The sequence below is a fragment of the Xyrauchen texanus genome, chromosome 8 (genome assembly GCF_025860055.1).
Source record: "Xyrauchen texanus isolate HMW12.3.18 chromosome 8, RBS_HiC_50CHRs, whole genome shotgun sequence".
NCBI classification, from domain to species: domain Eukaryota; kingdom Metazoa; phylum Chordata; class Actinopteri; order Cypriniformes; family Catostomidae; genus Xyrauchen; species Xyrauchen texanus.
The window spans coordinates 33383960-33495021 of record NC_068283.1 but is presented as its reverse complement, the minus strand read 5'-3'; the positions used below and the strand labels follow the sequence as shown (position 1 = coordinate 33495021).

General features: G+C 39.0%; 3 protein-coding genes across 5 annotated transcripts in view; 2 read left to right on the top strand and 1 right to left on the bottom strand.

The window, feature by feature from the left end:
• Positions 1 to 11000: 11000 nt before the first annotated feature.
• On the top strand, positions 11001 to 18409 carry LOC127647832 (uncharacterized). Of its 3 annotated transcripts, none has more exons than XM_052132314.1 (6): positions 11001 to 11152; positions 11443 to 11651; positions 14018 to 14130; positions 14581 to 17397; positions 17497 to 17717; positions 17976 to 18409. In XM_052132314.1, the coding sequence occupies exons 2-6, from the start codon at positions 11468 to 11470 to the stop codon at positions 18040 to 18042; spliced, it is 3402 nt and encodes a 1133-aa protein (XP_051988274.1). In that variant the 5' UTR covers positions 11001 to 11152; positions 11443 to 11467; the 3' UTR covers positions 18043 to 18409. The 3 variants fall into 3 exon arrangements, with proteins under 3 accessions (XP_051988274.1, XP_051988275.1, XP_051988276.1); XM_052132315.1 differs by having other exon boundaries at positions 11009 to 11167; XM_052132316.1 differs by having other exon boundaries at positions 11029 to 11167; positions 11452 to 11651.
• A 17748-nt stretch (positions 18410 to 36157) lies between these two features.
• On the bottom strand, positions 36158 to 81804 carry LOC127647835 (synaptic vesicle membrane protein VAT-1 homolog). The gene is made up of 6 exons (XM_052132323.1): positions 81025 to 81804; positions 69541 to 69748; positions 57055 to 57225; positions 53576 to 53665; positions 44223 to 44464; positions 36158 to 42246 (listed from the first exon to the last, which is right to left on the bottom strand). Exons 1-6 carry the CDS (start codon positions 81475 to 81477, stop codon positions 41995 to 41997), a joined length of 1416 nt encoding a protein of 471 aa, XP_051988283.1. The 5' UTR covers positions 81478 to 81804; the 3' UTR covers positions 36158 to 41994.
• A 12611-nt stretch (positions 81805 to 94415) lies between these two features.
• Positions 94416 to 111062, top strand: part of LOC127647839 (rho-related GTP-binding protein RhoN-like) — a 20475-nt gene continuing 3828 nt past the window's right edge. The window contains exons 1-3 of the mRNA XM_052132329.1: positions 94416 to 95105; positions 95735 to 95822; positions 107237 to 107346. Coding sequence (XP_051988289.1) covers positions 94917 to 95105; positions 95735 to 95822; positions 107237 to 107346 — 387 coding nt within the window. The 5' untranslated portion in view covers positions 94416 to 94916. The remainder of the gene's footprint in view (positions 95106 to 95734; positions 95823 to 107236; positions 107347 to 111062) is intronic.

Below are 111062 nucleotides of genomic sequence, written 5' to 3'. Positions count from 1 at the left end.
AAAGCAAGTTCTGCATTCTGACACATGCTTGACCTAGTTAAAGTTCCATTCGCTTCATTGTCGGTGCAAATTCACTGCAAGTTGTAATATAACATTTATGTTGTGGAATATAGTGATAAATCTCATGTATAAATAGGATGCGTGAAATTGACAGAGGTATTTTACCCATTTGTAAATCGGATTTACTGTCCATTTTGCAAATGCCAACTGCATTATCTCAACTCCTGTCCTGAATTTGTCAAACTTACCACTGCAAAATGCACCCTGAAAAAGCCATGCGCCACTTGTGACGAACAACATCTATCAGTTCTACATGAGGTGGTATCCAACATCAACAAGAGTATCCTTACCATGAATGCAGTATCAAGCACAGTCTATCTTGATCAAGCTACTCACTCTGGCAGAGTCATGTTGAAAGTGGTGCAGGTAAGGCTACATAGCAAAGGGAGAATACTTGACATGTATGCCATTCTAGACGATGGGACTGAATAATTCTTCCCACAGCTGTGCATTAACTTGAGCTGGAAAAGGCAGAGGAATCATTTGCCCTCAGGACAATTAGACAAGAGGCAGTGGAGATCCAGGGTGCATCAGTCTCCTTTGAGTTGTCAGCCTCCGTTAATCCAGGTATCCAACACAAGATATCCAGTGCCTTTACCGCACAGGAGTTGAACCTTGCCAAGCAATCTTGCCCTATTGACATTCTGAAATGCAAGTTCCCACATCTGAAAGATGTTCCCATTAACCCTTTCAAAAAGGTACAGCCCATGCTTCTTATTTGTTCGGATTATCCACAGCTCATCGCACCAATAGCCCCAGTGTGAATGGGTCCACTGGGCAGCCCTGTTGCAGTCAGTACCAGTTTGGGTTGGGCTATCCAAGGTCCAGTTACATTCCTAGACCAGCCACTTGAAACAGCATGTTTGAACACTGCACTGTTCAGCAATCCTTCACTAGATCTGCTTTACCATGTGGAAACGCTATGGCAAGTAGATGTACTTCCCTTTCAAACAGTTAAGGATGTTACTCAATCAAAGCAGGACAAAGATGCCCTCAAATTACTGGAAACAAGGACAGAGCGAGTAGAAGTAGAGGGAGTATACCGCTACGCAACTCCTCTCCTTCGTAAAGGTAACGCAAACAGTTTGCATGCAGGTCCAGAATCTCTCATGGTCCTTTTAAGGGCCACTGAACGGCGCCTTGCATGAGATTCCAAGCTGGCAGAAGTCTACAATAAAGAGATTCATAAATTGGAACAGACAGGGTATGTAGTTATACTCAACCATGAGCAAGCCAAAGCTACAGATGAATCAAGGTTTATTCCCCACCATATCGTACATCATAACAACAAAGCTAGAGTTATGTTCAACTGCTCTTATCAATTTCAGCAAGCCTCACTGAATGTTACTGCCCGGGCCTATGCAAGGTCCATCCTTGCTGGGAGTTCTCCTCAGGTTCAGAGAATACCCTGTAGCTATTAGTGGTGACATTCGTGCACCAAATGCATCTCCTTCCTGAAGATGAGAACTTGCTGCGTTTTTTATGGAGAGATTTGGAAAGGGAAAGGAATCCTGACATATACGAGTGGCGTGTTCTTCCATTTGGAACCACATGCAGCCCATGTTGCGCTACATACGCCCTCCAGAGTCATGTCAAAGACCATCGTGAGGGTAACGAAGACCTAGCAGACTGTATTGCAATCTTTCTATGTGGATAACTGTCTGCAGTCACTCCGCACAATCAGTCAAGCCAAACAGCTCATAGACACAATGAGACAGGTATTATCAACTGGGGGATTTGAAATCAGACAGTGGGCCAGTAACTACCCAGAGGTAATTGGTCACCTACCGACTGAGGCAAGCTCTGAAAGCTGTGAGCTATGGTTGACTGTAAACAAAACAGACCCACAAGAGTCTACACTTGGACTCTCTTGGCATTGCTGCTCTGACAAGCTTGGTTATAAACACTACCAACTATCTTCTGATCAGCCTACCATGCGTAACATTTATCGGGTGCTAGCCTCTCAATATGACCCTCTGGGATACATTTTACCATATACCACACATGCCAAAATCCTTGTACAAGCTCTGTGGATTAATAAAAGAGGCTGGGAGGATCCCATTGAGAGAGAAATGCTCCAAAGATGGCAGGAATGTGTTAGTGAGCTTCAGTACCTTCCCCAGGTGTGCATGCCAAGGGGTTATTTCCCACTCTGTCTAGAACCTAACAAAGGCTCAATTGAATTGCACGTGTTTTGGGATGCCTCTGAAAAGGCCTATGGGTCAGTGGAATTCATGTGTCTCCAAGACGATAAGGGAGGGATTCATACATCATTTGTTATGGCCAGATTCCGTGTTGCACCAAAAAAAAAAAACAATTATCAATACCCCGACTGGAACTGTGTGGTGCCCTTGCTGGAGCTCAATTAGCTAATCTCCTGTTAACAGAGCTTATTCTTCTTATCCAGAACACTGTTCTTTGGACAGACTCCACCACAGTTCTGACTTGGATCCAGTCTGAATCCTGTCATTACAAGGTGTTTGATGGCACGTGGATTGCAGAAATACAAGAGTTGACCAAAGTAGACAGCTGGAGATACGTTGCCTCTGACTTAAACCCTGCAGATGATATTACCAGGGGGAAACCTCTTCAAGAGCTCTCCAAGCCATGCCTGTGGAATGAGGGCCCTTACTTCCTACAACAGTCACCTGAATACTGGAGAGTGTTGAAAATGAGAGTGAGAAGAGTGAGACATTTTTATGTGCTCATATTGCTGTCCTTCAATCCACTCTACCAGACTCAAAACAGCCCACTACATGGGCAGATTTGATCCAAGCCACCTATCAATCTATGCATGGGCTGTACATTGACATGGACATTTTCCTCCTGAAACAAGTGGGACAGTTTCCCTGAGAAAGTTCAAACACTTCAAAATGGAAAGGTCATACGGACTAGCAGTAAACTAAGCAGTCTGTCACCTGAATATGATAAAAATTTGTGAGTAATCCGAGTAGCAGGTCACCTTCGCAAGGCTGAGAAACTGGATATTGATGCCTTGCATCCCATTGTACTGCCACATGATCACCCCATCACCAAATTAATAATACAGGATTATGACAACACACTCCTTCATCCCGGCCCTGAATGAGTTTTTGCAGAGTTGCGAAGAACATATTGGGTGCTCTTTGGTAAACAAGCAATAAGGAAACATCAATATCAATGCAGGGAATGCAGGAAATGGCGCAGTAATCCAGTCATCCCAAAAATGGCTGTTCTCCCTTCAGCTCGACTTTGCCATAACAAGCCTCCATTCTGGACAACAGGAGTGGATTGCTTTGGACCATTCACTGTAAAGTTAGACCGAAAACATGAAAAGTGTTGGGGGATTATTTTCAAGTGTCTAACCACAACGTGTATTCACTTAGACCTGCTGCATAGCATGGACACTGATTCTTTCCTCATGGCTATATGTCGATTCATTTCCAGACGAGGAAAGCTAATCTCTGATCAGGGCACCAATTTCAGAGATGGCAACAGAGAAAAAGAAGCTTTTGTTGCACTAGAGCCAGCAGTCTGACAGAAATTGAGTGAACAGAGTATATCCTTTCAATTTAACCCTCCACATGCACCTCATTTTGGGGGCGCCTGGGAGCGCAAAATCCGCTCTGTTAAATCCTGTCTTCAGGTGGTCCTTAAAGATCAAGTTGTGCCTGAGGAATTACTTTCTACTGTTCTTGTTGAAGTGGAGGGGATACTCAATTCTAAACCACTGGGTTATTTCCTCAGAAGTATCGGACATGGATGTCGGCGGGATGCCTCTCTTCCTCAAGCCATTTATGGCACTAAAGAACTGCTGGGGAAAAGAAATTGGCGACACAGCCAGTTCATTGCAGATCAATTCTGGAGGCAATTCATCCAGAACTCTTTGCCAAGTTTACAACTCTGTCAGAAATGGCAACAATGCACACCAGACTTATCCGTGGGGCAGGTAGTTACGGTTGTTGACTCTCAAATACCACGGGTCCTCTGGCCTGTTGGCAAGGTTAAATGAGTTGTACCTAGCAGCGACGGAAGAATTAGAGTGGCAGAGGTAGCTATTGGAAGCTGCACCTATAGTCGCCCTGTCTCCAAACTCGTTGTGCTCCCAGTTACCTGATGATTCTACTGGTACATAACTTGGTATAACAGGGACCTTTATTCAATTTCTAATTTGCTGTACAAATTAGGGAGTGGCTTTTATGTGCGTTTTTGACTTTGTAAGTTCACTATAAGTTATATACATGCATATTTTCCTTGTGATATAATTAGTTAGTGTTTCTACAGTTATGTGTTCTACGATCTATGTTTTCAAATTCATTTATAGCCGAACATATAATACATGGTCGGAATTTCACTGCTCAAAATATGCCATTGCAATAGTAACAAGCTATTACATTCTGTGATATTTGCACTGGTATCATCATTGTATGTAATGGTTTAATCATTGTTGTAGACAATATATAATGAATAATTAAGAATGAATGTTTATTATGATACCTTGTATAAATTAATTTACATTCCATTGCTTAAGTGCTCCGCCTAGTGGCCTTTTGGGTACATTTGACTCTGCGTTACTTAAATGTTATATATTCATTATTTAGACTTATTCTTTGGAATATACATTCAAGCAGTATAAGATTTGTTTAGTACAAACAGATAAACAGAAACAAATTACCTTTGGAATTGATTAAAATAAATCAATGCTTTGGAACAGAGGCTGTCGTGGAACTGTTCTTGTTTGCTCCCTGATATAAACCTTCTGACCGAGGTTGAAGATAACTAGTTAACACACCAGTGCATCTACACGCACAGCATCTATTACATGTAGTCTAGGGGATTTTTGGACACTTTGAAAAGGCTTAAATTATGCTTTCCCAGTGCTTTTCAATGGAAGAATGGAAGAACACCTGTCAGCCCTTTAAAGCCCTCACAATGAAGGGTAAATTCTTTGAAGGAAATAGGGTGTAGGTATGATCACTCCTGAATGGAATGCGCCCCATCATTCAGATGAGTTAGAAAAGATATAGCAGTGTGAGCCAAAACTGCCTGAACCCATTACCGATTTTCAAAAGAAAATTGGCCCCTGGGCCCTTGCTAGTCATAATCCGCCCCTGCTCTGATCATGGCTATCGTTAGGCCTTCTCACTGATATGTTTCCGCTGTGTTACAGACAGTGTTGGGTACGTTATGCACTACTGATTATCATTACTTCACTCAAATTTTAATCTGATTACTTCATGGGAAGTATTGGGAATTACTAATTACTTCGCAGTTACTTTCTAAAACCAATTAAACCTTTAAAAAATACAAACGTGACACTAATTGCTCTTTGAAAACAATACTATGGGATCAATTCCATGCAACATATATTTGCAAAAATATAAAGTATTGCAAAATAAAATAAAGTTTTGCAAAAGAAAAACGTATTGAGCAAAAAAAATATTTTTTTTTAAAACAAAAATGAAGTATCACAAACGTAAAATAAAATATCGAGAGAAAAAAATTACGTTTTGCAAACAAAAATAAAGAATTGCAAAATATAAATAAAATATAGCAAAACCCAATATATAATTAATTGCAAAAATCAATGACTGTTGTAAAAGAAACTAAAGAACTTTGATCCTTTTTTATCTCTGCAACAGATTTTTAGGTAGCAATGATTTTGCCACACATCATTTTCTTTGCAATGCCTACTAATTATTTTGCAATGCTCCTTTTAATCTGCATTTCCATCACGTGTGAGCTCGTGATACCGTTTTGCCTTTGCGCTTCACTTTTCTCTGCGTTTCACTTTATGGCACTGTTTTGACGTGGGGGTGGAGTCAGGGGATTGGGGCGTGTACAACGGGCTCGGTGATGCCTCCCTGGAAGTTACGTCATTAGCTTGAGACACGGCTCAAACATCATGGCTGGGCACAGGCATGTAAAGTTAATTGTTTCCTTTTATTTAATTAGCATTAAATGTGCTTTAACAGCGTTTGCTTCAGATAAAGAAGTTAGAGATCAGTTAATGCGGTGGATTTATTAGCCATACTCGCTAACATGGCCAGCATCTGCAGTTTTTTCTCTCTCAGTTGATTGATTCTTATGTTTACTGTATAGATTATAATTGTCTATACCATAGTATGTTGTCTTCTAAAAAAAAATGTAACCTCCATATTTAGATGTAACATTATCACTGTTAAAGGAGACAATAAATAGATGACAAATAAAAAGTTAAACGATCGTAACAAACGTGCATGTGTTCTGTCTTTAAAAATAAAGTTTTGAAATATAAAACGTTCACATACCCTATATTCTTAACCCTGCGTTATACAGCAATGTGGCATGGGGGGCATGGTCGTGTGTCAGTCTGAGAGAGCGGTAAGGCTTGTCACCTGGTTTGTAATTATCTCTAACACCTGTGTCTTGTTGTAGTGATACGGAGACACACTCACAGGTGTGTTTTGCTTTTGCACAATTAACATTATAAGTGATGTTCTTTTATTGTTTGTAGATCGTTTCCTGGGATGCTTATTTGTTACGATCGTTTAACCTTTTTTATTTGTAATCTATTTATTGTCTCCTTTAACAGTGATAATGTAACATCTATTTATATATTTTTAAATATGGAGTTTACATTTTTTTTTTAGAAGACAACATACTATGGTATAGACAATTATAATCTATAATGTAAACATAAGAATCAATCATTAGTCCAATCAATTGAGAGAGAAAAAACTGCAGATGCTGGCTATGTTAGCGAGTATGGCTAATAAATCCACCGCTTTAACTGATCTCTAACTTCTTTATCTGAAGCAAACGCTGTTAAAGCACATTTAATGCTAATAAAAGGAAACAATCAACTTTTTAAAATTGTTTTATTGAACACCAAGAACAGAACAAAAAACAGAATGTACATCTACAATGGCATTGGTAAGTACAGGTAAATGAGTATTAAGCAAGGCACATATCAGTTAAAATAAAATAAATAAATTCAATATATAAAATACAAATACAGAGGGGTCTCTTTATTCCTCTTTTAAGAGCTCAAGGTCTCTTATTATTCCAGCCAATTTCTGGGTCTTTTTACTTTTCATACATTCCAACGCTGGAAAGAAATTACAAATCAATTCTCTTTTAAATACAGAAAAATAAGGTTTCGTCTTCATACATTTGGACTTATGCATGAAAAATGTGCCCAGTATCAACATTACATTAATAAGAAATTCATTTCTTTTCTCGTCCAACAGCATTCCAAACATAACATGTTTCCTAGCAAAAGTGGGCAGTGACTGAATCTTTGATTCCAACCAATAAGACATATTTTCCCAAAAAGTATTTGAAGAAAAAAAAAAAGATGATCAGAACGTCTCTGTCAATTTGACAAAAAGTACAGGCATTTTCTTCAAAATTAAACCGTTGTCTTAAAAATTCACTTGACTGGTATACCCCATTTAATATTTTAAAATGAGTTTCCTTAAACAATCAACTTTATATACCTGAGATCCACCTGCATGCGTGTGCTCAGCCATGATGTTTGAGCCGTGTCTCAAGCTAATGACGTAACTTCCAGGGAGGCATCACCGAGCCCGTTGTACACGCCCCAATCCCCTGACTCCACCCCCACGTCAAAACAGTGCCATATAGTGAAACACAGAGAAAAGTGAAGCGCAAAGGCAAAATGGTATCACGAGCTCACACGTGATGGAAATGCAGATTAAAAGGAGCATTGCAAAATAATTAGTAGGCATTGCAAAGAAAAGTATGTGTAACCAAAGTTCTTTAGTTTCTTTTACAACAGTCATTGATTTTTGCAATTAATTATATATTGGGTTTTGCTATATTTTATTTATATTTTGCAATTCTTTATTTTTGTTTGCAAAACTTTATTTTTTTTCTCTCGATACTTTATTTTACGTTTGTGATACTTCATTTTTGTTTTACTTTTTTTTTTTTTTTTGTTTGCTCAATACTTTTTTTCTTTTGCAAAACTTTATTTTATTTTGCAATACTTTATATTTTTGCAAATATATGTGGCATGGAATTGATTATGACAAAATTACAGCAACATGACAAAGACAGCAACTTGGCTAAAGAGATCCAATACATTTCTGAAAATGCTAATTATATTTCTTATCTTAAATATGCTGTAGTAGTATCTTCAGGAGTGTATGTGTGTCCGCAATCTACAACCTTCTTTGCTGTGTGTGACATGTTACAGTATGCTTGTTTACCTGTGTTTGTGTGAAAGACAGAAAAAGAATACTATTGAACTGAAAACATTTCTGAAAACACATTTGCAAACATCTTTGATAGAAAAAACATTGTGTATTTGAATGCTTGTTGTTTCTTTTCAGTGTGAATATACAGGTTTACTTGTGTGTTGCATCATGCTTGTGTATGTGTTAAGAACCACTGCTCTATCCCATGGTGGTTTGTTAGAGCGCATCCTCATTAGCTGACACAGCAACGCACATAAAAGTACTAACATAGGAACGTAATACATTTTAAAATGCATTGTGTAATGCTGTTACACCCGCCCGGGTTTGCATCCACCTCTGCTTCTTGAAACAGCAGCTCCACAACAAAGCCAGAGTACCCCTGCTGGCAGACAGACGTAGTGCAGATGTTTTCTTCACCTTTGAGATGAGCACTGTGCCTAGAGTGCATTGGCACAGATGTTAGTCAAAGTGATGTAGTGAGCTTTAATTCAGGCCTTATGCATGCCATTTGCATTCACCAGCAACCACACATAAAAGTATTTTTACGGTAGCATTTGTTGTTCAATAGACAACCTATAAGACATTATAAGACTTTTAACTATATTCATCAGCCTTAGGAATATAGTTAAAGTAAAACTACAAGACCGATCAGCCACAACATTAGAATCACCTGCCAAATATCGTGTAGGTCCCCCTCTTGCTGCCAAAACAGCTCTGACCCATCGAGGCATGGACTCCACAAGACTTCTGAAGGCGTCCAGTTGTTTCTGGCACCAAGATGTTAGCAGCAGTTCTTTTAAAACCTGTAAGTTGTGAGGTGGGGCCTCCATGGATTGGATTTGTTGGTCCAGCACATCCCATAGATGCACAATCAGACTGAGATCTGGGGAATTTGGAGGCCAATCAACACCTTGAACTCTTTGTCATTGTAACAGTGTAAGGACGCAGGCTAGGAGGTGGGAACCGGCTGAAAAGTCATTATAAAGTTTTAATGATAAAAATGAACTAAAACAACATAAAACATAAACAAACACAGACACACATGCAACATGGCCGCGTGTGTCTCTCTCTCTAACTGGCACCTCCGGCTCCTCTTTATCTCGCTCTCCCGCTGATCAGCTAATTCAGCGCAGGCCATGCACCATCACAACCCGGGTACACCCTCCTCTTCGTCACAGTCATGTTCCTCAAACCATTCCTGAACAATTTTTGCAGTGTGGCAGGTCGCATTATCCTGCTGAAAAAGGCCACTACCATTAGGGAATACCGTTGCCATGAAGGGGTGTACGTGGTCTGCAACAATATTTAGGTAGGTGGTAAAGCAACATCCACATAAATGCCAGGACCCAAGGTTTCCCAGCCCAGAGTATCACACTGCCTCCGCCAGCCTGCCTTCTTCCCAAAATGCATCCTGCTGCCATCTCTTCCCCAGGTAAATGTGATTCATCAGACCAGGCCACCTTCTTCCATTTCAAGATGGTCCAGTTCTGATGATCACATGCCCATTATAAGCACTTTCGGTGGTGGACAGGGGTCAGCATGAGTACTCAGACTGGTATGTGGCTACGCAACCCCATACACATTGCGATGCACTGTGTGTTAACACCTTTCTATCATGGCCAGGATTAAGTTTTTTCAGCAATTTGTGCGACAGTAGCTCTTCTGTGGAATCCGACCAGACCGGCTAGCCTTCGCTCTCCACGCGTATCAATGAGCCTTGGGCGCCCATGAACCTGTCGCCAGTTCACCGGTTGTCCTTCCTTGGACTAATTTTGGTAGGCACTAGGGATGGGCACGAATACTCGAGAACTCTGATACTAGGACGTGGCATCAATGATCGATCATGAAAACGATGGTCGATGGTGATCATGCATGATGTGACTTTTCACTTCAAAATTCAGTGACAATTACCTGACAACTAAACAGAATCGTGTGAAAGAGGGAGCTTATTTTTAATTTTGAGATTGATTGCATTTTGGGTTGCATTGAATGGACCTACCAAGCTAAGATATTCTTCTAAATATCTTCAGTTGTGTTCTGCAGGAGAAAAAAGTCATAAACATCTGCAATGGCATGAGGGCGAGTACATGATGAGAGATTTTTGTTTTAATTTTTGGGTGAACTATTCCTTTAAAGTCTTAAATAATACTTTGAACATAAACCTGTCCATTCTTTATAATTACATTTCTCATGTGGTAAGTCACTAAAACACTAACACACATGGAATTTGTGTAGTGATTAAGAATGTAATAAATCAAATAAAGCTTCTTCACAGTATCAACATTTGCCTTGACTTGCTCAACTTTACACACACTTGGTATTATCTCAATCAACTTAAAGATGTGCCACTTGAAATGCTTTTTAAACAAGATTGAATGAGTTCCAATGTATTTGTACTTGTTGGCTACTTCTTCTTCACTATCCGGCCCAACTTGTCAATTTTAAAAATAGCAATAATAATAACGGTGTTTAAAATATGGGGTTTGTAAAGAAATTCACAAGTAGGCACAATTTATTTTTCTATAAAACTAATTTCATGCATTTAAACATAAGTCATTGTATACAAAGTTTTTAAAGAGCATGATTTAGAAAATTAAGTCAAGTGTGTGTGTGCATGCCTGTAACTAAGAAGTAGTGTAAAAACTCCATCTGTTTTTTTATTAAGCTGAATTTCTGAGGTCTTCAAACGCCCAAAGGATGGTAAATTAACATGCGCACAATTTTTACACCAGATGTCCGTGTTTGAATGTTGCTTAAGTCATAAACACTTCTCGAAAAGCCCAGATTCCCTGCCTTCACTTTCACTTTTATGGCAATGTCGACGCTGGAAATAGACTGTTATCTCCTAGGAAAATGCACCTCTTTGAAAAGCGATAAAGCGGCGCCAGTGTAGATATCGAGACCCAAAGGTGAAGATTACAAAGGTGCATTACAATCATTGTTCTTCTTGAAACGACAAGCGTAATCGTGTCGCTGCTCACGAGCTTGTTGTTAGTTACACTTCCTGTATGCTCGAGCTGCGACATGCACAAGCGCTGGACCGGACAGCGATTTTTATGCATTGTTCTTGATTGTTATGAGACGGTTTTGGTTCACATTACTGGGAATGATAACTGTGTACATGTCTTCTCAAATAGGTTGCGCGATTGCTCATTATCAACATACTTAAACCACCCTTAACCACTCGTGTTGACATCAGTGTCTATAGGTGCCAGTCCTGAAAGATGGCAGAGGAAGGCCGTGCGGTGTACGTTCACGGTTTGCCAACAGATGTGGATCGTAAACGGCTCCGGGACAAACTACTGATTTACTTCTTACGCGCGAGAAACCGAGGAGGAGAGGTCACGTCAGTCAGTTTCACCAATGACACACCTGCGTGTGCCCTCATCACATTTGAGGAGAGCAGAGGTCAGAGTGTGTGTGTGTGTGTGTGTGTGTGTGTGTGTGTGTGTGTGTGTAGAGTAGAGAGAGAGAGAGAGAGAGAGAGATATTATAACCTGTAATATTAAACATCAAATGAACATATAGAAGAAAGAGGTGAGTGAATATTGATATTGACTGGTATTGATAAAACATCTAGGACATAGTGGAATAAACGGTGTCATTGTTTAAATAGACTAAGTCATCCTCGAAGCAAAGAAAAAAGAGCGATAGATACCTAATTCCGCTGGGGTATCAATGGAAACTAAAAGCATCAGTAGAGAGCATCTGTAATGTAATGACAAAACAGTGGCCCAGTGACACAGCTTAAATTCTATCATCATTTACTCACCCTCATGCCATCCCAGATATTTATGACTTTCTTTCATCTGCAGAACACAAATTAAGATTTTTAGAAGAATATTTCAGCTCTGTAGGTCCTCATAATACAAGTGAATGGTGGCCAAAACTTTGAAGGTCCAAATAGGCATCATAAAAGTAATAAATACGACAAATTAATGTTTTCAGAAGTGATATGAAAGGTGTGGGTGAGGAAATTATCAATATTTAGACCTTATACTTTAAACTTCCACCTTTGATGAGCCCCGACCAGTAGGGGGCAATATGCACAAAGAATGCCAATCATCAAAACACAAAAACTAAAGAATAATGTGAAAATGAAAGTGGGGATTTAATGTAAAAAAGGACTTAAATATTTATCTGTTTCTCATCCACACCTATTATTCCGCTTCAGAAGACATGGATTAAACTACTGGAATTTTATGGATTAGTTTTAAGATGCCTTATGCTTTTTTTTGAGTGTCAGAGTTCTGGCTACCATTCACTTGCATTGTATGGATATTCAGGGCTAAAAATCTTCATTTTTGATCTGCAGAAGAAAGAAAGTCATGCACATCTGGGATGGCATGAGGGTGAATAAGTAATGAGAGAATTAAAATTTTTGGTGAACTATCCCTTTAATATCAACATGAGTTGTCTATACAAAAAACAATAACTTAATGCCAGTCCTATTTGAAAGTCTTATTTTGCTGAACATTATTTGCATTTTTTAAAGACATCCATAAACCAGCCAGGAAAAGATTCAGAAAGCCTTCATTAAAACGTTTACAATTATTTTATTTTGTAATTCATGATAGAAAAAGTAAAAAATAAATATATATATATATATATATATATATATATATATATATATATATATATATATATATATATATATAGAAATTAATAGGAAAAGAAACAAATATTAAAAGATACTTGATTGGACAGAACAATATCAAAGTCCCTTTCAAGTCATGTCAGTCCACTCGGCTGCTAAAAAACACTTTATTTACAGGCTGATCAAGCTAATGTGTGTGCGCATTCTCGAGTTGACTGGTAATGTATCTTAAAAGTGATTGGCTGTTTTACCTGTAAGGCAGGATTTCCTTTTCTACATCCACCATATTGGGTGTTCCAATTTCTCCCTCTCATTTTAATATAAGTGCTTCGTCTCAATCTAAATAGTTCCTGGTGATATGTTTTTGTTTCCCTAACTTTGTGAGTCTGATGTAGCAGCCTTCAGTTCATTACTTTTTAGAGAAAATCCTTATTAATTTGTTTGAAATGTGACTTTCTCTTTGCCAGCACTCCATTCGATTCTATGGACCCCACTAACTAGCCTTCAAGCTCCACGACAAGACCAATGCAACAGCATTTTGCTATAATATAATTATTTTGATATAACAGTGCATTTAAACGTCATTCAAAGTAGTTGGTAAAATCCAAAATGCATCGATAGGCATCCAGGCGGATGGCATATACCTAATGAAGTCTCTGGCACTTCCAAGCTGATTAATCTGGCAAGGCCACAATATTTTTGGGGGGATTCTTTATGTCCTGTCAAGCCTGATTAAAAGTGACTGAGTTTTCACTGGGCTTGAGTGTGTATCTTGCTGCAGATTCAGATAAGTGAGTGTCAGGGTCTTTGGTGAGACAGACAGAAAGTGAGACAAATACTGAGAGTGAGATCTAGAATATCTCTACTAATACATTTTTAACATTAAAAGTTGTAAATGTTAATATTTGTCATTGTCAGTGCATTATGAACTAACAATGAACAATAGAATAACATGACTGAACTAATTATAAATTAAGATTAAACAAAATTATTGTTCAAATGTACCAAAACAAATTTTAGTGCATAGAACCTCATTGTAAAGTTTTACTGATGACATTAGCATAAATTAGCAACCATGTTTATTTGTATTTGTGAACATCATGTTTGTAAGTGTTTAAACTGCTGAGATAGATTTTTTGCCTCTCAACTTTGATTCTCTTTCTGTGGTTTAATTTAGTGGTCCAAAGTGTACTTCGTCATCATCCTCACATTTTACAGCTGGATGGCAGAGAGTATGAACTGTCATTGAGTCTCCCAAGTCAAGAGCCCTTGGGTTTGAGCCTGAATAAGGTTTGATCACTGTATAAACAAGCATTGTATTATATACGTTTCTTTTTTGTAATGCAAGTTCAAAATCCCAAATCTTATATAGTCTAGTATTCAGTTTGTATTATGTCACTAATTAAAGGTATGTCAAGTCAAATTTATTTGTATGGCGCTTTTTACAACAGGAAATTATGCTATAACAGAAAAGGAATGAATATAATGGCAATATAAGTTATTTGTTTAAAACTATTAGTGGTTAAAATTAGTAAACTAAGTAAGTGTCGTGGGTCAATGGTTAAACTAAATTGAAGTCATCCCTAATTAACTGAGGAAATACATATGGATGCATTGTCCTTTGATTTTGGCTGATGAAGGCTTTCCTTAGTGGTTCATTCATTTTATATGTATTTCTTATGTAACATAGTTACTCTGATCTTTCACAGGCACTCAGCTGATGCTCTTGTATTCTTTTAGGTGATCCTCAGTATGACTGTGACCATTGATTGCAGTCAGCTTCCTCAGGGTTCAGAGACTCTGAATGTTCTACAATGTAAATTTCCAGGCCTACGTATTCAACCTGGCCTATTACAGCAAACCTGCACCTTTCAAGGCATCTACTCTGAGGTCCAGGGTGCCTTGTCTTATATGAAAAAGTTCTTCACTCCCAATTATCACTTCTTAATGGCAGAAAATCCTGATTTTAGTGGAGACAGCAGGCAAGCTCCAGAGAAGAGGGAAGACCGCGGGAGTCAGAAGCATCAAATTCGGACCAGCTTAGCACACCAGTCACCAGGCCTTCATATGGGAGACTTCAGCTCTATGCCCATGATGAGATTAGGACAAGAGCATTATGAACCTCAAGATAGCACAGAGGCTGTCACCCAACTTGGGAGACACACTGTTGGGACAGAGAAAAGAAAAATGGAGCAGGGGGCATTTGCAACTGATTTGGAAGATATTTCGCTTATCATGGAAGCTGATGTGTTCACGTACCTACAGAGCAACAAAGAGTACAGGCGGATACTGCATAATCATGGAGTACAAGTGGTCCATGTTACATCTGAGGGTGTCACCACTCTGTACCTGCAGTCAGATGTCCCAACAGGTTTAGGCGATAAACAGAACATGCAGCAAGCCCATAAGGAGCTAAGGGAGCTTTATCAGCAGCAAGAGAGTTGTCTGAGGAAAGACAAGCTACAAAGGAGTGCCATATACCTGCCAGGGGGACTGACTGCAGCATTAAAACATGTGCAGTCAGTGCTGCCTAATGTTCTAGTTAGTTATGACCAGGACAACATTTATATAGTGGGAGAGAGAAGTGAGGTATCTCAGGCCAAACAAATGCTGCTGCTTAGGGTGGAGGAGCGTGTTGTGGGGAGCTCGACAGCAATGCCACCATCCTCTTCCTGTTCTTCATCCCCTGAGTCTTTAGAGAGAGGACTGAAGAAAAGTGAAATTAATTCTTCAATGACCCCTAAATTGATTGGCACTAGTAGTGAAGGAAAAAGGGAAGGTGGAAAGGAATACAAACTAGCAGCACGGTTTAAGAACTCAGGGTTGGGTGGAGACCCAATGGGCTTTGCTTCTAAAATGGACATGCTAACTTTAGATGCAAACTCTCAGTCAACACCACCTTCAAAGTCTACACTTGGCACTGTAGGCATACTCCGTAATGAAATGACTGGGGAAGGAACTGAAGCATTCAAGATGACAGGAACAAGCTGTACTGGGGAGGATGTCTTGTTTAGAAATCTAGACCCGCTATCCTTTGTGAATGCATATGGTACCACCTCCAATACTTCTAAGGCCAAACCAAATACTTCCACTGGATTCACTTCAACCTTGAAAACCGGAGTCAAAACCGCATCAAACACAATTGTGAACGCTGCCCCCTCTGCAACAATATCAGCGCCCACTTCCATATCCTCTTTAAGGAGGTCCAATAGTTTCTCTGGTCAGCCCTACCTAAAAGAACAGATGCAGGAGAACCAGATAAGTGCTGGGTCAATGATTAATGACCATGTTCATCAAAAAATAAGATCCAATAGCCTGAGTGAAGATTCTCTTATTTCTACAGTAGAAACAGAACTGTCTGTGTCTTCGGTAATGTGGAGTTACATGAAGGAGGCCTACTGCATCCAGCTGGACAGCATGAAGTCTTACTTGGAAATGTCTGAGAAACAAGCTGGCAGAAGTAACGTGAGTGTGATTCTGAAGGGCTCAGATCCCTCTGAGGTTGAGGAATGTCGTAGGCAGCTGCTAAATCTCGTGGCTATGGTAGCCACTGACTTTTGTGTTCAGGAGTTGCGTTTGACAGAGCTTGGCGTGGTTGAAAATGATACATTGTTTGAGGCCTGCTGTTCGAATGTGCGCTCCTGCTTTCATAAAGTCGTCTTGCACCCCTTGAAGGACAGGGTTCTCCTGCTTGGTCCAAAATTTCTCTGCTCCCAAGTCAGTGGAATATTTAAGGATGTATTTCCTGGCAATGAGTCGAATTTAATACCACAGATGAAGACCTTCCATCCACAGCAGAGTGTAGATCTAGGAGCAACCAATGCATCTTTGAATACAACCGAAGTCCAAATGAGCAAGCAGTCAACCAAAACCAATCAGTCTAAGTCTGCTCAAAGTGAAAAGGATCTTTCTTTTCAGGACACAAATCAAATGGCTTTTTCTAATGGCAATCAGACCAAAAGCAAAAGTGGGGGGCAATTGATTAAACAAAAATCAACAGCATTGGAAATGTTGGAGAAACCTAGATCTATGACGGATGAATTTAGCAACACAAACTCACTTAGCCAATCAACAGATGCCAGTGAAGAAAAAACAGGGCTAAAAAATGATGGGCAAACTTCTATAACACTCAAGGCACATGAGAAAAATGATACCTCCATGATTTTGAAACAGGCCAACCTGCTGTCCAAATACCCTTCGGAACATTGCGTTTGTGGAGCGAGTGGAACAGATGTTAAACGGACCAATTGTGGTGTCATCCTGTGCCATATCTGCCTTCCAATGCATTCTCACTGCAGAGTGTGTGGGAAAGAAGAGATTTGCTCTCAGAAGAAGGTGTTGGACGATCCAGTGCTCAGTTATGGCTCGAAGCATGTACGACAAAATCAGATGCATGGATATCAGGTTCAAGAGAAGCATTTAGGAAAAGAAGACAGCAAAGAAAAAAAGGGTATTCAAGGCACTATGACATGTTCTGAGATGCCTTCGAGCCTGACGGGATATTCCCGACACACAACAGCCAAGATCACATACTGCATACCTGATGGCATACAGGGGGTAATAGCTTATATACAGTTTACTGGTGCATTTCAAATAGCTTAAGTGGAGTTTTCAAATATCAACTTAGAATTTCATTGCTTTACACATACTTTCTAGGATAAGGATCCATGTCCAGGGTCACCATTCCAGGGTGGTCTGTTTGAGGCTTACCTGCCACTCAACCCAAAGGGGCAGAGTTTATTGCTTTGTTTGGAAAAGGCATTTCATCAAGGGCTAACCTTTATTGTCAGTCCAAGCAACAAGGACAATGGTGGAGGTGCAAAAGTGACCTGGGGCAAGATCCCTCACAAGACCAGGATGGAGGGAGGGAAGAGCAGGTGAGTCCAGATGTTTGGATGAACAATGCTAAGCCTAAAATGTCAATTACTCCATGGCTGGTAATTATAATTACTATAGTGTGATTACTTACATTTGAGAGAGCATTAAAGCAATAGTTCACCCAAAAATGAAATGTCTGTTTTCATTTACTCAACCTCATGACTAGTAACACACACATCTTTACTATTTATCCCAATGTTTGTATTGTCATTATAAACTGCATGGGTATTAATAAACATTTAAATGTGTGTTTGCAGGAATGGGTATCCAGACTCTACATATCTTAGTCACTTGTCTGATGCATTGGTGGCTCATGGAATTTAAGTGATTAGTCAACATCAAGCTAAAGTTTGATACTGACCTTGATACATACAACAACATGTCTTAATCTTGTCATCCTGTCAGGACAAGTCTTAATCTTGACTACAAATAATTATTAAATATTGTTTTATTTCTTTTTAGACTATTCTTGCATGGAAACAGCTATGTATTAGTACAGTATTCCTACTAACAGTTATCAGTGGTTTATACAATACTTTTATAAGCTGTAATGATAATAGGATGCCAATGATGCCCTAAAATATATATTTTTATTGATGTACATTATCAATAATTCTCAACATGTATACTGAGTTTGTCTGTAAATTCTGAATCATTTCCACATCGTCTTTTAATTAAATAATTATCTTTAGTCCCTTGAACTATAGATGATTTGCTGTATCATTTCTACTCAACCGAAGTCCAGTAAGATGTATATTAATAGCAAAAGATGTTACTGGAAAGAAATTTACATGACTGAATTCTTAGTATTATTTTCCTTGTTCCTTCTTTCCACTGCACAAAAACAAGCATAGCAACATTCCCACTTTTTTCTCTCTCTCGCTCTCTTAAACATCAAAGAAATCTAAGAGCGTGACAGGGTCAAGGTCAATTTATTTATATAACACATATATTTAAGAACAACTAGTGTATACCAAAGTGCTGTACATATGCAAATAAAACAATAACAGGATACAGAGTAATTAAAGACAAATAAGAAAAAAAAACGACAATAAACAATTACCCATAAAATCCACAATATACATTCATGTAAAAGCCAAGGAATACAGATACGTCTTCAGGCGTGATTTAAAAACAGGAAGGGAAGGGGCAACCCTAACGTCCGGAGATATACTATTCCATAGTCTAGGGCCAGCAACTGAAAAAGCATGATCCCTTTCTGAAGGGGCCACACCATTTAAAGCTTTTAAAACAAATAACAAGATCTTAAAATGGATCCTGCATTGCACCGGTAACCAGTGGAGAGATGCTAAAACTGGTTAAATGTTTTCCCTCTTCCTAACACCAGTAAGCAACCTTGCAGCTGCATTTTGAACCAACTGCAAGCAGTGATGAGTGATTTAAACCAATGTACAGTGCATTGGAATAGTCCGGTCTAAATGAGATGAAGGCATGGATAACCATCTCCAGATACTTAAATGAGAGCAGAGGTTTTAGGCTATTTGCCTAAGCTACTCCTCACCACAGCATTTATCTGTTTTCCAAAATATAGCTGAGTCAAAAAAATCACACCTAGGTTTTTTGCAAAAGATGAACATTTAGAGTATCAGAGTGATATCAGAGACAGCACCAGGAAGACCAAACACAACAACCTCAGTTTTGCTCTCATTTAATTGGAGAGTTTTTTGCAGTCCAGCATTTAATGTCCTCAAAACATTTTAGAAGAGATGAGAAGTAATCAGAACCAAGAGGAATAGCTGAGTATCATTGGTGTAGCAATGATACAAAATATCATATTAAATATCTATAATAGAATGCGTCCCAATAGGGACCCTTGCGGTATCCCACAAGGAAGAGGAAGAGTTTACAATCATAACCCTCACAGTCCTATTCAGGGCTGGACTGGCAATCTGGCACACCGGGCATTTTCCCGGTGGGCCGATGCAGAAAAGGAGTTGACAGTTATTGTATTAAACAGAACTTTGGGATTATGATAAATATTTGATATTACATCAGAGAGATATTTATTTTTTGCATCTTTTACAGAATGTTGTTAAACAGATTTGTTTTCAGAGCATTTTTCATGAGTTCATAAGAAACTTGCAGTTTGTCTTTTTTCCATTTACGCTCAGCTTTCCTACAATCCTGTCTGAGAGCTTGTGTATTACTATTCAACCAAGGTTCTGCACTTAGTTTAGTTTTTGAAATTTTAAAAGGAGCGACAGTCTAAGATGGAAGCATAGGCGAAATCGGGGGTCAGGACCCCCACTATCTGAGGGTTGTCCCCCCCCTAAAATATCATTAAAATATGTGTATTGTAAATAATATAATGATATATTCTTAAAATAATTGTTTAAGAAATAAAATAATACAAATGCAAACGGGGCAACAACAAAAAACCCCTTGGTGTCCCCTTCAAAAATTGCTCTTGAGAATTGTTATCTTAATTGTCCCCCCCCCAACATTTTGATGAAATTTTCGCCCCTAGATGGAAGTGCAGAAATGATTAAAATCAGTAAATATCTCTTCTATCCCTAATTTGAGTTTAATAATTTCAGTGCTTTCGGAAAAAGTGGAGAAATCCACCGAAAAATAACTTGCTGTAGCCGTGGTAACGAGGCAAGAAAAAGACCCAGAGGAGTACAATTTAAAAATGTGCAGAGGCAATATAACATTAAAAACAAAAAGCTTATGATCAGATAGACAAAAATTTCAACATTTTGTACAGGAGTGCCAAAAGATAAAACAAGATCAAGTGTATGACCGTGCTCATGAGTAGGGCCAGAAATATGCTGTCAATAAGCTGCACAAACTCCCTAACCAGGACAGCAGATATTAATATTAAAGTCACCAAGAATAATAAGATTGTCCGTAATAGGCAAATTGTTAGATAGGAAACGACTCGGTTACTAACGTAACCTCGGTTCCCTGAGAGAGGGAACGACTATTGCGTAAGTAGCTTACGCTATGGGAAAACTCCGTTTCTCGAGAAATATTGAAGTCTTTATGTAAAACGCATTGCAGCTGCACAGCAGACAGTGATGAGCGAGGCAGCTCGGTCATTGGCTGTGCTGCGGGAACTGCTCGAACCAATGACGGGGCGATTTAGAACGCGCCACCAATGGGGCGCGCCGCTTCAGCGCTCATAGCCTGCTGAAATTAGCATATGAGGGCTATATAATGAGCATCCCGTCATTACGGTTCTTTAGGTTCAATCGACTGAAGCGACTGACCAAGCACAGGCACGGCAGCTTACGCAATAGTCGTTCCCTCTCTCAGGGAACCAAGGTTACGTTAGTAACCAAGTCGTTCCCTTATCGAGAGGTCTCTCCTATTGCGTAAGTAGCTTACGCTATGGGAACCCCATGTAAAACGCCGTGCGTGCTGACTTCGCTGTATAAAGCCAGAGGCAGGTGCCTGAGCCTTAAAGCAAAGTGATTATTCCACGAGCCGGCCAGAGGCGAGCTATTTAGTGGGGTATGACAGGGCGCCCTTACCTACAAGGTGGGGCGCTCCTTGTACAAACACAAGTACACATCTTATGTACTGAGTTTTTTGTGTACTGGTACGCATAATAAACCCTCTAAGTCGGTCAGAGACGGACCTTATAAGGGAGGAGATAATGCCCAGCATGTACATACTCCAGCTCATTCCACAGTCAGACTGATAGAATGTTGGAATGTAGTGAGGGGACCTGTAGGTTATAAAACCTGATAAATGTCGAAGGCGAGGCCCAGCCTGCCGCTGCACAAATATCTTAAATGGGTATCCCACTCGACCATGCCCACGAGGAGGCCATGCCTAAGGGGCATTGAAGGCCCTTGGCTTCATAAGCTAGCGCTATAGCATCCACTATCCAGCGTGATATTCGTTGCTTTGAAACAGCGAGACCCTTAGTTCGGCCGCCAAAGCATACGAATAATTGTTCCGTCTGTCTGAACAGGGCAGAACGTTCCAAATATACTCTGAGCGCCCTGACCGGGCAGAGTAAATTTGCGTCGCCTTCGTCTGCTGAGGACGATAGCGCTGCCAGAGATATCACCTGTGCTCTGAAGGGAGTGGAGAGCACCTTAGGAATATACCCGTGCTTTGGCCTAAGGACAACTCTGCAGTCGTTAGGTCCAAATTCCAGGCAAGCAGCGCTTGATGACAGCGCGTGCAGGTCGCCCACTCTTTTAACTGAAGCGAGTGCCAGCAAGAGCGTGGTTTTGAGCGAGAGCTGCTTGAGGTGCACGGTTCGGAGAGGTTCGAACGGGGCACCTTTGAGTGCGTCCAGGACTGTGGCCAGGTCCCAGATCGGCACCGAAGGTGGGCGAGGAGGGTTCATCCTCCTAGCGCCTCTTAGGAAACGAACGATCAGATCCTTTTTTCCTAATGAATGTCCTTTATCAGGACTGTGTGACGCTGCTATGGCAGCCACATAGACTTTGAGCGTGGAGGGTGTGCGGCCCGCCTCCAGCAGCTCCTGCAAAAAGGCGAGTACGCTCGGTATCTCGCACGTTTTGGGGTTCAAGCTTTTGGTATCACACCAGTCACTGAACACTTTCCACTTTTGGGCATACAAGCGCCTCGTAGAGGGGGCTCGTGCCTCAGCAATGGTTCTCAGAACTCCACTGGGGAGGTTCTCGGGAACCCGTTGAGGGGCCATGCATGGAGGGCCCACAGATCGGGGCGGGGATGAAGAATCATCCCGCTGGCCTGTCCAAGGAGGTCTTGCCTCAGCGGAATCGGCCATGGGGCAGATTGCATCATCTGTACCAGCTCTGGAAACCACGTCTGGTTTTTCCAGAGTGGGGCTACCAGGAGCACTGCACATTTCACCTCCCTGATCCGACTGATGACCTGAGGCAGCATCGCGATCGGGGGAAAAGCATACAAGGGGCGGCTCGGCCAAACTTGGGCGAGTGCGTCCGTGCTTTTGAGAAGAGAGGGCAGTGCGCGTTTTCCTTGGAGGCGAACCTCCGCCTCGCCAAAGGTTCGCCATAACCACTGAACCGTCAGAGGGTGGAGAGACCATTCTCCTGGGAGAACTTTGTCTCTGGATAGCATGTCCGCTCCTTGGTTCAGGACGCCTGGCACGTGCGCTGCTCTTAGCGAGCGCAGGTGGTGTTGTGACCATAGAATGTGCTCCCTGGCCATAGAGTGCAGGGAGCTCGACCTGAGTCCACCTTGGCGATTTATATACTGAAACTACCGTCATGTTGTCCGTTCGGACCAGGACGTGTTCGTTTTGCAGGTACGGAAGCAGGGCTCTGAGAGCCAAGGCGACCGCTTTCATTTCCAGACAGTTTATGTGTAGGCGCTTTTCCGGGTTTGACCAAAAACCGGAAACAGGCCTGCCCTCGTAAAGGGCCCCCCATCCTATTTTGGAGGCATCTGTCGTGATCATTTTTCTCCGCGTATTCACGCCCAGACTCACGCCTGTTTGATACCATTTTATGGCTTTCCAGGGCGTCAGGGCTTTTATACAGCCGTGATTCGCTCTGATCAAAAAGTGGCCTGAGCGCCACGCGTGAGTGGGGACGCGGCTCTTGAGCCAGCGCTGGAGAGGACGCATGTGCAACAATCCTAGCTGGAGTACAGCTGATGCAGAGGCCATGAGGCCGAGCATTCTCTGAAATCATTTGACGGGGGCGTGCGCGCCCGTTCTGAACGATGTTGCAAGGCGTCGAATAGAAAGCGCGCGCTCTGATGAGAGGCGCGCTGACATCTGCACTGAGTCTAGCACTATTCCCAGAAAAGAAATATTCTGGCTGGGGGATAGCACGCTCTTTGCAAATTTTATTCTCAGACCCAGGCATTGTAAATGGCTGATAGTCCAAGATCTGTGTGTCATTAACTGAACCTCTGATTGTGCTATGATTAGCCAATCGTCGAGGTAATTCAGTATCTGCACTCCCCGCTGTCTCAGGGGGGAAAGTGCTGCATCCATACATTTCGTGAATGTACGGGGGGGCCAATGATAGGCCGAATGGTAGTACTGTGTACTGGTATGACTGTCCCTCGAAAGCGAATCTCAGAAAGGGCCTGTGATGAGGCGCTATCGGAATGTGAAAGTAAGCGCCTTTCAAATCCACTGATAGAAACCAATCCCCGGGGCGAACTTGCGCGAGGATGTGTTTGGTTGTTAACATTCTGAACGAGCGAATCATTAAAGCTTTGTTCAGATGTCTGAGATCCAGGATGGGGCGAAGGCCACCGTCCTTTTTCGGGACGAGAAAATAGCGGCTGTAAAAACCCGCCTCGCTCAAAGAGGGAGGAACAGTTTCTATAACGCCCTTCTCTATCAGTTTGAGCACCTCGGTGCGTAGAACATGTGACACATCTTTCCTCACTTTCGTCTCGACCACCGCTGAAAAGCGGGGTGGTCTGCGAGCGAATTGAAGTGAGTATCCGTGTTTTATTATGTTCAAAAACCCATTTCGGCATGTCGGGGATTTTTTCCCAGGCTTCTGCTCGCACAGATATGGGCTGAATGTCGGCTGGGGTTGTGTCGCAGTGACGTATGGGCCCCGCCGGCAAATCACTTTGTGCTAACACAGAATCTACGGCTCTCAGAGGCGCAGGTGTGCGCTGAGCAGCTGTATTGAGTGCCGAGTGCAGAGGTGCGTGTGAGAGTACAGGCACATGCGCTATTTCCGAAATGCTGACAGCATGAGTGCGTGAAACTGTATGAACAGTGTTTTGAAGTGGGGGTGCATTCATCATTATGGGCACGCGCGCCACGTTCATAAAGCTTTCCGCATTTAGCGGGGAGTTTCTTAGCTCGCGCATTACATCTGTGATGTTTGCGGCATAGCTGTTTGAAACTGTGTGGGTAGCTGTGTGTAGGGGTGCGTGCAATACAGCAGGCACACGCGCTACACTTATAGCACTTCCCATTTTTACTGGGGAAGTGTTTATAACTGTGGGAACAGTGCTTGTGTGTAGTGGTGCATACATGACAATAGGCACACGATCTACATATTTGAGACATCCAGCCTGAGCTGGGGAGGTGTTTGGCACTGTTTGGACAGTATTGATATGTGGGAATGCGCACTTTAGTGTGGACATGTGAACCCTTAGTGACACAGGCAGAAAATGACTCTTTTGGTGATTTCTGTGTGTCGCCGTGAAAACGGCGTTTGATTGCAGGTGAGCGAGTTTTATGACTGGCCCATTGACTGCTGTATAGACATTTCCAACCGCCTGTAAGGGGACTGGGTAATGTTCTAATGTTCTACACTGAGCTTACAGCTCTCAGAGGCGCGTGCGCGCGCTGAGCAGCTTTGTTGAGTGCGTGTGAGATTACAGGTACGCGCGTTATCTCCGTAATGCTCTGCAGAAAGAGCCGGAGAAATGTTAGAAACTACAGTGTTTACGGGTGGGGGTGCATACATAGGCACGCGCGCCACTTCCATAAAGCTTCCCGCTCTTAGCGGGGAGTTTCTTGGCCCGCGCGTTGCATCTGTGATGCTCGCGGCTCTGTTTGGAACTGTATGGGCAGCGCTTAAGGGTGGGGGGTGCATACTGTGGTAGGCACGCGCGCCACATAAAGCTTTCCGCATTTAGCGGGGAGTTTCTTAGCTCGCGCATTGCATCTGTGATGCTTGCGGCATTTAGAGAGCTGTGTGAAACTGTATGGGTATGTGTGTGTAGGGGTGCGTGCATGACAGCAGGCACGCGCGCTATACTTATAGTACTTCCCGCTTTTACTGGGGAAGCGTTTATAACTGTGGGAACAGTGCTTGTGTGTAGTGGTGCATACATGACAGCAGGCACACGATCTACATTTATGGGTCGTCCAGCTGGAGCTGGGGAAGTATTTGGCACTGTTTGGACAGTATTGATAAGTGGGAGTGCGCACTTTAGCGTGGACACGTGACCCCTTAGTGACACAGGCAGAAAATGATTTTTGTGTTTTCTGTGTGTTGCCGTTAACACGGCGTTTGAGTGCAGGTGAGCGAGTTCTGTGACTGGCCCATCGACTGCTGTACAGACATTTCCAGCCGCCTGTAAGGGGACTGGGTAATGTCTTACACGTTTTGCTCGCTGCTGCTGAGGCGGTCTCTTCCATGCTGGTGCCCGCGCTCGTGTCCGCTCATGTCGATGGCGCGGGGTCGAACGAGCCCGGCCAGTCGTTGGATGCAGCGTCAATAGAAAGAATGTCATCCTTTCCATCGTCGTCCCCTGGCACGCCGAACGAGACGAGACCCACCGCTCTGTTGGAGGGGTGCTGGTCCGCTCTCGTGGGCGGCGGGGAGATCTCTGGTAGCGGTGAAGCACGCGGGGACTGAGCCGGCGTGACGTCACCGAAGTCTACGTGCTCTGGCAGCCTCTGTGAGCGGCGCTTTTTCTTGCACGGCTCGAACAGAGGTGGCAGCCGGCTCGCTTGCGGTGAAAACAGCAAAGCGAGCGCGCAGCCCGGCGAGGCCCAGTGAGTCGCATTCGGGGCATCCGCCCGGAATGAGTGCAGCTTCTGCGTGGTCTGGTCCCAGGCAGCGAGCGCAAATGATGTGATGATCCCCGTCAGGAAGAGGGCCTCTGCACGAGGCGCAGGCTGAAGGCATCTGAAACAACGCCTTAGAAACATCACTCTTTTACTTAAAAAAGCGTCTAAAGCGTTAAAAAAGAGAAGGTCTTCGCTGAAGGAGATTAAATCTAAAGAACCGGAATGACGGGATGCTCATTATATAGCCCTCATATGCTAATTTCAGCAGGCTATGAGCGCGCGAAAGCGGGGCGCGCCCCCATTGGTGGCGCGTTCTAAATCGCCCCGTCATTGGTTCGAGCAGTTCCCGCAGCACAGCCAATGACCGAGCTGCCTCGCTCATCACTGTCTGCTGTGCAGCTGCAATGCATTTTACATAAAGACTTCAATATTTCTCGAGAAACGGAGTTTTCCCATAGCGTAAGCTACTTACGCAATAGGAGAGACCTCTTGATAAGGGAACCAGCAATTTCCAGAATAAAGTCCTTATTGTAGTTATAAATGAGAGCACAAAGTACTGGACTAGGCAGCTGAGCCTAGTAGTTGTACTTCAGTGGAGTTATATTGATCCATGGGGAGCAATCTGCACTTAGAAATGTTTCTAAACACTGAAGCCAATCCCCCACCTCACCCCACAGTCCTGAGGGAACTAAAGAAATCATATCCATTTGGAGAAAGTTCAATTAAAGGGTCCAACTTACCGATACAAAGCCAAGTCTCCATTATGAATAAGAGGTCCAAGTCCTGCTACTTAAAGTCATTTAAAATTAATGTTTTATTATGAAGAGATCTTGGGTTTACCAGAACCATCTTAGCAACAGGAGTATTTTCTTCAGATACCACGTATAGCAGCTCCGAGTAGACCAGTGACTGAAGATTTCATAGATTTGCTCCTCTTCTGGGTCATATTCTGTGGGATTATAATCTTTTTTTCATCTGTCTTTTGAAAATGTCAGAAGCTAAATATTTAATCTTTCAGGAACAACTGTGTAGTCTGCAGGGGTGTCAAACTCAATTTCAGCCCGGGCCACTTCAGCATTATATATGCCCTCAAAGGGCCGGTGGACAATCTGATTTGGTAGCAACCATGCAATATCCAATAATATTGCATATTTTGTGCATTTAAAATGCATATTTGTAAATAAAGCATTGAATTTGAGGTTGGGATGTATATGTAAATTATTATATTTACAGTAACATCTGTGAGAATATTAATGCCTATTCTGTCTAGGGCTAAATTTAAATATTTTGACAGAGCAACTAAAATGGGTCTCCTCTATAGATGTCTTTCATCAGGCTCCTACTTATTAAAGTAGTCATTTTGCTTTTATGAAAGCAAACAAACCCAGTTACATTTTCCTACAATCATACAGCATTATTATAGAGACCAGAATTTACACAGAAGGAAAACTGATTGCTTGATTCATAATAATTATGAAAATTATGGGAGAACAGTAAAGAAGAACAGTAATCTAAATACATTTAGAAACTATTACTGGCAAAATATCATAATTAATACAGTTAGTGTTTTTACAGTAAATCTGTGGTAAATGTTTGTAATGTATATGATGTGTATGTGGAGTGAAAATTTTTCTGATTCATGTGTCCTTTAATTTTTTCATGATTTCTCCGTCATTGCTGTTTATAATGGCTGGGCTGTTTAACATGGTTTAAAAGTAGTTTAATCAATAATACATTTGAAGTTTTGCATTATAATTCAAATGTGGTTCGTTATCCTTACCACGCTTGACACAAGCACTGCTTATAAGGTGTGGTGGTGGCGTAGTGGGTTAAGGCACACAACTGTTAATCAGAAGGTTGCTGGTTTGATCCTCACAGCCGCCACCACCATTGTGTCCTTGAGCAAGGCACTTAACTCCAGATTGCCCCGGTGGGATTGTCCCTGTAATAAGTGCACTGTAAGTCGCTCTGGATAAAAGCATCTGCCAAATGCATACATATAATATATAAATATATTATGGTCTGCACGGCATGTTGCATTCTGGGAAAAATGCATCTGCTCTGTGCTCACGCACCTCTTTGCATTTTTCTCCATTGATCCAGGCAGCAGTTAGTGCTGTTGATGATGATGTGCGCTATACGGTTTGGTCGCACCTTCTCTGCGCTCACGCTGTTGGCCAGAGCTGAAGTTGTTCTGGGTAGCGCTGTTTTGTTTCACTTTTGGAGAGAGTAAAATGCGCTCCAGGGGAAAGCTCATTAATATTCATGGAGAAAGAGCTAACTGATTGGTCAGTGAGACTTTCCATTTACCTTCCATCATACATTTTAGAAATCAGCTAACGGGCCAGATAAAATGAGGTGGTGGGTCAGTTTTGGCCCACGGGCCTTGAGTTTGACACCTGTGAACAGGATGCAGCAACCGTTTCCTGTGAACACATGCATCAAGGACCCCGTTTACACCTGGAATTAAGATGTGATTCAGATGATCTGACCACAAATGATCACATTTACAGTTCTTTAAATATTTAAAAATTATATATATATATATATATATATATATATATATATATATATATATATATAAATAAAAAATACTCAAGATAATTAAAATGCATTACATTCTTGTGGCAGAAGAGTTTATCATTGATAAGACCATACAAAAAGCAGCTTTAGAATACAATGTATTGTTTACTATCATATTATTCATCATATATACAGTATATGCACGAGAACTTCACGGATGTTCTTCAGTATGTCTGATATCAACATGCAGTGACACAGATAAGAAGCACACACATTTGAAGCTCAGATTAATACAGCAAATCCTTTAAAATAACAGATAAATCTGCTCAAAATGTTGCGTTTGTGGTTAAATAACATTTTAGCTGCATCTGGGTCTGGGAGAAACACTGCACTGAAACATTGTTTTTTTTGTGTGTGTGCTTTATTTTTCTTTTATGATTTTGCTATGCTTTAATATCTTGCAGTAACAGAGTAACATAATGATTCATGTATGTCATCATGAAATCAGAGTCCCTCCCTTCGAAATTCGAACATAAGTGATCACAGGAGACGCTTTTACAGTTTTTTCTGATAGCTTAGGCACTATGTTTAAATCTATAGACAATTCTTCGCAAAACTCTACACAATAACCACAAAACCTTACACCAAACCAGCAAAACATTATACCTCTCTTGCAAAAGCAAACAGTTCATGCAAAACTCTTTTAAAAATTCATGTTTTTGCATCAATACAGTACACACAAACCATCATTTGAATAAGCACACAAAGTGCCAACTATGCACAGATAGTATAAATGAAAAACGCTTGTGACTTGCTTTTACTGTGTGCAGGGCAGAGCAGTTTGCAACTGTTCTGTCTCTCTAGACCCACTCCAGGATCCAGTTACGATTCCATGTGGACACAACATGCTGGGCCAATGCATTAAAAACTACTGGGATAAACACGGCAGCAAAGAGACAGGTTATAGTTGCCCTCAGTGCAAAAATATGTTTATACCTAGACCCATTCTCAACAACAACACCATGTTTGCACAGGTGGTGGAGAGGTTTAAAAAGACAGGGCTTCACGATGCTTCACCAAAGCATTTTTATGGACCTGGACACATGGAGTGTGAAATTCGTTCTTGCACAAACACTAAAAACTCCGGAATTCGGTCTGGAATGTGAGGATTCATGCGGCGGGACCTATCCAAGCCATCGCACAGTAATTGTTATTAGCAAGCCAATATTGGCTCTCGGCACAACAGACTGTTGGGGATTTACTGTCGGACGGACCAACAGTTAATTTATGCCCTTTGTCTTGAAGACGGCCAACAAGGACATGAAGCATTTTCAATGGCACCCGAGATGACGGAAACCTTACAATGCAGAATGACACTAGTGAAAAAGAGACACAGGAGCAGAACCAGAACAAATGGGCATGGTAAGAGAAAATCCAGGAAGAGCATACATGGCACTTGCCATAGACAAGGGCATAGAAGTAGGCATGCCCAGGGCTCACATGCTAAAAGTGGACATGAATCCAGCCAGCAGAATAGTAGTGGACATAGAATTAATTCACATGGCCACAGTCATACTGCTGGACTTAGAAAGAGCATTGGCCATGGAGATTGAAACACAGATCATGGTCATGGCATGCATTGGCACTAGAAGAACCACTGGAGATAGACGGACACAACAAGACATATCACAAGTTCAACCATAGTGTTGCAGATGCTGTTGTTTTCTAGTGGAATTTTGCCTTTACCAGATCAGACTGATCACACTGAATTTGGCCACAGTAGGTCAAAAGCTCAGTTTCTAGGAGAAATGTCCACAGAGTGGTGCCAAAAGCCAGTATTTTTGTTGTAATGATGCAGTCTTGCAGTCAATAGAAATACATATTTTATGAACTGTACCCCCTAATCAAAACCCCAATTGCAAACCTAACCATCCCTGGAGATAAAAAATTGAAATTCAGAGCAAAAAGTCATCCTCCGAATTGTGCACATCATTGATTAAGTGAACACAATTACTTCCTGGTTCCCATGGGACCAGAAGTGGAGTCTCGGAAGTTGCGCAAGCAACACGCTATCAGCAGTGCTGGAGGGAAAGGTAACCGTAGTTGAAATTATGCAAAAATGTCTAGTATGGGATGGCACTTGTCAGTAATTCAGCATTATGGGATTGATTTCATGGTACATGAAATTTCGGAAGCAACATGTTGATTTAACGAGTGATCGTGTTGACCAGATGCAGGTCAATTGAATGCAAAGTTCACTTGTCTTTCCAAAAGTCACATTTCTAAAGCACATTCCTTTGTGAGTTTAGAAATCCACTTCTCTCCTTTTGGGCACATTGTGCATTCTCATACATAACTGAATAGTATTAATTAGCCATGATGTTTAATAATGTTTTTGTTTGTTTTTTTCAACAGTTCACAATATTGGATGTAACAAATACTGTATTTAGACATTTCTAGCTGATCAGATATTTTAGAGCTCAAATTAACTACAATTATATTAATTGCAAACTATATTAACTACAGAAATTATCACAAATTTCCATGACTTCCTTGCCTGGAAATCACAATTTAAAAAAATTCCCTAGTTTTTCAAGAGCATGGGAACCTTGATTTACTGTGAAAGACATTTAAAGCTAAACAACATGTATATAACTTTGTGCTCTTTAGTTACATCTGTGGAGCCGGAGTCAAAAACAGGGGCGGATTATGACTAGCAAGGGCCCAGGGGCCAATTTTCTTATAAAAATCAGCAATGAGTTCAGGCAGTTCTGGCTCGTGCCGCTATATCTTTTCTAACTCATCTGAATGATGGGGTACGTTCCATTCAGAAGTGATCATCCCTACACCCTATTTCTTTAAAATACATTATACATTGCGATAGCTTTGAAGAGCTGAAAGGTGTGGGGCTCAAAAATAGAGGTCATTTGGTCATGTTTTGGAAAATTCTGTTTGGAACGACCCTACATTGCTACAATTATTATTCTTCCATCGAAAAGCCCTGGGAAGGCATCATTTAAGCCTTTTCTAAGTGTCCAAAAATCCCCTAGACTACAGACACAATATTTGAATGAGCTACGAGTCTGTTTTGGAATGTTCGTAATTTCAAACTTCAGCTCTCGAAACTTACACACAAGCCCTTTTATCTGCTTTAAGATGCTCTCTTCTTTCTTTCTTACTGTTAAACCTGTAAAAATGTCTAACTTCATTTAAAACTATTTTAAACTTTCAGACAAGGTTTTGTCAGACCAACATTATAGTTTGACTCAACAAACTTTACATATATATCAAACATGCGAAACATATGAAATAAAAGTCAGAAAATGTGTAAAATAATAAGCACGTTGCTTGAATTCAATAAATAATCATTTTGAAATAATGAGTATAAATGTTATTGTTAATTTTACTTTATCAAATTGAAAAAGTGGCCGCACTATGCATATATTGTTTATTTTGCACACAGGCACACTGAAGAAGGCACACGCCGAAACGAGTCTGTGCAAAATAATCAATATATGCATAGTGCGGCCACTTTTTCAATTTTATATGTTATCTTTTAGGCCAGCACTCTTAAAATTCATTATATACACTGAGTGAAGCCTGCTCTCATCCTTACTTACTTAATTTTACTTTATCAAAATCAGCAAAGATTTCAAATAAAAAAAGATGAGTGTATCAAAATATGAAGGTAGCTACTTTGGAAATAATTTTACAAGGTCTTCTACTTCCAGAAGAGCATGGAAACTTTCACCAGGCGGCGTTATAAGATTAAAGAGTGGCACAAATAATGTAAATAAAAACAGAAAGGCAAAAGGACCCTATAAGAGCGCTGGGGCCCTCATAGTCAAGACCTTGCAGCCCAGGGCCCCTGGGCTCCTGGTAATCAAGGGCCCTTGGGCACTGGGACAATTGGCCCAGTCTGTAACATAACATGCTATTTTCATGTTGATATTATGTCATACGATTAAACATTTGAAACGGAAATATGATTTTCTTTGATGAAGATAAAAACACTCTTATTTACATATTTGAATGAATTTATCTGTTAAATCTCTTTTCTGGCACTACACTCAAAGCACTTTTAAATAGAGAACAGGGGACTCTCCTCTCTTAAGTAGATCTTAATATGATTATTCAAGTGTTTTATCTACTTTAAAGTTTAAGAGTTTCAACTCATGATATGACTGATACAAGTTCAATAGAAGACTTTATTTTTTTTATACTATATTTTCCAGCCTCAGTTATTACAATAACATGTCCATGCAATGCAAACAATAACACCATCACATTTTAATATAAAATGAGGATTAAATAATGATGAGGATAAAATATACTTTATTAAACATAAAAATAATATGCTTAAATATTCAATATATAACAATTACAAGAAGTCAATTTCAGAAGTTATACATATTAAACATGTCACAGTAACTTCACCGGACAACATAGATCCGTTAACACACGAGTAATGTTCAATTCATAAAAGCATGACAAGTAATATTAGCTTCAACAACCCTACCAGAAAACATATCCAAGCATTATAGCAGGTAAACAACTTCGCCAAATGGATAACAGATAAACATCCATCTAGACTGGTGCAATGCTGTCCTGAACTGTGAGTGTGAACAGAGCTGAACAGTGTAGTTTGTTTCTCCAGCTGGAACATGAGACAGTCGGCACTTCTTTCCTGTGTGTGCGGACATGACGTAATGACGCAAAGATGAACGTCATAAGGCAGTGATTTCATGCTAAATCGAACTCGACAGCTCAAAATACAAATCAGTTTTATAGGCTTACCGTTGTGAATAGGGGTAAAGTAAGGACATTGTTTTGAACCCTGATTGTTTATGTACTCAATAATGGCAATTTGTTCATTTTTAATCCAAAAAAGCTTACATAGTGCAGCTTCAATGTGTTTTGCTACTTCAACAGATAGTTAAGAATACAAGTTGATTTTCTTTCTTGTTAGGGGTGCTCATTATGTCAATTTCGATCGACTGCTCGATCTTGTTAACTGGTCAAAGTGTAAAGGTAGTAGAGGGAAAAACAACTCAAATAACGAAATTATAGAAGATCACTTTTTATTTCAGGATTTCGGCTCCCACACAGGTGGATTTCCATATTGTACGAATGGCAGGAAAAGACTCCTTCATATTTATGAGGAAAGCTCTTCCTGATTGATTAAGGACATGATTAGGGGTAGGGCTATACAAGGGCGAACATTTCATCAAAATGTTGGGGGGGGACAATAAACATAACAATTCTCAAGAGCAATTTTTGAAGGGGACACCAAGGAGTTTTTTGTTGTTGTCCCGTTTGCATTTGTATTATTTTATTTCTTAAACAATTATTTTAAGAATATATCATTATATTATTTACAATACACATATTTTAATGATATTTTAGGGGGGGACAACCCTCAGATGGGGGGGGGGGGTCACCCCCCGTGATTTCCACCTATGGGGCTATAGCTTCTCCGGCCAATCAGGAAGCGCTTTCCTGATAAATATCACTGAATCATCCAATCAGGTATCGCTTTCCTAATGAATTTAGAGAACTCTGCCATACTATGTTAAAGGGATAGTTCACCCAAAAATGAAAATTCTGTCATTATTTACTCACCCTCATGACATCCCAGATGTGTATGACTTTCTTTCTTCAGCCAAACACATTTGAGGAACAATATCTTAGCTCAGTAGGTCCTTCAAATTCAAGTGGATGTTGATCAGACTTTTGAAGCTCCAAAAATCACAGACAATCAGAATAAATGTCATCAATACAACTCCAGCAGTTAAATTAATATCTTCTGAAGTGATAAATATCTTTTTTTTGCACCAAAAGTGCTTGTAAGTACATTTTAACTATAATCCAAAATTTCGAGTAAGTATGTGACGTAATATCAAGTTCTCCACTAAGTTGAGACATCCAGGATAAGCACACAATCCTACCATTGTGAGTAAAGAAACAGATACAAACACGGATCATAACCAAAACCAACCAAACTACTATACAGTGTTCCTTCTCACTTGTAAACAACGCTGCTCTTCCGGCTGTGACACACGCTTCAGTTCTCAAGTGTTTCATATGCCAATGCGATTACATCACACGGCATACTGCTCCAGACTGGAAGCATGATTTAAAGTTTTTATTTTTAAGTACTTAAATATTTATCTTTTTCACACCAAAAGCGATCATGTTGTTTCAGAAGACATTAATTGAACAGCTGGTGTTATATAGATGATGTTTAGGCTGACTGTATGTGATTTTTGAGCTTCAAAAGAAAAATCTCCATTCACTTACATTTTAAGGACCTACTGAGCTATATTTTTTCTCAAATGTGTTCTGCTAAAGAAAAAGACACACACATCTGGGATGGCATGAGGGTGAGTAAATTATGAGAGAATTTTATTTTTTGGGTGAACTATCGCTTTAAGAAAACTCGTGCGTTAGACAACTATGTAAAACCATTAATTGCTCTTGGCTGGATAACTTTAGGATATTTATAATAAAATATGAATGTATTATAATCACACAGTGAAGACCTGCAATCGACGTGAATGAAAGAATGTTTACTTGAACACTGTTATAAATGTTAAGCAAATTTCTTCATTTGTTTCCTTGTTCTTATTTTATTACTGACGGTTTCCTTGTCTTGAATAATTGAGAACTTGAAACAATGTTTACCCAATTAACACATTCGCTTTTGCATTGAGAATAATCAAATTCACTGGTATTGGTTCCGACTCTTGAAATGTTGACCGTGACAACATTGCCTACAATGCGCATGCTAGATCTCACTGTTAAAGCATTATGAAAAGTGAAGGTGTGAGCACTACTGATTTACACCATTCAAAAGACCTTATCGCCAATGTGGTTTTTGACGTGTATAAACGAGTCTGTGAGGGGTAGACTTACCATCTATTCAATCACATCCAATTTCCCAAAACAAGTGTTTTTCGTCAAATGAAATGGAAACGTTTCAATGTTTAGTCAGGCGGAATAACAGTAGCCTAAAACTCATTGTATGGAGGACCAAGTCTGCCAAATTTAAAAATGAACACATTTGCAAATAAATGTAATTTTTTTTTTTTCATACAAATTCATTTCCAACGTGACACAAAAACTATTATTTTTACTTTGTTCCTTATGTATTTATACATTTATTGCAAATATATTCATTTACGCGTTTTTTTTTTCTTTTTCCAACAAAGTGTCTAAATGTTATATGACACCAATTTTAAAACTGAAGTCAGAAATGTAATGTATTAAACTAATCAGTGAGAACATGATATAATGCTTTGAGAAGCACACTGTGGGCAGTAAAGTGTATTTGAAAAACTACTGATTACACTAATTTTATTTCCTCAGCAGATTGAAATGAAATCCCATTTACTAGATTCAGTGTGCATCTGTGTGTTCCTCTGTATGTGTGAACATCAAAATTTGGCAACACCTTCAATAATGACTCCATCAACAACAAGCATGTTTATTTTTTAGTTATGCTCTTTAATTAGTCCTGGAAAACATGTAAGGCAAAATGGTCACATCACACACAGAAGCGTTATGAACTCTACGGTCCTCAAGACCACACGCAGTCCAACCAACCCAGAGTCAAGCACAGAAACAGCAGCACTTCAGATTCTCAAAATGACATGGAGAAAGTTCTGATGGAAGGTTTCAAAGCACAAACAACAACAAACAACCCGCAGTGCTTCTCTGACGTGTGTGGAGGGGGTGTTGACTTAATGCCTACGGATAGGGGTTTTAAAATGTATAAGCCAATCGGTAAACGGGCACATCAGCTGGTACCTCTGCTTAGCTCTTTAGTAGAAAAGTCAAGCAGAGTGCAAACAGCGCCTTGTGCAGTCACAAAAATCGACATTTTTGAAGTCACCATGCATCTTTGTTCCCTGTATGCATTTGAATGCACATTAAAGTGCATCATTGCCAGTGTGTTGTGTGTAGTTTCACGTGTTTCAAAACCAGAAAGACTCCCTCTCTTCCATGCACCACAAAGAGTGTTGGTCTCAGTCACCATTCACTTTTATTGAATCTTCCATATAATGGAAGTGAAAGGTGACTGAGGACAACATTCTGTCTAAAATCTTCCTTTGTGTTCCATAGAATAAAGTCATAAACATTTGCAACAACATGAATTTAAAGACCAAATTTTCATTTGAGTGCACATCCCTTTAATTTCAATAGTTTAATTTAATTAGTGATTTTATTAATTATATTTCTCTGCTGGCACATACAGGCATACTAAACTGTGAAATATAGGCATACTAAATTAAAGTTTTGAATCTAATGTCTAGACATGTTGTTCAGCGTTGTCCAAGGCTGCATGTGTAACCAGAATTCTGCACTCTGCAAACCTGAGGGGTGTTTCCTGTTCTGGGAAAGCTATTGGATTGAGGGACTGAGAAAGGAAGCAGCTTGGCTCTATCTGAGCCTCTCTCTAGCTTCCAGTCCCACAATTCCATATCCGCTTGAGGCACTCACACCTGCAGCTGAGATCATTGTGGAGCTGTATGCACTCAAAAAGGAAAAGGGAGAACACTCCAAACCAACTTCTTATGACGTCTAAACCTTGAGAGATTTAATGCAAGCATTTCCAGCCCAGATGTCATTGTTATTGGGTGTGTGTTGCCTGCGGTCGCTGAACAGACCTAGCGGCGATTAACGTTAGCCATGCAGACAGAATTAAAGAACCGCAGAGGGATGAAATCTAATCTACAGCCACTCTGATGTCATAAGCAGCTGAGTTCCAGAATCGGAATACTGCTGTTGGAATGCATGTTAAAATGACACCGCAGGGTTTGGTCATGAACTAGAATGTTCAGATGACCCACTGGATTTTTACGGTTATTGAGAAAGTAACTAACAATAAATCACTGCACAACTGAACTGGACGAAGCTGTTAATACCTGACAAAAAAGATTTGTGGCCTAAAATGACTCAAACGTCACTCACGTAAATGAAGCTGCATATTATTTTTTAAATTAGCATATTTTTGTTTTTATTACTAATAAAAATACATCAACATCTTTGACTTTTTTTTACATTTTTTTTTTATTGAGAAGCAAAATGAAAAGGATAAAAATACTTGTTTTTAGAGGATATTTCTTGAATTAAGCCCTTCTTAGACCACTGGCATAGAGGACTTGTTTTTAAAATTCCAGGTTTATATTCCAGGTTCATAACAAGTTCAGCTCAATCGACAGAATTTGTAGCATAGATAACCAGAGAAACTAATTTTGTCTTGTGCCTCATTTATTTAAATTATAAAAGCAAAAATCGCGGTTACATTATTGGCCCCATTCACTTCATTGTAAGTGCATTACTGTAACTGCGATTTGAGTTTCTTTTTAATATACGAAGGATGAGTCGCAATTATCTTTTGTGGTAATCAACATTACGTCACAAATGTTGTCGATTAAGCTCAACTTGTATTGAACCCAGAACATTACTTTTGATGTTTTATGCTTACAACACGAATACAAATTTCCCAAATGGTTAAGAGAAATAAATGCCATTCAAGATATATTCTCTGCAAACAAGTATTGATATCTTTCACAAATGTGCTTCAAGTTCTACAGATGTTTTTACAAGACAAAAATACTGATTAAGAAAATGATTTTTGCAGTGTAGTTTGTTCTGGCTGCTACTGGATCTTTTTGTTGGGTTACATTAGCAAATATGCCATCTATCGACCTGCCTAATAACCTATGAACACACAAAATACACAGCAGTGTATCCGTAAACAACAGTGCACCTGATCTGGTGGTGCTCAGATAAGTGGGAAAGAGTTATCAGCCCTTCAAGACAGCAGAGCTGACACAGGGTGTAGGGGAGGGACTGGCATGTATTTGCGTGTAAACGTGCATGAGGCAATCTGGTGTTGGTCTACGACTGAGGCACAGTGAGAACGAGAGGTTTTGCATGGATTTGAGCGAAAAAAAAAAGTTGGAAATCAGTCAGCACCAATAATATCCAGGGCGTAGTCGACCACACACGACAGGAGCGCAATCACAATCTTGATATTTTAACTGCGAGGTCACTTCAACAATCACCAAAGAAAGTTACGTAATTTCATCTTTCATTCTCTTTTTTTTCCTCAGTACAGTAAGCACATTTATAGCGAAGGTCACGCCTTCAGGAACGTTTGGCACACTTGGTCAGGACCAACGAAACATGATTCATCACATTTTAGAGGAACTGCAGCAAAGCCTTTTGAACTCAAACTACTTGAGTGCAGACAACAAAAACAAACAAACAAATGAGATCAAACAAAATACAAAGAGGACAGATTTTTTTTTTTTTTTTTTCACTGAAGGGTTAGTTAGGTTCACATGGTGCTCTGAGTCACCATCCACAGAAACACAGGAAGAGAAACAGTGGAGAATAACAAAAAAATAAAAAAATGAAAATTGAAACTCAACCTCCAGATACACAAATCAAACTGGATCGGAATTCAGTTTCAGGCCGTAAGTGTGAATGGGGTGACTCTACAGACTAGTATGGCAGTGCCACACCCACTCCAGTGCATTCTGAGCCAGAATAGTTAATGGAGTGCGAAATTATCTGCACGTTATATACGGATTATGTAAACATGAGCATGCATCAAACAATACAGCCTTCTATGCATGTTAAAACACTTGTTAATGGGGGATAAAGAGTGAGATTGTTGGTGGGAGAGAGACAATGCAACTGAATGTGCGGAAACTGAGGGCCTGAGCAAAAATGTGGAAGGGAATCAGAGAAACGGTGGATTGGGAGCAGAACTGCCATCTTTATAAGTGCAAGCAGAGTGTAAACGATAGCAAACCAACACAGGCAATTCATAGGAGTCTGAATATTTCAGAGTGATCATGAAAGTTGGAAATTGATACAGGAGAAGAGTAAGAGAGACTGTTAAAATGCCATCCGGTAGCATATGGTAGTATGAGGGAGGTAGAGTGATAGGAAGAAAAAAAACATTTGAATTCAAATTTGACAACAGACCTGAGGACAGGCGGTCATATACAGAAACGAACATACGCACTGACTCATACACAACCAACACACTTATACAAGAGGGGTCCGGTTTGATTCATACATAAACACTAAGGTAGATCACTGAAATGAACCACTCAGTGCAAAAAGGAATAGAGAGTGGTCAGCAGGTGTCTTGAACGCTTGAATGATAGCACTGCAATGCATATAATTCACCAGCAGAGGCAGTAGATAACTGCTCTCTGACAAATAGGTGGGAGGAGCCAGAGGGTTTAAGTGACAGTCTCATAGCAGCAGCAGAGGGAGTGGCCAGATCCCTCAGATATTTAAACACCCTAAAATAAAACCTCAAGAAAGGATAGCTGATTTTCATTTGGGGTGGACTATCTTTTACAATGTTTTAAAGCTGGTTTCGTGATTTTCTTTCTTACGTGGAACAGAGGAGATATTAGGCAGAATTTTAGCCTCGGTCACCACACCCTTTTATTGCATATTATTTTCTATACAATACAAGTAAATGAAGACTGAGACTGAACCCTCTGCCTGAAATCTCCTTTTGTGTTCCAAGAAAAAAAGAAAGTCACAACAGGTTTGAAACACCATGAAGATGAAAAAGTGATGACAGAATTTATTTTTAAAAGGTTTTCAAAGCATAAGGAGAAAGAAGCTAGCTGTGATTAACAATGCTGCATGTTTGTGTCTATCGGGTATGTGGGGGTGAGACCTGACTGTCATCTCTAACTGGCCTAACTGCTGTTGCTATGCCAACCATGATGACGAAAAGGGTAACAGAAGGAGAGAAAGTGGAGTTAGAAGGGCCAGACAGTGCAGATCATATTTAAATGTTATATGCAGCGAGTGTGCTGCAGGTCAGACCGATCGGATGGTGATCAGTCACGGGAATGAGGGGAGGAAAAGCACCAGGATCCTGTGGAATCCTGTAGGAGGTTCAGGAATGAAAGGCCACTCCTGTCTTTATCTGACCCGTTGCTTCCACATCTTAGAGTTTATACAATGAGAGTGAGAGAGAGCGAGCGGGATGGGAAATGGCTGAGAGAATATAGTCTATAATTGATCCTGCTTGCCAGCTAAGCTCATTAAAATCCTGGCACTTGCCCGGTCTAATGACATGACACATTGATCAGCTAGCCACTGAAGCCTGAGCCACCCTCATGGTTGTTCCCATCAAGCTTAAAAAGGTGTTGACGGGGTTCTTTAATGCCAATATGGGTTATTTGGGGTGCATCACAGAAGCTTCTTGTCCCTCTTAGCCAATCAGAAACTACCCTGACTCCTCCAGCGTATGGGGCAGAGTGCATATCAGTGAGTCTGGTCCAATGGGAGAACAACATTAACAATGGGAATGTAGGTGGGTGCACTTGTTTTGTGTGCCAGTGGGCACAGAAAGCTCTTTCACTGTTCGAACTAGCAATCGAGCACACTTTTGATGACGTACGGCAAATCAAACAAGTGCACCCACTCCAAAACAAAAATCAAAAAAGGAGGGGTTTGGCAAAAAGGGCTGTTTTCACAGAAACGGGGCTCCAGCATAACACAGGCTTTAGCACGTGAACCCCAGGGAGTGTTCGACTGTCTCACAGGCAAGTACTCAAAGACACGGAGGAGTGTAGAGAACGAATGTGGGAGTTTTTTTTTTGGTTTGTGTCTACAAAGATAGAGATTTTCAAATGGAATACAATACTTTTATAGTGCATTAGTTTGGCAGGAGTAATAGAGAAAATGGTAGTATATTTTAACAGGGTGCTGGATAAGATTATTTACCATGTAATTGAAGATGTTGGTTGAGTAAACACTGAAGTGATAGTTATAAAAAGGATAATACTGCGCTAACACACCTCGGTAGCGTGCAGTCATACGAAAGAGTTAGAAAGGGCTCAGCAAAACGCAGAGGAACTGGGAATAAATACTACCAGGATACAATAGAACAATTAAGTGGTGTGTTCCCTTGCTGTATATGTGTGTGTGTGAACATAAGGTGTTTCTGAATGATTGCAGAAATGTGGTTTTAATGTCAGAGGAATCACCTGGGGTTGAGCCAATTAAACAATACACCCCCCATATACACACACACACACACACACACACACACACACACACACACACACACACACACACACACACACACACACACACACACACACACACACACACACACACACGCACGCACGCACGCACGCACGCACGCACGCACTCAAATGACACACACACACACTCAAATAACACACACATACACACGCAGACCACTCCCAAAACCCCTGACACTGACACAAAGCACATCCACTATTTTTTCGGCCTGTGGTTCTCTTTCAGTTCTCCTCTTTCTTGGCTTCTTCCTTCTCATCCACTTTCTTTTCCTCCTTCTTGGTCTCTTCCTTCTCCTCCTTTTTCTCATCCTTCTTGGCCTCATCCTTCTTCTTGTCCTTCTTCTTGTCATCCTTTTTTTTCTCCTCATCTTTCTTGGCCTCCTCTTTCTTCTCCTCCTCCTTCATGGGTTCGGTGGTGAGGATGATTTTACCGATGTTGTTCCTCTCCTGCATCCTACGCATGGCATCACCGACCTAAAAGAAAGAGAGAGAATTTGAGAGAGAGTGAGGAAGGGACCCACCGAGAGAGCAGCTTGACTGGCCATCTGCTGTGGTAAGAATATCTAACAAGCTGTTGAAAGTTGATCTAATACTAATTTCACATGCATACAAACACCATTTATGAGATCATATATGCCTCCAATTTAGTGGTTGACTGATGTCAACCTCAGTCAGTAACCATTCACTTTCAATGCATATTTCCCAAACAACCTAGCAGGCCTTGTACAATTGCCAAAACTTATTTTTCTCCACTTTCAGTGGCCACATTTGCATATACTTTTTCAGGAGGTATACGCTGGACTCAACTGAACATCCTAGAAAAGAAACGGATTGTTCAGAGCAGCGCACGCTTATTATGCACGTCCCTGGCATTATAAAAACTGAAAGGAATTTACTGTATGGAGAACTGAGACTTCACCCGTAAGCGATAAAGCGATAGAAATATGGGCAAGCAGCTGAATCTATTCGCATAGACCCAGAGAGAGACAGAGTGTGCGCGATACAGACTGAAGGACTTGGACATTCAGCGAGCTATCCAGGTATATGTCTAGAGACTGAACGGCAGCCAGAGAAATAATAGTTGAGGTTTTAAACTTGAGCAAATTTTTTTTAATTGTCAATAAAGTTGATATGAGTTGAATCTGCCCATTTTATCCTATTATTAAAATTCCACTGGAAAACAGTAGAAGATTTTGCCCAAATTTTAATTACAACATGTCCACTGATATTATGGCATGTTTACATATACTTGCATCCATAATTAATACAAATGCATCCAATTATTCAGATTTATGAAAACCGTTGATGTTGTGGTTTACTCATACATTATGTGTGTTTGCAATTTTTTGTTCAGTCATATCCATTTCTTGTTGTCTTTGTTCTTCTCTTGTTTGCATGTGTAGTAAAAAAAATAAATATACAAATCTTTAGGCCATTATAAATTTAATTTTGTAATTATACAAGTAATTGAGTAATAGCAAATTGCAGGAAAAAAAAAATAAAAAAATAAATTATATTTTACAAATAATGTAACCCCCCAAAATAAAAATAAATAAATAAAATCTGGGGATTTGAAATGTGCATCATCTATTGATGGGGGAACTACCACTTGTTAATTGGCAAAGCAGGCACAATTTGTTGCCAATAATCTCAACATAGCCCAATCTGGATAACATCAGTCTAGCACTATACACGTAAAAATATAACAGAGCATATATCTGCTCTCTTTCCCTCTCTGGCTGTGGTATGGAGAGCAAGACACTGAATGTCCAACAGATCTCAGCTCCTCTCTGGTCACCTGTCTACCTCTTGCGTTTTGTTCTCCCTAATTCACCTCTCTACCTAACAACCAGCGCCACGGCAACAGCGAGCCATCTCCTAGCAACGGGAAAAGCAACTGGCCCTAACGATTGACTTGTGGACAGAGGAGGACAGAGAATGAGACAGGAAACCAGAATTTCCTGATAAGAAAATCAGACAAACAGATTTATGAACAAACAGAACGCTTAACAAATGTGAAATTTGATAATTTTGTTTTACAAGACTGCAAAAGTACTTTTTAATCCTTTAGCATACCTTTAATAACACAAAAGTGTGATGAGTAATAAAAGCCCAGATCGATCACATGTCTCATTCACCGTGACTTACTGTAAGCAGGAAGAGACGTCTCCATAGCAACAGGAGAGAGAAGAAAAGACAGGAAATAATAGAGAAAGATGGATGAAAGAATGAGTGATTGAGAAAGAAAGCTTGATTAAAGAGGTAGAATGACTGCAAGGCATGGATGGTGACAAGAGCAAAAGAACACCCACACACATCGATCTGCTCAAGGTAAATATTAGATGGATTTTCAAACATTCTGGCACAAATGCATAAAGAAATACTTTCATGTTTTTCCAATCACACATGCAGCAGTTCAAATTCCCACTGTCACACAATATATTATTCACCTGTTCTAGATGGTAGGTGGAGTCAATTCGGGGCTTGATCCTGCCCTGTCGGTACAGGTCCAGAATCGCCGTCATGGCCTGAGAAATGAGCTCAGTCTCAGAGTCCAGGTATCCCAGATGAAACCCGCACACAGATCGGTTGCCTTGGATCAGGCTGAGGGTGTGTACAGAGAACTGCTGGTACCAGGTCTTAGCCACGGCAAACAGGTTCTTCTTCTGGCCCGCCAACATGTTAGCGGCACCTGCCAAAAATATAATAGCAAAAGACATAATTAGAACAGTTCATGAATTCTTCTAATCTGATTGGAAAAGAGGCACTCCAAGAGTGCTGCCTTTTCGTATAACAGCACTGGGATGCTTCACTGTTTGTATCACTCCACTTGCTTGGCAACACAATGTCGATCCTTCTTTGGGTTCATTTTCAGCTATTTTGGTTGAAGCAAAAATAGAAAATAAAAAAAATAAAATAAAAAAAATAACTGGCCATATTGTGTCTAAAATGTAAGTAACTCGATATGAATTCCTTGTTTATCGAACTGTTGTATAAAATCATTTTATTAAACGGCCATTGAATAGATTTTTTTGTGATAGACCGATATACCAGCCAGGGTGATTGATTGGCCGATATTTGACCATTTTGCAATTATCTGCATTGGCCCATAACGGCGTTCACTTGGCCAAATTAATAGAAGTGTTCATTTTCTCTCGTGTCAAATCCAAAATCTTCAAATAGATTTGACAATGGATAGTCAGCACTTTGTTTTCAAGATTGATTTCTTTTCAAGTTTATGCAAATTTGAGAAAATAATATTGCTGTGGGTACATTGTATTGTTTATCTGCATTTACAGTGGCCATCCTGCCCTCTAGATATTGGAATCTGTATCAGCCACAGAAAAACCCATATCGGTAAACCACTAATAATTTCAATGCAAATTAATATTTCATGCCCATTTATTGGGTATGTAGTCTTGCAGCACAATAAAGTACAGTCAGCTTTATAACGGTCATTGTCGCAAAATAACCCCGACAGGGTGGTTAGGACTCCGGCTCAGATGCTTTAAACCCAATGTCACACTTGCACTCGAGCTGTGGTGCTAAATATCAGCAGAGCTGCGATTTGATATTTAGTACTACAACATGATTGTAACTAGTTTCAATACAAATGTTTTTCCAAAATGAAGTCAAAAAAAGATTAACTGTTGTGTGTTGAACAGACTGGAAGCCTGTCTGGCACCCAGCAAACACAGACAAGCAGAGTAATACAAATAGTAAAGCATCCCAGGGCTGCAATACTTTCATCAGTGTTTGCCCAATCAAATTAGAGGACTGAAATTCAGTTCAACGGCCCTATTGCTTGTTACATTGCTTTATTATATATCGATACATGGGGATCATGGATAAGGATCCAGTTCCAGGATCCAGGTGCTTGATTCTGGCAATGGATTACTATGATTTATAGGTCCAAGAATGTAAAGCTTTTTTTTTTTAATTCAGGTTTCTGAATTGTGAGCATGTTCTTGAGTATGAATAAGTGTTTGTGCTAGTTCATTTTCTGCATGTAATATGAGTGTGTGGTTCACCAACGGCTGAGTTATTACTTAATGACTCCCAACAGTGAGAGTTCTTCATTTACAGAGGAATGACATGCTTCTCTGTCCCTCCTTCCCTCTTGCCTTCTCTTTCCAACACTGCACTCTTTGACCCGTCTTCATTCTCTCACTGTCCGCACATCCTCTCACACCATTTCCCAAGTCTACCACTCCCTCTCTCACTCGTTTTAGTGTTTCTCCACACGATTATCCTCTCCCTTTGTCGTTGTCTTTTGCATGTCCGCTCTTTCATTTTCATGCTCCTCTTTTGGCTGTCCAACTCTCTACACTGATCCCATTTCTATTGCTCTGTTCACTTCAAAAGGTGATTTATTCGCATGAAATTAGAACCCCATATATTGCCAAAACAAAGGATATAAACACAGGGTAAATTATGTAGTACTTAATTCACTGTAGAAATATCAGAATCTTTTTTTTATCATTATTATTATTATTATTATTATTATTATTATTATTATTATAAATAATAATATTATTATTTACATCAGGGTTCAATCAATGAATCACAATGACCTATCCAGTCATTTGTGATATAAAGATTGTTTCTGATAATTAAATCACTTGAGCAGATTTGTAAACCCATAATTAGAAAGAACTGATTTAAGAGTGATTTGCACTTGATACAATCACCATAGATTGAGAGCACCTTTAACGCTACCCAAAAGCAGTATTTAGCTCTTTAGTATTGGGAATTTCTTAATTTTGGGGGGTCACCAAGTTCTGCAGAGGAACTCGACCCATAACTAGAAAAACCTAGAGTAGAGTATTATGAAAAACATCAAAATGTTAGAAAACATTATAACAGATGAATTTGCCTCTGTGGCATTTTTGCCCCAAAAGTTTTAATATCTGGGGCAATTTCTTCACTTTTAGTGGCATTTTGGCAGTGAGCCTTGGCTAATTTCTGACCCTGCTCTGTGTACATTTATTCCTCCTCTAATGCTACTATAAAGCAATGAATGTCTCTCTCTCTCACACACACACACACACACACACACACACACATTCACACAAAGCCAGCTCTGAGTTGGAGTGAGATTTGGACCTGACCCAGTCTGCTACATTCGGACACATTCTGGGTTCTGCGTCAGATAGAGGAGCCATTGTTCTGATAAAGCAGGATAGAGGAAGAGAGTGAGTGAGAGAAACTGGGAGAAGGAGATGGGACAAAGAGAGATTGGGTGGGACAACAGACCTCCATGATTTTAAGGGGGTCTTGTTCCAGGTATTGTGTTTAAGATGATTTACTGTCATACGTCACTGTCAAGCTATTTTATCCAGTGTCAACTGGGGTTTATTCAATTTTTCCAGTAAAAAAAAAAAAATTAGCTCTACACGGCAAAAAAATAATTTCTTAATATTTAAGTCAGCTCTTTTTTCCAGTAAAAATATCTAAAACACCCAGAGAACTAATATTACTTGAGAAGCAAAGTTTCAGGTTCAATACAAGTTAATCATCAGCATTTGTGGTAGGGCTGCACGATTAAAGCAAAAATCATAATTGTCGATTATTGCTCTTGATATTGTAGTCGCGATTATTAATATTGGTTAAAATACCACGACGTCACAAATTAAGCAACTGTGTGGTTCTTTGGAGTAGCAGATATCAATGGTGGATATGAGCTGCGCCCCAGTTTCTTTTATGCATCTTTTAAGCATTGTATTGTATATTTGTTCAGGGAAGGCAAATAAAAATATTTAAAATTGATATATATGGTATAGAATACATTGAATTATTGCTAATAATTACTTACTGCTTAAATTATTAGTCCATGTACAGTAAATAATATGGCATATTCAATATTGATTTAAATTGACCAAGTTACTGCGTTCAGTAAGCCCTTTAGTGGCGGGACAGGGGACCATTAATACCGTTAGATCTTCAAATGGCGATCTTGTTCATGAAAGATCATCGTTAGATAATTTTTGGCCTCAGTGGTTGCACTTTGGAATTAAAGTCATTGTTTGCACAGGTTGCACTGATGAACAGAGTTTGTGCGATTTGTGAAAATGTTAAGTTACCAATACCAGCTGTGTGGCAAATGGGTCTTATAAGAGCAGACGTGATAAAGATGGTGATTCCTGAAATATGCCATTCATGCCATATTCTTTGTCTACACCTCCAAAACACACTTGGCAATAAAATAATTCAGCTTAACTGTTCTATTTTGTGCAAATCAAATTCACATTGGCTTACTTAACATGAAAAAACAAATCTGTCATTACATTTTTAATAAACTGAACACAGAAATAGAGCAACACGACAAACTCTCCCATTACATTGACTGCTGTCACTCACTGCAGGTTTACATTGTTTGAGATCTGCATTTCGACGTGAGCTCAGTAACGCTCCACACAAATTTCTGTAATCTCATGAATGCTCAAAAAAAAAAAAAAAAAAAAAAGCAGTTTAAATCAGCATAACAAATCAATTATTTACACCGCGTCTGTGCCTCAAATAGAACGGGAGCGCTTTAGTTTTGTTGTGTTGCTCATTTGCAGTGTATTTAACATAGTAAAATACAGTATAAATTGGTGTGCTGCGCGAACAGAGCTAGAACATAAAGCATGCATCTGGGCATTCGATGGTTTAAAACTTGCGCATTAGTATCAGTTGCCATTACAGATAGGATGGAGGACTAATCTAAGTGGCTCTGACTGGCCATTGCCATTTCATTGCTCAACAGACACATTAGTTATTGGTTAGAATATTCAACCACTGCAAAAATACGTTGTAAATAGAAGCCATTGATGCAACAAGAGCAGACTTAAATTGAACGCTGTAATTGTCAGTTTTCACGATTACATAATCATGGCAGCCGTAATCGTAATTAGTTTTTCGATTAATTGTGCCGCCCTAATTTGTGGTACTGTGTCATGCTGACAAATATTTGGCCAATTTTTTGGAGGGTTTTAAACATAAATGTGAAGCTTATAATTTTATTAAAGCACTTGCATTAATTCTTCTGTTAAAACGCATGTGTTATTTGAGCTGTAAAGTTGATTATATGGTCATTTTTACAGTCATATTAGAGAGCATACAGCATATAGAGAGGAGGTGCAGCGGCTAACGGACTGGTGTAGAGCCAACAACCCGTCTCTGAATGTAGACAAAACAAGAGATGGTTGTTGACTTGGGAGCACAGAGTGACCGCTCTCCGCTGAACATCGACAGCTCCTCTGTGGAGATCGTCAAGAGCACCAAATTCCTTGGTGTTCACCTGGTGGAGAACCTCACCTAGTCCCTCAACACCAGCTCTATCACCAAGAAAGCCCAGCAACGTCTCTACTTTCTTCGAAGACTGAAGAAAGCACATCTCCCACCCCCCATCCTCACTACATTCTATAGAGGGAATATTGAGAGCATCCTGAGCAGCTGCATCACTGCCTGGTTTGGGACATGCACAGTTTCGGACCGCAAAGCCCTGCAGAGGATAGTGAGGACAGCTGAGAAGACCATCGGGGTCTCTCTCTCCCCTCCATCAAAGACATTTACAAAAAACACTGCATCCGCAAATCAACCAGCATTGTGGACGACCCGACACACCCCTCACACAAACGCTTCACCCTCCTGCCGTCTGGCAAGAGGTACCGAAGCATTCGGGCCCTCGAGGCCAGACTGTGATGGCTTAGGGAAGAAGCTGTTACAGACTCAATTCTCAGACTGGACTGACACACACACACACACACACACACACACACACACACACACACACACACCGAGTTCCACTTTAATTTTGTCACTTTATACCTGGCTGCTACCTCAATAACTGAGAACACTATATCATAGTATGTTATGTTTACATTTGGCATTTTTAGAAACTGTAATCTTTTGCACTACTGTGTACTGGTCGGCGCTGCACTGTCCCTTACTGTCTCTCACTGTGCCTATTGTCCTGTTAATTTTTAGTAATTTATTGTACCGTACCGTACTTTTTGCACACGTTTGCACATGCACTTTATACAAGTATGTTATTTAGTCTGTGTAGTCTCATGTGGTTCTGTGTTGGTCCTATGTTGTTTTTATGTAGCACCATGATCCTGGAGGAACATGGTCTCGTTTCACTGTGTACTGTACTAACTGTATATGGTTGAACGACAATAAAACCACTTCAAATGACTTGACTTGATATTAGGGTTTGTTGATTACTACATGGAATCAACATTTAGGGGGGTGTATGCTACTCCCAAAAATAGTACAGAGCAGGTGGCACAGCTGTAAATATCTACTGAGGTCTGGGAATCCCAAAATGTTGAAACAGATTTTCAAAGGATCTCAACACTCAATTTAATACACTTATTTAATGAAGCTTACTGAAAAGAAATCTGGAACGTTTCCCATTCCAAATGAAGGACCTCACTATGCTATCAAATTGCTTGAAAGAGGGGGACATCTGTAGGGAGTGACTGTAACAGGTAGTTGAATTTTGGAATACAATTCATTTTAATAGCATTAACCTTCCCAATCATAGATAAATGTAATGAAGCTCACCTGCCCATATCGCTTGAAAACCTTTTTATTAAAGGGGTCAAAATTAACTAACTAAAAATCACTCAAATTTGCTGGGAATAAAATACCCAAATACTTTATGCCATGTTAGGGCTTCTGAAGGCACCCGGCTGAAAAAACGTTATCGGACAGTACGCTGTCAGAGCCTAAGCTTCGGATTTAGACCAATTAACTCTGTATCCCGAGAACTTAGAAAAGGAATTAATACTTGTGGAGGCAAGGCGTAGATTTAAAAGGGTCAGAGACAAATAAAATATAATCTGCGCAAAGCAGAAGCTTATGCACCACATCTCCCGCAATCACCCCTGGAAAATCCTCCTTATCGCTGCTGCTAATGGTTCCAGGGCAAGATAGAACAGTAATTGGGAAAGAGGGTAACCCTGCCGGGTGCCCCTATCCAGAGTAAAATTATCAGAAATTAATAATTTTTTTTTGTACTGATGCTACCGGGTGTCTATAAAGTAACTTAATCCATCCATTAAAAGTATTCTTGAACCCATATATTTCTAAAATGTTAAAGATCCATTCTATCATATCAAACGCCTTTTCAGCATCAAGTGTGATTGCTGCAATCAGAGTCTGATCATTTGCCACTGACCACATGATATTGATGAAACACATAATGTTATCAGAAGAGTTGCGGCCCCGAATAAACCCCAACCTGATCTATAAGACATGTCATAACTTTACTTAATCAGTTAGCCAGAATTTTTGACAATATTTTTATGTCTTTAACTTTCCATTCTTTAATGATTCAGTATAAACCTCTAACAAAGTGGAGCCAGTTCTGTAGCATAAGATTTTTAAAAAAAAATCTATTTTTTTGCTCCGTCATCAGCTTAGGGAGTTCTAATGGTTCCACAAAGTATCTAATATCTTTATCAGTGGACGAAGATGTGGAACTATAAATATCAAGATAGAAATCTTTAAAAGCATTATTAATATCAATGGCTGAGTTAAATATTTTACCACCAGCAGATTTCACTGAGGGAATGGTAGAACAAGTCCTCTGCTTTATACATCTAGCCAAAAGCTTCCCTGCTTTGTCCCCCAACTGACTGTCTGGCCCTGAATAGCCAAAACTCCACTTTCCGTGACAAAATAGCAGCTTGTAACATCACTTTAAGATCTATAAAATAGTCCTGATCAATGTTAAGTTTGTAAATATTAGCCAAAAATCAACCTTTGCCTCTGAATTTCTGCTAAAATAATAATGACTCTTCCTAATTTATCTTTAATCTGTTTGAGACATTTGAATTGTAGATGTTTAATTATCGACTTAATTACTCCCCTGCTCTTACTTGAACCAGCACTAAAGAAAACACCATCATATTTATTGCTTATGTTTTAGAAAATAAATAACCTTTTTATGGGGTGCCCCAACCTATTGACATTCCATGTGGATAGGGACAATCCACTCATTAACATTTGACATTTTGAAAAAAAGAAATATTTTACATTAGAAAAAATGTATTGTGTGACAAAAACTAAATTATAAAAGACACATTCCAATATTAGAACAAACCCTGAACTTCCTTAGAACAAAAAAAAAAGCAGAAAAAAGAAAAATGTGCGCATTAACCCCACGCATGACAGTGCCAACCAGCGTCCATCCCTCTAAACTCAAACAGTCCATGTACGCCTACAAGAGCCCCGGCGACAGCTCAAGCCCGGTGCTTCTATACAAATTCTGTGAGACAGAATTACACAACAGAAAATAATCTGTAAAACAAACTCCAGCCAATAGAAGGGATAAACACATAGAAGTGTAGATTCATCCACAACTGTTCCAAAGGTTTGCTATTCCACAAAACAAACTCCAGCCACTAGGTGGAACCAGAACAAAAATAAATAAATCAGGAGTTCCTCAGACAGTCAAGTGAATGTTCAGTGAGTCAGGTCCACTCGGCTGCAGACAGTATCACACAATAGCTTACTCGATCCATTGACTTTATGAAGGACATTGCTTGCTGTGAGCATGTAAATATTTTGCGGCCATCCTTAATATTTACTCTCAATTTGGCTGTGAACATCAGTGTGAATGGAACCTGCGAAGCGACCTTCCATTGATGTAAGAGTTTCTTGCATTCCTTGAATAGAATTCGCAAATTCTGGGAAAAAGAAAATGTGATTCGTCCAAGAAAGCCTTCCTTTACCCCTCGCTTTGCGTAACACAAGATCTTTATCGGATGATCTCAAACATTTGGCCAGAATTGATCGGGGCCTGTCTCCCTCAGCGGATCTACGAGCCTGGACTCAGTAAGTGCACTCGATTTCCAGCTTATGGCCAGTTATGTCGAGCGGACTCGGAAAGAGCAATGAATTTCACCATATCAACCTTTTTCATTCTCAGGAATTCCAACAATTCGGACGTTGTTTTGGTGGCTATGATTCTCTAAATCTTCCAACATTTTCCAAACGCGTTGCAAGTCTGTCTTGGTCGCTAGCTGTTTAGAAGCTAATTCCCCCTCCAATGACTCCAGATAATTTATCCGTTTCTCAACATCTCCCATTCTTGTAACTATCTCAGTGAATTTAGTCTCCATGGCAGTGATCGATCGACGTATTACAGCAAGATCTTCCAAGTCCGCTACGACCTTCGCCAGCATTGCTGACATGCTTGAAAGCTGATGCTGAATCTCTCCCATCGCACCGGCCAAACAGAGTCCCTGGTCTGCGGCACTGTCTGGGGTACCACGCAAATGTCTTAATGTCTCCAGAGCCCGAGGTTTTTTAATTCTTTGACATATTGTCTTCATAGAACAGTTACCAGGGTTTATAGAATCTCACCGGCTTATGACAAAAGTATTAAAAACTAGCAAAGTGCATAGCGCTCGGTTCACACTTCCAACCCTCGCATGGCGCCATGGGACTCCCCAATTTTTTGCCTTTTTTTTTTTAAAGAAAAGGAGGGACGAGTCAAAGTACATTTTTGTGGTAATCAATATTATGCCACAAATGTTGTCGACTGAGCTTAACTTTTTGCTAATGGGGTAATAAACTTAATTCACAATATATTTTCTGAAAACAAGTCTCAACCTAATATCTACTGCAAATCTGCTTCTAAAGTAAATTAATCCTGATTTAAAGATGTTTAGATATTTTTTTCTGGAAAACAAAGACAAAAATACAGATCACGAAAATTAGGTTTTACAGTGAACTGATGACACTGCACTTTAAAACTGTGGTATTAGGCAAAATTTACATGAACATATCAAGGTTTACATCTTACCGTAGCTGATGAGCTTCCCCATTGGTTTCAGGAGGTTGTAGCCCTTATGGGTGTCAGAGCCTCCAAGAGGATCAAGAACAATATCCAATCCTGACAGACACAGACAGAAACACAAATGCTACGTTACTCAATGAATTCTCTTCTTGCATTTACAAATTGCTATACTTCAGTATTTGTGATGCCAAGTGTGGCCTGGAAACGGCTGATAATGTACCTGCATACAGTGGGAATATACTCAGTTTTCAAATACCTATACATTAAAACAGTGTAAAATGGTCAAATACCAGGATTATTAACCTGGTTTAGATCTTATCTCTCGCATCATAAACAGTTTGTTTGTATGAATGGTTTTCGGTCTGAGATTGGTTCTGTCCGTACGGGTGTTCCCCAAGGTTCAATTCTTGGTTCCTTACTTTTTAGCATTTACATCTTTCCACTCGGACTGCTACTAAGATCACTTGGACTTAATTATCACTGTTATGCAGATGACACTCAGATTTATATTCACTCTAAGCCTGGTCAAAATCTGGATGTTCATTTTTTTAACACACTGTATTTCTGAGATAAAAACATGGATGTCTCAAAATGTTTTGTGTCTAAATAATGATAAGACTGAGTTCTTGCTTATTGGCACTCCTCATCAGCTTCGTAAGGCTGGTTCACTAATTCTGAACATAGATGGGACTGACTTGGAGGCACAGACTAAGTTAAAAAACTTGGGAGTTATATTTGATTCTAGTCTGTCCTTCGACTCTCATGTGCGGTAGGTACATTGTTAAGAAATCTTATTTTCATCTCAGAAATATTGCCAGACTTCGCTCTATGTTATCCCTCTCTGTGACTGAAAGGCTTATCAATACTTTAGTTTTTTCTCACATTGACTATTGCAATGTACTTCTTGCTGGAGTTCCAAAAACCACACTGAACAAATTACAATGTGTTCAAAATTCTGCTGCTAGGATCTTGACTGGAATCAGAAGAAATGAGCATATTACACCTATTTTAAAGTCTTTGCACTGGCTCCGGTCAAGTTCGAGTCGATTTTAAAATACTTATGCTCACATATAAGGCACTGCATGGTCTGGCACCGCAGTATTTGTCTGCGCTTTTAACTTTATACACACCCAAGCGTCATTTACGCTCTTCACAAGCTGGTCTATTGGCAGTCCCACAGACTCGGTTGCGTACTGTAGGGGATAGGGCTTTCTCATCCTATGCTCCTAGACTTTGGAATGCACTCCCTTCAAATATTAGAGATGCACAGTCTTTAAGTAATTTCAAATCTTTATTGAAAACGCATTTTAGGCTAGCTTTTATTTGACTTATTGTATCTTTTTTTTTTTTTTTTTGTGATGTATTTTTGTTTTGCTTGTTTTATTATGTAAAGCGCCTTGAGAAGCTGCTTTAAAGGCGCTATATAAGAATAAAGTTATTATTATTATTATTATTATTAAATACATTTCAGAAATTTTGCTGTTGTATTGAATATTTTGTTTAAATTTCAGAAAATTTGTAGCTATAATTTATGGTATACATTGTGTACTGCAGATTCACTAAATGTTGTCTCTGGATATCATCAGCCATTCAGAAAGAAACCCATATCGGTTGGCCACTGTAAAAACCATCAAATGATTACACATAATTCGAGATATTGTTCCAAAACCAAGTGAGCTTCCATGCCGTTTACTCCCTACAAAAGCACATCGGACATGTCTGGTGGATGACAGTGTTCTAAAATCGAAACATACCGCCCATACACACCGCCGCTCCCTGTCTGTGCCACCCAGCTACAACTCCGGATGCAGGTAAAATTTGTCACGCCCAGATTGCAACTTGCAGATTTCCCATTAAATTCGACCCAAATCATTATCAAAAGGACATAAATTATTTACGAGCCTTCTTTATTCTTGAAGGAAAAAACCTTGGTAACTTTTGTGTGTCCTGTCTGCCACCTGAACCGCATCGACGTGCCATTTTTGATACCTGTACAATGTCCTAGCCACGACGGCGGGGAACTTCTTAAGGCAGTGTGACCGCCATAAGACAGCATTCTGAAATGGAACGGAGCATGGATTTGGAACTCATATATATGCATCAATCTCCTTGCATCAAATAAATAAAACTCCTCACGTGAAGAGAACAGCAGACTCAACTTTTAATAGATTTCAATAGTTTAACGTTAGCAAAACTAAAAGTGATAATTTAGTGTTTTGAGTTACGTAGATTAAGATTGTCAGGCACCAAGATTTTCAGACTCTCCATTTACAACTCTGTATTTGTGCGGATTTTCTTACTGTGGGATTTTGTGCCATGAACAATGGGTTAAACTTTTTTTTTTTTTAAATAGACTGTTCTTGATGGGTTAACATTGAGCTAATTTTAGTCAGAAAGGAATGTCATCAGTGATACTGTGTTACTATATTTCTACGATTGTTATGTTCATAGAAGTAAAATCAATAAAATGTTCAGTCAGTGAAAGAGCAAATCAAAAAATACATTGTTTTGTACTCCTTGTTATAAGACAAGATAACAACTTTTCATTGGGCTGCGTGTTTGTTACAGCTAACACTCACAAAACCTCACAATATCACATACAAAGATAAACCAAAATACACACTTAAAGGCAGAGTGGAAACCTACATTTCAAGATTAAATTGGCATGAGTGTTTAAACCCATAAAATGATCTATTGAACATGAAAGGTAATACATTTTTCACATACAAACATTCTCTGATTTGTGTACACACAACAGAATAGCAGTGTCCTGACAGTCATTCGCTTGATTCGTATTGTTTTTACAATGTGTTTTTGACAAACATAAACAATGTTACTATACTGGAGAGGATACTTTGTAATACAACAGGAATATGCTAGGCTTTTACACACATACAGTAATACCAAAGGAAGTGCAATTTTCAAAGACTAATTTCTAGTCATTAAAGGGATAGTTCACCCAAAAATGTACATTTTCTAATTATTTACTCACCCTCTATGCCATCCCAGATGTGTATGACTTTCTTCAGCAGAACACAAACAAACATTTTTAGAGGACTATCTCAGCTCTGTAGGTCCATATACAGTACTTGAAGTGAATTGTGATCAGACCTTTGTAGCTCCAATGTAAATGAGAGAATGTGTGTTTGGGTGAACTAAACTTTTAAGAACATTGTCCAGACCAGATGCAAAACGTTTACAGCAATTTGTCCACACTAAATTTTTGTCCCATGTGACCATCACAGCCAGGGAGATATATGATGTCCAATGTATCATTTATAAAGAAAATGTCCTGTCACTTGTTGAGATTGCACCTGGTAAGCACAAAAACGTGTCGCTGTATCGCAAGTGCCTGTTAGGACACATTGTTCGAAAACCTGCAGTAAATGTAAAAAAAAAAAAAAACTGCACAAACAAGTCTTTCATAACCCACTCATGTTTAACTATAAATTTAACACATTGATTTAATCTTTGTCTATGCTCACCTTTGGGGCTTATTTTACGGACCTCCTCCACATAATCACGTGTCCGGTAGTCGATGGGGTGCGTGACTCCGCCCTGGCTGATGACCTCGTGTTTGCTGGCGGAGGCGGTGCCAAACACTGTGACATCATTTACCGTTTTACATAGCTGAGTGGCAGCAATACCCACCCCACCTACAGAGAGAAATAAATAGAAGGAAACAAACTATGAAACAAGAACAACCAGAAATGAACATCAGCTGCTCAAACATCTAAAATCATTGTGTTTAACTATTTAGTGTTTTATGGGTGTACATTTAACGAGATGTGCAGTTAAAAACACATTTTGCTACCATTTCTACTGACAAACAAAGCTGATATCAAAGCATTGTATATTCATGCAAAGTTGTAACCTTAAAACTGAGAGTATTGGCAGCAGGTCACCAATCATAAGCTCTTTCTGTGCTCTAATATCTTAAAGATACCCTTGTCACACAGGCTACATTCTTGGTAGATCCATTTAATCTTTTACTGTGTGTGTGAGAGAGAGCTTGCATTAAAAAGGTCACTAGTACATGAACTCCCAAATAAATAAAATTAAATCTAGTTAAATAAACATCAGTAATACGGTTTAGGATCAGTCAATGGCTGAATATTTTAATACTGACAAGAGAAAAACAGCAGCAGCAGTATTGCACTATATTCTGCTATACAAGTTCAAGAGAAACTTTCAACAGTGGAAAACCAGACTTTTAAATATTACATTTTGTAAATGCAATGACTGGAATTGTTCGGTTGATGGGGGTACCAAACTGTTTATCCTGAACAAAACAGTTTGGTGAATACATGTTTACACGTCAGCTAATAATCTTGTGATTCACCTCAGAGGTGATTGATTTGGGTTCATTGCTTAAAACGTTTTTATGAAGAATATAATGAAAATCTCTATGGAAACTATGAATGAGAAAAAAACCAGTCTGGAACCAATACGGTTGAAAAAGTGAACGGATATGGTTGATCTCTACTTTTTGTGGCTGGAAACTTGCATTGCAACAAGCAATGACAACGTGTAACCCAAACTCTAAAAATGAAAACTTAATGTTTAGTAAAAAAAATATTTTGTCTTCAAACTATGACTAAAACCACACACCCACACACGCTGGCTGCCAGTAAATCAAGTATCCTGTGACCTCAATGGATCAGAGTTGAATGAAGGGTGACCCTGAGGGGTGATCAAACTCATGAAATGGTCATATACAGTGTCTTCTGTTCCATCACTCCATTAAACAAGCCCTCTCTTCCTCTCCTTTCACTAAGGGGTGAATGAAGTTTGTGTTGCCATGGAGACTCGGGATAGAGTTGGTTTCTCTGAAAGCAACAGGGCAGCCATTTTCTCTGTCAGGGGCTATCAATGCATGAGAACACGTCTCTCTCGTCTCCTCTACCTTAGGGTTTAATGCCATTGCGCCCCATGAGCTCCGATCACAAGACCTGCGGTGGAGATGCCAAGAGAGACCCTAAACCTCTCACGCACGCACTCAGAAATGAAACTTTCATGTGTCCTCATATCTGCTAATCTCCAAAATATGTGCACTTTATTTTTCATTCTTTTCCAATCTCTCATTCCTGGCTTTTGCTAAGTCTTTTGGGGGAAATTCACTTTCTGCACATGTAGGTAAAATTACACTAGGCTTTGAGCATGCAAAGTTACTTCAGACTTAATAAAAATTAGGACATAATGGGAAACAAGTTTGATAACAATAGTTATTTTTGTGATTCCATTTGGTACATTTAACACTTCTTTCATTTTCCTGTAACACTGCAAACTATGCAGCTTTGAAGTTGCAATTCATTGCATTAAGGTCAATCTGTGACAATTAGATCCTCTTTTTGTAACATTTGAAGCTCTGCAAATCAGGTCAGAGTTCAACTTGAATTTTGGTATGCAGTGAAAGAAGAAACTTCTACGCAAATGCTCCCACTCTCCCACATTAGCATGCAAATTAATGGTATTGAGCGAAACAAAAATTGTAGTGCGTCTTCACCTTGTGTCACTAATTCATATATAAAAAAAATTCTGAATTAAATACAATAAGTGTACTGAATCTGGTAAATTCTACTCAGGGGTTTGTGGAATTTGAGACACACAGGGAGGAAGAGGACAAAGAATCTGTAGCAACATAAGCAATTCGCCAGTTTAATTCCATTTGTTGCGCTCAGGATTGTCTGGCATTATTTTTTGAGAAAATGAAGAACAATGTTCATCCAAGCAGTTCGTTTTACACGAGGGTGTACGAGGACAACGTGCGCGCACACACACACACACACACACACACACACACAGAACTCTTTATTTCCATCCATCCACACATTCATACACGCACACAAAGATTTGGCAGGCAACACTTGCAACCACAACAATATTTCCCTCCCAGTATCCCCCAAAACACTGAGGAATTCTGCAGATTCCCAACATACGAGCGCTCAGCCCACACCCTCAGTGCAAACAGAGGACAGAGAGAGAGCGAGAGAGAGAGTCTTGTTTTACTGCAAGTTGACAGGATTCAAAACGGAGATTGTGATTTTTGGATAATCCATGAAAAGCTTCTCTTATCTGAATCTGGTTCTTGAACACTTCAAAATGTATCTCAAACCAGCAAAAAGGGAAAACCTCAATCAAAACAAGTATAATCAAACATTGGTAAATTTTATTTAACACATAAATAAGACAAAGGAGATGCACTCCGCTCTGATTGGCTAATTGGATGATTGACCGCTGTTTTTTTAAATCCACAAGCCTAACATATTTGTTTATATCATATATTCTTTGTAGGAAAGAGAGCTAGTCAATATACAGAAATGCTTAATATGTTTAAATTTACATTCATTTGGCAGACGCTTTTATCCAACACATCTTACAAGAGAGGAATAATACAACACAAGCGATTAATTAGACAGTAGTACGAAAATTGCTGCATTACAAAGTTTCAATTGCATCAGAAAAATACTATCCAGAGAGTGCAACAAGATAAATAAATAAAATTATATATATATATATATAAGTATGGTTAAATGCTCATGGAAAAGATGTGTCTTCAGCCGTTTTTAGAAGACTGAATGGGAAACTGCTTCTAGGATAGAGTTGGGAATGGCATTCCACCACCAAGTTAGTGAAACCAAAAGTCTGGGAAAGTGATTTGGTGCCTCTTTGCGTTGGTACAACAAGCTGCTGCTCATTAGCCGACCACAGGCTTCTGGTGGGAATGTAGCTCTGCAGGAATTATTTTAGGTGAGCTGGATCAAATCCAGTGACTGGTCTGTTTGCTAGCATCAGAACCTTGAAATTGATATGTGAAGCAACCTGGAGCCAAGGTAAAGAAACAAGGAGTGGTGTAGGCCGGCAGTGAGAGCATTACCGTAATCCAGTTTAGATATGACAAGTGACTGAACAAGGAGTTGAGGCATGTTCAGATAGGACAAGTCTTATTTTCCTGATGTTGTAGTGTATAAATCTACATGATCTTTGAGATGTGGTATGTGATTGTCGATGGTTGCCCCTAGATTTCTGACTTCTGTTTTGGAAGGTGTTATGTGGATGAACCCAGAGGAATGGTGTTGGCTGGAATGACGAGCAGTTCAGGTTTCGCTAGGTTGAGTTGCAGGTGGTGATCCTTCATCCAGGCCGAGTTGTCTGTCAAGCAGGCCAAGATTCGAGACGTCACCGTGGGGTCATTGGGGTGGAAAGACAAGTAGAGTTGTGTCATCGGTGTAGCAGTAAGAACTTGAGTGATGAGCTTGAATGATGAGTGCCAGTGATGTATTTATAGGGAAAAGTGGTCCAAGCACTGAGCCCTGAGGTACCCCAGTAAGTAGCTGATGTGACTTGAAATCCTCACCTCTCCAGCCTGCCTTGAAAGACCTACCTGAGAGATAGCACTTTAACCTAGTTAATTACGGTTATATCTTTGGAACTGTGCTTTGCTGGTTAAAGGAATAGTTCATCCAAAAATGTAAATTCTGGCATTTGCACAAAGGTTGACATCAATGTTGCCAAATAGACTTGGTTCTTGCATGACTGGTCAACATTTACAACATGCCAAGGTTAAAATGCAAAGTACACAAGATCCTAGAGCTGTGGCGACAGGGAAGATTTAACAAATTCGGTCTGTTCCTCACACAAAGCACTGTACAGCTTTTTAAAAAAAACAAATGAATTGTACAAACTAGGCCTACATTTATGGTTTGTTTATTATTATTTTATTCTTCAAATCATGTTAGTTTATGTTGTACAGGAAAAAGTCAAGTGGGTATGTAATGTCATTCTTTAAATGAAGAATAATGACTCCCCTTTATGCCAAGAAAACGGGATTCAAAAACACCTTTAGAAATTGGTTTTACAAACATCAAATGCCAGAGTGAGACTGTTCTTCCTGGATGTTGCAATACTGGAAAGCTGTTTTTGGTCCGATTAGTGTAACATTTGTTTTATTTTAAAAGCCTAGTACAAAGAGGTCCACGTCTTTCCTTCAAGGTTCTCCAGCTGCAAACTACTGTAACATATGAACAAATGAAAACCATAACATACAGAAAAGTAAGCCATAACACAAACAAATGTTTTATTGCTCAACTCGTAGAGCCTGGCACTAGCAACTCAAGTTCATGGGTTCGAATCCCAGGCAATGAACATTCTGAGAAAACGTATATCTTAACTGCAAACATTTATTTTCAAGACAAGTATTTTTGTCTTGTTTTCCATAAAAAAAAAATCTAAACGTTCTTAAAGTGATTTATGTACTTAGTCCAAACTGGCATAATATTTTAAGTCTTGCTTTGAAAAACTGTTTGCCAATGGATTAAGAAAAATAAACTTAATTTAAAGAGAAAACAAGCTTATTTTTCTTACCCCATAGGCAGAGTTTTCTTTCCTTGTTTTGAGTCTAATTTTGTCAGATTCAGGACTTAAAATCTTATCCCATTTTGATTGACAAGTACATAAATTAAGTTTTAAGAATGTTTAGATAATTTTACAGGAAGACAAAAGTACTTCTTGATACTAAATTAAGCTCCAAACACTGAAAAACATAACAAAAAGTTGCTCTACTTTTGCACATTGTATTATTAGAGCAAAAACCTGTGTCTTATTCACAAACCACCCTCAAGCTAGTTTAAGCAGGTGCAATAAGTTCTGAAATGTCGCTGGGCCTTAAACATTTAAATTAAGTCATTGTCATTCCTTTCCACACAAATATGCCTCCTTTGTAGGTAGGCTAAATTAGGCTTATTATAGATTGCGCTTTATTCACAGAACATGTTACCCAATGCAATTAAGGCCACGTCCACACTATTAAAGGGATAGTTCCACCCAAAAATGAAAATTCTCTCATCATTTACAGTACTCTCCCACATGCCATCCCTGATGTACATGACTTTCTTCAGTGGAACACTAAAAATATCTCAGCTCCATAGGTCCTTAAATTGCAAGTGGATGGTGATCAGACCTTTGAAGCTCCAAAAATTGCAGACAGTCAACCCTTTGACTCCAGCAGTTAAAATCTCCTAAAGTGATACGATCGCTTTTGGTGCAAAAAAAGATCACCATTTAATTTTTAACTATAAGCCATTGCTTCCACTCAGCAGCAGTATACGCATTCATGAGAGCGCTGAGTTCATGTGGTCTCTCGTGTGACGAATTCGCGTTGGTATGTTACGGACGTAATCTCATGCTTTTCTCTCAGTTAAGACATCCAGGATAAGCACACAAATTTACTCATCTGTGACCATCTCTTTTTGTCAGCCTCTGTCTCCCCTCTCAAAGATGATAGACCAGTGATCTATTTCTTCTGGTTTCAATTCTTTTCAAATCTTTGTGACTACTTTAATAAAACATTCCCTCCTTGTCCCCTTCTCTCTTTATATGTGTGGTGGTTTAGAAGTTTTTGAGAATTCTGGTTTCAGCAACTCTCCAGTTGGACAACAGTGTTTCCTTCCACCCTGTGCCAAAGCTTCATCCACACCCACACTGTCTGATGCATATGTCCACCAATATATTCACAGAGACACAGGATATCTGACAAATTTCAGACCCCAGAAAGACATGAATGAGAATATTCCAATTTTATATTCACTTTTCACTCTCTCATACTGGCAAAAACAGGTTTTTTTTAGCACCAATTAGGGATGCACAGATACCACTTTTTCTCTTCCGATCCAATTCCAATATTGGAAAAAAAAAAAAAAAAAAAAAAAAAACAGTATTGGCTGGTGTTGTTTTTTTGCATAATCAGTTTAGAATATCTTTACATTGTGTGGAACTAATTGTGAGTACTCTTTAATATGTAAAGAAACAAACCTCTAATTACACATTAATACAATATAAATGTAAAACTTAAGTCAATTCCAGTATAAGTCATCAGTAGAAAAGCAGCAGCAGTTTTTTTTTTTTTTTGCAAATTTGTTTTCAGCTTGTATCTGGACTTTAAAGGATTCAGATCTCTTTGAATGAAAAGTGAGCTGATATCTTACAACTAAACTGAACAGTTATTTCTGGGAACCCATTCAACCCATTAATAATTTGTAAACAAATGTTAATAGTAATATACCTCAATCGTGCACCTTTTGTCACGGATCCACTGGTTTCTCTCTCTTCCTTCCTCACTGCCATCAGCACTCACTCTCTCCTGAGTTCTGACTACACACACCTTCATATCATTAGTGGCTAAATAAGGACTGCATACATTTCCCGCTTTCACACACACACTCTTTGTTCTCACCGATAGCATTTCTGACTCCAGACCTAATATGTCAAACATAGCTGTGTCTTCATTATTGCCTGCAAGTAGCATAACTGTTGTGAGTTATCTGTTCATCATGTCTATAGCCTGTCTGGATATTTCTCACCTGCTGTTTGCCACTCTGTTCAACTGGATTTACTCACAATGTTTACATCACTGTTTCAATCATTTGTTCAATAAACCCTGCTACCGAGCTCATATCTCTGCATCCGTGAGTATCTCACGCGGTGCGTAATACCGGAGCGCTACTCACGAACACCATCTCAGATGTAGATGCTCAAAAGTTCGGTTCACTTATATGCATTTAGAACAGCACCGGAGGTGCATTTTACGACAATTTGAATATGAAGAGAATTAAACTACTGTGAACTTGCCTACAAACAGACACATACAGGACTTCCTGGAGAGTTCAGAATGTCAAAATAAAAGTGTGAGTGTTTAAAAGTAAAAGATGCACGATTATATTACTATTATAATTAGGGCTGTCGATTTAATGCGTTAATTCAGTGAGATTCAATTTACAAAAAAATAACGTGTTCATTTACGCAATTAATCGCATGCCCACGGACAATAATAAAAAGGAAGATTCCTGAGAAATGCAAGCTTGTAGTACCACCTGTTTACTTCAGAGGGCAGTAATTGAAATTTCAGCTGTATGAGCAACACACAGATTATACAGTGAAAACACCATATAAAGGCAGAACAACAAACATGCTTTACGTTCTTGCGTTCAAAACACTGAGCGCAAATGCAATCTAAAAGGATCTCAAGATGTGTTTAAAGATTGAGTATTAAACTATATATAACTTGACAGTGACCTAAACATTTTATGTTTATGACGCAACACACCAGAGACGTCCGGCATAGGTGTAAATTGATGGGCCCTTAAACAAGCCCTCATAATAAATCTCCAACTGACTGACAAATTCACTTGTGAAATGGATTGCTGTGAACTGTGTGCCAATGATTGACTTTATCAATAATATGGTAGTAAGCAATACATTGTATTCTAAAGCTGCTTTTTGTATTGTCTTATCAATGATGATCTCTTCTGCCACAAGAATGCATTTTAAATATATATATATAATGATATATATATATATATATATATATATATATATATATATGACCTTACCCTGATATAGCAATTCCACATTGTTGGCTTTTAAACAATCAGTGTAAGATTGTAGGGCTGCAAGGTTTGCACAAAAATCTATATTGCGATTATTCTGAAAAGATATTGCAATTGCAATTTGAACTGCGATATGACGACAAAAAATAAACTAGTGATTCATTTTGACCAAACTTATGTAATATTTGTTGCCTGTTCTACTACCAAAAAAAGGGATCACACTTGAGTTCTCTTAAGACAACAGAGAACATTTTTACTTCAGCCACAAACAAATAAATAAAACTGTCTTTGTATTAAAATTGCACCTGTCCACTGTGTTTCTGCTGTTGGTAATACCATAGTTGCTGCTTAGTTTTCCTGAGAAAAACACTGTAGATTGGTTAAATAATCAAATGAACATACAAAAATATTATTTTTATAGACCTTTAAAACAAGTAGGATTTCACAAAGTATTCTCTAGAGAATTCTCCATGGGTTCCCTCTGGGCTTTATAAATGGCAGTTTTGGATTTACTATTATAGATTTACTATAAAAAAATATAATATTCCTGTACAAGTAAATTCAATTCTGTAGTAAACATCACTTGAAGATATGGACATTTTGTGCTACAACAAATTACACAAAATCATACTCCAAATGTGAATTTCAAATTGCATACATATATTAAAAACACATGGTGGCTTCAAAATTCACGTTTGAGGTATTAAAGTGTAATTTATGTTCTAGAACAAAACGTCCACATATCAAGTCATAATCAGCTAATTATTTTACACAAGTTCAAAAACCCCTTAAGAAAATCCAGAAAACCCATGGTGAGTTAGCCTTCATGGCTTGCCTACAAATGGATGTCACAGCTGAACAGTTCAATTAGGATATAAAAGCTTTAAAATATATATCCATCCATCCATCCATCTCCATAAAGAATGAGACAGTGTCAAACTGAAGTTAAACGGATAACCCATTTGTGCATTTAAACAGATTGTGTTAGTGTGACGGGGCGCATAGCTATCGTCACGGCAGCGATATGCTGCCTATACTAGTACACAAAGACTGAGTGCAAATGTGACCTGTATGTGTTTGTCTAGCACATTAATGTCTTCTGTTAATCTTTATACTGTTATAAATCAGCGGTTAACCTAGCCTTTCACTGCAAAACTCCATAGTTATCCCGCAGCTTTTGTGTGCACACTTTTAACAGCTAATACTACGGTGATTTATATGCTATAGCTACTTTTATCAATACATATCTTGCTGTTTGAAAGAAAATCATGTCATTTACGTTACAGTCATAATCAGTTACAATAATCACGCAACACATGTTTTAGTATATTTAGTATATGTTTTAGTACATAGTTTATTTAGTTTAAGAGAAACAAAGCTTTGACATACCATCTTGGTCATACTGGGATGTGGTGGCACCACATCCCAAAGATGCTCTATTGGGTTGAGATCTGGTGACTGTGGGGGCCATTTTAGTACTGTGAACTCATTGTCATGTTCAAGAAAATTGCTTAAATCACCTTTCTTTCCCATTCTGACATTCAGTTTGGAGTTCAGGAGATTGTCTTGACCAGGACCACACCCCTAAATGCATTGAAGCAACTGCCATGTGATTGGTTGATTAGATAATTGAATTAATGAGAAATTGAACAGGTGTTCCTATTAATCCTTTAGGTGAGTGTATATCTCTATCTCCATGTTCCTTTCCTTTTCATTTTGTTGGATGCAATAGTTTTAAATGCTTTCATTTGTTCCTGCTGGATTGAGAATGAGGGGAACACATGCTCTCTCCTTAAGTAAACAAATGACAGGAGAAAGGGAGGAAGAGCACATGTTTTTGGACTCTACGGGTGCAGCTATTAATGCAGTTTGCCCAGTAATAATTTAATAAAGATGTTTGAATTATACCTAATCTTTTAGCCCACGTTATTATTAGCCTACCTGTGTCCGCCGGTGACCGAGATGCTGCTAACACAGAGGATAATTAAAACCGCTTCACCCAGGATGCACAAGTTTCCCTCCTTTGCCTAAAAATAACATGTCCAGCGCAAGCAAGCAAACGGAACTGAACTCTGAGATCATCTGTTACTCTGAGTATAAGATTGAGTTGTGGAGCTCAAGAGCAGCTCTGAAAACACTGTAATAATGGTCAGCCCACATAAACTAAAGGGAGCAGACTTTTAATTTAAAATCGCAGCCCTTGGCGGTTTAAGAATCGCACAAGGTCATATTGCGATTTCGATTTTATTTTGATTAATCGTACAGCCCTATAAGATTATACATGTAAACACTATGACAAACCTTTTTATATACTGTATTTCAGTTCAAAAACACATTTCAGGAAGGAAAGAATAAGTGACAGATGTGAATAAGTGACTATAGCAGCCAGGCCAAATGGCTGCTTAGGAAGCATGTCTGGAGTCACACAGCCTGCCCTGGATTCAAACTCCAGGTGTTGTAGTCAGTGTCTTTACTTGCTGAGCAACCCAGGCCCCCCTATTCTTTCTTTACAACCCAATTTCCCTATTTCTGTTTTCTCACTGGTATCTCACGTTAATTATGATTAGCGAGATCTCTTCAATGTGCAAAAGTTGTGCACCAATTAGAATAGTGAATTACAAAACAGCTTGCTGTAGTTTAGAAATTGCACATGCTCATCTCGTGATTATACTTACACCACGATTAACTATGCAAGTGCTTAACTATGAATTTGTCAGACAGCCTGAAATTTTTAATTTTTCTGTCAAATAAGTTTATTAAATAACAAAATAGAACCTCATGAGCAAAAAACTGACAGCGATTTGCATTGCATTCAGATCACCTCATTTTGATTGGCTAAATTGTAACAAAAACGTTCTATTTCAAGCAGCTAACCCTTAAGCACTTGAAATGTCACATGATTAAAATGTATAATCATGTAATCAGTTAATTTAACTAAATAACCATCATCCCAAAATCATCTTGAAACTCAACCAGAGGACGATATTTACCATTACTTTGCATATAGATTTATTTATCTATATGCGGTAGGGTTACAAAAATGTTGCCTTAGGTACAATTACCAGCCCTGGTAACTCTGTATAGATACTAACTCGATACTTGGGCAACAAATAAAGAGAACTCAAATTTTTTATGAAATTACACAGAAAATTACTTTTTATAAGTCTGATAGATACAAATGATGCCTTTTTATTTTTTCTGGATTCCATGTTAAATGTTTTCAATTGTTATGATCAAATAACGTTTAATCAAATACAAACTGCACAGCTTTTATCAAATGAAAATATAATACTTTAAACACACACACACACACACACACACACACACACACTTATTTTTGGTAAAAAAAAAAAATACATAAAAGATGCACAACAGAGCTTTACAGTATTAATGAAAACGTTATACAAAAAAAAATCTGATCACCTGAGGCGAAAGGCTGCCATGGCTGAATCCCAACATGCTGATTTTCAGTACACTTGTGATATTGCTTACAGATAATACTACTACTACTACTGATATAACAGTTTAATATTATATTATTGTTACTATGAGTATTATTGCGACTGCTTTGAATAATACACTTTTATACAGTAGTAATGTGTTAAATTTCACGAATCCAGTTGAACAGAGCTCTCATTTCAACAGAACTTTTATTTTGATTCTTCCGGTTTGTGAAGGGTTCATAATATTAAACTTCCCGTGACAAGCAAACTGAAATCTCCAGTGAAAAGGGTCATTTGAGAGTTCACAGCCATTTAGACACTCAACACACTGATCTGTGGCCCTGCAGATGGATTCTATTTGACACACAGCATGAAAATCAAGCATTAGTAGTGTATTGCGTTTGTGTGCATGCCTGTGTGTGAGAAGGAGATGACAGGGCAGAGAGGTGCCTCTTAATAATACTGTGGTGCGCAGTGCATGTGAATGTATATCATTTCATTAAATGACATTCTTCTGCAATTTAATGATCATCACACTTGGCCATATAGATTTATTATTTTCAATTCATCTTTGATTTAATCTCAAATCTTTCACATTACATTTAATTTTGCTAATGGCAGCATACTTTAATATGGAACCGAAATTAACATGATATTGTACCGTTAACAAAAAATGTTTATCGCAATATTTCGTTAGTACCGGTATACCACGCAACTCTAATATGCTCCTACAGGAATATTATCTGAGAACTAATAAAACCATTCAACACTCGCACCAGCACTTCTAGTGTCTCCCAAAGTTAATTATTTAGAGAGAACAGATTCCAAACACTCCCACACATGCTCACACCTGCACAGTGCATACAGTGTACAAGATCCCTTAGGGAGAACACTTGGCTACAGTTTTTTGCAATTGCCATTAGAGATTTGCTGATGCATTCTTACACACACACACACAAAATGATGTGAGCGCATGAGTAAATATAAAAAATTACTGTACTCTCTCATTGAAATAAAAGCCCCAGGGTTCCCTTTCACCAGCTGCAAGCGTACACAAACACTTACACCTGCAAATGATGTATCTGTCCATTGTGCTGTCAGTTTGGGAAAATATAACTGCATTAGGTTGCATGTCATCACTTACCTGCTGCCATATGGATGAGTACACTCTGGTTGGGACGAAGGTGTCCAAAATCAAAGAGCATCATATAGGCAGTGATGTAATTCACAGGAATTGCTGCTGCTTCCTCAAAGCTCATGCCCTCGGGCATCAGAAAGGTATGTGTGGCTGCTACCACAACCACTTCCTGCCACAGTCCACTCCGGTTCAGAACCAGAACATTATCACCCACCTACAAATGAGAAAATAGAGAGATCCGCTTAGGGAAGCATTTCTGGAATGTTTCAGTAACATGTCTTTCAGTTTTTAAAAGGAGTAGTTCACCCAAAAATGAAAATGTTGTATACTTTTATTCACCCTCATGTCATTACAAACCTGTATTATGACCTGTCTTAAGTGGAACACAAAAGTAGAAACTTAGCAGAATGTTTGAGCAACTCTCTTTCAGGCAATTAACATGGATGGTGACCAGGGGCTATCAAGCTCCCAACTAGGGATGGGAATAAGGAATTTAACTATTACAGTTTCTGATTCCTCTAAACGATTCAGGTTCCTTAAGGGTTCCAGTAACAATACCAGTAATAGTTTATGAACCTTTTTTGGAAATATGAAATGCAATTCTTATTTTTATTATTTACTACCCTCTGCTGTCTGTTACCAAATAATGAGATCATTTCAGATTTGTACAGAGCTGATATAACCAATCAGAAATAAATGTAAAACATTTCTTGTAGGTGGTACATTATCCAATACATTAGTTTATTTAAAATATAATTAAGATAATCTAAACCAACAAGAAATGTGATGGGATATTTAATTAAATATTTTATAAAATTACATGTAGTAAAACAAAACTTGTGTATGTTTTATTATATAATGAGCAACCAGTCAGTAACTGCACTGCTTGGTTTAATAGAAACAGGTCATCATTAAATAAAAAGACAGTTTAGACTGTTTTTTAGTCTAATGTTGTATTTCAGTCTTGTGCGACTTCAACAGTTCTTATTTAATTTTGAGTTGGACATTCATAACTTGCACATCAGTCTAAGATTACTTGTATACCGGACTAAAAACAGGAAGCACTGTTTCGCGCGGTAGATTCAAAAGAACAGGCTCATTGCAATAATTATTTTGGGACCTGACTATACCCCTAGCGCTGTATGTTTTATGCTGTAGATTCAAACAATCTATATATAAGTATAAGTAAGTAGGGTATGTGGGTTTAATAGTGTCACTTCCCCTATTTGCAGTTTAGAGCATGCAGAGAAAATGCTCTGACGAACTTCATGTTTGCTAGTGTTCAGCAGCAGATGCCTTACAGTATGTCTGGGAGTGAAAGCATGTCAGACAGTTCTGGGAGGTAATAGTAACCAATCATTTTGATGTCAAGCATTTTAGAATAACCACAGCAAGGTTTTAGATGCTTTTCGATGATATTCTCGGAGCCAATTATGTATTCTCATGGCTTATAAAGGCAAAGTCACAAATGTTTTTACCTCATGCAAGAGTACAAGCTTTTTTATGCAAAATATAGACGGTTTCATTTTGGTGTTACCATCCAGCATTTTTTTCTTTAAAAAACAAATCGGCATTAAAAGGTGCACTCGGCAATTTCTGAGAAACACTGCTGATATTCGAACTCAACTGCCAAAACACACCCCTCCCAGATGGAAACCCACTCAATTACGGTTTCAAACAAGTTTCCCCAACACTCCTACAGTCTTCCATTGGTTGAATAAACAGACCAAACAGACCATTGTTGGGCTGGTCTGAGACCTCAAACAAATCGAGCAATACGTTTTTATAGAGCCTCAGTGTTTTTACTTCAGCAGAATCAAACAATGATTGGCTTTCTTATAGATGCTTCTACATATTAAGCTGGGATAGGAAAAAGTAGGTCAATTTAAAATTGAAAAAACTACATTACACTAAATGGCAGTAGTATCATAAACATGCCACTTCCTCCACACTTTGTCTATCAATTCTTTTTATCTCTCATCTCTCTTTACGACTCTCTCCCCCTCCATCCCTCTTTATTTCTAAAAATCAATTCCTCTCATTGGGGGGCAGGCTGATCCTTCAACCTCAATGAGCTTGAGACAAAATGGTACACGCACAAATGGCAGAAAAGCACCTATACTTTTACTCTCCGAGGACACAAACCAGGCACAAATGATCATAACTTCAGGACACACACACACACACACACACACACACACACACACACCAAAAATAACTGCAAACACACTCATTTACCCAGCATCTCCTTCACAGACAGGAAGATATGCAGTCTAATAGGCCCTAGGGACACATGGGCATCTTTGTCTATATGGTCCAATTAGAGAGAGGGACTACTCCCAAGCCGATACATCTGTGCCCCAGTTCATCTCTCCCTTCTCTTCGGTCTCCCTTTCTTTCCTTCTTGCTTGCTGCAGTTAGTCTCTGCCGTTCCACTTCCTCTTTCTGTTTTAATTGGATGTTCAGCACATCAGAAATCAATGGACATTAAAGTCTTGACCAGGCTCCATGATCATGACTCACCAGATGGGGAAATAGTCTCTCTCGTCACAAACTTATACTTTGTATTCTGAGCTTGTACAATCAGACATACACAAACACACTTTTCAGCTGAGATAGCAAAGATCAAGGCCAGCTGAAGGTCTTGTGAGATGTTTGTCACTGGCTGCAATCCTCCCAGAGTCTCTCCTGTCGCTTCTTTTCCTTCCTATTACGCGCGCGCGCGCACGCGCACACACACACACACACACACACACACACACACACACCTTCCGGCATAAAGTCTGGTCCAGTTTGCAGATTATTCTGACCAAAAGTTTCCCACTAAGAGAGGAAAAGTCTAACCAAGAAACACGACCGATCACATTCTTTTGGCTTTTTCAGAGTATCATGGTATTAAGCACCCTATACTTTTCTCTTAGTAGCTGAACTCTCAATGTTCTCATTTTTATTTGTAAAGCACTTTTCACAACACGCATCGTTTCAAAGCAGCTTTATAGGAAATCATGCATATAGTCTTCGTAGGCAGCATTTTCAGTTACCGTACGCAACCGGTGTCCTCATGTTACAATTTTTAAATTGGGTGCACGAGCCATGACTTATAGCTGGAGTGAGTGTGGCGAATAGGCACTATAAACCCCATTTAACAACTTTTTACAAAGGCATTTGTGACTCAACATAAAATACTTTATTGAACTACTCACAAATTTACTAAAAGACTTAACCACGCAGTAACAGGCACGCAACACTTTCGTCATGTAAAATAGACTTCATGATGGTTTATTATGGATTTAAATGTACGCGCATTTGTGGCAGATTTGTGGGAATACCATCTGATACTAGAGATAAAGACTCATGCAATATGTCTATCGGCAAACATCTAAACATGTTGCTGTGGAAAGGAGTAGCATTCTCCTCCATATCTTGGCTCATAAAAGCTGTGGTGTCTTCCAGTACTGATTCTGTCGATTTGATCTGTTTGTTTTGTATGGGATAGAAGTAGACCTACGGTTAAGGCTCAGGGCAGCAGAAAAAAGGACACCGTCTCCAAATCTCAAGTAGGGGTGGAGAGATATTGAGATCACAATCTTGTTTTATTAACATTGTGCCTTTGAGCAAGACACTCAACCCCAGTGTTTACGTGCTTTTGTGTGTGTTGAATCATATGAAAAGCTTGTAGTAAATTAACTAGAAAGAAAACACAAACTTAAGCACCATCCTAGAAAAAAACTTAATAAAAATACAATTCCTGTTTGGGACCATGTTTCTGTTGTGTTGTATTATATTATTAATATCTATTCTGCATTTTAACAAATAAACTTACCATTTTGTAGGCAATATAGTACACAATTTCAAACAGGAATTACAGGATTGCATTAAAAAAATTACAGAAGAAGTATGTAGTTGTATTAGGGCTGTCAATGGATTCAGATTCATTTAAAATCAATTTAACAACATCATGTGCCGATTAATTAATCAGAATTTACTGATTTAAGGCCCACAAATAAATTATGAAATATGATTAAATAATTACATACTACATAATAAATATAAGATAAATACAATTTACAAATCATTATTGCAGACATGCAAGCCACTTTTTGTATTATCTTATCAATTCTTTACTCGAATGCTACAATTATGGAATGCATTTTAATTATCTGAATTTTTATATATGTTAGTCATAATAGTTTAAATCCAAATTAATTTAATCATTATATATTGCATTACTGTTATATGAGGGCCTTTCTCATCAAATATTTATACATGCAATATATTGCCTTCTAAAACCACTTTAATCGCTTCTATCCATAATTGTATCGAACATAAGTCTTTCATTAGTCTACAGCACGCAGCGATCCATTTTCCAATTTAATTCGTCAATCTGTCCAAAATAGATATATTAAAATTGCTTTTTGAAGGATGCGTCAATGTACACATGCGTTAGAGAGATGTTTTTATAGAATCTTACTTTGGATGCATTGCATCATAAACAGCATTTTTAGGATGCCGATTTAATTTAAATTATTTAAACTACGAGAGCCCTGTATTCGGAGTTATGCTCCGTCCAGCTGTGTTTAAATGCAAGGGGTCCTCGTCTTTAGCTGTAGTTCGTCTATACAGCTGCACTTTACCTGTTGAGGTGGAGTTGAGCTTACTGCCCCTGCTGACTGAGACTCGTCAAAACATGAAGGTGATACTTAAAGCATGAATTGTTCCCATGGTAGGAAAATTCCTTTTTACGGTCAGGTAGAATGACTAATTTGTGCCATTTTTTATATAATTAAAAATCGCACCGAAATAATGCGTTAAATCGACAGCCATAATTTTACATGTATTTATCCACAGTTTATCTGACTGCCACCATAATGCATCTGGACTCCGTTTTCTGGTTTCTGTCTACATGAGTAGCAATGTAAAAACCATTGAAACAAGTGATTCAGATGGAGAACAAGAACAATTTTAAAGAGGACCATTATGCAAAATTGACTTTTACATGGTGTTTGTACATAAATGGGAGTCGGCAGTGTGTGTGTGTGTACACAACCACCCTATAATGATAAGTCCACCCTCTCCTCTTTCTTACATTTCAAAAAGAGTGTCAAAATAAACCGTTTTCGTTTCTGCTCTAAAGTGACATCACGTTAGAGCAGGCCTCGCCCACGACTGGTGGCGGACTCCACCCTATTATCACAGATCCCGAGTGATCTACACACAGTCCGCCATTTTTTTCCACGCTGGAGTAGATACAGTGAGAAGAATAATGTCTCTGCTTCATAAGCATCATAAGTCTTCTGTTGTTGGCTGTAAAAGTGAACATAAGTGTCTTCATGTACTTCCGCAGAGCCGCTGAAGACACAGTGGACAAGTTTTGTTTTTGAAGGAAATGCACCCCCAAAACATACACAAATTTTGGTATGTTTGTGCAAAGCATTTCACACCAGACTGCTTTGTGAATAAGTCAATATAAAGCAGGGTTTAAAAAATAATAATATTTAATTCTCAAGCATGGATCAGTACCAACTGTTCATGCTTCAGCTTTACATCCTGAAGATGTAAGTATCACACTTTATATTTTGTGAATGTTTGCAAATAGCCTTTCCGAATGTGCTTGTTAGCTGATTCCAAGGCTAATGCAGCTAAAGTTACCATCTGTCTCTGATTGTATTCACAGAGACCAGAGCTATGTCTGGGGTGGGGAGCAGCAGCTCATTTGCATTTAAAGAGACACACACGAAAACAGCGCGTTTTTGATTCCACCCAAAAAGAGGCATTTACAACATGGTATAATAAATTATCTGTGGGGTATTTTGAGCTGAAACTTCAGACACCATTCTGGGGGCACCTGTGACTTATATTACATCTATAATATAAGGAATAATAGGTCTCCTTTAAGTGTCAGAGTAAAAATTTGTTCAGACTCAACTTGTTGGATGTCATAACTTAAAGTAACCTGGAAACTAACATTGATTCATCGTTTCATGTAATCTAATCCTTAAACTTTGACGGGTGAGGCACTGTCAAAAAACAGTCACTGCAACTCTATAAAGTATCTGCACTATGGAGCTTTAGGGCAATTTGCACTCCTTTAATATGATAAACATCACATTAGCAGCTCAGAACATATGCAGATGTGAGTAAAAACACTGGAGACTGGAAAACAAAAACAGAAAAGAGGGACACTTCCACATTCAGGGAAAAAGGTGGATGAAACCTATGGATCTGATGCTAAATTATGATTTGATGAGCCCTGTTTGAAGTCACTGAAAAACCAGATAAATGCACACCTGCCATTGCACATTCTACATTAATGGCCCAATTTGCTATGTTGCTTGGCAACCATAAAAATTTATGTGAAACTGTGTTTAGTCACTTTATCCACATCCGCTCCATTTAAGCTGCAATAGTAAAATGAGGTCATTCTTTCATCATAGCACCAGCATTATTACGTCACAGAGACTCTTCTGTTCAACCAATGTGAAACATCAACCATTCTTGTTATACTGAGACACTGAAACAACTCTTAAATAAATAAATATTCTTTAGTACCACTAACTGAAAATCTCAGCCTACAACTCACAAAACCATAAATCTCCTTTTATAGCGTAGTTAAACTGCTCTTAAATGGGAGTAAAATTACACTTGAAACAACATCATGTTCCAGTGTCAAATAATCCCCAAATCTCCTTTTCGTATACTTTTCCTAGACCAGAAAATTTCCACACCACAACGTTCAACAGATTCAACTAAAACTGCCCATGTCTCTGCTGTTCACTTACAGATAATCTCTGCATCACTGTTTATTACTGACCTGTCAAGACACACACACACACACACACACACACACACACACACACACACACACACACACACACACACACACACACACACACACACACACACACAGGAAATTCCAGACTGACAATGTTGTCCAGAGGAAGATAATTGTGAACAGATGCATCTGATCCTTGTAGCAGAACTCTGATAAATATTGTGTGTGTAAGCTACAAGTATTATGAATAATTCATAATGAAAATGCTAATACAAGCCAAGAGTGGGCACAAGAGTGCATTTTAGGCATAGCATCTGTCATGTCTTGTGAGAGGGTGTCATGAACGTCAGCATTCTCCTCTACAGTTCTCAAGAGTGTGTTTAGAGAGATGTTTATAGCATAGAGACTACTGCTGTTAAAAGCACCGGTACTTCGGTACCAAGTCGATACTGACATAAAATTAAATATATTTTTTTAAAAATTCACAATACCAGTGTTTCTGCAGTACCGAGCACAGACTTAATTTGGTCGTAGCATGCGGTCTGACTGACAGGACCACTTTCAAATGCTTATGCGCTTATTTATCTTTTTACACTGAAATGCACAATAAATCAAATTACAATGGTGATATGTCCTAGTGTGATTATTAAACCACGTAAGCCAGCATTCGAGCTGATTGCTTTAAATGAATGGTGAAGCTGACCGCTCATAACTCCAAACTCATGACAGAATCAAGCACACTTTGTGTTATGTGAGAGGACAGAACACTCATGGACTGTGAAGCGCAAAGCACATAACACAATTATAGGGCTGGGCAATATGGCCAAAATTGTTATCACGATAGTCTTTCATATTGTTCGATATTTATCACGATATACATTTACACATTGCACGCTTTTTTTTTTTTTTATTTCAAATTTGACAGAAAAAAAAAGAAAAAATTAATTCTAAACCGTCAAAATAGTCTCTACAAAACTGCACAGGGGGTCCAGAGACAGCCAAAGCAGTGGGGTCTGCAGGATCTTTAACCAATTTTACCATTTATCAATTGAAAATGAATGTTAAAAGATCATCTGTTTGTTCAGAAGCATAGTGACATCAGTCCAGTATTCATTGGAATATTTTTCCATTAATACAAAATATTTTTTTATATTTCTTTAGATTCAGTTACCAAAGTATGGGGCATAGAAGCCCTTGTGACTGTGGAATGTTGCTGAATGTGGGTTCAAGGGTGTACCAAGAGAACATTTAGAAAACGTTTTTAAAAAAAAAAAAAAAAAAGTAAAAATAATTTGTATATTTTCATTAAAGTGAGAGACTAGTCTAGCAACTAGTAATTTTAGTCTTTCCTTATCCATTACAGACATCTAATTAATTCTAAAAATTAGAACAGAAATCGATTTGTTTATTACTAAAGGCTCGTAACATGCTGGTTAATAAAGATACATTTAGAAGGGAAAAACGTTTTGGTCCAAAAGGTGCTTTGAAACCACGTTAAATCATGCGGCGCTTCAAGTCTACACACATGCAGGGAAAAGAGGCAACGCATGCGGAGCGGGACAGGGCAGAAATGATGCATGTTTGGTGCTAGAGAACAATATTCAAGATTACGGTGTAGAAAGATTAGAGCTGTTGTCCACATCACTGTTGTTCTGTTGTGCTCTTCACTAGAGACGATGAGGGCACAACCGTTGTCATGAAGTCTTGCGGTGCAGATGGAATCAAAGGCAGCTAGCATTAGCAAGTTCATCCAGTCTGACACTACGTTACCACTGGCGCGTTGTGAGCGAAGCGGAGCATTTTCAATTTATTCCTATGAAAGCCGAGCGTCATGCTCACAAGATGGATCGTAGGATTGGCAGCGGTGCGGAGCAAGCTCTCTCCTAGCGCTGTGAGCACTTTGAGCGGATTTCGTCCGCCCCAGTGGAAACGCAGCCTGAGAAAGCCGAACTGCTTGTGTTTTAGCAACATGCAGTAAATATTGAAAATGCCTCATAAGCTTGTGGATTTTCTTTAAAATGATATCGATATATATCAAGATATCACCCAGCCCCATGCATTTATATAATTAAACCACAGCATTTGCACTTTAATGATTACAATGGGGCCTCGGGGAAGACCCAGGACTAGGTGGAGAGATTACATCTCCACACTGGCCTGGGAACGCCTCGGGGTCCCCCAGTCAGAGCTGGTTAATGTGGCTCGGGATAGGGAAGTTTGGGGCCCCCTGCTGGAGCAGCTGCCTCCGCGACCCGACTTCGGATAAGCGGTTGAAGATGGATGGATGGATTATTACAATGGACCATATAATGAACTGTTCTTTCTGAGAAGTAAAGCTTCCGTCAAAAACACGTCAAAATAAAAGCATGATTCAAAATAAAAGCTATACACCTGAAATTTAAGAAATTGCAACAAAAATATATTACAACTGTACATAAAAGTAATTTTCACTGTAGTAATGTTAATAATAAATAATGATTAATAAATAATAATAATAATAATAAGAATAATAAGGTTTGTTAAACAATTCCATGTTACGTTTAAAAGTCATTGTTCTATTTTCAACATTACAAATTTTAAGAATTAATTTGATTAGATGCCGCTTTGATGGTGAAATTTAATTGAACTATAAAACAAGGAATTCTGAAAAAATAACAAGGAAACATAAGATTTGGGAAAAAAAATAAAACAATTTGTGTAGGCCCTACTCAGAAACACTTGCAATGCATAATTGAGAAACACTTGAAGGAAACATGCACTTATTTTAATTTATTATCTATATTGAAATGTAACTTTAAACATGCTAAAGTAGTGTGTTCAAAGCCACATTAGCATATTTCTGCTGTGGTTTCGAGAACCGTGAAATTTCAGAGACAGTGGCATTGTCTCTCCAGGTCATTTTCTGGACGTTGGGATCAGCAAATTCCTCTCCTCGCATGCTCCAAACAACATGTTTCCCAAAACACATCAAATCTACAAATGTGAGAAGCAGCAATTGTTTGCTTGCTGACATGGTAATAAAGAGAGAAAGAGAAACGGGTGGATGATGACCTTTTAAATTCAATATCAGTGACAGACGAGGCTGAGGAAGGCTAAACCAATATCCTCCTCCTCTGCATCACCAACCAGCCAACGCCTTAGTTCTCACTCTCGTTCTCTCTCTCAACACATACTAGTTTTAAAGGGGTTGTTCACCCATAAATGCCAATTCTGTAATAATTTACACATCCTCATGTTGTTCCAAACCCTTCAATGGAACACAAAAACAGATGGCAACCTCAAAAGCCTATGCTTTCATTGATTTTTTTTTTTCTTCTCCATACAATAAACGTGAATGGAGAATGAGGCTAAGATCTCTTTGTGTTCCACGGATGAAAGAAAGAACAACTGATTTGGAACAACATGAGGGCGAGTAAATGACAGAATTTATTATTCTTTTATTTATTTTTTGGGGGGGATGGACTTTCCCTTTAAATGAGCATTTTCGCCGTTTAAAGTGACCGGTTTTCATTAAACACGTTTATTCTGTGTAAAACAAATATTACCTCCTTTTAGCCAACTCTCATATAAAGACAGAGGCAGCGCCGGTGTATGGCGTTGCCATGAAACGTTGTCATGGAGACCAGCGAAACGACCACCATGCATGACTCATCGATTTGTTCATATGGAGCACATAGAAAGGCTCGAGTCAATCAGTCCACGTCATAACACTACGCTATTTTCTATGAACCGTTTAAAAGCACTGTAACCCGATAATTATGGTTTACAGTTTTTAATCATACGGAATCATCCCGGCCAACTAAATCAAAGTCTGTTTAATCAGATCGCGATACTAAGAAATTGTTTTCACTGGCGTGGTGCCAGCACAAATAGGCGTTGATGTTTAAATAAGGGGGGCGCTTTAATTACAGTTTGAAATGAGAAAAGAGGAGAAAAATCTGGCATGAATGATGAATGATGTCACAATGCGCGAGGCAGATAATTTCCCTCGAGCGCCTCGCCCTTTTTTTCTGCGCGTGGGGAGACTTTCCACGCGCTCACATGACACCGGGCATCGCTGGCACAAATCGGTGACAGTTCAGGAAAAAAAAAAAATATACAAAACCATTCCCAAGTTACTTTAGTATGCTTACAAGACAAATCATCCACGCTGTTGGATGTTGCACGTCTCAGGTGCGACAAGCGCTCATATATCTCTGGCGCGCGCAAGAGGGGCGGTGGTTCCAGCTCCACTGAAAGCGACGCTACCAGAACGCAGTCATTATAATCAAAGAAAAAAATATATTGTGGATTTGATTATAATTGAGGCGTTCTTGTCGCGTCGCTGTAGATGGGGCGATTCATCAGTCAACCGGCTACCGTCAACTAACTACGAACGAGCGGTAAGAGGCGGTGTGTTACTTTTAAACAACTCAAAAGCAATGCTCGCTCCCATGTCAACGCCACAAGAGCTTCGGTGCTACCAGCGCCCCTCCCGCTCCCCTTTTGTCTCCGGTGAAGAACAAGTGAGTGAATAAGACATGAGTTTGAGATTGAGTATTTTTGCAAATAATTCTCAATGTTAGAAGTTATAAGTAGCCTACTTACGTGAACACTTAACAGAAGAAAAAAAAAATCAAATATTCATAAGGCAATGTTAAAATAGCTGCCAAACAAGCTCTTGTAAGATCGAAAGAAATACTCTAAACAGGTGTCTGCCAAAGTGCACAGTTACTCACTTTTCTGTCCTTCACATCTTCTCCGACTGCCTCGATGATCCCGGAGCAGTCCATGCCCGGGGTGACCGGCGGCGAGGGGAGCCGATCGTACAGTCCCTGCCTCGCCATCAGATCGGCGAAGTTCAGCCCGCACATTTTCACGCGCACCATCACCTCGCCGCTCTTGATTGCCGGCTTGCCCTTCTTCACCTGGAGCTTCACCTTATCATAGCCGCCGTAACCGGTGAGCACCAGAGCCCGGTAGCTGAACGTGTCCTCCTCGGCGGCTTTCTCTGCGGCGGGCGCTGGGGTGGCGGCGGCGTCCTCGGTGGACGCGCTGGTGGGCGGTGGGTCAGGTTTGCTCTCGGTTTTCGGGGACTCGGCGGGCGTCTTGGTCTCCTGCTGCTGCTGCTGCTGCTGCTGCTTTTGCTCTTCGGCGTTTTGCTGTTGGGCAGGTGCGTCTTCGCCGGACATGGTCGGAATTTGAGCGGAGAACTTTTTAGCAGAAAAGCGTGGAGATTTGTGTTTGTTTTTCTGCCTCGCGCAGGCGGATGAAAGAGCGCTCTGTGCCCACAAAATACCTCAAAATGGTTTAAAGCCTAACCTAGCCTTTGCAAAAGGATGCTGGAGCCTGAGAAGGTGGAGGACAGAGAGAAAGAAAGGGAGTGGAAGATGCCTCACGACAACTAACGTGTGACCCGAGGCTCTGACAACTATTGAGAAGAAAAACGAGGCGTGGCTAGCTGCAAAGCCCGGATAAATGGAATCGTTCAGGGGGGAGAATAAATGGATTGAAGAGTGCAATGAGGGAGTTTGTGTTGACAGGCAGCTGTGCTGACTTCAATTTAGTAAATGCAGTAAAGCTGTTTTTACTACTCAGCTGAAATTCAGTCGAGAGAATGAGAGGAAGAGGTGTGTTTTGCACTTTTAGAAATGAATATTCCGGGTTCAATTCAAGTTAAGCTCGTTACGTTAAGCAAATTAATTGACATAATGATGATTACCACAAGATTAATTTGGGCTGGCCCCTCATTTTCTCTCCAAAATTTGGCCCTATTCCCTTCCATTTTAAGTGTCTTTTTATTTAAGGGGTTAATCAACAGAATGCCACAAATGCTGTCGATTGAGCTTAACTTGTATTGAACCTGGAATATTTCTTAAGTGCCCTTTTAATGTGCTGTACTCTTGAATCCGATTAACCTCCTGAGACCCGAGCATGACCGCAGTGTGCATTTTCCATTTCCCTTTCTGATTTGTAACTTGTAGCACCTAATAAACATGAAATGTTCTATTTATTTATTTTTAAGAGAAAGTTTCCCTAAATAATGTATGTCCTTGCATTGGGACTAAGCAAGACTAAGTTATAATTTTAAATAATACCAAGTTATATAGATATATCTATTTTTTTCAAATGGTTTATTATGTTTCCAGGAGTGTTGGTTATTCATGTTTTAGAGACGTTACATAAATTGCAGCTGATATTCATAATGCACAAATTAAGAACTACACAAATACACTTGTTTTGATTTTTATGTTACAATGGGTTTTTTTTTCTATGACAACAAAATGTGTATCATTCTGATACAAGTAATGGCCAGCATCGTCCAATTACTGCCAACCATGTTAAAATAAAATGATACGTTATACATTCTGAATCTAAGTACTGATTACTGTCCCATGTCTGCCAACCATGTTGATTGGTGCAAACATCATCTGTAGCCTGAAACAAAACATTTGGTTGGATGCACTGTGGTAATGATAGTTTGCTGTTTGAAATTCAGACTTTGATTGGCTATAATCAAATATGCACTGTCTTAGACATGTAAATAATGTTGCATATTATTCTTCATGATTTGTGAATTCAGGTGACATCATCCTCCGCTCCTCAATCAGTCGTTTACATTTTATGACTCTTCATTTTCTACTGCAAAGAGCTCCAAAAGTTGAACACCACTGAAATCACTCTCATCTTGACCAGTATGATTTGTGCATTTTTTCACAGCAGTTTGTTTTCCTGTCAACCCATTTTAAATCCATGAGTCGGGATTGTGACAAATAAGTGCTCTTCACTTTTCACTTTCACATTTCCAGCAAACACGCAGTCTGTCTTATTTGTTTTAGATAGAGCCTGATTTCCTATGATGGGTCAAAAATATCCTGGAATACCTCAAGTTTTGAATGCAGTCCAATTTTTGTGTGTGTTCAGATGGAAAATGTTGGAAAAGTAACCAAGTCTTGGCCAAGAGATGAAGGATACCGTAATTATTAAAGAAACTAAATCAAAATAAGTAAAAAAAAAAAAAACCCGAACACTGCAGAAGGGTTAAACAAAAGGATCTGTGAAAGATTTCACAAATCCAGTATTGTCTGAAACAAGTGGTTTATTAAATGGCCTCACAAGGACTAAATAATATATATTTTTTCTGATTAATTGTTGACTCCAGAACTCAAAAAATGGTTGAGAGACAAAAACTGATCAGTGAAAACATTCACAAATCATCAAGGTCTTTTTGAGTCTACTGTAACCTGTGAAGATGGTCAATTTTTAGAATTATAATCCGATTTCCTGTTATTACTCAAGGCAATGAGGGTAGATAAGTAAGATGCAATCAAACGTGACCAAATGTGATTTTGAAATTTTCACAAATCAGGCTCTAATTTCAAACCACAAACGGCATTAACCACGGTGTCGGATGTTAAGAGTGAATGCACTTAGCTGCATAGGAAAGCTATAGAGTGCTCCCTATTTAGTGATGCGATGGGTGAAAGGTGCCATTTGTTGTTCCTGGCAGGCTACTCATCCTTACAAGCCCAGAATGGTTAGGATTAAGGTGGGGTTAAGATATCTGCTGCCTCCCAGGAACAAACTGAGGCACCTTTATACAATGGGCATTTAGTGAATGACTTCACCTCCAGTGTGCTATCTGTCTGCACTGGTCTCAGAACGGTTCGAAATGCACCTCATTTTCATCTTAACAATATAAAGCTTCTGAAAGCAAAATGTTTCAGCTTTTGGATGAACCCATTGATTCTCAATGTGATAATGCACAGTACATATTAGATTTCTAAGAGAAAGTAGTCCTATAGTCCACTATAATGGTCACTGTGTTTAACAGTTTGCCATTTCGCAATAAATCGCATCTCGGATGAAACTAGAGACTCTAATCTTGGACAGATTTCAATGTAAAAACTTAATTAGGTTTCATACCAGATGTAGTTTTGTTGGCGTTTCTCCCAAAGAGACAGCCCAGAGTGTCTTGAACTGAAATCAGTGAGTTTAAATTAAACTAAATTATGCATAGCATTTCGCGAAAACAAAACACACAGTCCACGCAGAATGACGCAGGGTTGCACGAGGTTAAAAGTGCACTCAGTAATTTTTTCCTTGTTAAAAAAGTTTTACTCAATGAAATTAATTGCAATTTTGAAGCATATGTAAAATTTTTTAATGAAATCATGAGCACTCAAATGAGATGAATACTCCAGTCATATCAGTAACCTTATAAAAGCTGTTTTATTCTATGGAGCAAGGGCGCCGCATGGGGGCTGCCATGTTAGAATCACATGACCAGCCGAATACTACTCACTTAATCTCAGTAACCGCCCTATTATTGGACACTTTCATGTGTATTAACTTAATCATGGCTGACTGTGAATAGTGATTTTCTACAACAGCATATTTAACTAAAAACAGTTGCGTTTAAATAATGCCGTCTCAATCCCACAAGGTGACAGTTTAAATCCAAGACAACTTGAACAAAAACTTACTGAGTGCAACTTTAAATTCAAACAAGCATATATGATTGTAATGTATATAGAATGTATGGTTTTAACATACATTCGTTTTTTTATGCGTTTTTAGAAATGAATACATTTTGTTGTACAAATCTGAAAAAGAATTCAACAAAATGTAGGCTAATTCTATATTAACACAAACTTTGCTGTGAGAAAATAATGAAATCCTCCCTCCACAGCATATGTGTCAAACTCAAGGCCCGCGGGCCACAACCGGCCCGCAAGTTAATTATCTTTGGCCCGCATGACAAAATGTATTTATTTTTAGAGCTGGCCGCCGGTATATCGGTTCGAATTACGTGGGAGCCAGTGGGAGCTGAGCACATAGAGAGAGGATGAATAATTTATTTTGAATAAAAAAGGAAAAATTACATAAGCAGATCGTCATTCATTCAGCGCACTGATCTATATTCAGCGCTGTGTGGTTGCGCTGTGTCACGTGACAAGCAATGACGCGTCACCATGGAAACATTACCGCGAAAGCGTACCACAAAAATCAACTAACTCTCTCCCAAAAAAATGGCTAAACGAAAGGTGGACTTTGAAAACAGGGGTTTTCAGGACAGTTGGGAGTCACAGTATATGTTCACGGATGTAAAGGGAAAAGCTGTGTGTCTCCTGTGCGGAGACAGCGTGTCTGTAATGAAAGAATACAACATAAGAAGACACTATGAAACGAAGCACCACGACAAATACAAGCATCTGGACACGACACAAAGGCTACAGAAGGTAGAAGAGTTAAAAAGAAGTCTGGTGTCACAGCAGGCTATGTTCACTAAAGCCAAATCACAAAGCGAGGCTGCTGTTAAGGCCAGTTTTATTGTGGCAGCAGAGGTCGCAAAATCAGCCAGGCCCTTTAGCGAGGGGGAATTTGTCAAAAACTGCATGATTAAAGTTTGCGACGCCGTGTGCCCAGAAAAAGGCAAGCATTTTTAAATGTGAGCCTGAGCCGAAACGCTGTTGCTGATCGTGTGCGTCACCTTGCTACCAATCTCCAACAACAGCTTGTGAGAAAGGGAAACGATTTCATAGCATACTCCCTTGCTGTGGATGAGAGCACCGACACTTCTGATACTGCCCAGCTGTCAATTTTCATCCGTGGAGTGGACTCAAGCCTGTGCGTAACAGAAGATTACACTCAATGCATGGCACAACTATGGGGAAAGTTATCTTTGAAGAGGTGTCCAGATGTGTAGATAAAATGCGGTTGCCGTGGGATAAACTTGTGGGACTGACAACAGATGGAGCGCCTGCGATGTGCGGTCAAAAAAGTGGATTGGTGGGGAGGATCCGAGAAAAGATGCAGGAGGAAAACGTCACAGGTGAGCTGACAGCTTATCACTGCATCATACACCAGGAATCCTTGTGTGGCAAAGCTTTGAAAATGGAACATGTGATGAGCATCATAAAAAAAACGGTTAACTTTTTCAAGCCAAAGGTTTAAATCACCGCCAGTTCAAGTCTTTTCTGGCGGAGTTAAGTTCAGAATATGGTGACTTGCCCTATCACACAGAGGTGCGATGGCTAAGCCAGGGAAAGGTGCTGGAAAGATTTTTCGAGTTGCGTGAGGAGATCTGTGAGTTCATGGAAAGCAAAGGAAAAGACACAAAAGAGCTCCGAAATAAAAAGTTTCTGTGTGAAGTGGCGTTTCTGTGTGACATCACGAGCCACCTGAATGCGCTCAACCTGCAGCTTCAGGGGCGGGGCTGTATCATCACTGACATGTACGCTATAGTGAGGGCTTTTAAAACCAAGCTGCGCCTGTGGGAGACGCAGATGCTGCAGGAAGACATGAGCCATTTTCCGCGCTGCCAAACAATGAAAGAGCAGGTCGCTACCACCGTTTTCCCAACTACACAGTTTGCTGAAAAACTCGGCATACTTGGTGCTGAGTTCACATGGCGATTTGCCGATTTTGAAGCTCAAAAAAGCACACGATCAAACCTCCAAATGGAGCCGATTGAGCTCCAATGTAGTGACACACTGAAGGCAAAATATGAGTCTGTGGGCGCTGCAGAATTTCCACGTTTCATCCCCAATACAATGCCCCAGATGCGCTCCCAGGCTGCTCAAACACTCTCTATGTTTGGCAGCACATACTTGTGTGAACAACTCTTCTCTTTGATGAAGATAAACAAAACTTCACACAGGACTCGTCTTACTGATGAACACCTTCACTCAATCCTGAGGATTTCCTCATCTCAGAGCCTGACCCCAGACATTGATGAACTTGTATCCAAGATGAGACACCAAGCATCTGGCTCAGACCAATGAGCAGAGCAGCAAGCAGTGCTTTGACGCATTTTCAGTCTTTAATGCAGTTTCATTTTTGCATTTTTTCTTTCTCTTGCTATAGGACATTTGATTTTCCTTTGAAGTAAATAACTTTTGTAAATAACCATAAGAAATTAGTGAAACTGATTTTATTTATTAATTTTATTTCTTTTATTTCCTAATTAATGTTGTTTTATAGGCAATAATATATAGGCCTTGTTGGTTTCAGGTTCATAATAATAATACGTTGTTTCAATAAGTTTTCAATAAACGTTTAACCTGTCCGGCCCTTGACTTATAGCAATTTTTTAATCTCGGCCCACTGTGTATTTGAGTTTGACACCCCTGCTCCACAGTGATGTCTCCTCAGCAGTGTTGGATGTAATCTGATTACAAAGTAGCGTATTACTGCAATCGAATTACTTTTTAAAAAAGTAGTGTAAAGCATAACATTTTAAATCCCTGTAAACAGATTACAGTTACTGACCTTCAAATAAGTTATTTACTTTTAAGTACATTACTTGTGTTACACATATTTCTAAAATAATTTTGCTCATGCAGAATACACTAACATTTACATTTACATTTATACATTTGGCAGATGCTTTTATCCAAAGCGACTCACAGTGCAATTATTACAGGGACAATCATCCCGGAGCAACCTGGAGTTAAGTGCCTTTCTCAAGGTCACAATGGTGGCGGCTGTGGGATCAAACCAGCTTCTGATTAACAGTTATGTGCTTTAGCCGACTACGCCACAATCAACAAGAAGGAAATATGGCAGCATTTCCCAAAAGCATCGTAAGCCTAATAGATCGTTGAAACCATTGCCGTCAATGGTCTTTATGATCAACTTAATCATGCGATGCTTTTGGGAAACGCAACGCTGGACATTATAGTAATTATTGTATTAGTAATCTGATTACAAAAGAGAAGTGATTAGTAAATGGATTACTTTTATGAGCAAATTTACCCAACACTGCTCCTCAGACCACCAAACCAAACTTTATTTACAATAAAAACATAATACTGTAAAATTATTTCAAATGTTCATGTTACATTCGTTTGACAACTTTTAAGACAATATACAACATGATATTGCAATCTTCACACAGCCAAGTTAAGCCCGCTACAATTCTGTGCGAAGAAGCAATGCAGCATAAAAGCCAGAATAAATGATGCCTGTTCTGACTCACCTCAGCCCCTGGTGTCAAAGGCAGTTCAGATGCTGTTTTGGTTCTGTGTAAATGAAATGCAGCATCAGAGCAGCCTTAAACTATGCAATTAATAGATTGAGCACATATTTCATAATTTAGTTTCATGTTTATAAGTTTGATTTCATATTTCCATTAATTTTATATTTCTATATTAATAATTATATATTTAAAACATTAATCTCATATATATTTATTATTATTTACATTATTGATGCAATTGTAATTGCTGTGGAAATGTATTTATGCCACCTCTGTGCAGCATTAAACAGTTACTTCAAATGAAGCTTCTGTGCCACTTTTGCAGTGTGGCTTTAGAAGTGTAAAACAACACAAAACAACCAAACTAACATAATACCTTACAAATACTGAAAGCAATGCAGGATTTGCTGTGTTCATATTCATGCCAATGTGAGGACAAAAATAACTTTACCTCTTAAGGAAATCAAAATGTTGCACAATCTCAGACAGCATTGTGTTTTCTATTTGACTATTGTGTTTACACGGTGTATGTGTGTAAAAGAATGCATGTTAACACTGCATTTTATAACAACTACATTATGTACAGTTTTACGTGTGTTTTCATTAACTGGAATGTAATTGAACAGAATTGATGTGTGTGTGTGTAAAAGTGTGCACTTGTTTGCGTGTGCTTGCCCTTGGCATGGCTTTGGGGGCATGCTTATGTGCATGTTTGTATAACCAGAAGGCCAAGAGGAAATGTCTATTTATTCCTTCTATTCTCCAAGACAGAACTGGAAATCACAGTAAATGCACAAACCATTGTCAACACGTGAAGGCAGATTATTGCGTCAATGTTTTCGTGAGTGCTCTGACATAAAACAACTACCAACAACCCTTGTCAAAATAGGCATATGCACACTCTATCACCCACCCTGACACATTTGCACAAACATTCAGTACATACACCCACCCACAATTATAGTAAAGGTCACTGAAAATGCACTCTGAGTCATCAACAAGTGCAAAGGAAGTGCTTTGAGAGAAACAGGAAATAAACTGTAGGTTGTGGGGCTGAATGAGTTTTGAAGCTATATAGATCACATCAGTAGAAAAACTAAATAACTGGAATTCTATTTCCTTTTATCAGGTCACCAGCATTCCATAAACACAGACAATAACTAAATAGCTTTAGAGGTCTTAAAATTGTGGCAATCTTGGAAACCACCCAATGTCTCTCTGCAGCTTAGCTGCTTGAGCTCTGGTCTTAAATCTTTGCAAATGAGGTCTGGTCTGGAGCTTGTGTGCCAATCTTACTGCACCCGCCAATGGGGACATAAATCCTCTAATAGCAAAAGAGTCGGGCAAAGTCCTGTTGGCAGGCAACACCTGTGCACCAAATAATATGTAATTTCACCTAGCTCGAGCAGTTAAAATATAAACATGGATGCCACACACACTAGTGTCTTACACACATTTCTTACTTTCATTAAAATATTATTATAGGGGAGAATTGTATGAGAAAGAACCAATTATTAACAAGGGTGCATCACAAAATAGCGACTGTAACCTTCTAGTAATTAGAACATCAGGGTTCATCTCTGACCTGAGTGACAAATAAAGGGTAATAAAAGTTTACAAGGCTATTTGTAGATTGATATGGTGTAGATTTGAAGAAGTGAGCGAGTGAGAGACATCCTGTGTTAACTCTAGACCATATCTCTGAGTGAATAGGCTCCCTCTGCAGTCTTGTTAAGCTGTAAGTGGGTTACACTGTGTGCACAGTAATGCAGTTGAGGTTGTTCACACATACACACATGTACAAAGAAGGGAGAATGGGTCTAGAGTGATGGATGAATGAATGGTGAATTAGCTTTCCTTGGCCCCTTGGGATCTAGAGATGCAAGCGACACGCACACACACACTTCAGTTGTAAATTAAGTGGGTTACTTGTTTAAACCTGCTCAAATTTGTGATAAGATTTACAGAGGTGTCTCTGTTTGTTGGGGGCTAAGACACTAAATATTATGTATACAAACAATGGCGGCCAAAAGTTTGCAATAATGTACAGATTTTGCTCTTATGGAAAGAAATTTGTACTTTTATTCACCACAGTGGCTTTCAACTGATCACAATGTATACTCAGGACATAAATAATTATAATTTGAAAAAAAAAAATCAGAACATCTTAAACTACTTCAAAGAGTTCTCATCAAAAAATCCTCCACATTCAGCAATGACAGCTTTGCAGATCCTTGGCATTCTAGTTGCCAGTTTGTCCAGATACTCACACCCCACACTTCCTGTAGCACTTGCCATAGATGTGGCTGTCATGTCAGGCACATCTCATGCACCTTACAGTCTAGCTGATCCCAAAAAAGCTCAATAGGGTTAAGATCCATAACACTCTTTTCCAATTATCTGTTGTCCAAAAATTTTTTTTTGCCCACTCTAACATTTTCTTTTTGTTTTTCTGTTTCAAAAGTGGCTTTTTCTTTGCAATTCTTCAAATAAGGCCTGCACCCCTGAGTCTTCTCTTTACTGTTGTACATGAAACTGGTGTTGAGTGGGTACAATTCAATGAAGCTGTCAGCTGAGGACTTGTGTGTATATATATATATATATATATACACACACACACACACACACACACAAAACACACACAAAACACACACACAACAGTTAGTTCCTAGATTCTGATTGGATGAGAGACATTCCATGAGTACTGATGTCTCAGAACATCAGTACTTGGATGCTTCACTGTTTGTATCACTCTGCTTGTATAAGAGCAGTGCAGATGTGTAACTAGACATGTCTCTTTACATGTATTTTTGTGACATCACAGATTTTAGCCAGCAGGTGGCAGAAAAATACAATTTTTGTGTGTAAATGAGTCTGCTGATGTGTGCCTCACCAGTCAGTTAGTATTTTCATTCATTCGCACTCTTTAAACTAACAACTTCAGCATTTAGGCTCATCACAGCTGAGTGACACAACAGTAAAGAATTACTCAAACTCAAGGTGCTGACCTCTTACCGGATTTTCTACATTGGAGAGGAAATATTGTTCAAAATGGCGCAGGACATTGCGGTTTCTATAGTGAATGACTCTTGTGCACCGGCTACAGCGAAATAGGGAGGAATACCCCGCTTGGACAGCTATTTTTCCACAGTGAAAATAGGATGCATTTGACAAAAATGACATTATCTTCAGAGAATTGACTAACACACTACAGCATCTTTGCTTGGGAGTGACAACAGACACAGATGATCGCACATGCTCCATCTCTCTCTCTCTCTCTGTCTCTACCTTTCTCTCTCTCTCTCTCTCTCTCTCTCTACACACACACACACACACACACACACACACACACATCCTTGTTTCTCCAATAACTTATTAGAAACAGTCCAAGTCGTGATATTAGTTCTAAAGTGACGTTTTTGAGAAGATAGGATGCATCATTTGTTTTGAACCAGCAACGACAATTTCTAAACCACCGCATAAGAAAGTAGTTTCATGCACAAATGCAGTTTTTGTGACTGTTTTTCCTCATTTTTTTTATTTACTTGTTTATTGACCTGTTGTATATAATCAATATCACACTCACAATCATGCAATAAGTGTCTGACTGATTAAAAAATACATCTTTATAAAGAGTGCATGGGTAATTGCCATGATATTTTAAGCAGTGACATGCTGCTATACTTCATATAAATCTATTTTAACATGTTTTTTTTTTCTAATAAGTGATCATCTAACAGATAATATTGTGGATTGGTGGTTACTTTTCATGTACCCCCCACCCCCCAAAAAATATAATCTAAAAATGCAAAATATTCTCTTTTAAATCATTGCCGTATTTGTTTTATTTATTTAGCTTATATTGAAGTCATCTGCATCTGGTTTTAGGACCTACTTACAGGCTCTTACAATGTGCTATTTAGGCTTCACAAACTAATGTGAAAACAAGTGATTCATTATATAATAATAAACTTGCATGGATTTTTCAGCGAAAACATTTAAATGTTTGGCATTTAAATTGTTACGCTAGTTTGTGGTCTACTGACCATGGTCTTTGTCTCCCCCTGTCGGTAACAGCAGGAAGATGCTTAACGGGTGTGGCTGGCATATAGACTTCTTGAGGATCTCGTTCTGGAAGATGTTTGACAAGGGTGTGAACTAAAAGCCTGAGGAAAAATATAAACTGTAAGTACTTTGATACTGTGGAATACATCGTTGAGTACAATTTAATTTAATTACCAGATCTGATTGAAATGTTAAGAATAGTTTTAAAAAGTAGATTGTGTAAAATTACTACCTTTCTATGCAATGTAATCATTTGGTATATATTCAGTTCAATTTCAAATGTAAAGTACTTTATTAGCATGGTTGTGTTTACATACAATATTGCCAAAGCATTCATACACAAAACAGATAATGACAAGACAGAATATTATAATAAAATAGTAAAAAATAAAATAAAATACAAAATAAAACACAATAACAATATACACTGTACAGTATATTAAAAAAGCATTTTATAAGACATTATGAACATAAAACCATACTGTAAATATAATATTGATTCAGACCCCACTAGGAAAATAAACAAATGAAAACAAATAATTATTCTATTTGTGCACTAAACAGAGCAATAAGAAAGGTACAATTCATATTCACACTCATTATAGCGTTCTGAATGTATTCTAGTATTACTTTAGAGTTTAAGATTTCAAAAGTGATTAAATAAGACACCGTCTCCTCCACAACACTCTCAATAGATCAATTGATCATTTACGTTGAGCAGAATGCGTCACCGAGGGACACTGCTATACCATCTTCTACCAGCAGATGTCGGTAGTACTTTCAACATGACTGAGACAATCAGCTATTGTATACACACATCTTTCAACAAAAATAGTTTGACAGAATAAACATGTAATTTTGTCACATGACCTTTCACACCATTGTCTGTCTACTAACAAAATAAATGTCAAAACCCGGCATACCTAGTTCCTATTTTCACAATTAAGGAGCGCATTTGTTAAAACGGTACTCATGCTGGGTCATGTGGTAACTCTACCCCGGGACAGTTGAAACACAGATTTGTAATGTGCTAAAAAAAGGCCTAACTTAAGTAAAAAATACTTCATACATGCATGTGATTGTTTTCAAATATTTCTAATCAGTCCCACCACACCTTGAATGCATATTACACAGTCTGCATAGGGCACCAACTCCCTAGAGGGGCACCAGAAACTCCACCACCAGCAGTAAGTAAGTAAGTATGTATGTATGTATGTATGTATGTATGTATGTATGTATGTATGTATGTATGTGTCTGTCTGTCTGTCTGACTACAGTATAATTTATGTCTATCTTGTTTTCTACCAATCATTAATTAATTTCTTTGTCTGGTTCACTTATCGAAGTTTCTGACTAAATATTACACGTTTATCATCTATATATGCTTTTCTTTCTACATGGACATTTTATTTTTTTTTTAAACTTAAGGAAATATTTTTTGGCTATTTGGAGCTTACAGCAGCATTTATAGGAGCATAAATGATACATTTGTATTTGATGACTTACATAAATTATATTTCACTTTGTGATCATTTTGAAATTATTTCAATCTGTGGTACTAGGGCAACACAAATAACTGTTCAATCACATGTTTCTAACAAGTTATTGGAGAAACAAGGATGTGTGTGTGTGTGTGTGTGTATGTGTGTGAGAGAGAGAGAGAGATAACGAGAGAGATGGAGCATGTGCGATCATCTGTCTCTGTTGCCTCTGCCAAGCAAAGATGCTGTAGTGTCTTAGTCAGCTCTCTGAAGATAATCACTATCTTCAGAGATAGACTTTTATTTGTAAATAAATATTTCTACACCATTAGCTCTAGGGGGTGCTTTTCAACACTTATGTTTTGAGGCCTTATTTTGTTATTTTAAGTAGCATGATGGATATCTCTGAAAAGGTCAGATTCTAAGCTTTCAAATGATACCTCATATGCCAGATTTATGCATACGGATACTTTATCATTTTAAGCGTAAACTCCAGAGAGTTTGCATCAGATAGGAAATAGTGTTACAACTGTTCTCCGTTAAAACTGTTATGGGTCTACCCTAATGCAGAACATGCAACTTTTGTACTCCAATGTTTAAAAGAAGAGAATGAGAGAATAACAGATTTAGAAAAACAATACGTTTTAGCCTATACAGTTTTATATAGAAGGCGTATAGGTTTAAATAGCTAGTCAATTAGCCTGAAACTCCCAGAATTCATGCTATTTCCAGATTTTTCATGACCGTGAGAGTCCTATATGGGGAATTGTATTTCCATGTGGGACAAGAGCCCGAGGGATCATTTAATATGCACCATGCATGCACAACCCACAGCTGGAATGAATGAACACAGTGGATATTATCAGTATCTTTAGAAGACAACAGTAGCCTATTGAACGCAAAGAGGGAGCAGCACGACCCGCAGGCCCGGCTCGTGACGCGCGAGAGGGGTGAGACTCAGCGCGTGGTGTCACCGTGGGAACCAGGAGACTGGCTGGCGCACAGGGGAGGGGCGCGCGCCAGGGTGAGTGGACTCTTTCCCTGGCACAGACCCATCCACTCTCAGAGACAGACCGCGTGTCGCACACAGACGGTCTCTCCTATGATTCATTCATTCAGCGTTAAGAAGGACCGTTATCAGGCAGCGGATGTTCGTGAAGCGCTAGGCGGGCGGACAGTGTTGATAATGATGGAGGGACAGTGCAGTCGCTGTAAGATCGTGGTGGTCGGTGACACTCAGTGTGGGAAAACGGCGCTGCTGCATGTGTTCGCCAAGGACAGCTATCCAGAGGTGATCTGATCATATTTTAACATTATGGAAAATAAGTTACTTAATAAAGGCAATTGATGAGTGACAGCAGCTAGAGTAAATGTTTTAGCTAATATACTACTATATACTTAAAAGTTATTTTAATAATGCGATTCAAGTTCATGCAATGTTATGATGAGTTAAATTACATAATGCCCAACCGGTGGACGTAAAGGGAGAAATTTAACAAGTTAAACTCAGTGTGGCATAATGTTGATTATTAACCCCCCATCCCTTCCATATAAATATAAACATATATAAAAAAATAAAAATGGTTTACAGTGAGGTACTTATAGTGGTAGTGAATGGGGGCCAATCCATAAATGTTTCAATAATTTTCTTAATTGGTATTTATGTCTTGTTTTCCCAGTAAGAATATATACTGAAAAAATATTTGCCAGTGTGCTACAAATAAGACAAATACATTTATTTCAAAGGGATAACAAGTTTCTTTTTCCAAAATATTTAAATATTTCATCAATAATTTTTTTTACATGATGTAGCTCTGCACTGTCTATTTACTACATGTGACACCGGTAATCAAAATAAGTATATGATTGCCAGAAATGTGACTTTTTTGCTTTGACTAATTGAAAGATATTTCATTGCAGAGTTATGTGCCCACGGTGTTTGAGAATTACACAGCAAGCTTTGAGATCGACAAACACCGCATCGAGCTGAACATGTGGGACACATCAGGTGAGATCCGTTATACAGCCGTGACATCAGATCAAACAGTGGCACACTGTGTCTCAAGCACTGTGGCGTCAAACAGATTTGGCTAGTCTGAGAGTGTAAACACAGAAATCTCATGATCTGTTAAAGGGTCCAAAAGAAAATGTTACAGAAGCTGTTCTTTCATTGCTCATGCAGTTTTCAAGTATGATTTCCTTCAGTATCAACTTTAAAAATACAAACAACTAAGGCCATTTTTGACCTACAGTAAGTAAGTGATGAGTATAAAAATGACCATGGGAATGGCTCTTTGGATGCTTTTTAAGTTCCTATGCCTGTGGGAATGTTTTCTCATGCTGTTGTTGTTGGTCTGGGTTTAGCTGGGTCAAACTGTAACCCTGTCGAGAGTAAATCTTCTCTTTACAGTAACTTTAGACAAGGTCTACATTTGCTGTCCAATTAAACTCATTGCTGTCAAGGAAGAATGATTGAGACATTAAAGAGTCTGTGTGTGAATTTTCTTTGTTGGAATAGTGTGAGAGCGTGTGACACATATAACAAATCTTGGAGCCAGCCATGTCCATGCATGGATGATGTTCATTCCTGTCCCTGCTGGCAGCTGATCGCTCCCGTGGCCTTGGCTACCCCTTGTGCGTTTTTATAAAAGAAAATGAACATGATTGTTTGGTTCTCGACAGTGACTCTCTGAACTCTGCTGCTGAGCTTTGTCAAGAGTGCTTCAGACATCTCAGGCATGTGACGTCTGAACCACAAAGAGTCGGTTATCAGAACTTTCACTGCTTTGATAGAGCAATTTACAGTTGACAATACAGGGTTTATGAGACTGTGCGTATAAGAGTGGGATACAAGCCTGTTATATTGCTCTATTGTTATTGAGTTCTGGAATGTAATATAAATAGCCTTATGTGAATTCTAGCTTCTCTTCTAAGATTCCCACATGTTTTGACCTGTGAATTTCTAGGACTTTTCCATGACCTCTCCAGTGATTTGTGATGATTGTATAAGGGCTTTTCAGACAGATTCACTAAAGAATCATTTAGACCAATTTATGAACCACTTTGACTGATTCGTTGAAAAGAACTAGCTGAAAGGAACAATTCACCTTTCTCACAAATTAGACTATAGCTTGAGCACAATTTACTCTATGCAATATTAATATATATATAGCCGATGAAACATTTCTGAGCACAGCATATAAAGAACATTATTGAGCCCCTTGGAGGACAGGAAGCGAATCTATTTTCCCAAGTAGTTTTTGCATTCCCTCGGATTAGTTTTGCTTTACCTCACAAAAAGTTTTGTGTTCTGCACAGCCTGATCTCTTGAAAATAGTATGAAAATAGACTGTGGCAATATAGTTGCAAAATAAAATAAGGTTAATGCTCTATGGAGTTTTCTATGGAGTTTTAAATGAGTCGCCTTCGGCTTGCTCACTGGGATTGTAAATACAATTATTATTGAATTATTCATTTTTAAACACAATTCAAAATCATATTTTATCCAATCACACAATGATGACTCATTGACATTATAGACATTACAGTTTTATCTTCTGTTAATGCCTGTTTTTCTGTAAAGCTGCCTTGAAATGATGTGTGTTGTGTAAGGCGCTATACAAATAAAATTGACTTGACATAACCTACCTCCCTACTCTTTAACCGAAACCTAACCGATAGTGTCAAACATGTGAGATGATAGAGCATTAACCATAAAAAACTTTTTTTTCCTAGTTTTAAATAAACAAAACTGACATCCCTACCCTAAATCCTACATCTAATCCTAACCAATAGTGTCATAAAAGCAAATATGAGGTTAACAAACATACATCCTAACACTAAACCCCTCACCTAAACCTAACAATTAGTGTTATGCGGCCCACGTGCGTCTCTCTTGAACCGGCGTCTCCGGCTGCCCCTTATCTCGCTCTCCCGCTGATCAGCTGATTCAGCACCGGCCGTGCTCCATCATGGCCTGGCCCAACCCTCCTCCTCATCACATAGTTATAATAACGTTATGCTATGAGACCAGGTTGGTTCCACAGTAGTTTGTGTTCCCTTGCAATACGTTTTCCATTTTCACACATTTCTTTTGGGTTCCCTTTAGGGGGAAGGGTGTTGGCAGAATGATTATAATTATTAAAATAGGTTGGTTTTCCTGTATTACTACTAAAGTGTGGTTAAAATATATTAACTCTGGTAAAACTACATGGTTATGGTTTTACTATAGTTTTACTACAGACACAAAAGTTGAACTATACAGTAGCTTCTGTAGTACAACCATAGTAAATTTTGTGGTTACAATGGTTTTACTGCAAATACCATATGTGACACCACATCAGAGTTTGTGTGTGGAGATGGGGAGCAGTGACACACTTCAGGGAAGGCTTTTCATTTCTTTGCCTTTGTGTGCAGCGTATGCAATCTTTTTAATGTTTTCACTCAGTTCAACATGCACTCCCAAAATAAACAAAAACTTCTTCACAATACTCGACAGATTCTACACTCAATGTAAAAAGACGCCAACGCTGCACTCTCGTTCTCTCTCTCTCTTCTCTGTGGTGTTCATCTATTTTAAGGGCTCTCTCCGCTATCACTGTAATGAGAAACAGCTGTTAGAAACCATGTCAACCATCTGGACGAGCCACACTACTCCCTCTCTCCCACAAACAGACACATGACCACGCCTCCATCACCACACCCCAGTTCAACTCTTTTAACTGCAGTAGAACCATGGTTAATGTTCATAAGGGATGAGTAAAGGTACAGTATTGCAAGGGAATGCAAAAATTACTGGCAGGGAACACAAAGTATTGCAAGCGAATGTGAAACAAAACAATTTCAGAAAATAAATTCCCTCCCGATCCTCAATGGGACTATAGAAATTTCAATTACTTTTCCAGGTATGGATAACACAATTTTAAAGAGGCCCTATTACATGTTTTGGGATTTTACCTTTCCTTTAGTGTGTAATATAGCTGATTGTGCATGTACAATTCTGCAATGTTACAAAGCACAAAGTCCACCCCAAAGGGAGTTACTCTCTCCCACAGAAAACACTGCTCCTGAACTGCCTGAAACGCCTGGTTTGCAGGCCAGTCATTACTTCCGTGACATAGCTACATCACTATGTAACACATTTGCATAATGCCCGCCTCAGGAATGCGCTGCTCAGGAAGACTTGGGAGCTGAAACTCGGTTATGGTAAGGGATATTGCATTTCTGACACACACTCTAAGCTGTTGACCAATCACAACAGACTGGGCCAGCTGACCAATCAGATCAGACTGGTCTTTTCAGAAAGGGGGATTTAAAGAGACAGGAGCTACAATAAAGCATTTCAAACAGAGGGTGAAAAGAGGTGCTGCAGCAATGCACAGTATGAGACAGTTTTTGAACATTAAAGCATGTAAACAAATTCTAGTAGCCCCCAAAATGAAATATGAACCTGTAATTCCCTATTATTTTCAGGTTTTCCACGACAGTGAAACCTTGTCTATGAAACAAACCAACAAGTTAGCTAGACCTCAAGCCATGTCTATGTTCACAGCTGAGACTGTGTGTTTGGACATCACTGTCAGGGTGGATTTTTAGCACACTGGTAAAGCTACACCCCTGGTGACACTAACCCACCCTGACACACACTTCAGGGTTTCTTCAGCAAGTGTGACCCATAAATCCCTCACTCTAGGCATCTGCATGTTTCCCCACCCTGCAATAAAAGTCATTTATGGGGATTTCTTTTCTTGCCTTCTTCCCAAGAAAAGTTCCTATGGGAATGTTTTCCTCGCTGCTGCTGCTGCTGTTGTTGTTGGTCTGTAAGGTTTAGCTGGGTCAGACTGTAACCTTGTCGAGGGTAAATTTACCATAAGCTCTCTCATACCAGAGTCTGGGACACAAGACTCCATGTTTCAGAATGGGCCACTGAATGAACTCCATGAAGTTCAACTGGTTATAAACTCTTTTATGTTTAAAAATAAGCCCTCTTCACAAGTCTGGCACCCAGAGGCCTTTGTGTGCAAAAGTAAATTCATATTTAGATTTATTTTAGTGGCCTAGAGTATCTTACCAAAGTGATCAACAAAAAATGAAATGTTTAAATTGGTCTGACAGATGTTCCTTGTTGGTGCAATTAGACATAAGGGCAAATAAAATAAAAGTGTGTAGATACTAAACTGAAGCATTTTCCCAATATATTGTCATATGCATTAGCATTAAAGGTGCTTTGTATAAATTCTGCATCTCTAGCACCATTGCAGACATAATGGCTACGCTTGGAATAGTTTACAACCATACTATTCTTACCAGCTCAGCAGTATAGAGTATTTTCTGTATATTGTGCACCGGAGTATGAAAATGTTCCGTATACACAGATGTCCTACTTTATTTGTCAAAGTGTGCAGCATACAACAGAGCGCACAGCACGCAATACTGCATCCCACAACGTAATGTACTTGACATGACCTTCCATTTCTAGTGTGATGAATTAAGATCAAGCCAGAAGTAAGATCAGTTGTGATTTCTTACATCTCATTATTTCAAGTAATGCTTTCAGGATGAATATTACTGAATTGTCCAATCAGGTATCGCTTTCCTCATGAATTTAAATATCTCATCCCTTCCATCAAACATTTTAGAAATTCGCTAACTGGACGTGATGAGGTCATGTGACAAAATGTAGCATCCTACTGTTAGAAATATTTTGGTATATTAAATAATAGGGGTAAATAAATAATAAACATGTAAAATGGTAAGAAATGGGAGCATACAACAATTGTGGGCATTTACCGCTGATGAATCCAGTGCTGGATGAGTGGCTTTTTGATGACTGATCAGAAATGAGGAATGAGACTGTTGAATGGCTGATATGGTCCCTTTGCTTCATTGTGTGTGCTTTGTTGTACATGCTTTCTTCAGACTTGTTGACAATAGTCCACTAACAATTGAAGTCAATGGGACAGTAGGTGAACGTTTGACTCTTACACTTCCATTGTAATCGTGCAACTATCTGTGCATTTGTTTTGCTTTGCTTTAATAAACTATAGAGATTAGTCTTAGGTTTTTTTCTGTGGTAATTGACAGCATGCCACAGATGCTGAACAATAGCATACATTGATAGTTCACCCCAAAATGTTATTAATTATTCATTCACCCCACCCTTTTTTCCGTGGAACACAAAAGGAGATGTTAGGCAGAATGACAGTCTCAGTCAAAATTCCCTTTCATTTCATGAAAAAAAGAGCAACATTCTACACAATTTCTCTTGTGGTCCTCGGAAGAAATTACATTATAGTGATTAATTGACAACAGAAATAAAATGTTTAGGTGAACTATCCCTTTAAGTTTCATTTAACATAGAACATGATTTTAAGTATCTCTACAGTATATCTGCATTTACAAATGTGTTTTCTGACAACATAAACTCCTGCTTTACTGTTTAACCTTTTTCAAATCTCCCTAAGATCTGTTGATATATGTGAAAATGCAAACAAACACATCAAAATAAACACACAGGTAATCGTTTGTGTTTGTGATTCATCTAAATGTGGTGTGTGTGTCAAAGTACATGAGAGAATATGTGTGGTGATGCTGAGGTAACCAACACCGTTGTGCTGAAGGCTGCATTTACAACAATCTCTAATGATATCCCATAGAGTTCTGCTTTACACGCAGACACACACACACACACACACACACACACACACACACACAAACTTGTTTTTATATCATTGTGGGGACTCTCCATAGACTTCCATATATGTTTTGGATTTTTTTACATATCTAACGATAATTTATATCCCCTAACCCTACCCCTAAACCTAACACTCACAGAAACCTATTATATATTTTAAAAAACATAATGTAGTATGTTTAATAAGCCATTTCCCTCGTGGACTGCTGGCTGGGCCCCACAAGCTAGGTGATCTCAGATTTTACTATCCTTGTGGGGACATTTGGTCCCCACAATGGAGTATAAACATATACACAAACACACAAACACACACACAGACACACAGACACAGACACACACACACACACACACACACACACACACACACACACACACACACACACACACGCGCACAGCTGGCGAGAGGTGAACCCAGGAACTAGATGGGAGTATGTTTACTGCCAAAGATTCAGGTCAGCGTTTCACACGGACATACTGTTCTTAAAAAGATACAAATTATGTCTAGTACTACAGAAGTAATCACAGTAATCACGGCTCGAACACAACACACACACACACACACACACACATATGCAAAAAAACCCAGCTGAGAACTCAAGCAGTGATGTTTAACACCCACTACAAACAAGACATGAACTAAATGGTTATTGATGTGATTATCAGAGGAACCAAGAATGACGAGGTTTTCAAACAGCTAACTGGAAAAACAGACAAAAAAACAAACAAATAAAAAAGCCAACAGTTAAGAAATGAGAATACACACATACACACACATAGATGTTGGGAGGAGGAGCAGCTGAGAGTTAACACAATGTGCGTGTGTCTCTTTGTGTGTATTGGGTGATTTATGAGGACAATTTTTTTTAGGTTACAAACTGGTAATTACAAGGGTGTTATGCTATAAATATGGTTTATGAGGACATTTCTAGTGTCCCTGTAATTCAAATTGCTTAAAAAACAAACAAAACAATATTTTATTGAAAATGTTAAAATGCAGGATGTTTTTTGTGAGGGTTAGGTTGAAGGTTAGGGGATAGAATATATCGTCTACTGTCTTCGTACAGTATAAAAATCATTATGTCTATGGAGAGTCCTCATAAGGATAGCTGAACCAGTGTGTGTGTGTGTGTGTGTGTGTGTGTGTGTGTGTGTGTGATTTAGAAGCTGTTAAATAGGGAACTGAAAATTATTTTGGCATTCCTTTTCCGTTTGACTTGTGCATACAAACTAGGAGATATACAGTGCCCCCAAAAAGTATTACACCTACACCACACTTAAAAATGTATGAATGTCTTTGCGTTATATAACTAAATAATATCAAACCAAGTGGAGTATATTTCAGGGCCCCCGCTAAAATTCACGGGGCCTTGGATCAAATCTTTTTGGTTGTGTCCCTTCGTTCCCAAACATTTTTAAACAAAGAATTTTATATGTTTGTTGGGATTTAAATGATAAAATAGTATGTTTAAAAATGAAGACACCAAAAAAATGTACACTCTCTGTTTGTCAAACTGTGAGGAACATCAAATGCAATTAAATTTTTTTACATGTGACTTAAAGGGATAGTTAACCCAAAAATTCTGTCATCATTTACTCACCCTTAAAGTTTTTAAAACTCATATGACTTACTTTCTTTTGTGGACCACAACTGTTGCTGTTAGACTGAATGTTGACCTCAGTCACCATTTACTTTCATTGTATCCAAAAATATTTAATGAAAGTGAAAGGTGACTAAAGGCCCGGGAATACTTTGTTTTTCTCTGTTCTGGATCAGATCGTGCCCGGCCGACCAACGAATACGAATGATACTCTTTTAGTACAGTCAATGGCCGGCGCTTGCCATGACGAAGCACACAGACGAGGAACACGTCCGCAGGTCAAGAAAATCTGGGCTGATGATGAAATTTGCGTCATGCATACTGTGCGCGGAGTGAACAGCAACACGGACGACCTAAAGTACCCTCAGGCCTTTAGATTAACATTATGCCTTAACGTCCTTTTGTCATCCAGTTTCAAAACAACATAAGGGTGAATAAATGACAACACAATAACTATCCCTTTAAAGGGATAGTTGACCCAAAAATATAAATTCTGTGATCATTTACTCGACCTTATGCCATCCCAGATGTGTATGACTTTCTTCTGTTGAACACAAATTTCTATCTTGCTGACCATCTTTCCTTGGCTGTTGTTGATAGACCTGCTAGAGGGGATTATGGGACGTGCAGCTCATTGGGTGGCTCTCCTGAGGCCGGCCTACAATAAACAATAGCTTTGATCAAAACTTCAAACACTCATTGTCACTCTCACACTTGCTCTCACTCGATCTCTCTCTCAATCTATCTCTGGATTTGTGTCCTCACTCAAGGGAATGGACAGCAGAGTGAGAGACGAATGCAGAGTTAAAGAGAGGAGATGAGCAAAGACAGAGGGGATGCCATTTTTAGACAGTGGCAGTTCACAACTAGTTTCACAGTATGTTTGCTGTACATATAGTATGTGAATTTTGTATATGCATGAAACATCCGAATGATCCGTTTGCATATTTGATTGACGAAAATGGCATCAAACTCTGTAGTGTCATTTGCATGCTGTCATTGGCAATTTTTTATTAAAGACTTGCATTTTCAAAAATGTTACCCTAAGGATTTTTAGTTTGCTGATCACCTTGCTTATGGTCCTGTACATACCTTGTTCCTCTCTCATCATTTACTCACCATTATGCCATTTGAACCTTCTTTCTTCTTCTTCGGTGCATAAATTGAGATTTTTGGATGTAGAAAGTATGTGGCAATATCCAAATAATGCAAGTCAATGAGAACCAACACTTCCAAGCTCCAGAAAGGACATAAAGGTAGCATAAAGTTAGTCCATATGACTTGTGTGGTTTCATCCATGGGTGTGTCTCAATCAGCTCCCTAGTTCAGTAGTCAGTGCACTGATCAGTGAGTTAGCCATTTCTAGGGCTTTCTCAATCGCAAAATCCCACAATACCCTGTAAAAACCAGAGAGCATCGTTGCTCACTATGTGTCAGGCCCTCATCAGTCTCTGCTCCCTCTCTTCCCCGCTCCAACTCTCCCGATTACTAATTACGGTCACCTGATCTCCATTAGTCATGTCATCTAGAACACTATAAATACTCACTTCAGGCACTCATTCATTGTCTAGTCTCATTTGGACTCCTCATGTGTTTGCCATACCTCCTTGTGAATGTTCTAGAAGATCATCCTTTGTATTATACACACCCCTTGTCTTCTAATGCAATACAATCGATTTGGATTGAGAATAGACCTAAATTTAACTCATTATTCACTATAAATCTTGATATTCTTTTATGATCCACAGAAGAAAGTCATACGAGTTCGAGATGGCATAAGGGTGACTAAATGAGAGAATTATCATTTTTGGCTGAACTATTCTTTTAATCTTATGGCTTAGTTCATACGGAGCTTTAAAACTGAACATTTCCGGTAATGTTACAACATCTAATTCCAGGCAGCTTCTGGGTATTTCTAAAAAGACTTTTATTTTCCGCAAAACTCTGTATGTGTGAAATCGCCTAATATCATTAATATATTTCACAATTTATTGAACATGTCTGTTTCTGCATTCTTTTGTGTTCTTACCTACTCGTGGACTCGTTCTACGTCATTATCCACTGCCAAAGTTTAATTCCAATAGTCAAAGCGCAAGTACCAAGAAACACATAAAATTACCCGGAGGTGTTCCTGATCAGGCCGACTATCGAGGCTGCATCGGATGGTGACTTGTGGGCAATAACACGCTACTACGATGAAAGACAAAGGACATTTATTGTAGTGTTTTCCCTCAAGAGTCTGACAGCATGTGAGAGTTGTTATATTCCGTCAACTATGTAAGGTATTATGTACAGTAAGCCAGTTGTTATTGCACAATAAACTCCAAAAGGGTGACCAGGACCCAAAGCGAAGGGGTTTTGTATCACCGTGAAGGGGTTTATTTTGCAGTAACATCCGTCTCACTGAACATTATCCAGCTTATTACACGGCTACTAACCAAATAAATTAATGCATGGACATATGATATTGATTTGCGTTGAAATTATGTAATTTGAGAGGAAATTGCCGAACAGCTGAAATCAACCTCCTTTGGAGCTTTGGAGTTCTGCTGATGCTTATTTTGTGAAAATGACCATCTGACTGCTCATTATTCAGCCTATTACAAAACTACATGCCTAATAAACAAATTCAAAGATGAGCGGTCTTATGCATGGAGGTGCGGTTGTTACAGAGCTATTGACCAATCAGAATCGAGTATTCAAGAGAGCCACATATTAATATTTGTTAATAATCCAATAAACACATGAAAAAACAAGTGTTAACAGACTTTATTCTTTTAACATATCACTAGTCCTCCAAAACCTCACTGGTGTGATAATTCCAGTATTTCTTTCATTGGGTACAAATGTGCTGGGGGTCTGGGATGGTCAATTGCGCAACAGGAAGATCACAGCACATCTCAAAGCTTGCAATGGATGTGTCCTACGTATTCCTCAGTTCGTACAAAGTCTATTGAGCAAAGTCAGGTCAATCTGCGGCCATCTTTGGAATGCTCCCGGGCAGCTATTTTCTATGTAAACAAGCAGCATACAAGTGCAGCTCCAATGTACTTAAATGGGGAGAGACAGAAATCTAAAAAACGGTTGGTCAAGATTACAATAAAAGAACTTCAAATCAGCAGTAAAATCTGACAAAACTGGTATCATAAATTGTGCTTCTTTACCTCAGATTACACAAAAAAATCTCAGCTTGTATAGCTAATGCGCATGCATGTTCTTGAGTTGATTGACAGGTGATGTCTGTATCTAAAAGGTGATTGGCTTGTTTGCCTTTAGGGTGGGACTTCCTTTTTACAGTACATCCGTTGACCATTGACTATTCCAATTTCTCCCATTCGTTTAATAGAAGTGACCCATCTCTGTTAAATAGTTTCTGGTTCAACCTTCCAAGGTAGCTTGGCAAGACTGGTCTTTGTAAGAAGGCCGTTCTCTGCGCCCTTTGCATTGAGAAACACCCCATGTCTTTGATCATATTGAAGTTGCCACCATTGTATAAAAAAGTGATTTTACCATGGGTAAGGTGTGTTTTAGGCACAACATGTAATGCACAATTTTCTTTCAACAAAAATGTGTTAACTGTTGATTAAATAACTGCTATGAAAGGTCAAGTCAAGTGTGTTGCATTATGGGACAGTATTCTGTACAGTCAGTGTACTTTGGTTGTATACTGCTATATTTTGACAAATGTAGGAAGTCATTTGGGTATTCCATGCATACAGAAAATGAGTATACTGTGAACAGTACACATACAATATACTGCAGAAACAGTAAGAGTAGTATTTTAGTATGCTATTCCGTATAAGGCCAAAGAGAATAACAAAAGTATTTATTCTCCATATATCTGCCTCTCTTTGTCTTGAGGTGGAATTAAAGTGAACTCTTCCTCCTGCTCAGGCCCTCACCACAGGAGCAACAACAATCTTTAATATCATCTATCCTGCTGTTTGACCCTGTGTATATAATTTGTGTGCCACAGCATTTGTGAGCACCACTAGCACCGGTTTGCTCTTTGAGTTGAGGATCAATGTTATCATAATGAAGTGTTTTCATCCTGACCCCTCACTGTGTTTGTTTGTGTGTGTGTGTGTGTGTGTGTGTGTGTGTGTGTGTGTGTGCTCGTGTGTTCTGCAGGATCCTCGTATTATGATAATGTACGGCCTCTGGCGTATCCTGACTCTGATGCTGTGCTCATCTGTTTTGATATCAGCAGACCAGAGACCTTGGACAGCATCCCTAAGAAGGTCAGACTCTCCTCTCACTTCCTTGCCTCTCTTTTAATCTTCTCTGCTTTGCTTTCCTTCCCTCTGTTTTCTTCTCCTCTCATAATGAGACGAAAACATCACCATTGTTAAAGGGTAGGATATTCAATGTATACGTGTGACAGTGCATTTTAGAATGACAATGTGAACTTTTAGTTATAAACACGCACACATTCTTGCCGCATTAGTGCCCCGCTCTGAAAACACAATATAACTGTTGACTAAGAGAAGTTTTTGTTTGTAGTTGTTTTTTTTTTTTTTGCAGTGGGAGGGTGACGGCATAGTGGATTTACGCAAAAACACAAGCTTTATCTGAACACAGATGTCAACAATTTTGTGGTGTTGAGGGTGTGAGTCTAGTGCTGAAGGGGTTGAATGTGCGAATCAGTTTTGAGTCTATATATGTTTGCATCTGACTTGTAAAAATGAGATATTCCCATGAGGTAGGGATAGGCGTGACGAGTATGATGTATGTAAAATTAAGTATGAGTAATTTCATATCATGGTATATATGTAACCGGCTTCAGATCTGAATCTGACCCAGAAACACATCATTACATCAACACATCACATCAACAGCATTAAGATAAAAAGGAAAGTCTTGGCCAACATTTTTATGATTATTTCTTTATTTGGAGTAGAAAATTAAATATTAATTAGAAAGCTTTTTACTTCAGTGCTTGAAACTCAAAATGTGTTTTTTTGGGGGGATCAAAGTGACTCAAAACTATGGACTAGGTCACAGTATCATGAGCAGTTGAATGGTTACCATTACCATAGCGTTCGCCTTTTATATATTGTAAATCAAGCTGGGTAAAAATATAGATTTTCCGATCAATCACAATCTTTGTTTGAAAGGTCCTGATATTGATTCTTAAAATCCCAAGATCGATCTTTTATTTTTACTTTAAAGATCAGTTTTGGTTGTGTTGATTATTGTAGGCCTTCTGTATCTATTAAAAAAGCCATTGAATTGTATAGTTTGTGACCTCTGGCAAATGTACTAGTTAGTAGTTCCTCTGTATAATTTACAGCATAAGCTGAGAGAGAATTTTTTTTATGTAAGCAAAATGGGCATTAAAACTGAAATATACCCACATGAACCAGAATTAGAGCTGAGTATTGATACAGATTTCCCAATTGGATTATATTCCAATTTACAGCTCTCGATTCGATTCGATTTAGATTCTGATTCAATTCGATTTTGATTTATGTGGGTATATTTCTGTTATAATGTCAATTTTTCTTACACATAAAATAAATTCTCTCTCTGCTTTTACTGTTAATTATACAGGGGACCTTCTAGTTAAATTACAAAAATATGTATTTAAAGAATTAACCAAAGACATTTTTTTTAACAGATAAATCCTATTTTATCATTAGTTTATCATTTGTCACATTTTAGCTTTTTAAAAATGTACAAATCCATCAATAAATGTGATGTCTTGAAACTACATAAATTGTACAGGACTGTGCAAAAGTTTTAGGCACAAAAAAGTTGTATAGTGAGGATGTCTTCAAAAATAATATCATAAATAGTTTTTATTTATCAATTAATGTCATACAAAGTCCAGTAAACATAAAAAAGCTAAATCAATGTTTGGTGTGGCCACCTTTGCCTTCAAAACAGCCCCAATTCCCTGGGTACACCTGGACACAGTTTTTCTTGGTTGTTGGCAGACAGGACGTTCCAAGCTTCTTGGAGAATTCACCACAGTTCTTTCTATATATTTCTGCTTTCTCAGTTGCTTCTGTCTCTTCATGTAATCTCAGACTGACTCGATGTTCATTGTGGGGTTTTGTGGGGGCCATGATCTTGCAGGGCTCCCTGTTCTTCTATTCTAATCTTTTCTATTTGCAAAAGAAATGTTTTTGAGTCTAAAATGTATATTGCCTATTGACACACTAAAGCTGAAGATATAAATAACCATCTTAGAAAAATGTTTTTGTTAAACATCTAAGACTTTTGCACAGTGCTTTATATACATATAGTTACATGTTTATTGTTTACATGCATCATTTGTACTACTTACAAGTATTTGATTTGTAGAACATGCTAAATACTGTCTGTTACTGTCTCTTTAAGATTACTGTTGTAGAGTTTTTCTGGTGCATCTTCACAAAACCAACAAGGTGCTTGGAAAAAGAAAGAAGACTCAAATTGAAAAGCTCTGGATAATAATTCAAACTTTATTTTGCCAAAGCATTTCGGCATCTAAGCCTTCATCAGGGTTAAAAAACAAATACATGTGGATAAAATAATTTTTCAAATACTACAAGGCAGAGTACAAATGAATAAACAACCAATCAATGGGCTAGAATGAAATCATATGGTATAGTATCTTCCAGTTATATCACTGTGAGAAAAAAACATATGATTAATTTTATCTTCTTGTAAATTGTAAAAAATGTTCTCATCTAATAAAATTAAATAAAAACAAACATTTTGAAAAATACATTAACAACTGTAATATGCATAAAATAATTATAAACAGAGTTGATAAAATTAGAAATGTAAAATAATTGAAAAATTCATGAGAATTCTTTAAAACCAATTCTTCATTCATCCCTTCTGGGAACAGATTCTTTAAAAAGTCAGCAGTTCAATAAAGAGCGTCTGTAACGTTTAGCAGGAACAGCACGTAGATGAAAAGAACCCAAGTGCAGATTAATTGCATAAAATGAGATCCAAAACCATGACAAAACTGTGATGTAAGTCTGCCAAACAAAAACCCTTTCAAAAGTTAACCATGGTAACCATTGCTTCTGCCATAATATTCATTTGAAAGTGTTTTTGTTTGGCATGCTTACACCCCTAAAACTATCAATATTCTCTCATTTATAACTAGAGCTGGGTATCGATACAGCTATTCTGGTTTGGTTTGATTTGATTTGATTAAACAAGTTATTGTTACTGCAATAAATTGTGGTCGCTTGGTATTACCCCCATTAAAAAAAAGGATATTCTGAACGCTTCTTAAACTGTTTGAAGGAGATACATAATTAAATGATTATTAATTTACAGCCATATGATATTTTGGTGGACATTTAAATACATGTAAAAATGTAAATTATGGTTACCATGGTAAATGCCGGTAGGGGAAATTCACACCACCCCATTAATTACATTGACAGAGAGAGAGATGACGTAATGATTTCAAATTCCTCTCCAAATGTCTTTCATCTTGGAAATCCATCCTGATAGGCATTTCATAACCTCTAACCTCTCACTGTTCCTCTGGTGTCCCTGCACATTGACATTTTTTTTTTCACCAATGACTACAGCATCTCACCTCTGATCCCTCCCACGGCTGAGGCCACAGGGGCGGAGCACAAGCCTGATGTGGAATGCTGAAAGGCCGGTGGAGGCCTCTGATTGGCCAATGAAGGGTGGCATTTAAGGTTAAAGATCACAGTGTTGTTCTGATGGATGGCTGAACACATTCAGAAGCTGTGAAATGGTGCCATAGCTGACATAGTTGAACCTTAGCAGAGGCCAGTGGACTACACACACAAACGCCCATGCATTCTCACACACAGCCCGTTTGAACAACTGGCTCTGGCTGGTTCTGCTTTAGCAGGAATGCTTCTGATAAGGGCTTATTGTGGTCATTCTGATCCACACTGGCTATAAGAGGAATGTGGCGCTGTCGTTGTTTGCTATAATGTATAGTAATTAGGTATGAACACTGTATGAT

Bases quoted from the DNA above. Each gene is read 5' to 3' on its own strand.
- LOC127647832 (XM_052132314.1), top strand. From the start codon at position 11,468: ATGGCAGAGGAAGGCCGTGCGGTGTACGTTCACGGTTTGCCAACAGAT. The intron at 14,131-14,580 runs GTTTGATCACTG...GTATTCTTTTAG, and splicing joins TGGGTTTGAGCCTGAATAAG to GTGATCCTCAGTATGACTGT. The intron at 17,398-17,496 runs GTAATAGCTTAT...CATACTTTCTAG, and splicing joins TACCTGATGGCATACAGGGG to GATAAGGATCCATGTCCAGG.
- LOC127647835 (XM_052132323.1), bottom strand. From the start codon at position 81,477: ATGTCCGGCGAAGACGCACCTGCCCAACAGCAAAACGCCGAAGAGCAA. The intron at 69,749-81,024 runs GTGAGTAACTGT...TCTCATTTGTAG, and splicing joins AAGATGTGAAGGACAGAAAA to GTGGGTGATAATGTTCTGGT. The intron at 53,666-57,054 runs GTGAGCATAGAC...TGTGTCTGTCAG, and splicing joins CCGTAAAATAAGCCCCAAAG to GATTGGATATTGTTCTTGAT.